This window comes from Ornithorhynchus anatinus, chromosome X2, assembly GCF_004115215.2.
Source record: "Ornithorhynchus anatinus isolate Pmale09 chromosome X2, mOrnAna1.pri.v4, whole genome shotgun sequence".
Classification (NCBI taxonomy): Eukaryota; Metazoa; Chordata; class Mammalia; order Monotremata; family Ornithorhynchidae; genus Ornithorhynchus; species Ornithorhynchus anatinus.
The window spans coordinates 22,105,177-22,249,355 of record NC_041750.1 but is presented as its reverse complement, the minus strand read 5'-3'; the positions used below and the strand labels follow the sequence as shown (position 1 = coordinate 22,249,355).

At 45.9% G+C, this 144,179-nt stretch overlaps 1 protein-coding gene and 1 long non-coding RNA gene across 5 annotated transcripts in view; one reads left to right on the top strand and one right to left on the bottom strand.

The window, feature by feature from the left end:
- Window positions 1-11,200, bottom strand: part of LOC114807328 — a 12,224-nt gene extending 1,024 nt beyond the window's left edge. Inside the window, exons 1-3 of one of the 3 annotated variants that reach the window (XR_005659590.1) lie at window positions 10,596-11,200; window positions 8,769-8,973; window positions 7,726-8,205 (exon numbers count right to left, since the gene is read on the bottom strand). This is a non-coding gene — a long non-coding RNA (uncharacterized LOC114807328). Of the gene's footprint in view, window positions 1-7,725; window positions 8,206-8,768 lie in introns of all 3 variants that reach the window. The other 2 variants (XR_005659591.1, XR_005659589.1) reach the window with 2 other exon arrangements.
- Window positions 11,201-27,143: 15,943 nt separating this feature from the next.
- NEDD9 (neural precursor cell expressed, developmentally down-regulated 9) lies at window positions 27,144-138,675 on the top strand. 2 transcript variants are annotated; one of them, XM_001514682.6, is made up of 7 exons: window positions 27,144-27,227; window positions 112,716-113,165; window positions 129,728-129,823; window positions 130,495-130,596; window positions 131,748-132,998; window positions 133,758-133,847; window positions 136,188-138,675. In XM_001514682.6, the coding sequence occupies exons 1-7, from the start codon at window positions 27,216-27,218 to the stop codon at window positions 136,695-136,697; spliced, it is 2,511 nt and encodes an 836-aa protein (XP_001514732.4). In that variant the 5' UTR covers window positions 27,144-27,215; the 3' UTR covers window positions 136,698-138,675. The 2 variants fall into 2 exon arrangements, with proteins under 2 accessions (XP_001514732.4, XP_028908367.1); XM_029052534.2 differs by lacking the exon at window positions 27,144-27,227 and adding an exon at window positions 90,226-90,339.
- The last annotated feature ends 5,504 nt before the right edge of the window (window positions 138,676-144,179 follow it).

Sequence of the window (144,179 nt, the reverse complement as noted above, 5' to 3'; positions counted from 1 at the left end):
GTTCTTGCACTGGATCAACAACCAGTTCAGCTCATCTCACTCCGCCGGTGAGCAGGCTGGCAAGTTAAACAACAGTGAATTCCATCGTAAGGACTTCTGCTTGACCTTGGGCGAGTCATCTAACCCCCCTCAGTGTCAGTTGTGAAACACAAGTGGCACTAATAGCTTCCCTCACAGAATAACTATGAGGCATAACTAATGCTCTGCTTACAGAGCAACCTACCAGCGTAAATGATTAATAACAAACGTTCTTGGGAAAATCCCCTGAATTCCTATGATAGGGCAGGAGGTTGGCCAACTAAAAACGAAATTTATGTGGATGTTTATCCCTTTTTCAGGTCCTCTGACTGCTACTGCATTTTTCAAGATAGGGTTTTTCATCCTTTCTTTAATCAATGGATAGTATGTTTTGAGCACTTATTCTGTGCAGTACACTGGGAGTGAAGGCCCTGGGTTTTAATTCCCCGTTCTGCCACTCGTCAACTGTGTCACCTTGGGCGAGTCGCTTCACTTCTCTGTCCCTCAGTTACCTCCTCTGTAAAACGGGGAGTAAGACTGTGAGCCCCATGAGGGATAAGGACTGTGTCCAACCTTTGTGCCAAGGACTGTGCTAAACGCTAGGGTAGATTCATTATGACTACACCACCTATGTACAAATCTGTAATATACATAATAAATTAATGTCGTCTCCCCCTCTAGACTGAAAGCTCATCGTGGGCGAGGAATGTGTCATATTGTTAAAGCCTACTCGCCAAGTACTTACTACAGTGCTCTGCACACAGTGAGCACTCAGTACGGTTGACTGACTGACTGAACTAAGTCCTGTGCAGTCCCCATCCCACATGGGCTCACAGTCTAAGTAGGAGGGAGAACAGGAGTGAAAAATCTCCATTTTACAGAAAAGGAAACTTCAGAGATGGAAGATTTAAATGACTTGCCCAAGGTTACACAGCGTCAAGTGGCAGAACAGTGATTAGAACACAAATAATAATGTTGGTATTTTTTAAACACTTACAATGTGTAGAGCACTGTTCCAAGTGCTGGGGTAGATACAGGGTAATCAGGTTGTCCCATGTGAGGCTGACAGTCTTCATCCCCATTTTACAGATGAGGGAACTGAGGCACAGAGAAGTGAAATGACTTGCCCACAGTCACACAGCTGACAAGTGGCAGAGCCGGAATTCGAACCCATGAGCTCTGACTCCCAAGCCCAGGCTCTTTCCACTGAGCCACGCTGCTCCTCCGACTTTGAGGTTTGGGCTCTTTCCAGTAGCTCGCACTGCTTGGGAGAGCACAACAGGGTAAGTAGTTACAATTCCTGCCCTCCGGAAGCTTACGTCACTTAACTTCTCTGGGCCTCAGTTCCCTCATCTGTAAAATGGGGATGAAGACTGTGAGCCTCGCGTGGGACAACCTGATTACCCTGTATCTACTCCAGCGCTTGGAACAGTGCTCTGCACATAGTAAGCGCTTAACAAATACCAACATTATTATTATTACTATTACGGCCTAGCAGGAGACAGACATTCCATGAAGTGCTGTTTTCGTTAGTCCCAAAGTCCTGGACCCTGAAGGGGAGGATTCCCAGGGGCAAGGAGGAGGACACCAGGACCTCTGCCATCTCCGATGCCCTGACCATACTCCACAAGGGCAGGCAGACGCCAGGCCTCGCTCTGCTTTAAAATGCAATTGCTCCTCTTTTTCTTTGCATCTCATAAAGTGTATCAACTAACACCTTATGCAGCTGCTTGTATAAATTTCATTCAGGTGGTCTAATGAAAAATAGCTCAGGCCTGGGATTCAGGAGAGATGGGATCTAATTCAGCTACACCACTTGCTCTCTGAGCAGCGTGGCTCAGTGGAAAGAGCCCGGGCTTGGGAGTCAGAGGGCAGAGTCAGAGGTCAAGGGTTCGAATCCCAGCTCTGCCACTTGTCAGCTGTGTGACTGTGGGCAGGTCACTTCACTTCTCGGTGCCTCAGTTACCTCATCTGTAAAATGGGGATGAAGACTGTGAGCCTCATGTGGGACAACCTGAATACCCTGTGTCTACCCCGGGGCTTAGAACAGTGCTCTGCACATAGTAAGCGCTTAACAAATACCAACATTATTACTATTCCTGAGTGACCCTGGATAAACCATTAAACATCTTTGTGGCATAGTGGATAGAGCATGGGCCTGGGAGTCAAAAGGTCTTGGGTTCTAATCCTAGAACTCTTACTTGTCTGCTGTGTGACCTTGGGCAAGTCACCACCCTTCTCTGCCCTTCAGTTACTTCATCTGTGAAGTAGGAATGGAGACTGTGAACCCCACATGGGACCACGACTCTGTCCAACCTGATTTGCTCATGTCCACCCCAGCGCTTAGTACAGTGCCTGGCACATAGTAAGTGCTAAAATACCACTATTATTATTTCCTCATCTGTACAATGGGAATTAAATACCTGCTCTCTCTCCCCCTTGGTCTGTGAGCCCCATGTGAGACAGGGGCTGGGTTTGACTTAATTACCACAGGGATTAGCACAGTATTGGCACTTAGCTAATGTTTAAATAAAGACCACAGTTATCATCATTATTCCAGTCATTCACTAAATGAAATTTGGTTCTCCACATTTTTTTTGTTTTAAATGAGCTTGAAAATTAAATTTAAAAAAAGTTTGAAATAGCCTTTTATCCTCATATCAGTCAAAAGTACATTTCCCTGAACATACCTTTTTGTATTTTGCACACTGAGGTAATTTACTTGGGAAAGCCACAGCAACATGAATAATCATATATATTAACCGACCCATAGTACTTCTATACATATTTACTTACCCTGCTATTTAGGTATTTACTCATGTACATATCCATTTTTCTTCTACACTAAAGATAATAATAATAATAATGATATTTGTTGAATACTTTGTGCCAAGCGCTGTAAACGCTTGGGTTTATATAAGATAATCAGGTCGGACATAGTTGCCATCACTCATTTCTATTATCTGTATCCATCTCCCCTGCCAGACTGTAAACTCCTTGAGGACTAGATTCGTATTTGCCGGTGTCCGGTTCTGTACACCACAGATGCTCAATAAAGGATATCAAATGATGAATTAGTTGGGGTGGGAATCCAAGGAGGAGACAAGATATAAGATAATCAGATTGGACATAGTTGCCATCACTCATTTCTATCTATTAATTATCTATGTCCCTCTCCCTTGCCGGACTGTAAACTCCTTGAGGGCAGGAATCATGTTTAACTGCATTGCCTGGTGCCAAGCACTTAACGCAGTGTTCTGTACTCCATAGATGCTCGTTAAAGACAATCGAATGATGAATTAGTTGGGGCTGAGAATGCAAGAAGGAACCTTGACTATTTATTTGCTCTTTTCCTATAAAGAAAAAAAAATGAATGGAATCATTTCCCCAGGCTCTCCTCTGCTTCAGCAATAGAAGTATGACTTTTCTCTGGATTCTTTTCACATAAGACAGAGCTGTGGATACGACAAAGAAGCTGTGGGGCTTAGTGGAAAGAGCACAGGACTGGAAGCCAGAAGACCCGAGTTCTAACCGTGCCTATGACACGTGCCTGCAACCTTGGGCAAATCACTTGACTTCTCTGTGCCTAGATTTCCGCACCTGAAAAATAGGGATTAAACACCTATTCTCCCTCCCCCTTAGGCTGTGAGTCCCATGTAAGACTCTGTGCTCTCCCTCCCTTTCAGACTTCTTGGAGAGGGATTGTGCCTGACCTGATTGTAATGTATCTATCCCAGCACTTAGCACAGTGCTTGGCATATAGTAAGCACTTAGATACCACAATTTATTATTATACTGATGTAGTGGAATATGGACCTAATTCCTCTCCCTTGTCAATGGTATTTATTCATTCAATCTTATTTTTTGAGTGCTTACTGTGTGCAGAGCACCGTATTAAGTGCTTGGGAAAGTACAGAACAGCAAATAGAGAAACAATCCCTGCCCTCAACGAGCTCACAGTCTAGAGAACTGTGTGCAGAGCACTGCTCTAAGCATTTGGAAGAGTACACTACAGCAGAGTTGGTAGTCATGACACACAACAATCTTACAGTCTAGAGGATGAGCTTACCGACGCTTGTCACTTAGAGACCAGGGCCTGGGAGATCCCATTCATTCATTCAACCATATTTAACACTGTACTAAGCACTTGGGAGAGTACAACAACAGACACATTCCCTGCCCACAACAAGCTTACAGTCTAGAGGGGGAGACAGACATTGATATAAATAAATCATAGATACGTACTTAAGTGCTGTGGTCTTTTCAGGCCAGATTACTGCTAGTGGGTAGAGAGGGTGGATTTGAACCAGAATCAGAGACCAACTTCAGATTTAGCCCTCGAGCCGCTAAAAGGGATGAGGAGAATGGCAAATAATGTCAACAAAGGATGTGGCAGAAGAAGCCAAACGCTCCAAAAACACAGCTGCGGGTCACCAAAATCCCCAGCCCGGCTGGATGAGAAATAATGGAGCGGCAAGCGGAGGCTCATCTTTCCAGGCCACAAGAGGAAGAGACACGCCGTCGACATGGCTCCGTGCTTCTGCACCTGTTACTCACCGGCCTGGCCCCTCACCTGATGTCTCAGCCACATCCTGGGAGGGTGTGTTTGTCTAAGCACTCCTGCGCTACCAGAATACTATGGGGAGGAACCCTGTCTCCATGCCAGGTCTTAGAGAAACAGGAGCAGCCGGGAGGTTCAGCAAAAGGCACGTCCAGGCTAAAAATAAATCATAGTTGCTTGCTTTTTAAACAATAATGACAATGGTACTTACTGAGTACTTTTACCCTAGGCTAAATCCAGGGCAAAAGGCAAGATGATCAGGTCAGACAATCCCTGTTCCACATAGTCCGAAAGGGAGGGAGAATAGGTATTTTAGCTCCCACCTTGCAGGTGAGGAAACTGAGGCTCAGATAAGTTAAATGAATTGCCCAAAGTCACCCAGCAGGCAAAACCTTGATTAAGATCTAGGTCTCCTGCCTCCAAGCCCCATGCTCCTTCCACTAAACCAAGCTACTTCCCTAACCTAATCTTTCCCCCTTTCATTCATTAATTCCTTCAGTAGCATTTATTGAGCACCTACTATATGCAAAGTACTCTACTAAATACCAGGAAAGAATACAGTTAAGGGTAATTGTAAAGCAGAAGAGAAATAGCGTTGCCTTTTGGAAAGAGCATGGACCTGGGAGTCAGAGGACCTGGGTTCTAATAATAATAATAATAATGTTGGTATTTGTTAAGCGCTTATTATGTGCAGAGCACTGTTCTAAGCACTGGGGTAGATAGAGGGGAATGAGGTTGTCCCACGAGGTTCACAGTCTTCATCTCCATTTTACAGATGAGGGAACTGAGGCACACAGCTGACAAGGGACAGAGTCGGGATACGAACCCATGACCTCTGACTCCCAAGCCCGGGCTTTTTCCACTGAGCCAGGCTGCTTCTAATACCAGTTCTGCCACATGTTTGCTGTGTGACCTTAGGCAAGTCACTTAACTGCTCTGTGCCTCAATTCCCTTATCAGTAAAACGGGAATTAACACTATGATCCCCACGTGGGACCTACACTGTGTCTAAGTTAGGGGCATCTACCCCAGTGCTTAGTATAGTGCCGGGCAAATGAGCGCTTAAAAAATACTATTAAAAAAAGATAAATGAATAAGATGTTTGCAATGGGGCATTTGAAGAAAGATTGAATGCTTAAAGGCAATAAAGCAAAACAACTCAAGGACAACACTGGACACAATAAAATCTCAAAGACAGTGTCCTTGAAGGAGCTGTGCTCCTTCCCCTATAGGCAGGGGGGTCCCGATCTCACACTTCACAACAGCCGCAGTTTGCAAGATTCTTTTATTGATTAATTGAAGGCCAGACTGCTACTGGTCAATTGACTTTTCCTCTCCTTTTCTTGTCTGTTTGTCTAATTTAAACAGTGAACCCAAGGTTGTTTGCCATGTTCCCCATGGCAGGTTGTTGAATAAGAGTGGTATTTGTTAAGCGCTTACTATGCGCCAGGCACTGTACTCAGCACTGGGGTCGATACGAGCCAATCGGGTTGGACGCAGTCCCTGTCCAGATGAAGTTCCCATTTTATAGATGAGGTAACAGGCACAGCGAAGTGAAGTGACCTGCCCAAGCACACAGCAGACAAGCGGTGGAGCCGGGATTAGAACCCATGGCCTTCTGACTTGCAGGTCGCTAATGAAGTGGTTGAGTCCCCTGCACGTGCCTTGGAGAGCTGGGACGAAGGATGACTTGGCCACCCTGAAAAATTTAAGCCCTAAGGCACTGAAGGAGAACACTGCTTCGTGGTTGTCAGAAAAGTATTTGTTGAAGCAAGCGTTCAACTCCAGTATGGGCAAGTCACTTCACTTCTATGGGCCTCAGTTACCTCATCTGGAAAATGGGGATTAAGACGATGAGCCCTATGTGGGAAAATTGACCATATCCATGTTAGCTTGTATCTACCCCAGCACTTTATACAGCACCTGGCACATAAAAAGCAAAAGGTGGCATTTTTTGGGGGGGGGGTGCTATTGGTGGCATTTGGAGATTCCTGTTCCCCTCTCAGTGTCAATAGAGACCACCGAATATTGCAGGGGAGCAGTTTTTTTTTTTTAATTGCACTTTTCAAGTCTTTCATCTCAACTGCTGATGAAAGGCATGTTGCTTCTGGTTCATACCTGGGCCAACAACAAAGCTAAATGTTTGTTGACCTAATAATCAGCCCTACACTTAAAAGACTTCCAGCGGAGGAGTGTAAAACAGCCATTAGGGTAATTGAACTGAAGCCTTCCTCAATGAGTCCGGGCTTGCTGCTGCTACAAATAAACTCCCCACTTAACCCGGGGAATTGAGGTTCTCCACCTCTTTATTTGAGCACAAAGAAGTACAGGAACGGTAAACCCACTGGGCTGGCTACACCAGGTAACCGGGCCAGAAGAGATCTTCAATTTTAGGCAACCTCACTCAGACATGCCCTATTTTTCTTTGAGCCTGCACTGAAATGAATAAGATCGGGATGGTAGGAGGCAGGCTTAAATAGATGCACATATTTGGTGTGGTGTAAACATATCAACACAGCAAGTATGGAACTTTCCCCGTGAGCAGTGCACGACAGCGTCAGCTTCAAATCTTCATTTTCTGCCATGTTCACAGATATGGTTAGGCAAGCACTTTCGGGAGTGTCATCTTTGAAAATGAAGGAAATCCCTCTCCCTCTCTTCCCCCCACCCCCCCTTCATATATGGATGTGAAATATAAAGGAGGAACCGAGCTACGTATGTGCTGGGTAAAAGGATCAAGTCCATCGTGAATATATTTTAAAAAACTCAGAACCGCAAGGAGGAGCAATTGGGAATTTATAGATGAGGATGATAATCTATCTCTGCCTTGGCACAAGAATGTCACACTTTTCAATGCCCTTAGACATCCTCAAGAGAGCTGTTAAAACAAAGCAAAGAACAGACTAGCAAGGACAAGGCAGATGCTACGGTGTACTCCTTTCCTCTGATGAAGGCAGTGGTTTTTCCTGCCACTGAGGATGTCTAGGCTGGGGTGCTAAGCTCCCCTTTCCCAGAGGGCCCTTTAACTGCTTGGGTTACATTTGCACCTCAGCAGCACATCCTAGGCTATAAAACTTTATCCTAGAACAAGGTTTAATCCCTGCCCCAGGTCTTTATCTTGCCGCGTTTGAGATTCATTGAACTCACTTCCATTTGGTAGTTATTTCCCTCCAGTGCTGGGAGTTCAGGGTTTCTTTCTGACAAAAGAAGCTGCTTTATTTGGTGAACATTCCTTTGGCAGTGTGATGTCATTCCCATCCTGGCCCATGGAATTCCACAGTGAGACGCTGGGGAATGGATCCTTCGGTACTAGAAGGCCGAGAAGGCTTAAGCAAGTGCAGCTTTTTCATTGTTTCCAAATTATTTCGAGAAACCAATAAACAAAATGTAGACAGGTCCCGCCTCCTTACGGTGATGCCAAGGGTCTGTGCCCCTTGATGGGTGTTGCTGTCAGGAAGGAGTCTCGAATGACATGGTCTTTTTCCTGTCAGGCTACATCATGTTAATTTAGAGCAGGAATCAAGGGCCGGTAAGGAAGGTTTGTTTCGGATTTGTCGAGAGCTCACGGGAATGCAACCCAAATCAAATAGAAGTCGCAGGGAAAGCCAATCCAAATTATCACGGACCCTGTAAAACAATAGCCCACTCACATCATAATAATAATAACTTTGGTATTTAGCGCTTACTATGGGTCAAGCACTGTTCTAAGCCCTGGGGTAGACACAAGCTAATAAGGTTGGACATAGTCCCTCTCCCATGTGGGGCTCACAGTCTTCATTGCCATTTTGCAGATGAGGAAGCTGATGCCCAGAAGTTAAGTGATTTGCCCAAGGTCACACAGAAGACATGTGGTGGAGCCAGGATAGAACCCATGTCCTTTTGAGTCACAGGCCCATGGTCTATCCACTAGGCCATGCTGCGTCCCCTGATTCTTCAAGCAATCAATCAGCAGTACTTATTGAATGTCTACTGTATGCCGAGAATTGTACTGAGCACTTAGAAGCATAAAATAATAATTAGGGTAATTGCTAAGCACTCACTATGTGCCAAGCACAGTACGAAGAACTGGGGTAGATACTACAAGGAAACAAACTGGGACACATTCCTGCCACAGGTAAGATCCATGGTTTAAGGGGGGGAGACAGGCATGGTAACAGATGTGGTAGCCACAGAGAAGTTAAGTGACTTACCCAAGGTCACACAGCAGGCAAGTGGTGGAACTGGGCTTAAAATCTCAGTCGCCTCACTCGCCGGTCCACGCTCATTCCTCGAGGCCAACGAGCAGGTCCAGTTTTACCTGCGCAGATCTCTAGCAGCCAAGGGGTTGGGAAGTGGTTTCAGGGGTTCAGGTCAGCAGAGAAAGGTGGGTAGTTAAAGGGGGGGGTGGGGGAAAATCTGAATAGGAGAAGTGAGAATTAGTGGAGATGGATGTACAACTCTTCTTCTAGATTTGGAAGCTCTTTGTAGGCAGGGAATGTGTCTGTTATATTGTTGTGTTGTACTCTAAGTGCTTAGTACAATGCCTTGCAAATAGTAAGCGCTCAATAAATATAACTGATGGAGATAAGACCACACAATGAAAGACAGTCAAGATTTTAGATTTCCCCTGAAATTTTTCTGATTTTCCCTGGCAAAAAAGTGACAGGAAAGAAGAGTATAACTGATTTTCCAGCCCTCCAATCCTATGGTCTTCTGAATGCTCTGGACAGGGTCCAAAAGTGACCAGGAAAGCAGGGATTCAGAGCCACTGGAGTACAGGACCTCCACTCCTTCTACAGGATATGTAGTGCCCCACAGATGGGGCTTGGGCGAGGGGCACCCGCAACTCTGGTCACACGACCACAAGGCATTGTCTCCTCCTCATGAGTGAAGTCATGGCTTTCCATCCCACACCACATGAAATCCTTACTACAATCAGAGCCAAGAAGGGCAAAGTTCCCAGATCTGAGAATTCACCAGTCGAGAACTACAAGTAGAGGAAGAAACACGCATTCGGTCCCCTTCTCCAAGGTTTCCTGACAAGATGCTAAAGGATTCCCCTCATACCACCAACTTGGAGAGGGAGAGGGGGCTAACAGACAATCAATCAATAGTATTTGCTGAGCCCTTGTTGTGTGCAGAGCACTGTACTAAGCACTTAGGAGAGTACCATACAACAGACTAGGTAGACATTTCTTGCCTAAATGAAGTGAGCAGATTGTGTAGCCCTTGTAGAGTTGGTCGTGTCTACCAACTCTATTATTGAAGGAGCTTACAGTGTAGGGGGATATTAGTATGGGATCACCTTGCCCTCTACTATTGGTGAGATTTGAGTTTGAGAGCCCTTCTGAAGCAACTACAGAAGAACACCCTAATTACGTGTCCCAAAAACCACAAAGCAGCTTCAAATCTCAGCAAGGCCCAGCTCCATGGTCTTTGATCTTTGTCAGATACACAAAAAATTGCAGACCACAACATCAAGACCTCGGTATGGTGTTCGTAGACTGTACGAAAACATTTGACATCATTATCATCATCTTGGACTTGGGCGACTCTTGATAAAAGTTTGGCTGTCTGGATCACAAGTAAAGATCTTAAGACTCCTCTATGGAAGGAGTTAGCCAGGTTAGAGTTAGCCCATGCCATCTCTTTTCTCCATCTCCAACAAAATTCTAGTTAGAGGAGATAATCACACACCAATAAAACCATTATTACTTAAAACCCCTGTTTAAGCAAATACTCATCCACCTGTCCATTTTTTTCCTTTCTCTTCATCAGTTTATAAATAATTTTGTGTCTGTCTCCTGTACTAGACCATAAGAACCATAAGATCCTGGAGGGCAAGGAGTATGCCTTCTAAATTTTATCCTCACCCCGGGACATGATAAAGTGTTTTGCATCCAGCAGGCAGTTGATAAATGCTACCAATCAACCAGCAGATGCTTGTAGGTGATGAAGAGTGACTTCTCAGAATCAGGAAAGTGCTGTGGATGGACTGTTAGTGAGAAGAAGATAATAGTTAGGGTCCCAGCCCACACCTGGCAAACAACAGCCAAAGCGCTCCATCACAGTCCCAGAAGTTGATGCAGTCACGGATTTCAATTTCTTGTCTAAAGTTTTCAAATGTTGAGGCGAGGCAAGGAGGTGAAAAACTGCATCGAGCAGGCTAGGAAATGGACAGAAAGAAGATTCTGCCAGCATTGCAATATCAAGATTCAGACCAAACTGAAGCAGCAGAGAGCCGTTGTAAGTTCCCAACCTTCTTTATGGCTTTGAAGCTACCCCAGACACCACAAACAACGTTTAAGACAATTCCACCAGTGTCACCTCTATGCAAAACTTAACACCAAGCACCGAGTCAGGATCACAGACAAGGAAATCTCAGAATAAGCCCCAGAGGGACAAGGGACCTGACTAATTCTGACCTGTGTATTCTCTCCCAGGACTTAATACAGCACTCTGCACACAGTAAGCGCTTGGTACTCTCTCATCGAGAAACTCAGTACCCTGGGTGATTGTCCCATGGGGAGGTAGATTCTGATTCTTTAGGCGCTGGCTGCGAGCCTCGAGTAAATCACTTAACTTCTCTGGGCCTCAGTTTCCTCATCTGTAATATGGTGATTCAATACCGGTTCTCTCACCTACTTGGGATGTGAGCTCTATGTAGGAAATTAACTGTATCTGACCTGATTAACTTGTTTCTACCCCAATGCTTAGTAGAGGGCTTGACACACAAGCAGCCTTTTTGAATACTCCAATTATTATTTAGTAGTATTATCTTCATTATGATCATCGTTGTTACTATTATTAAGTGAGCCTCCTCACTGGTCTCCCTTCAGAAGCTGCGTGGCTCAGTGGAACGAGCACTGGCTTGGGAGTCAGAGGTCATGGGTTCAAATCCCCATTCAGCCACTTAGCTGTGTGACTTTGGGCAAATCATTTAACTTCTCTGTGCCTCATTGATCCCATCTGTAAAATGGGGATTAAAGACTGTGAGCCCCACGTGGGACAACACGATCACCTTGAATCCTCCCCAGTGCTTAGAACAGCGCTTTGCACATAGTAAGCACTTAAATGTCATCATTATTTCCCCTCTCCAGTCAATATTCCATGTTCCTGGAAGGATCATCTTCTTGAAACATCTCCTTCCCAAACTTAATCACCCACCAGTACTTGGGTCCTGATTTCTAACCCCTCACACACACTATTTACCCAGGCTGGAACTCCCTCAAACCATATCCACCAGTCCGTAATTGTTTTCTTCAAAACCCCCCTCGAATCCCACCTCTTCCAGGAAGAGGGTGTCTTCCCCAGTGAATTCACAACTCCTCAGTTTTGTCAGTGCTTAGTATCCAGTAGGTGTCCAAAATATAATTTTTAGTGATTGATTGCATTGGCTATGGAGGAAAGCTCATGCCCCTAAGACTTCCCAAGTACTTTACAGCTATGCACCACTGAAGTAGCAAGAGACGAATATACCCATTTCCAAGATGGAAACATTGAAGGTCTGAGACACTATGTTTCTTTCCTCTTCAACTCAGCACTTAAAAGGAGGATTTGGTTTCAAAACTCCTGACCCTCTGTATTGCTCTTAGTTCTGTGTGTCAGGAGTCCTCTAGAATATCCGCAAGCTTTTTCAAGTAGGGAAGAAAAAAAAGCATTGAATGCTTATTGGATTGGAAAAACAAATCTGAAAGTAAGCTAAATGGTTCATCTTCCTCCATCCCTTGTCTGCAAATCTTGAACAGTGGAAGTCGTGCACAAGAGAAAGGCTGCTTTGCTCTTAAGAAATGAAAGCTCATCAAGGTGATGCTTGCTAGTTGGCCCAAAGACCCCAGCCATAGGACAAAAACACAATAAAGATATTTTTTTAAAAAATGCTGGTGGAACCACCAAAAATTTTCTGCATATTACGAACATACAAAACAATATTTGTAAGGTCCTCAGAAGCTGTAGTCTCTGAATACATGGCCCAAAGGAAGACCTGAATTCAGCAAGCCAGAGTTTGCTGCTTTATTGCTCTTCATTTTATGTAGAACCAAGTTCGCTCTCATTGTCAAAATCCCTTAACAATCCCAAGTACCAAGAGGAAGTTAGTTATAAGTTGGATTTTGCTCTTTCATTCTTTTGACTGTTGCTTGAGGAATCTGATGACCTTTGAAAATAAGCCAGCCAGGTTCCTTAGAGATATTTCACTGATCCCTGGATTCTTTTCCCCATTGTGTAACTGTTAGGGCAGTCCTGAAAATAGCCCATTAATGGCTTGGCAGTTCAAGGATGATGGTGGGCTTTATTCTAAAGAAAGAGGAAGTAATTGAGACTTGGTAGTTGACTATCAGTTCCTTGATTGGCCAGTTTTAGCTAATGTTTTACCTCCGCTTACTGTGCCGCAATCTCATTTTTCTCACAACGACCCCTTGTTTCTGCCCTCCTTCCTGGAACTCTCCCCCAACCCCCCATCATATTCAACAGACTACCACTTTCTCCATCTTCAAAGCCCTAGTAAAATCTTATTTCTTCCAGGAAGCCTTCCCTACCTAATGACTCATCTCCCCACCCAATTCTTCCTCCCTTCTGTGTCACCTATGCACTAAAATCCATATTTGCTAAGCACTTGGATATTTATCCCACCCCTACCCATACAGCATTTGTGTACAGACCCTTAAATTTGCTTCCCCTGCCTGTAATTTATTTTCGTGTCCTTTTCCCTTACTAGGATTGTAAACTCCAGGGATCATGCTTACTAGCACATGGGACAACCTGATAACCTCTGTATCTCCCCCAGCGCTTAAAACAGTGTTTGGCACATAGTAAGTATTTAACAAACACCATAATTATTACTGTACTCCCCCAAGATCTGAATACTCCATACACAGTAAGGGCTCGATAAATTCCACCGGTTGATTGTGGGTTCAGAATGGCCAAATATAATTAGGGTGGAGGCAAACTGACTCAAAACTCTCTCTGCCTTGCAGAAAAGAATTTTACAAGGTGAATTTCCATTTGTATGTCAAATGGATATAGGAAATTTCACACCGGTTCTCACTGACAGATGTGAAGGCATCCAATCATTCAATCGTATTTATTGAGTGCTTGCATATTATCATTTCAATCCATTAATAGCATTTATTGAGTCCCTAATGTATGCAGAATACTTTCTTCAACAGTTGGGAGAACACACAAGAAGGAGGAAAGATCCCTGTCCTCAGGAAACTTACAATCGCAAGTACCTCTTGAGTGATTACTCTGAAGAATATATTTGCAAATGAAGGGAGCAGGAGGATGAACAAAGATTTAACACCTAGAAGCCAAAGAATGTCAGGATGAGCTAGTTGAATCAATAATCAGAAGAACAATCAATATACCTAAATGTTGCACATAGGTGTAAACACTTCTGTTCTGTGGGAATTTTACATGGCGGCTGTTCTGCCTTGTAAAAGAATGGAATCGTGATGTCTTCTCCCATACTGTCTGGAACACAGTTGTGTTCTCTTCCTCACTCTTTCAAGAATATCTGCAAACTTGCCATTGGCCTCAAATCATATTTTTAAAAGAGAAAAGCAAAAATCTCCCAGATATTAAGGAGAATCTTTCTCCTTCCACCTCCCAAAACTGCAGTGTCCCTTTGCCACTGGGGAGTTCCAAGGGAATTTTTACTGCCTTCTTTATTGCCTGGAACCAAGCCAAGACCTTGCTAAATTGAGCTTATGGCCTGGAAGTGGTTGAGAAGGGTCTGTCATCTCCCAGAACACCTGGGTTTCCTGCGAGTCAGAGTAGCTGTGCCAAAATCAAGAGGCGGTAACCCCCGGCGGGGGGAGGTTATTCACCTAGAGGATGCTCTAGCCTCACCCATGACTAATTCTTCTGCTGTTCAATTAGAGCATGTGTGTTCCTGCTGACTCACCAGATTTCAGGAGGACAATCAACACATTTCCCCCTTCTGCTTATCTGACTTTTAAATTAGTCTGCATCTGCTTTGACTAAAGCCGCATCTGCCTTTTTATGGCCTCCCCCTCCTCATTTCTTATGACATTAGAGTCCTCTCTCTCTCTCTCTCCCCATGACTTCTACTTAGGATCGTGGTGGGTGGCCAGTGTGCTGCCCAGATCTTTGGGTGGGGTTAGTTGGGTACATTCCCCAACATACAACTGTCAACCCTGGATTTCATCTCCACCAAAACTGCAGGTTCACCCAAATGACAAATACAGTGAATTGTGGCCAGTCCCTCCCCCTCGCATATCGGTTTCAGGCAGGTGATGCAGCCGCCAGCTGTGAGCATGAGAAGACAGAAGAAGTTCCCCGGATCAGAGTTTAGGTCACATTTTCAGATTTCATTGCAATTATTAATGGTCCACCCTTTTGAGAAGCAGGGTGGCCTAGCGGAAGAGCTCTCAACCTTCCAAACCTCCCCCTCCCTCAGATAATATCAGAATCATATTCAGAGCCCTCAGCACAATCATCACCCCTCACACAGTTCCCACCCTCAAGTGATGTACAATATATACACACGTCATTGTCAATGTCACAACCCGTCAGTTCCCCCCAACCTCCCCTCCAGGAATGCCCAACGTACATGTACACATACATATCATCAGTGTTACAAACCCTCAATAGAAGCAGCATGGTGTAGTGACTAGTGCCCAGGCTTGGGAGTCATGGGTTATAATCCTGGCCCCACCACCTGTCTGCTGTGTGACCTTGGGAAAGTTATTTATTTTCTCTGGGCCTCAATTCCCTTATCTGTAAAATAGGGATTGAGATTGTGAGCCTCAAGTGAGTCAAGGGACCGTGTTCAACCCAATTTGCTCATACCCATCCCAGCACTTAGAACAGTGCTTAAATCCCATAACTATTACTACTATAATCAAGCACCCCTCCCTTACCGCCCACCCTTCCTTCCCCCTCCCACCCCCAATTCCACAACATATCCATCTCCATCATTTCTCCAACCCTGAAATCAACCCTTCCCTTAAATCCCCCCTCCACCAGCCCAACCCTGATTCCTCCCCTGCCGCCGCCATCATCATCATCACCACCCCACAGTAGGCATCAGCAAACCCAGACCCACCCTAAAAAAAGAAGGGAGGAATAGCTGAAGCAGCCAGAGCCCCTGCCTCACCAAAGCCCTGGGTGGGCTATGCTCTGTCTCCGTTCCAGGTACAAACTAGAGTGAATAAGGCTCAAGAGACTTATATAGGGCAGGGAACGACCCAGCAGCCTCTGGGCCCACAAAGGGACAATGCCTCCTGACCCCACTTAGAGGCACCTGGGGGAAGAGATGGGCTGAGGGTAATAATTATAATTGGATAATTGTGGCATTGGTTAAGCACTTACTATATGCCAGGCACTGTTCTAAGCTCTGGGGTTGATACAAGATAATAGGATTGGATACAGACCTTGTCATTCATTCATTCATTCATTCATTCATTCAATAGTATTTATTGAGCGCTTATTATGTGCAGAGCACTGTACTAAGCGCTTGGAATGTGCAAATCGGTAACAGATACAGTCCCTGCCGTTTGACGGGCTTACAGTCTAATCGGGGGAGACGGACAGACAAGAGCAATAGCGATAAATAGAATCAAGAATAAATAGAATCAAGAATAAATAGGACTCACACTCCTAGTCTCCATTTTACAGATGAGGGAACTGAGGCTGAGAAGTGAAGTGACTTGCCTAAGGTCACACAGCAGACAAGTGGCAGAGCTGGAACTAGAACCCGGGTCCTTCAAGACCGAGCAGAGGTAGGCAGGGTGCTTTGGTAGGGATTCTTCATTTGAAATGGGAAACCACGCATCTCCAAAGAATATAAGGAAGAAGCAGAGAGGCTGTTCCATACATTTCTATGCCCTCGAGTGCCTGGCATGGAGTCAAGCTGAGAGATATTACCTGCCTCCCACTAGTTTCAAAGGGAAGTGTTGAAAATGAATGAGCTCATGTCTGTAAAGCCAGGAACCAATCTCCTACAGGGTGGTTCCTCCGAACACTTAATCGGTGTTGGATCTGGCCAGTGACAATGTGAAAATTATTTTCTCTGGGAACCCTGACTCTAAACGAGGCTCATTTTTTTTTCCGAGTCAAGAAATGTTTCCTGCCAACTGCCCCCTTCAACTCCTCCCTTACTTTCCATGTCTACCATTATTTCAGACTCCCAAGAATTCAAGCTGGTTTGAACCGGTTCCCATAAGAAATTATATGCAAAAATCATTTGGTTCAGTTCCCAATGAAGCTCAGAAAAGACTGCAAAATAATGATTCAGATCTATATCTAGCGTGAATGAAAATGATGGTTCAGGCAGGTTTGAGTTTCAAGTTGGGGTTTCTTTCCCATTATGCAAACATCGCAGTCCTTTACAGGAAAATGTGAGGCCAACAAGTTGGAGGGGGTATTTTGTATAGTGCTTGCTTGAAAGAGCCTCAGTTGTCTGGCCTGTAATCCTCACCTCATGGTTTCAAAAATAGGGGTGTAAGGGATCAGAAGCAGGGTGGCCTAGTGGACAGAACACAGGCCTGCAAATCAGAGGCCCTGGGTTCTAATCCTACTTCTAACACTTGCTTGCTGTGTGGTCTTGGCCAAGTAACTTCTCTGTAGCTCAATTTCCTCATCTGTAAATTCGGGGTAGAATAACCATTCTTCCTCCTATTAGCTGTGAGTCCCTTGAGAAACAGGGACTGTGATCTTATCTGATGATCTTGTATCTGCCCCAGTCCTTAGTACAGAGTAAGTGCTTAACAAATACTAAAACTGTTATTATCGTTCTCTGGGCCTCAGCTTCCTCATATGTAAAATGGGAATTAAATACCCGTTCTCCTCCTCCTTTGTACCGTGAACCCTTACAAAACTTGGCACCTAGTGAGCACTTAAATACCATAATTATTTTTCTTATTATCATATCCTAATATGTAGGGCCCTTAGTCCTTTCCAATTCACTACTTCCTCGCTGTAAGCCGGCCCGTAATGGCCATGAGTTGAGGTTTTCTTTGGCAAGTTGCAGCTTCTGAAAACTTTTTTTTTCTTAAATGGTATTTGTTAAGCACGTCAGGCCCTGTAATGAGCACAAGTGTAGAAGCAAGCTAATCAGGTTGGATATACTACAAGTCCCAGAGGGGACTAAATTAATCCCCATTTTACAGATGTGATAACTGAGGCACGGAGAAGAAAAATGACTCGTCCAAATTCACAAAGCAGACATGTGATGGAGCTAGGATTAGAACACAGGTCCTCTGATTCCCAGGCCCGTGCTCTTTCCACTAGACCACACTGCTTCTCCTGGTCCTTGACTTACACTATAGCAGCCGTTAGCCTGTGCCAAGTCTCCCGTGAGCCCGCATTTTCCAGACGTTTGACTTCCGTTCCTCACCGCACGGCCCCTGGACCGTTCAGAGGTCTGGGTGCACGTCTAAAGGCCGAGAATCGCTTTCCGGCTCACAGCAGAACCTTCCATTTGTGTTGTTTACATACCTCCTCTAACTGCCACGGTGGAATATTTGCTGCAATTGTCATACTGCTGTTGTGTTGTTTGTTTTAATAATAGGGCCGTGCAGTTTAGACTCCAGTAGAATTAACCTAAGGCTCTATTTTTCCATCTTTGCGCAGGGAGAGATACATAGGCAGTTCCCTTTGACGGACTTCACATGGTCAAGTCTCCATCTTGGCACGGGCTAAATTCACTTTGCAGAATGACTCTATGGAGAAGGTCCACCCTCACCCGGCTGGAAGAGCTGCTCTCGGCCAGAAGTTGACAGGGAGAGTAGAGAGAGGGGCAGATTGGGTTGCCTGTGGGACAACCAAGTGGAGCTATCCAGGAGGCAAGAGGAGATGTAGAACTGCTAGCAGATGGCCTAATGGAAAGAACATGGGCCTGGGAGTCACAAGACCGCTCCACAACTTGCCTGCTGTGAGACCTCGGGCTACTTATTTACCTTCTCTGTGGCTCAGTCTCCTCACCTGTAAAGTGGATATTCATTGCATCTTCTTCCCACTCCTTCGACTATGAGCCCAATCTGGGACAGGCACCGTGCCCGATTTGATGATCTTCTATTTATCCTAGCTTGTCACATAGTCAGTGATTAACGAATACCACAAGTATCATTACCCACAGTAAGAGGATGAGAGGCGGAAGAGAAGCTCTTTGGAGCCCAGTGTAGGAGCCTGGGTTTTGGAGAATGGAAAACAGTTTTACAGAACTTTATTAGGAATGTCAGAGCACTTGGGAGTAAGGGAACATATAGACCATTAGGGAGGGTGGCCTAGTGGATAGAGCACGGACCTGGGTTCTGATCTCGGCTCTGCCACTTGTCTGCTGTGTGACCTTGGGCAAGTCGCTTCACTTCCCTGTGCCTCAGTTACCTCATCTGCAAAACGGGAATTAAGACTGTGAGCCCCACTTGCAAGAGGGACCACGTCCAACCTGATAAGCTTGTATCTGCCCCAGCGCTTAGAACAGTGCTTAACATAAAGTAAGCGCTTAACAAATACCATCATCATCATCATGTGACTCCCAGACAACCTGCTCAATCTCCCCTGTTCCAACCACCATCCCCTACGCTGTGCTACCACTTGTTCCCCTGCCACACGCCTTTACCCCAAGAAAGGTGGCAAACTGCCTTTCCAGGCCACCCATACACATTCTCCTGTGAGTAGGATCACCTGAACGCATCAGGCCGCCTTCCCACCTTCCCACCCCCGCAGCTGGCTCGGCCTCTTCTCCAGGTGTCTTTTGGGGAACTGACGTTAGCACCAGTAAGCTTTTGTGTGGAAAGGTCACTGACTCCATCACTCTCCCTGGGATCCAGAAAACGATCCCAAGTTCTCGCAGGCTGGCCCATGGAGATGACATTCGGGAAGGGCAGAAGAAGCAGACTAGAATGCCTAGCTCTGTCCCGAGAACTGAATAATAATAATTTTGGTATTTGTTAAGTACCAATGAACAATAATGATGGTTGTGGTCTTTGCTAAGCACCTACTATGTGCCTACTTTGTGACCTTGGGCAAGTCATTTCACCTCTCTGGGTCTCAGTTACCTCATCTGCAAAATGAGGTGGAGACTGTGAGCCCCACGTGGGACAGGGATTATGTCCATCCCTACTTGCTTGTATCCACCCAGTGCTTAGTACAGGGCCTGGCACATGGTAAGCACTTAACAAACACCATAATAATTATTATTACTATATGATAATCAGGTCAGACACAGTCCCCATCCCACACAGGGCTCATGGTCTAAGGGGCGAGGAGAATAGGAACTTTATCCCCATTTTACAGATGACGAAACACACACCGGTAAGTTAAGTGATTTGCCCGGGATCACGCAGGAGACAAGTGGCGGAGTCAGGATTAGAACCCAAGTCCCCTGACCTCCCGGCCCTGCTCTTTCCACTAGGCCACACTGTTTCTTAGTGGAAGCTGATTGAGTGCTTTAGCGCTTAGTTGAAGCCCACCCTTCCCCTGAGCTTCCGCGATGCAGGGTCCCACAACTATCCCCTTCTGTCAGGTTTGGGCAAGAGGCAAAAGTCTTGCTTTCCGGCCGACTGTACTGAAACAAAGGCTGTTTTATTACCTGTTCCAGGAAATCTAGAGACTGAACACACTTCGGTGAATCAAAGAACAGATGGCCTTTCTGTGCCTCACACTCTCTCTTTGTTCTGCCGGGCTTTTCACCCAACAGGTGAGGTGCCAGAGGGGAACAGCCCTGTGGCAGACACCTGAAGACATCCAGTTCCTTGAAGGCCAATCCCTCCCTGCTCCATTAGGAGCAATTGGGACATTTAGAAATGTCCTAATGCCTGATGCTTGTCTTTCCACCTGAGGAAACAAAATGGGCCTGCCCCACTGACGTTTGTCTCCAGCCTCGCTCACCCCTAGACCCTGAGATGGGCCACAATATTTACTCTTTTCCCTCTGGAGGAAGAGAGCAAACTAGAGCCTGTGCTTGTGGGAAAGACAGGATGGAGGAAGGATCCTGATCCTTCTCTCCTCTCAAAAAGCCAAAAGTTGCCACTCGAGATAATGTTAGAGGCTCACACCGGAGGGAGGATAAAGAGATTTCCGGGTTTCATTCTCCAAATTGCAGTTGGGGCATTATGGGTTTCATTAACTTTGACTTTCTGCCAAGGCAAACCCACACCACAAAACCTTAAAATATCCTATAGGAGGCAGCATGGGCTACTGAAAAGAACATGGACCCCGTAGTCAGGAGGCCCAAGTTCATGTCTTAGCTCTGCCACTGGTCTGCTGTGTGACCTTGGGCAAGTCACTCAACTCTCTGGACCTCAGTTTCCTCACTTGGAAAATGAGGATAGTCGAGATGATTTACCCTTGGTGGAGCAGGGACTGTGTCTGATCTCAAAGCATTATTTCTTCCCCAGTGTTGAGCACATAGCACTTCATGTATGCCCTAAGTACACTTTTATCAAATGGCAAGACAAAATCCTTGAACAATGAAGTTCTGGAACACAGTCAGGCTCCTGGCACTGAAACTATGCTCACTTTAACTATGAGCTATGCTGGGTGGGACCTGAGGAGAATGAGAGACAGTAGGATACCTGAACAGCTGCTGTATCACAGGGAAAGTCCCGGGCCGGGTCAGTGCTCTGATAGTGTCAAGAGACCACTCCATTCCCTAAAGCTCTGACTCATTCATTCACTCATTAGCAAGGATTTTTGAGTTCTTGCTCTGGCGCAGCACAGTACCAGGCGTTTGTGAGTTATAATGATTTGGGCATGTAGACCAGTGTAATGGGTAACAATTTGGAAAGAGGGCTGCTTTACATGGATCCCCTGCTAGGCTTTAAGCTTCCTGTGGGGAGAGATCAGGCCTATCAACTCCACTGTACTCTATCAAAGGCTCAATACGGTGCTCTGCGTTCCATGAATGCTAAATAAATACCATTGATTGATTCATCAAGATACCTAGAGGTGGGCTTGAAAATAGAGATAGGCTCTGTACTGAACAAACCTTTTAGTCCAGAAAAAGATCTCTCATGTAAAAGGGAAGAGTGGTTCCACATCAAGCTTTTTTAGATTCCCTCACACTTAGGGATGGTCTCCTCTCCCACCAATAGCTTCATCTTTGAAAAGAAAGTTCAGCTCTCTCCCTCTCTCTCTCTCCCTCTCTCTTTCTCTCTGTCTTTCTCTTCTTCTCCACACATACACAGTAAAAATGAAAGGCTTCATTCCTCCTCCAGAGGATGAACCTGGCTCTGACATGCATAAAGCAGAACCTCTCATGAATCCATACCAGGGAAATGATGATAGTGTCATATTTGACATTCAGGAAAAATACTAAAACACAGTAGACTATTGGATCACCTTCCACAGTAGACTTGTGGGTGGGTATTGCATCTGTCAATTCCACCGTTCTACTCTCTCAAGCACTTAGGACAGTGCTCCGCACATAGTAAGCGTTAAATAAATACAATTGATAGATTGATTGAACACAGTTACAATAATAATTATGGTATTTGTTAAGCGCTTACTACATGCCAAGCACTGTTCTAAGTGCTAGAAATATTACTGATTGATTGATAGACATCATCAAGCTTTCTTTTTCCCTGCAGGCTTTTAAGTCACTTCCTACGTTTGCCTCTTCATCTCTTCCTCAGTAAAATTTTCTTTCACTGGGCTGCAATTGAAGGAAAGAGATCACTATTAACAATTCTACCCAAGTCCCAGCCGCATTAGCAACCAACTCCAGTGCCTGCTTATGCCCAAGAACTCTTGCTAGTTACATGTCCCTGGGTAACTTCTATGTGCTTTGACTTGTAAAATCTTTCAGCAGCTTGTTGTGATGTCTTTCTCTCTGATCTAGTACCCCCAAGCGTCAGGTGAGTCGAGCCACACACCACATTACCATTATTACCATTTATTATGATTATCTGATTTTGGCAGATAGGCTGTGCTGATGAGGTACATATCTGAAAATCTGTCTCCTAGGCTTGTCTTCCTTCTCCAAAGTGCTGCTGAAAATGCCCACCTAGACGATTCGACTCTTTCCATCCTGCCTCTCGGGCGATTAAAGATTTTAGAGCGCGTGCTGGGGCTTATACAGTGGCCGACTGGAATCTACTGCCTATTCTGCATTTTTTCCTTGTCTAATGATCTTGTAGCCTAGTCGACCTGACTGGTCATTATCACAGAGTACTCTTTTAGGCGTTCATTGATCTGCTCTGTAGCTTTTCTGGTGAGTGCAACAGTCTCCCAGCTCTCCATGTCAAGTTGGGTTCTCAGAGAGACCGTATTATTCAGAGCGGTCACCTTGGCTGCCATCTTGGAATCTCAGGCTTGAAGCCCTGAGTTGCCCTTAACTGGATTGCCAGCAACCTCCGGACTGTAAGCTTATTGTGGGCAGGGAATGTGTCTGTTTATTATTGTATTGTGGTCTCCCAAGCATTTAGTACAATGCTCTGCACCCAGTGAGCACCCAATAAATACGATCGACTGACTGACCGACTGACTGATGGAGTTTGGAACATGGGAAATCTGTATCGGTCCCTGAGGCCATGAGCTTTTTAGAATTAGTTGAGGTGGGAGAGGCTGGGGGAGGGAGCGGAGGGAGGGAGTGGAGGCTCTGACCTTTAATCATCGAGGTACATTAAATGATTCACCAGGTGAATGACTCTGCAGTAGCTCTGCAGTTTTTCCCCCGTACCCACCTCTCCACGGAAAGGCAGGGGAATGTTTTGCTAAAGCCCCTTCCAGCCCCAGCGCTCTATGACACTGTTCTGCCGGGGGTGAACAGGGCTGCAAAACAATAAGCTGAGGGATTTTCGGAAAGAATATATCCTCGTGCATCCTCCCTCCTCCTGCAGACTGTAAGCTTCTTACGGGCAGGGATTGTGCCTACCCCCCAAGCGCTTAGTATAGTGCCTGGCACATAGTAAACGCTTAACAACAAATACCATAATTATGATTGCTACTATTAACTCTACTATATTGCACCCAGTGAGTTCTCAGTAAATGCCACCGACTGATTGACTCAGTTTTGGAGTCATCTAAATTGACACCTATTCCCCCTGGGGGAGTTTGTCCTTCCTATCGACTCCTCTAATCTCACCCCTGATTTCCGGGAACTCTGGTACCACTGGGGTGGGGAGGGACCAGCCCTGAAATGTGGTTGGCATTTCTTTTTTCCTTCCGAGGTGGAACCGGCAGGCGGGGCCCCAGACACATCCGCAGCGTCTGTCTGGTGCTGTCTCCGCCAGTGTTAACCTGGATTTCAGATTAGGGAATTTTTCCATTGAAAAATTCATTTCGAGAGATCCTCCTGCCCTTGAGCGGATACGGACAGTGAGTCACAGGGACAACGTCGGCTTAGGCTCAGCAAATATCACAGAGGCGGATTCCTTATGATCCCTGCAGAGAAATGAAACACTGTGCTCAACAGACCCTAATTATAGGGCTCGCCCAAGGCGTCGAACCATGCCAGGACATCCTGCCTAGCTGCCAGGGGCATTTCCAAGATTTCTCAATAGTCCAGAATATCAATTCAGTGGTTTATTTTCCACGGAAGGGCCGAACAACTCCATCCTGCTATTACTACTACTCTCACGACTGCGAGAATTCCCTCTTCTAACTACCACCCTCCTACTCCTGCCTCCCGTCGTTACCCCTACAAACGGCGGAGAGGGGCCGGAGTGGCCCACCGGAATTTGCGTCAAGCACTGTGCTAAGCGCTGGGGGCAGATACAAGCTAATCAGGTTGGACACAGTCCGGGTCCCAGGTGGGGCTCACAGCGTTAATCCCCGTTTTACAGATGAGGCTCAGAGAATCATTGTTATTATTATTATTATGGTATTTGTTAAGCGCTTACTGTGCACCAGGGACTGTTCTAAGCCCTGAGGTAGATATAAGATAATTGGGCTGGACACAGTCGCTATGCCACACACGGTCTTAATCCCCATTTTACACATAGCAAGCGCTTAAGAAATGCCATAATTATTATTACAGATGAGGGAAGCGAGGCACAGAGAAGTGAAGTGACTTGTCCGAGGTCACTCGGCCGACGCGTGGCGGAGCCGGAATTAGAACCCAGGTCTTTCTGCCGCCCAGGCCTCAGCTCTGTCCTCTAGGCCGCTAAGCTTCTATCTGGAGTATCTGGGGTATCCCGGTGGGCTGCTGATCACGTGGGTAGTCAAGGACCACGTCTCTGAACAGCTCACAGGAGCTCTTTTACTGCCATCTACCATGCTCCTCTCCTAACTAGCTCCTCCAAACACCTCTTCTCCAACTGCTCTTGCTTCTCTCCCCACCCCTCCCCCCTCTTCACTTCCCTTGCTCTCCTCAACTTCTGGTCCTTCCCAGCTCTTACTGGGACTTTCAGACTAGAGATCTGACAATCCCACCCTCATCTTCCCATTAAAGATGCTTAAGCCCCAACCAGTGCCTTCTCTCTGCCTCGGTTTCCTTATCTGTAAAATGGACATTCAGTTCCTGTTCTTCCTCGCCCTGAAACTGTAAAAGCTCTGTAGACCGGGAATGTGTTCGACCTGATTGCACTGTATCAACTCCAGGCTTAGTCCGGCGCTGGGCACATGGTGTTAACAAATGCCACAGTTATTATTAGGGGTGAAACCCTCAATTCCACCAGTAGTGCCGCTCTAATCCTTGAGGCAGAAAAGACCCGATCACCAAATTCACCCAAAGGGGGATCCTTCTGTTCTCCTTCAATCGCACTTAGCTCACTCCCAGGTGGTCCAATATTTCCTGAATGAATAAAAAGGGGATGAATTTGACCCATCCATTAACCTGAGTCATAAATCTCATTATCCTTTATGTCTTCTGTAGGCAGAAAGATTTCTTTTAGCATTTGTCAAAACTCCTGGGTCTCAGAATGTTTGCTAGTTGTCCCACCTGGTTTTAATAATAGAACTCTCTGTCTGTGTTAATTTGTTGACTTTCGCTAAAGGACTGAGCTTCGTTGGTGGGGAGTGACTGGAAAGTGAAAAATTGGCTAGCACCCATGAAGAGCCCCGCTGATTTTTCTTTCTTCCCCGGGATGAGTGAATTCTGTGCTTTGCATCTAAGCAGGATGAGGGAACTCTCGCCAATCCACCAGGTTTCCTCCTTTGCGGGAAGCAAGAAAAGTAAACAGTGATTGCACGCTTTACTGGCGGCTGTGAGTGAGGCACAGACAATCTTGCTTTTGGTGGCTTCAAGGTAATGGCGTGAAGGAGAAGGCAGAATATCTGGGGAACGTAAACAACAAAAGTATTACCGGATTCTGGAAAATTGAATCTCTTGTGTTTTTCATGGGTTCTATTCTGCCCAGGGCAGGGGCAGGTAAGCAGTTTGGGGATAATGATAATAATAATAATAATAATGCTGGTATTTGTTAAGCGCTTACTATGTGCAGAGCACTGTTCTAAGCGCTGGGGTAGATACAGGGTAATCAGGTTGTCCCACGTGAGGCTCCCAGTTAATCCCCATTTTACAGATGAGGGAACTGAGGCACAGAGATGTTAAGTGACTTGCCCACAGTCACACAGCTGACAAGTGGCAGAGCTGGGATTCGAACCCATGAACTCTGACTCCCAAGCCCAGCCTCTTTCCACTGAGCCATGCTTCTTTTCCCTGGATTCTTAGTGCCCCTGAATTTCACAAACCGTGGAAGTCACAGTCACTAAAGCAGGGCCAGTTTAAAAAATTATAGTAATAATTCTGGTCTTGGTTAAGCACCTTTTCTAGGCCAAATGCCATGCTAAACGCTGGAAATAATCGGTTCAGAGGCAGGTCATTGTTGCATACTAGGCTCACAATCTAAAGGAGAGAGAGAATAGGCATTTAACCTCCACTTTAGAGATAAGGAAACTAGCACAGTGGAGTAAAGTGATTTGCCCAAGGTCGCACAACAGACAAGTGGCGGAACTAGGCCAGGTCTCCTGACACCCAGGCCCATGTCATTTCCACTAGAGAACATGAGGCAGGGAAAGATTTGCCACTCCCTCCCGATTCATATGATTTTATCATGTCACACAGGTGCTGTTCCCAATCCAAGCAGAGGAAGGCTGGATCCTTTTGAATTTTCATTCACGGCCATCGCTTCTAACAATGCACCCCAAAGAAGCTGCCAGTATAAGATCATCATGGACAGAGAATGTGTCAACTGTTTATACTTCTTAAATTCTTAGTACAATGAATGGCACCCAGTGGGCACTCAAAAAAAATATTACTACTTCACCTATTACTACTACTAATGATAATAATAATAATGATGGCATTTGTTAAGCGCTTACTAATGTGTCAAACATTGTTCTAATCACTGGGGTGGATGCAATTTAATCAGGTCAGACACAGTCCCTGTCCTGCATGGGGTTCACAGTCTAAGAGAATTACTACAACTACTCCTACTACTCACTTTCTGAAAGTAGCCAGCCCTGGATTTCAAGGAATTTCATACTCGAGGCACTTAGTAAGGAAAAATGTCATTTCTCTTTCCCTGGTTATCGATCTCAGTATTTCTGCTTTTCATTTTCAGGGGCAGGAAATACATGCCTCCAAGAAACAGCACTGGTACAAGAGCATCTTGAAAACTTAGAGAAGAGTAATGAAAAGGAGGAAAATCTGCCAGCCTGCTGAAAACCTGGAGTTCTCACTGAGGTGACCCTCTTCACGAGACGATGTTCCCGCATTCCTTGGCCTGCTGAGAGAGGAACGGGAGAAAATGTGGACAACGGTGAGTTGTGACCGAGCGAAAACACACTTCACAGGAGACCTGTTTGTCTAATGTAATTCAGCCAGGACACACGAGTAATTTCAAGGAAAATAAATCAAACGCAATTGTCTTCCTATCCATGCATGCAGCTGAAGGGCAAAGGCACTGACAGTTTTGCTTTGGTATGACAACTTCTCACTGTTCAGGGCGGAATCCTGACATATTTGTCTAGAATGACTAATGCCGGGAAAAATTTCTCTCCTGGGCAGAATATTGCTCGGAGCTCATCGTACCGGGCACAACTCGACGTCTGTTTCACTCAGCCAACTCTCAATTATCCAGTTTGTGATCTCCTTTCTCCTGGCTCATGGCAGACAGTGTCACTGCTTGCTGGAAGTGGGTGGGGAGAGGAAGCCAAGGACTATTTTGGTCTTTGTCAACAACTCTAGTAAAATCATATGAAGCTATAGGCTGAAAGGAGGTTTGGGGATTACCTGTGGATTTTCAACGATGAGGGCTGTCTCGGTTCCCCATTTTGCCGCAGCTCATCGTGAGTTGGCTACACCAGGTCAATGAGGGAATCTCCTTTCAGGGTCAATGGATGAGCCTCATCCGGAGACTTCAGGACTGAGACCCTGTGAAAAGGAATCGATGATAGAGCTGACGGTTTGTGTGGTGCCATTTACACTCTTTCATGTCACTCATGTCCCGCTGGGGCACAGAGTGCAATGAGCCAGAAGGTGGGCAGGGGTGGCCCTTGATTTGCATTACATGCATTGCAAATTCCATGTGCGGTCTTCACCCATTTTAAGGCAGCAGCATGGCACAGTGAATAGAGCACAGACCTGGGAGTCAGAAGGTCGTGGGTTCTAATCCAGACTCCGCCTCTTGACTGCCGTGTGATCTTCGGCGAGTCGCTTCACTTCTCTGTGCTTCAGAAAGCTCTATGGAATCACATCTTGATTCCAGCCTCGGAAATGTGATGTGGTTCTCCTCGAGAAATTTTTGGAAGGTTTTAATCTTCCTACCTGATTCTTCTCCCATCCGCATGGATTTCCAGGTTCAAATTCAGCACAGTGGAATACTAAAATAGAATGAAAACAATGGCACTTTGTGTTGTTGAAAACAGATCATTTGGTTTCTTTTTAATGCTCTTGTTACTCATCTCGTGTAGAATGTGGTGATTTCATCCAGTTCATGATTGGCTAAGTCTTTGCAGAGGGCTGGCTCAAAAGGAATGCATCATTTAATCAATCAATCAGTAGAATTTATTGGGTGCCTTCAGAGTGCAGAATCCATCAGTCATCGTTATGGGCAGGGAATGAATCTGTTTATTATTTTGTACTCTCCTAAATAGTTAGTACAGTGCTCTGCACACAGTAAGCATTCAATAAATACAATTAACTGAATCATGGAATGAATTAAAGGAATTTATTGAGCACTTACTGTGAACAAAGCACAGCACTTAACTTTGGGAGAGTACGATGTATCAGAGTTGGTAGATGTGATTCCCTTCCCACTAGGAATTTACAGACTATAGGGGGAAACAGGTGTGGACGTAGAAGATAAGATGCCTGCCCACAAGGAGCTTACAATTTAACGTGTGGGTGCATGAGGAGTTTTTTTTGTTTTTAATTGGTATGTGTTAAGCACTTTCTATTTGCCAGGCATTGTTCTAAGGGCTGGGGTAGATAGAAGGTAATCAGGTTAGACACATGGGGCTATACAGTTGCCTGCTGTGTGACCTTGGGCAAGTCACTGCACTTCTCAGTGCCTCAGTTCCCTCATCCGCAAAATGCGGATTGAGACTGAGAGCCCCAAGGGAGACAGGGACTGTGTCCAACTAGATTTGCTTGTATCCACCCCAGGGCTTAGTAAAGTGACTGGCACATAACAAGCACCTAACAAATACCAACATTATCATCATCATCATCAGAATCATTATTATTAATCCCCATTTTATAGGTGAGTTTCTGAGGCCCAGAGAAGTAAAGTAACTTGCCCAAGGTAACCCAGAAGACAACTGGTGGAGCCGGGATTAGAACCCAGGTCCTTGTAACTCCCAGGCCTGGGTTCCATTCATTAGACGATGCTGCTCCTCCAGTTAGTGAGCATAATGGCCCACATGAAATGGGGTAGAGCTTGAGTTTGCTACCTTCTCTGGTATGGTATGTGTCAACCAGAAGTAATAGTAATAATGATGGTATTTATTAAGCGCTTACTATGTGCCAGCCACTGTACTAAGCCCTGGGGTGGATCCAAGCAAATTAGGTTGGACACGGTCCCTGTCCCAAGTGGGGCTGACAATCTCAATCCCCATTTTACAGACAAGGTAACTGAGGTCCAGAGAAGTGAAGTGACTTGCCCAAGATCACGCAGCCGACAAGTGACGTAGCGGCGTTCTAACCCAGGACCTTCTGACTCCCAGGCCCGTGCTCTATCCGCTAAACCTCGCCGCTTCGGTAGAAGCTGACTCTCCTGCTGACATCAGGGGTGAGATAGAATCGCGCCCATTTTACCCACGGAGAAAGTGAGGCGCATAGACGTAGAAGCTATCGACTCCAAATCGCTCAGAGGCAAAAGCTAGAACAGAAACTCTATCTCCTGACAGCAGGCTGTAATACTACCCCAAAGACCCCACGGACTGTCATCTGTAGCACACCCTGAGGTAGATTACATGCCGGTATCGTGTTTAATGGAGGGGTTCTCAGGCACCCCCATTCTTCTCTTTCTTACTGGCTCCCTCATAAAGACACATGACTTCACAAAGCCTTATCCCTCTTGCATACGTAAGCTCGATAACTCGTCCACGCGTAACTCCTGTCGGTTTAACAATTAAACATCTTCTCCTTCTCGTGATGTTAGTTTTATTGGGGAATAAATCACCACTAAAAGGCAATTTAGTGCAGACGGAAATTTTACTGGGGGATGCAGATCCCCTGGGTTTGTCTGGAAAATGAGAAACATATTCAAAGGCGAAGTGTCCTGCAGGGTGTAAGATTCGTGGGGGCTATACAGAGGCAAGTCTAGACTGAGATTTAACTTTCTCATTTCAATCCAGCAAACTAGAATTCCCTGAGATGTGATTCCATAAAGCTTTCTGTGTTTGATTAAGGAGGGTTACAGGATCCAGTTCGGCTACAGAAATTAGACTGTCGAAAAAGAACATCGTCCACTGCCTGGAAAGTAAACAGGAGCTGGAGTGAACGCAGCAAACCTGAGCTTAGCGGGCTTCTCCCAGCCCTGAGTTTCTTTCTTTCCACAAACTAGGCACTTTCCCTCACTGGAGGAGAGGGAAAGTGTGGCTTTTCTACGTCTTCTGTGGCTTTCTTTTCCCTCAGCAGGGGAATGTAAAATACGAAGCCTCAGACATTTCTCTTTAATGGCACTTGTTATCTCACTCCAAGAAAATAAGTCAAAATGAGACGGTCGCTTAGGGGAATTACTTTTGAAGGAAAGAATCTGAGGTCTGTGAAGGCATGGGTAATTTTTCACCCAATTTCCTCAGTTTCCTTCATCTGTAAAATGGAGATTCAAACCCTCCACAGTCCTACTAAGATTGCGAGCCCCAAATGGGACGGGGACTGTGTCCGATCCGATTAACTTATAGCTACCCCAGCGCTTACTACAGTGCTTGGCACACAGTAAGGGCTTAACAAATACCACTCTACTCTCATTCCTGGGAAGCAGCAAGTTGTTCCAGTGTCTTCCTCACAGAGCGAGCTCCTCTTTCAATGCCCTGGGGCCAGGATCCATGAGAAGCAGCATAGCCTAGGGGATAAAGCACAGGTCTGAGAGTCAGAAGGACCTGGTTTCTAATTCTGACTCTGCCACTTGTCTGCTGTGTCACCTTGGGTGAGTTATTTCACTTCTCTGTGCCTCAATTGCCTCAACTGTAAAATGGGGATTAAGACTATGAACCCCACGTGGAACAGGGACTATGTTCAATCCGATTTGCTTGTATCCATCCCAGAGCTTAGTACAGAGCCTGGTACATAGTAAGTGCCTAATAAATGCCACAGTTATAATTATTATCATTATTATTGGACTCGACTCTGAGCCAGGACTGACAAAGAAGATGGAGTCTACTGGGTTATTCAACCAAGCTGTCAGGGCAGGGTTGGGGTAGGGGAAGCATTACCTCTTCTCTGAGGTGCAGGTGACTCGACTCCTCTTACACATGATGTCATTCTCATTGTTCAGATCTCCTGATTCGCCTTTATTCTCTATTTCTTTGTTATTTCCCAGGCGTGCTTTAACTACATTTTCCCCTCTGGGATGTGTGCAGTTATGGCAATGCCGAAAAACATATAGCACATAATACTCAGCCCATATTAAGAGAATATAATTCAAGACCAATTAATTCCCTACTTGTCTAAGTCTGGCAGAAACCAGGTCGTTGATGCTAATGTCGTTCATTCGTCCAACCTCGTTTACTGAGTGTCTTTGGGGGCAAAATTCTGTCTTGGGTGGTAGGGGAATATAAAAGGAGAAGACGGACCCGATCCCCAGCCTCAAGGAGTATAGATATGATGAGAGAATACAGGATTAACACAAATCCGCAAACAGCAAATAGGCAGAAATCACAAGGCAGAGAGGTAAAGAGCAAAAGAAATGGAGTTGCATGCACAGGTAGAACAGCGAATTTACATATGTCAACAAAGCAATCTGGAAAGTTGAGGATCTGAAGCTTCAGAGATCGATCGTGCCGGTCCCGAAAGGCCTCGTGGAGAAGATGAGTAAAGTTTTGAAGGAGGGATGGGCTCGGTTGGAGGAAGAAGAGGTGGTAGAAGAGTCCAGACTGGAGGACAAGAGCGACCTCTGACTTGACAGTCGGAAAGGTGAGTTCTTGTGACGTTAGCAGGTTGACAAGCAGATGTGTAAAGAGATGAGCGTGGATTGGTTTAAACAAGCTGTGTAATAATAATAATGTTGGTATTTGTTAAGCGCTTACTATGTGCAGAGCACTGTTCTAAGCGCTGGGGTAGATACAGGGTGATCGGGTTGTCCCACGTGAGGCTCACCGTTAATCCCCATTTTACAGATGAGGGAACTGAGGTATAGAGGAGTTAAGTGACTTGCCCACAGTCACACAGCTGACAAGTGGCAGAGCTGGGATTCGAACTCATGACCTCTGAGTCCCAAGCCCAGGCTCTTTCCACTAAGCCACGCTGCTTCTCAACTCGATTTGCTTGTATCTACCCCAGCGCTTAGTACAGTGCCTGGCCCATAGTAAGTGCTTATTATTATATTATTTATATTTATTATATTACTAATAAAAACAGTTGGGATCCTCTGCTCTGTCCTCCCATTATATAGAGAGGTCATTACTCTAGGAGTCTAGCCCCTAAAGTCTGGTTGTCCTCAGCTAACATTTTGCTTCCAAGTAATGTTAAAAATGACTCACAAACAGCGGACCCAGTCAAGACTTCAGCCGTCTAGGTCTCTGGCAGGGGAGATGGGAGGACCCAGACACTTGGACCCGCAGCCTCTAGTGACGCTGAATCGGTTAAGTACTTTATGGTCTGAGATCTGGACGGACGGAGTCCAAGGGGCAGCTGCCAGCAGCAGGCCTAATTCGGAGAAATGGCATTTGTAAACTCCCAGCTGCTATAGAGTTACCGTGGAAAAAGTCACGCAAAGTGAGAGAAAGAAAGTACTTTGTAATGATTTTGCCCAAGGCACAGTGCCACCTGTTCAGAGGTTGTTTTTGCTATGCTGGGGACAAGGCGCGAAAGAAGCTGCCTGCTTTTCTGAGGGGAGAAGAATCCTGTTGTGGTCCATAAGCTTCTTAGGTTATGGAAACAGACCGGCTGGGGATCGTTCTATCGGATTTGCTCCCGAGGAAATAAGTGGCAGACGGGTTTTGAGAAAAGAGAAGCGGTGAGGCCTAGGGGAAAGAGCACAGGCCTGGGAGTCAGAGGACCCGGTTCTAATCCCAGGTCTGCCACTTGCCTGCTGTGTGACCTTGGGAAAATCGCTTAACTTCCCCGTGCCTCAGTTTCCTCACCTGTAAAATGGGGAGTAAATGTCTCTTCCCTCTCCCCTTTATGACCGTGAGCTCCATATGGAACAAGGACTGTGTCTGACCTGATTATCTTATATCTACCACAGTGCTGCTCTCTTTCCATTAGGCCATGCTGTTTTTCATTACAAAGTAGCTCAGAGCCAGATGCCTTTTTAAAATAATATTTTTAGAGTACTTGTTAAGCACTCACTCTATGCAAGGCACTGTATGAAGACGAGATCGTCAGAGTGGACACAGTCCATGTCCCATATGGGGCTCACAGATTTAATCCCCATTTTACAGATAAGGCAACCGAGACACAGAGAAGTGAAGTGACTTGGCCACGGTCACACAGCAGACATGTGGCAGAGCCGGGATTAGAACCCAGGCCCTCTGACTGAGTCTGGGGCTCTTACCTCGAGGCCATGCTGCTTCTCCAGAGCCCCTGAGAGCAGCACTCATCAGCCGTGAACCACAAGGGTTTTGGCACCTTCAAGTTTTGCATCACCCAGTTAGATGCCGGGGTCGCCTGTGGAATTAACCTGCTGGGGAAAGCGGCTCTTCCAAAATATTGACCGGGACCACAGAATAAGAGACAGCAGTATTCACTGCCATAGGATCACCGGGTTCAAATAAAACCTCTTTGGTCTTGATGTAGACGGGTGGCAGGAGGTTTATTTGCAGCCATACATTTGGGCAGGCAGCATTTTGTTCTAGCTGCAAAAGTTGGCATACTTTGTGAGGAGAGGTGATCTGAGCTAAGTGGATTGGTTTGGTAGCGGTCTTGTTCAATTCAGGCACTGTGTTGTAATAGTAGTAGTTAGTAAAAGTTAGCAGTAGTAATAATGATATTTATTGAGCACCCGCTCAGAGCCGTACATTAATCTAAGCGCTTGGGAAAGCACAAGCGAACCACAAAACAGTTCGTTGCCCCCAAGGAGCTTATACTCTAAGGTAGGGGAGCCAGTCACAACAATATTTGACCCTCACGTGGGACAAGGACTGTGTCTGATCTGATGATCCTGATTCTACCCCAGGGTTTGACACATGATAGATGCTTACTAAATACACCGATATTAATACAACAATCTTACAAACAACTGAGAACAGGAATCAACCCATCAAAAATGATCTACTTTCCAGTTAAATAAATAATACCAGTAAACCACTTGTGACTTGCTGCTCTAATCCAAGTGGCCCCGGGGGCGAGCCAAGCTAAAGTAGACTTTATTCTTTGCTGAGAAGTCCAGGGAGGACCTCAGAGTTTTGCCAACCAGGCCAAACCAGGCTAAACCAAGCTTTATCCCAGAACCCCCCTGCAGCTGCACAGACCTGAATGGGACCCCTCTGCCCCGAGCAGAGCCGAATTTGTGTCCCTGCTAGTTAAGTGCCTGCTCTCAGCCATTGTTTTCAGGGTGAGTTAATCGAGGCCTTCCAGGGACATTTGGGGAGAGAGGGAGGAGGTCACCAGCCATGTGTTGAATAGAAAGCTGATTGCCGATTGACAATAGCTATTGTTCGTTACCTATTGGTCCATTTCCTAGCATTTAAGCTAAGTGGTCAAAAGAAGAGAGGCCAGCGGGAGAACTGAATCGGTCCATTTTGCTAGTGTTTCCTCTGGTCTGAGAGCCCTGCTTTGTGTTTACAAGCCCTTATGGCATCACCCCATCGGCTTTGTCCAGTCAGGTGGATAAACAAAAGGGCCAAAGCCAGGAAGTAACCCGAGAAGGAAAAATGTGCTTGGCCTGCTGTCAGTAACAGCATGCTGGCATATTAGAACCATAATCCAATAAGAACGACAACAACAACATCAAAATTGACTCGGCTCAGCAACTTATATATTAGTTGTTTTTTCCCTGACACAGATAATTCTCAAAAGAATAGGACTTTGGCCTATTTATTTGCTTTCACCAGAAGGGAATGCTGATTGCTCTAGCCTTTCTTCCAGTCTGTAGTAAAGATAAACATGCAAACTCTTGTCTTGTCTTATGCCGAGTGGTCTCCCACCCATAGCGATGCCGTGGACACATCTCTCCCAGAACGCCCCACTTCCACCTGCAATCATTCTGGGAGTGGATCCACAGAGTTTTCAAGGTAAAAATATGAAAGTGGTTTACAACTGCCTCCTTCCACGCAGTAAACTTGAGTCTTCACCCTGGATTCTCTCCCATGCGAACTCTAGCTGGGGACTAAAAGTAGGTTTGCTATTAGAAGGCTGGTCTACTGAGGCTGGTATTTCAACCCATGGTGACCGGGTGTCAGAGTATTCTTATGATGAGGATTTTTTTTTTGGTGTATTAGACTGTGAGTCCCACATGGGAGAGGGACTATATCCACTCTATCTTGTATCTAATCCCAGGGTTTAGCGCAGTGCCTGGCACATAGTAAGCGCTTAACAAATACCACCATTTATTATTATTATTAGTTATGTTTTCCATATTGGAGCTGTTGTCAGTTAAAAAATCAATGCACTTTTTAAGAACCTCATGAGTGCAAAGGAGTTCGTTGTGGGCAGGGAATGAGTCTGTGATACTGTTCTCTCCCAGGCACTTAGCACAGTGCTCTGCACACAGTAATTGCTCAATAAATACGATTAAGGAGGGGTTATTACTACTACCTAATACTACTGTTATTTTATCCTTACTACTAATTTCTACTACTATAAGCGTGGCTTAGTGGAAAGAGCCCAGGCTTGGGAGTCAGAGATCCTGGGTTCGAACCCCTACTCTGCCAGTTATCAGCTGTGCGACTTTGGGCCAATCACTTAACTTCTCTGTGCCTCAGTTACTTCATCTGTAAAATGGGGACTAAGACTGTGAGCCTCACGTGGGACAACCTGATAACCTTGTATCGATCCCAGCGCTTAAAACAGTGCTTGGCACTTAGTAAGCGCTTAATAAATGTAAGCGCTTAATAAATACCATCACTATTATTATTATTGACTGAGTTGTGAGACCACAGCAGAAAGAAGACACTCATTGTCTGCCCTGGGGGAGTTTAAGGTCTAATAGGGAAAACACTTAGTGGTGACCTCTAGCAGGGCAGGTGGTCAATCCTACAGAGGCAGAGACAAGAAAATGGGGACACAGTCCCTATTCCAATATGTGACCCCAAGTCTAACCGGTGAAACCTCTTCACATGTCCCGCAAAGTGAAACTGGGCTGTGATTTGCATTGACTCAATGGTGGTGAACTGACCCAATCAACCAATCCATCGATTAACCAGTGAGCACTTACTGTGTGCAGAGCACTGTACTAAGCGCTTAGGAGAGTCCAATACAACAGAGTTGGTAGACATGTTCCCTGCCCACTAATACCTCAGTGATAGTAATCGAGCAATCAATTGTGATTACTGTCTGCAAAACACTGTACTAAGCTCTTGGGAAACCGTAATAGAATTGTGGATATCATTCCTGTCCTCAAGGATCTTAAAACTCCCTGGGGAGAAGGACATTATCATCAATGAATAAGTAAGTTATAATATATACAAATACCACAGGCATGATAATGGAAATGCACAGGAGGTCAAACAATTCACCGCCAACTCAAAATGGATTGATTCATACCATCTAGGGGTATGTGGAGAACTTCTCTGAGCAGCCAGTTTTCTCTAACGGTTCATTAATCTCAGATCTCCAAACTGGTTGCTTACTTCCAAAACTACTTCAGAATCTGCCATGTTGCAAAGACAGATGTATTCAAAACGTCAGGGCTAGTTTGCATCCGTTGTATTCTTAGCAACCAACGGAGCTAATTAAGCAGAACAACGAGCACTCTTCTTCAAAAGTCTTCACAGGCTCCTTGGGTATTTCAGAACTTGGTGCAAAATCTGAACCTTCTGTGCTTTCAGACCTCCAATACATCACTTCCACCTGATATCCCCTTTTCTGAATCTTTCATCCTGTCTAAATTTCTCAACCTTCTCTAGAACCTTTCTCCGGGCATCTAACAACCAATTATTCTGCCTTTACTACCTGGAGAGAATTATGGGCCCAACTCCCAGGACTCTTTGGGAAGCAGCGTGGACTAGCGGGAAAAGTGCAGGATTGGAGTCAAGAGACCAGGTTTCTAATTCTGACACTGCCACTTATCTCGGGTTGACTTCGGACAAGTCACTTAACTTCTTTGCCCTCAATTTCCTCATGTGTAAAATGGGAATTAAATTCCTGTTCTCCTTCCCCTTTTGAATAACATGTGGGACAGGAACTATATCTGATATAGGCATCTAATATATATCTGATATATATGCATTATAGGCATGGAATGTGTCTACCAACTCTGTTTTATTGTGCTCTCCCAAACATGTACTATAATGCTCTGCACAGAGTAAGTGCTCAATAAATACAACTGATTGATGTGATTAGATTGTTTCTACCCCAACACTCAGCACATTGTAAACCCTTAACAAGTACCATCATTATTAGTCTCTATTTTAACTCTTTTCTTTTTCTCATTCATGATTTATGAATGCATCTTCCACCACCAAAGGCTCCCGACTTGCTTTCTACTTGTGCAGCTGTCCGCTTCCATTTACGTCTTGAGGATCCAAATTCCCCAGAAGCATCCTCTTCTCGGGATCATCATCAATTTTGAGGGCCCTCCATGTGCTGAAAACCATTCAGAAAATTCAGAAGTGGCCCCTGCCCCAAGAGGATTATGTTGTCTAGAGGATGAAGAGGCTGCATCAAGCTCTTCAGTGCCTTTCCCGAGAGACACTGTTCCCAACCTTCCTCTCAGGTTTCATCACGGAGCAGCAGTGGGACTAGAAATTACTTACTCGGAGAAACTTGACTATGTTGCTGTTAGATCATTTTCATGCCACCGAATGATTTACACTCTGATGAGGCTACGGTATCCCAGAAAGGCATTAATTCACCCCCTCATATTTCCATCCTCGCCATCGGGATGAGAAGTAGCGAAGCCCAGTGGAAGGCATAAGGGACTGGAAATCGAGACGTCTGCGTTTAACCCGGCTCCACAACTTGCCTTCTGAGTGACTTTGGGCAAATCACTTCTTTATGCCTCAATTCCTTCATCTGTAAACTAGGGATTATTATTAGTAATAGTTGTAGTAGTAATAATAACTGTGGTATTTATTCATTCAATTGTATTTATTGAGCACTTACTATGTGCAGAGCACTGTACTAAGCCCTTGGGAGAATACAATACAAAAATAGACACATACCCTGCCCACAACGAGCTTACGGTCATGTGGAGGGCAGTATTTGTTAAGTGTTTACTATATGCCATGTAATGTACTAAGAATTGGGGTAGATACAAGATAATCAGGTTCCACAAGGGGCTCACAGTATAAGTAGGAGGAAAAGCAGGTATTGAATCTTCATTTTGCAAATAAGGGAACTGAAGCCCAGAGAAGTTAAGTGACTTGCCCAAGGTTACATATTAGATAGGATTAGAACCCAGATCCTCTGATTGCCAGGCCCATGCTCTTTCCACTAGGCAAACGCAGCTTTCCATTAAATACCTCATCTCACTCCCTCATAGACAAAGAGAACTATATCTGATTGTACTCAGCACAGAACAAAATTAAATATATTTAAACACGTAATTACCACCGCTATGATTAGGAAGCCTGAATTTCCCTCTCAGTCCATAATTCTTCATTATCGTTCCCTTGGTCTACAGTCCTAATCATACTCTCTACCACAGTTACTGTGCTATATTTGTGGTCATCATTATACTCAGCCACTGAAGAAGGTTCTCCCCAAGTCAGAATCTATCATATTTATCGAGTGCTTATATTGTGTGCAGAACACTATACTAGGTGCTTGGGAAGGTACAGTATAATAGAATGGGTAGACTCATTCCCTGCCCACAACAAGCTTCCAAAGAACTCCTAACTCCTCTCCAGGGAAGTTTTCTGTCACTTGCCTAAGCTGTATCTTCCTCGATTTTTAAGTTCTTTTGCAAAAGTAAGTGGCTGCAAGCTATTTTCCTGGTTTGATATGAAGATATTTGGATCATGTCTACTAACTCTATTATACTCTCCCAAATGCGCAGAATACGTTGCACATGGTAAGCACTCCTTAAATATTAATGACTTTTTTTTAACCACACCACCAAAGTTGAAAATTTAGCTTGCCCAGAGATAAAAAGAAAATACTCTGAACAATTTTCCTGGAATGCAAAATATTTATTGATTTCAGAAAATTATGAGAAAGGAACATAAAAGAAACTTCAGTTCCATAAGTTTTCCCTTAAGTATATCTGATACTTCTGGGATTCTTTTCAGGCTCAGTAGCAGAACCATTCACATGCAAAATTAGAAACAAGAAACAGCAGTGGACTTTTCCCTGGAAAAACGGGCAAGAAGGATGACCAAGTGCCGTTTCCTCCACTTCTTTACCTCGTTTCATTTAATTGGAGCCTGTGGCTGAATTCCATCATTAGACGATGAGGAAATACACATTTGGAGATAAAGCGCAATTAATGTTTTAATCACCTCAGTGCGTAAAAGGGAAAAAGCTAATTAAGAGGGAATTTAACAGAATCAGAGAGGTCACGGGTGTTCCACGCATTCAGAGAACAGTAGCAAAATCATATTGAATCGTATTATTGGTTGACAGTGTCTCAGTCTGGAAAAGACATTAGAAGCAATGTTTTCTTGATTGACAACCACTATATTTTCCAGGAGTAAAGCTATGTTATTACCCTCAGGTGTATTACACATTAATTTCGGCCTTCAGTTAAAGGAGAATAAATCTAGGGCAAATTTTTCCACCTCTCATAACAATAATAATAATAATGATAATTGTGGTGTTTGTTAAGCCCTTACTATGTTCCCCGCATTGTACGAACAGCTGGGTTGTTACAAGGTAATTGGGTTGGAAACAGTCCCTGGCCCACACAAAGCTGACAGTCTTAATCCCCATTTTACAGATGAGGTAACTGAGGCATAGAGAAGTGAAGTGATTTGTCTATGGTCAGGCAGAAGACAAGTGGTGGAGCCAGGATTAGAACCCAGATCCTTCTGACTCCCAGGCCCATGTTCTATCCACGAGGCCATACTGCTTCTCATTCGTCTACAACCTCAAAGGTGATCATACCTCCGACACTGACCCGATGGAATGGCAGAACATGGGGTGTGATGTGAGGCAGAGTTGGATCCAAGGCTGCACATCCACCCACAAAACAGAAATACAAGGAGATAAGCACGACCACGCCCTCTCCCAAGCACTTAGTACAGTGCTCTGCACACAGTAAGCACTCCATAAATACGATTGAATGAATGAATGAATGAATGATCACACAGGCACGTCTTTTCATAGCTCTGGCTGTACATTTGAGAAGAGGAGAGTTAAAAGGAAATTTAGATCATGGGGCTATTGTTGTTCCTTGAGACATTCCTTACGCGAAATCTCATTTCTTTCCTGTTACCCAACTCTTCCTTCAATTGCAAAAGAGACAGGGACAAGGGAGAAAACTTAGAACAAAAATGAACAGCACAAATCCGGGATGGGGGTAGTCTAGATAGGAACAGGTAGGAAGACCTGCACCTTCACAACTGCTTTACTGAAGTCAGTCAGTCGATCGTTCCTATTAATAATAATAATTATGATATTTGTTAAGCGCTTACTGTGTGCCAGACACTGTACTAAGTCCTGAGTCCTTACTGTGTGCTTACTAAGCACTCGGGAGAATACAGCACAACAATAAACAGACACATTCCTTGCCCACAACAAGCTTACAGTCTAGAGGAGGAGACAGACAATAATATAAATAAATAAATTACAGACATATACTTAAGTGCTGTGGGACTGGGAAGGGGGATGAGTTAAGAGGGCAAGTCAAGGCGACACAGAAAGGAGTTGAAGAAAAGGAAAAGGCGGCTTAGTCAGGGAAGGCCTCTTGAGGCCTTGCCTTCAATAAGGCCTTGAAAGGCGGGAGAGTAATTGTCTGTCGGATATGAGGAGGGAGGGCGTCCCGGGCCAGAGGCAGCATGTGGGCGAGAGGTTTGGCGGTGAGACTTGGTGCTGGGTTTTGCCAACTGAAGTATTAGGTATGTTGTAAAATAGGGATAAGGATAATAATACTGATGGTATTTGTTAAGAACTTACTATTTGCCAAACACTGTACTAAGCACTGGGGTAGGTACAAGGTAATCAGATTGTCCCATGTGGCGCTCACAGTTCTTAATCCTCATTTTACAGATGAAGTAACTGAGGCACCGAGAAGTTAAGTGACTTGCCCAAGGTCACACAGCAGACAGGAGTCAGAGCCGGGATTAGAACCCATGCCCTCTGACTCCCCAGCCCATGCTCTTGCCACTAGGCCATGCCCCTTCTCCAAGAATGCGAGCCCCAAGTGGGGCAGGGACTGTGTCCAACCTGATTAACTTGTACCTAGAACAGTGCTTGGCACATAGTAGGCGCTTCACAAGTACCATAATTATTATTAATTATTAAACAACCATAGAAGAGAACAATTGAAGAGAGATGGTTCGGGCATCAGAGGAGTCCCCAGAGGAGCAGATAAGCCCCCAACCCCACCCAACCCAGTACAACAGAGGTTTAGTTCTTGCTCTCCCCACTACATCACACTGGTCCTTGGGCCTCATGGAGGCTCCATCCCGGGACACGAAGAGCCATTCCTTGAGGTGGACTGGAGTCAAGCCCGGAACCTCCGACCATGGGGAGTTCGAACCCTATCCCTCTCTTAATGAAGTTTCATTCATCAAGCTTAGTACTCGGTGTGGTCAGGCCACAGTTACTCATCCACATTGCTCTGTTAAAACATCTATTTCAGGCTCCCCTACTCACAAACAACTCTTTGGGGTTTTTTTTTAACGTGGATCTGGTCCCTGTGGGAAGCAATCTCACCCGCTGTAGAAAGCAGATGGCGTTTTCTCTTCAGCCCCTATGGGATTTCAATTAAGATGTTGTTTTCTGAGCATAACGCGTGTCCTCGCCGTCATCCGCACGCCCACAACTCTCTTTGATATTGGGCAGAAATAACAGACCAAGGCTCCCAAATCAGGCACTGGGTCTGACAGAAAGTCAAATGGAAACATCTTCCCCGTGGGTGGGTCGCTGTTGGATTTTCCTGGGCGCTCAATAGTCTGATATCTGTGTTCTGTGGTATGGCCACCTAAGAAGCTGTTGGAAGGAATAACCAGGCTCTACGAGTACCAGACGGAAATACGCCTTAAGGGATGGGATACGTTCTTGTTGTTCATTATGGCCTTTTATTACGCGAAGCCTGGTTTACATAGCAGCCACACAAATACAGTTCTGTATAATAATGTAATGTGTACGCTATGTGCGTGTTTATTATTTCCTCATAAACAACATCTGGGGGAAAGAGTTGGGAGGAAAGAAGGAGAAACATCATCGTGGTCACAGCAAACCTATTACTTCCCCGCTGGATGAAGCTCCAGATTTAGTCAACCGTTATTTGTGTCAGAGTATCATGATTCTGGATCGTTATTTCCCATGGCATAAGAGGTGGTGAGAGATATAAAGCAGCTACAATTCTAGCAGCCTTTCCAAGAGACACCAAACCCAAATCTGGACCCTTTCGTGTTACTAGGGGCTAGATTTTCAACTTTCGCTGAACCTGGGCCTTACTTGGGAGGTTGCCAGTGATAAGTAAATAAATGTTGTCAAGTTGTCCTACCTGGGGAGAGGAGAAAGCCAGAGCCATGTGGGGTTTAACTTAATAACGATAGTATTTGTTAAGCACTTACTATGTGCCAAGTACTATTCTAAGCACTGGGGTAGATACAAGGCTATCAGGTTGTCCCACGTGAGGTTCACTGTCTTAGTCCCCATTTTACAGATGAAGCGACTGAGGCACAGAGAAGTTAAGTGACTTGCCCAAAGTCAAACAGCTGACAAGTGGCTCAGTGAGAACTCGAACCCACGACCTCTGACTCCCAAGCCCGTGCTCTTTCCCCTAAGCCACGCTGCAACTTGACAGTTACAGCATTGTTAGGCTAAGAGAGGAAAAAGGGAGAGGGAGAGAGAGAGAGAAAGAAAGAGAATGAAAGAGAGCAAAAGGGAGAGAGAGAGAGAGAGAGGGTGAAAGAGAGAGAGAAAGAGCAATAATCCATTCAAGATTTAGTTGGTTCTGGACATACTGTTGAGAACGATGATGCACAAACCACGAGAGCCCCAGCCGTGTCTGCCGGAGCAGCGATGTCATCGATTGCCTAAGCCAATGTTATGCCATCCTGCACTTTAAACTGAGACTACCATGATATGCCTCTGACACAAGGCACAAACGTCTTTGGATGACCAGTGGAGGATTTCAAAACTACATACCATAGGCATTAAAGGATCCTGGGATAGGAGAAGGATAAACGATTGCAGAACCAAGATCAATGATAACGAAGTAAGAAAGGTAATTCAGGTGCCTACAACTAGAAAGGAGCCCAAGTGAGGCTTTGGGTCTTGGGAAAATCAGGCAGCTATTTTCTTTATTTTTCAAAGGAAACGGAAAATTGAATGAAGAGAATGTGGAGGGAAAGTTTGAATTTATCCGTAAAGATGCAAATGGGTGGGTGTTCCTCTTTAAACAAAAAAGTCATGTTATACCCACCGGGCATGTGGTTTTTATGTAAAACCTGTAAAAAATAGTTGCTTAGTATAGGGCCTTCAACTTATTGTAGGAGGAAAGGCATCAGCAATCTTTTTCAGTTTCAGAGTGGGACCAAGAAAAGGTATGCACGTCACAGATAAATGTCATTTCCTACCGATGTTGTGCACGGGTATATATTTTTACGCACACGCACGTCGTCCTTCATACGCAAAGACGCTCACGATGATAAGTTCACCTCTGAAAGTGTGTGACTGAGAAGGCCGATGCTTTTGCACCGTTCTGACAACACTTTGCACACATAAAGACCACCCTTGCTGGGCTTTCATGTTGGTCTCTTGCGGCTCCTGGTGCTGCTCGGCTCGCGCCTCCCGGTCTCATGACCCTTACGAAACTTCCGCTCGAAAATAGCTGCTCCTTTCTCGATAGCAGCGTGTCATGCCGGTCTATCTGTGGCAACTGACTCCCAGTTTTCTGTGGGGATGCAACATCGACTGAGACTTTGCTTTACGGTGGCTTTAAAATGCTTCCTCTTTCTTCCCTACTTTCGGTTTCCTAATTTCAGCGCACGGGACTACTTGGGTGCCCTTCTGTCCCCCGTAATTTCCTCACGGCTCTCGCCCAGCGCAGCTGTGCTGAGATGAGATGCCAGGAGTCTAAGGCCACCTCCTAAATAATGTTCCCATTTCGCTCGAGCAAGTTTACCCCTGAGAAGTGAGAAATGGCATCCCTGGGAGACGGGCTCGATGCCTACTTAGAGGGTCCCCCAGCTGAGGATGAGTCAGTTCTGGACGGAGTCAATTCAGGAAATAGGAAAGCAGAGGAGATACCAAGGGGAAAGGCAGTGGCGCCTGATTAGCAGACCAGAAGCCCATGTGCCAGGCAGGATGACCTAGAACGCCCACCCCGGAATGAATGCCAAGTTGTCATTCTTAAGCTAGATCAGAATCGTGGACTGTTACACCACTAGAGAAGCAGTGTGGCCTCGTGGAAAGAGCACAGAACTGAGAGAGGAGAAGCAGCTTGGCGGAGGGGATAGAGCACAGGCCTGGGAGTCAGAAGGTCACGAGTCCTAATCCTGGCTCCGCCACTTGTCCATTGGGTGACCTTCACTTCTCTGGGCCTCAGTTACCTCATCTGTGAGCCCCATGAGGGACTGGGATTGGGTCCAACCTGATTTGCTTGTATCCATCCCAGCATTTAGTAAGCCCTTAACAAATACCATAAGCATTATCATCTGGGTTTTAATCCTAGCTTTTCCACTGCCAGCTGTGTGACCTTAGGCAAGTCACTTAACTGCTCAGTGCCTCAGTTTCCTCATCTGTAAAATGGGCATCGAATACTTGTTTCTCCCTACTAACTTAAACCGTGAGCCCCAAGAGGGGCAGGGACTGTGTCTAGTCTGATGATCTTATATCTATGTCAGTGCTTAGTAGAGGCTTAGTACATAGTAAGCACCTAACAAATACCACAATTCTTATAGCTTTTTTTTTTTTACAACTTCATTTGCTCTCAAACGCTCTTCTTTGCTTGCAAGACAGTGGTGCTTGGCTAATTAGAGAAGTAGCGTGGCTCAGTGGAAAGAGGCCGGGCTTGGGAGTCAGAGGTCATGGGTTCGAATTCTGGCTCTGCCACTTGTCAGCTGTGTGACTGTGGGCAAGTCACTTCACTTCTCTGTGCCTCAGTTCCCTCATCTGTAAAATGGGGATTAACTGGGAGCCTCACGTGGGACAACCTGATTACCCTGTATCTACCCCAGCGCTTAGAACAGTGCTCTGCACGTAATAAGCGCTTCACAAATGCCAACATTATTATTATTAATTTTCCTAGTGAGTTACTGACAGGCTTCTAAGATGATATTTCTATATTTTTCAGCTGCTCTTGTTTCTTCCCCCCTTTAAGTCACTCCTGAGGTCAATCACAAGAATATACCAGAAGAGATATTCCGGTTTATAAAGTAGCACTTCTTTTTTAATGCTATCTGTTGGGACAGATACAAGATCATCAGATTGCACACAGTCCCTGTCCCACATGGGGCTCAGGGCTTTAATCCCCATTTTACAGATGAGGAAACCGAGGCACAGAGAAGTGAAGTGATCACCCTGAGGTCCCACAGCAGACAAGTGGAGAAGCCGGGATTAGAACCCAGGACCTCCGACCCCCCGAGGCCTGTACTCTTTCTACTGGGCCATGCTGCTTCTCGATAAATGCTTACTATGTGCCAGGCATTGGACTAAGCACTGGGGTAGCCACAAGGTAAGGCTGCTTCCCCGCCTAGCCTCCCCATGCATCAGACTGGTCACCCCAAGCTGTATGGGTCAGCAGGCTTTCCTTTTCCCACTGGTAGTTCTTCCAGGCTAATGCCAGACAGGGTCCACCAGGCCTGGTAACCACTTCCATCTTCTAGATGTGGGTTCAGGGGCACATTTTCATACATGAACCTACATTCGCAAATGCAGATGCATCTCTCTCCTCTGATACGTTAGAAATTAAATTGGCCCGTGTCACGGTATTTGTTTCTGAAGATGACGCTCTCGTCGATGCTGCTATCATTAACGAAGATATTTTCCACTGCTCCGAAGGTACGTTTCCAGAAGCTTCCTGAGCCTCCATAAGGATGAGTCCAAGCTCTTGGTGAAGGACATCATTGTGCTCTATCTGAGTTTTTTTAAGGAAAGTCTTGGGCTCATCTTCTCCTGATAGCACCTCCTTGTTTATTTTGGGTAGATAAACCCAGCCATTACTTCTGGGTGGGTAGGAAAGCCTGGGGCTATAGATTACTGTCCTTTTCTAATTAGAACATTGAGCAGATAGTTGGAATCTCTCGCACATAACAAATGGGACTACAGACTCTGTGTTTGATTACACTGTAATTATAGCTCCCCTTAATATCAGTTAATGACTACTTGTGGGTTTTGTAACCTAAGGGCAAAGAAGGCGGTATAACTGGGCTTGTTTTTATTTCAACTGAAGACATCTATAGCAACACCCTTATGTTAGAGGAGGTTGTTTTCCTTGCATGCCAATAAGCACGTTTACTTATTTTAATATCGTCTGCTAACCTCAGAAGAGGCAGTGTTCATTTTCAGAGAATCCTTGGAAGAACGGCATAGACACATGGCATAGTGCTTCAAACCTATCGAGGAAAGGGAACAAATCTACAGTCAGTGACAGCTCTTAGGTTAGAGTTTCCAGATGTCCCCACATGTAGCCCTGACTCTGACCGTCTGTCTCGGCATTCGGGTTGATCTGTCTGGTTTCCTGACTGTGACAGGGCCTGAGGGAAATGTCCCACGCCGGTAGATTCCAGATCCTCCAGCTTCAGGGAGAAGCAGCCATTGTGTATTAGAGCGAGGTCTTGTTAGACAAGTGTCATTCCAGTGGGCCCAGAAAGACACAGGCCCGTAAAACAAAGTTTCAGACAGTGCTACATCCCAGTGGAAAAAAAACGGTGAGTCAATTGCTGAGCACGGTTTAGCATGGCTTACTGCCATCGAGAAGGGAGCAGCTTTCTTCGAGCAAAAGATTCCCGGGGAAAGAGAAACAAAGAGGCAAAAGACAAGGACAAGGACTGTGGGACAAGGACTGTGTCCAACACGATTTCCTTGTATCTACTCCAGCACTTTGAACAGTGCCTGGCACATAGTGAGTGCGTAAGAAATACCATAAAAAAGAGAATCAGAGAATGATTTCTTCCTGACCCGCTGGATAGAAAAAATCCTACACTGTCCTGGTCCTGGCCATAATTTTAGAACTATCTCGAAGACATCAATATGCATTCATTTTGTTCATTTCGTCAGTACAGTCATTCAGGGATTCAGATACCAGATCTCTAGGCACAGAATTTGAATGACTGTGAGTTCAGGGGATTTTTCAGCCGGTCTCTGACCTTTGTAGGACTGGGGTTACAATTTTAATCTGCCCTGCAATTCTTTGAAAAACAACAGAAGCTTCTTGATAAGCACTGTGTTTTGGAGTACCTTAAAGTGACTGGATTCTTTCTCTTTTTGCTTCCCTAGGAGATTTAAATTTCCCACTAATTAGCTTAAGCACAAGGTGACAAGATGTCTGTGCACCCATGATAGGCTGGGGCAGGGCCAAAAATGGGTGGGGTGGATGGGTGGGGAGAAAGAAAGGAAAGAGAGGGGAGGGAAAGGTAGTGCAGGGGGCGGGGGAGAGGAGAAAGACAAGATGAGGAAGACTCATTATTGTTGTCGCTGAAGTGGCAGTTAGTTTTGCAATCATTATTCTCCACAGCCAAGCTTGCCACAACTATTAGGCTGGTTGTCACCAGCATTCGTTTATTTATTCAGTAGTATTTCTTAAGCGCCTACTGTGTGCAGAGCACTGTACTAAGCACTTGGGAAAGAACAATACAATAATGAACAGTGACAATGCAGTGTTCTGAAGTGCTTAGGACTTGTATTTATTGAAGAAGCACTCAAATACAATTGATTATTCATCTAAAACATAAGAGTTCCTATCTAATAAAAATAATGATAGTGATTTTTAAGAGCTTACTATGTGTCAAGCACTGCTGTAAACAGTTGGGTACATACAAGATAGATCAGATCCAATCCCTGTTCCTCATAGAGCTTGCCATCTAAGTAGGAGGGTGACAGTGAATCTCCATTTCACAGACGAGTTAAGGGACAGCCAGAGAAGTTAAATGATTTGCCCAGGATCACAGAGCAGGCATATGACACAGTCAATATTAGAACCTAAATCCTCAGACTTCCCAATCCATGCAGGTTCCTTTAGGTCATGCTGCTGCTCTTTTTGCCACTCTCTCCTCTCTCTCTCTCTTGTGTTCTTTCATTCCCTCTCTTCAATAATAATATAACAATTGCAGGATTTTAGCACTGTTCTAAGCACTAGGCACTGTTTGAAACATCGTTCTCCTTTTCCCTCACCTCTCTCCTTCTTTTTCTTCTCCCTGCAACATAAATCAATTCACCTAGCCAACTGAACAGAAATCTGGAATATTTCTATCAGTCTCCCCAAAACAAATAGTTTTATTCATAAGTAGAGCTCATGCCTACAAAAGAAATGTTATGCCCGCGCAAGAAAGGAGGTTATTAATAATGTCCACTATACTTTTTGTTCAAAGAAAAGTTTTTTTAAAAAAATTTAAGTCACACAATTGGAAGCTGCAGCCCTGGGACCAAGGTTGTGATGACATTTTGGCCCAGAGAATTCTGACATCATTAAGGCTTTGGATCGAGAAGTCATTTCACCTGGATACTAGCATGGGGTAAAAAGCGGCTTGCCCTTCTCAGGAGAAGGTCATTTTAGGATTCTGCTTTTGGCTAAAGTGGTGGGCAGGTAACTTGCTGGTGAGCGGTGACAGTGAAAGGTCCACAACAGCAAGGAGGAGGGGGGATGGTTGTAAAGTTGCTAGCTTTCTCCTTCTCCTCTTCCCCCCTTTGTCCTCCTTTCACTTCTTATCCTCCTTTGATCAGATTGAGGCTGCAAAGATTGCAAGGAGTCCCGTTGAAAAACAGCAGCAAGGGGTACAGATATTATTCATGAGAATGCTTTGGCAACACAAGGCAGAGGGTAATTATGGCTTACTCAGGTTTGCTTTGGCAGAGAGGCTGCCAACACTCTTGGACTCAGTCTCCTGGGAACAAACTCAGGAGCCAAGCCAGTGTCTTGGTATTAATAATGTTGGTATTTGTTAAGCGCTTACTATGTGCTGAGCACTGTTCTAAGCGCTGGGGTAGACACAGGGGAAGCAGGTTGTCCCACGTGGGGCTCACAGTCTTAATCCCCATTTTACAGATGAGGGAACTGAGGCACAGAGAAGTTAAGTGACTTGCCCACAGTCACACAGCTGACAGGTGGCAGAGCTGGGATTCGAACTCATGAGCCCTGACTCCAAAGCCCGTGTTCTTTCCACTGCGCCACGCTGGTATTGGCTCTCAAGCAAAAGGGCTGAGAGATAGTCCCAGAGGTTCTACCCTTCTCACATTGAAATCGAAAATTCCAATGGACACAGCAAAACCTAGCAGGTAGAAGTTACAACTAGAGCATCGATTCCTTTTAACATAAGCTCCTGAATAGCTGAATTGGAATTAGTGGCTCACCGTTGATATCATTTAAAGAGCGGTCACTGGTAACTGTCTGACCTGGATTACGTTTGAACAAGTGACTATCTTTACAAAGATACCGTTCTTAGTGACAAATGAAAGTTGCTTGTTGGATACCTTGAGACCAGTCTACACAAGCAGAGCCGTTCATAATCAATACACCGGATTGTTAGTCACTGACCAGATATGTTTATCTACTCTTTACGAATCACAAATGTCTTTGGTCACAAACATCTTAGTGCACAATTTATCATCGGAGCCCTGTCTACTTAAAGAACTATTCTTCTGGGGTATGGTTGATACTCAGGGTTGAAAATCCCTCCTTACATTTGGTTATAGCCATTGGTTGCTTTCAGCTCTCTTTTGCATATAAACTCAGAATCCATAGGCCGGTACTGCTCTTATTCAAGGCACAGTCTCATTTCAGAATGGCTGCCAGAAAACTCAACCTCTGTGAACTAGAGAAGATTATCAGCTGAAACCTAAAATCGTTTATTCTTCTTTAAACGGAGGTGTCGATTCTGTCTTCACAACATGGCTAAAATCTGCCCTCCCCTTTCCAACCACACTGCTATCATGCTGATCCAAACTCTTAAATTCCACTCTGACAACTGTTTCAGCCTCCTCACTGACTTCCCTGTGTCCTGCCTCTCCCTTCGCCAGTCCTTTTTTCAATCGGCTGCCTGGAACATTTTTCTCAGAAGAAAAACCACTCAATCCTCTTCTCCCCATTCCTAGAAAACAGTGCCCATCCATCTCCACATCAAACAGAAACTTCTTACCATTGGTTTTTAAGGCACTTAATCAGCTCTCCCCACCATACCTTACCTCAGTCATCACCTACTACAACACAACCTTCACACTTCACTCCTTTAGTACCAACTTATTCACTGTACCTCAGTCTCATCTTTCTAGCCACTGAGCCCTTGCCCACAGCCTCCCTCTGGCCTGGAATTCCCTCCTCTTTCATATAATGATTATGGCATTTGTTAAGTGCTTACTATGTTCCAGGCACTGTAATAAGCACCCCACTCTCATCACCTCCCATAAACCATCCTTCTCTAAGCCCTCACTTGCCCTATTCTTCCTACTTTCTGTGTCATCTGTTCACCTGGGTTTGTACATTTTAAGCCCTTTGATTTTTCACCTCAGCCCCAGAGCACTTATGTACACATCCAACTCTAATTTATGTAATATCCCTCTCCCCACCTAATCTGTAAAGCTCTGGGGGCAGCGATCATTTATACCTGTTATTTTGTGTAGTGTTCTCCCAAGCACTTAATATATACATGGTGAGTACTACTGTTTGATTAATTAACTGGGAGGGAGGTTTTGGGGGATGTGATAGGTGGAAATACCCAAGTGGTACAGAGATATTCTCTCTATATATTCAATTGCATATTTCATCTTTCATCTCTTACTTTATGAGGGAGAAATTTTCTCAGCTATAGCCTATCACATAATAGTAGTAGTTACTGAGTGCAATGATCAACACTAAGTACTTTAGAAATACAAAATATAGAAGTGACACATTCCCTACCCATTAGGAGAGACAGAAAACCACTTACCAACAGATAAGTTATAGTCTATAATTGAAGGAACAATTGAATAAATACACAACAGTGCTGAAGATGAGTGTAAATAAATTCAGTAGTGATAGAGATGGCAGGTGGGTTTCTATGACTTTGGGCACTGGGAATTAATCACTTGAAAAATGAAATGAAATCAAGTCCCTAAGCTTTTCTTTAGAATGAAAAGATCCTGTTCTGTTCCTCTAAGTTCTCCTTATTGAGATAGGTTATGTTTGCCTCATTTACTGTTTTAAGAATGACCTAATAATGATGTTTGAGTCAGTGAAGTTATTAGAAAATACTCAGAAAATAATGGCTCCACTCTCACTGAGGATGGAGAAAGAAATAGGCCACAAGAATGTTTTAAGGTAGATTGAAGGAACAATTTTAAGATAAAGAGGATTGTTGAGCCTAAGACTGACTGCTGAGGAAGTCTGTGGAGATTTCTCCTTTATCCTTTGAAAGGCTTTAGAAGAGGAAGTGATAGCGGGAGCCAGGGCAGCTCCTAAATTCCCCAACTCCACTTCCCATAGTGTTTCACCTCCATGTCCCCCTATCTGATGAGCAGATGGCTACTATCCCAGCGGGAAGTTCTCTGACCTATTGACTCGGAGTAGACTGAAGCCTGAAATCTGATGGGTAAAAATGAGCTCATCAGATCTTCAACTATGGAGCTAGGAGAAGTGGAGTGTTCATGAGGGAGGAGTGCAGAGAACTGAGAGTACCCATATCATCATGGCCTCAGCACTAATTCATTCATTCATTCATTCAATAGTATTTACTGAGCGCTTACTATGTGCAGAGCACTGTACTAAGCGCTTGGAATGGACAAATCGGTAACAGATACAGTCCTTGCCCTTTGACGGGCTTACAGTCTAATCGGGGGAGACGGACAGACAAGAACAATGGCAATAAATAGAATCGAGCGGAAGAACATCTCATTAAAAGAATAGCAAATACATAGAATCAAGGTGTTGTACATCTTATTAACAAAATAAATAGGGTAATGAAAATATATACAGTTGAGCGGTCGAGTACAGTGCTGAGGGGATGGGAAGGGAGAGAGGGAGGAGCAGAGGGAAAGGGAGGGAGAAGAGGGACAAACAAATTGGATTTGAATTAAAATTAAAATTAAAGTTAAAATTTGGAACAAAGGTAAGAGAATATGTTTTGGCCTCTCAATCCTCTTAGGTCTTTTGGACATCCAGTCCCCGTTACATTTGATTCCCCTCTCTATTTTGGTATATACTTCCTGGCAGCTGGAGATGAATTTTTTAAAGTGCAGATAGGTGACTGTATCTTGATTTGTGAAAGGCTGAGGAGAGGTGAAGAGGTGGGGGGGGGATAGGGGGAGCAGAGATTGGGAATCCTCTTTATGCAGACTTTGGAAGGCTGCTAGTCCATCTGCACTGCAATTACACACTATTATCCTCCTCTCTTTGATGCTTCATAGAGTACTACCCACTGAGGCTTTCTCTCCCTACAGCTAGTCTCTTTGAAACCTAAGTGCCCAGCTAACTGGGCACTGATTTATTGGCTACTTTTTTCAAGGAACTCTTAAAGGTATCAGGGCTCCACCAAGTCACAATGTACGGAATTTATTGGATGTATATATGTATATACACACACATACACACATACATACTGGTGTTTTTCTTGTAAAAAGTGTTCTGGCAGTCAAGTCCATACCAGAGCCACAATTTCAGTCCACGTGTGGGGCTTGGGAAGATAAAGATGGAACTGCTCCCAGACTGGATGCCCGTACTTAGTATGCTTGGAAAGATTAATGGGAATTCCAGACCTGCATACAAGAAAGAATGGAGTTCCAATGAAATACTGGATCCTGGAATGCCATTCTGGTGCATTCCAATAGATAAAAAGCCCCGGAAACACATAAACGCATACACATGAATAGAGCCACAACAGACACAGAGAAGACAGCAAAGAATATGATTCGACTTTCTTTGGCATCCTAACAGTTGTATTTTGGGAAATAAACAATAAATGTTAAAATTTGGAACAAAGGTAAGAAAATATGTTTGGCCTCTCAATCCTCTTAGGTCTTTTGGACATCCAGTCCCCGTTACATTTGATTCCCCTCTCTATTTTGGTATATACTTCCTGGCAGCTGGAGATGAATTTTTTAAAGTGCAGATAGGTCTGCATCTTGATTTGCGAAAGGCTTGAATTCTATCATGCCTTCCACATTTCAAAAGTTTGGAACGAAGCTGGCGCTAGGCTGACGTTCAGGGGCAGAAGGGATCAGTGGGCTGAGAAATCATTCCAAAAGGATTTCATTTGTCCGGGGATTTGTCCTTCAGTTGCTCTAGCCAGGGGCTGATCATGGACCCAGCATTACTGAATGTTTTGCTCAGCGACTGGGTGATAGAATTGACAGCAAACTCACTGAAGCTTGTGGATGGCAACAAATTGGAAGGGATGGACCAGCACTGAAGAGGAGAGAATTGAAGTCTAAACAACCGTACCAAATTGATAAGGCGGCCAGAAGAGAACAGAATGAAATTCAATAGGAACAAGCACAGGATTGTCCGTTAAGGGAAGAAGACCAGGACTGTGCAGATACTCATCCAGAAATGATTGGCTGAACAAATGTTTGGCAGAAAAAGAGCTTGGGGTTAATGTAGATCATCAGATGATGAGCAGCAGAGAGCAAGGCCAGTCTGAGGTCCTGGAGATGTGGTGCAAATGGCTATAATATCTGTTCCCTCTGGCCTCTTAATAATAATAATAATAATAATAATGGTGGTATTCTTAAATACTCACTCTATATCAAGCATTGAACTAAGTACTGGGGTAGATACAAGATAATCGGGCCCGGTACAGTCAGTTCCCGTGTCACCTGAGGCTCATGGACTGAGTAGGAGGAAGAACAGGCACTTACTTCCCATTTTACAGATGAGGAAACCTGAAGTAGAGATTAAGCGACTGGCCCAAGATCACACTATAGGCAAGTGGCAGATTCAGGATTAGAACTAGGGTCCTCTGACCTCCAGGCCCATGCTCTTTCCACTAGACCACACTGTCCCAGGTTCTCTAGCCAGTTGTGTACACATCTTCCAGTCCTGAGCCCGGATGAGAGATGCATTGATTCTTCCCCAGTTTGATTAATCAATCAGTGGTACTTATGGAGCACTTACTGCGTGCCGCATACTCTACTGAGTGCTTGGCAGTTTCTCCAGCATTTCCATCGGCATCACTTGCAAGTGATAAGACCGAATCACCAACAGTGTTTGTCAACCAACAGGGAATTAGTACTTACCACCCAACAGTAGAGCTGGTGCAAAGGTGGGGTACTTGAGCAAGGATTTTGAAAAGCGCTGAGAGAAAGAATAAAAAATGACAAGGTTCAAATAGCAATCTGGACCTGTGTCCAAATTGAATGAGACTGTAATTCACATGACAGCCTTTCAGGCACATGTTTTGGGGTGTTTTTTTTGCAGGTGGGGGGTGGGAGTGGCGGTTCATGGTATTTGTTTAGTGATTTCTATGTGCCAGGCCCTGTATTCAACACTGGGGCAGATACAAGTCAATCAGGCTGGACACAGTCCATGTCCCACATGGGGCTCACAGTTTTCATCCCCATTGAACAGATGAGGACCTGAGGCACAGAGAAATTAAATGACCTGCCCATGGTCACAGAAGAAAAGTGGCTTTAGAATCTCGATCCTTCTGACTCCCTGGCCCAGGCTCTATCCACTAGGCCATGCTGCTTCTCTCATTTACACACTTGAATAATAACTCTGGCATTTGTTAAGGGACTAGAAGCAGCATGGCCCAGTGGAAAGAACCCGAGCTTGGGAGTCAGAGGTCATGGGTTCGAATCCCAGCTCTGCCACTTGTCAGCTGTGTGACTGTGGGCAAGTCACTTCACTTTCCTGTGCCTCACTTCCCTCATCTGTAAAATGGGGATTAACTGTAAGCCTCACGTGGGACAACCTGATTACCCTGTATCTACCCCAGCGCTTAGAACAGTGCTCTGCACATAGTAAGCGCTTAACACCAACATTATTATTACTATGCTTTAAGTATTTTGCTACGGGCTGAGGAAGATGCAGGATAATCAGGTCAGACACAGCCTCTGCTCCACCCGGGGCTCACAGTCTTAGAGGGAGAAAGAACGGATAAGGAAACAAAGTGGCCTAACGGAAAGACCACGAGTCTGAGCATTAGAAGATATTGGTTTATAATTCCGACTCTGCTACTTATATGCCTGTTAAATGACCTTGGACAAGTCACTTAACTTATCCGTGCCTCATTTCCTCAAATTTACAAGACAAGGATTACTAGAAGATCAATAGGGTATTGTGACTGGAGGAACAGACTCCTGAGCTCATTGTGGCTCAAAGTCCAATAACCACAGCGACTGCCACAGTCAATCGCATTTATTGAGCCCTTACTGGGCAGAGCACTGAACTAAGCACTTGGGAGAGTACAAAATAGCAGAGTTGATAGGCATTTTCCTTGCCCACGGTGAACTTACAGTCTAGAGGGGGAGACAGATATTAAAATAAATAAATTACAGATACGTATATAAGTGCTGTGGGGTTGAGGGAGGGGCGAATAAAGGGTGCAAATTCAAGTGTAAGGGAGTGGGAGAAGAGGAAATGAGGGAACGAGCTGGGGATGTGTTTTTAATAAGGCTTTGAAGATGGAGAGAGTGGGCATCCGTCAGATATGAAGAAGGAGGGCATTCCAGGCTAGAGGCAGGACCTGGATGAGAGGTTGGCGGTGAAATAGATGAGGGTGAAGTACAATGAGTACGTTGGAGTTAGAGGAGAGAAGTGCATGGGCTGGGTTGTAGTAGGAAATCAGGGAGTTAAGGTAGAAGGGGCAAGGTGATTGAGTGTGTTAAAGCCTCTGGAAGAAGTTTCTGCATGATGAAGAGGTGGATGGGCAACCACTTTCCAAGCGCTTAGTACAGTGCTCTGCACACAGTAAGCACTCAATAAATACGATTGAATGAATGAACTGGAGGTTATTGAGGAGTGGGGAAACAGACTGAATGGTTTTGTTCAAAAAAATGATCCAAGCATCAGCATGAAGTATGAACTGGAGTGGGGAGAGGCAGCACAGCTTCTCAATACTCTGAATTTTGTGGTGTCTTGGGGCAACAATACTCTTTAGGCCTTTCATGAAGGTTAAGGCAAAAAAAAAAAAGAACTACCACCTACTCTGTCTCTCAGTCACTTCTTGGATTTTCAGACAAAGTACAGCTGAATCCAGCAATGCTTTCTGCAGATCGGAAGGCTATAAATGTCCCAGACAGATTAAACACACGGAGAATTTGATACTATCAATCCGGTGAAGGTTTTGTTTTTTTCCACTATTCCCTGACCTAATGAAGCACTGGTTGGCAAAGTAGCTTAAAGAGAATGAGTGACTAAACAAGCAAAGTATCAGTCCTGGGAGGATAAGACATGATGTATCTCAAAGTTAAAGCCATTTTGCCTTTTGCTTTTCTGGTTTTCTAATACCTCCTGCAAACTATTAATCATACAGCCCAGACTGCTGAAGTGCTTTGTTTTTTTTTTTAATTTATCAGCAAAAACGGCTCTGGATATTAATCAAATTTACAAGGACACAGTGTCAGACATTTAACTTGCTCATCGGAATCATGAATTTACCCACTCTATAATCATTAGGACAATTTAACACAACTGAGGACTTGTAATACACAAGTCCACCCTAAACGGGCCCCTTCGGTGACTCCGTATAACATCCCGAATATTTGTGAAAAACAAAAGAGCAATAACTATGTAGACCTCGGAGCACGGGTGAATAGTTTTGTTCGATTCTCAAAGGTCATTCTTTTTCTTAAGCTCATTACTCTACCGTGCATGCCCCTGATAATGGCTTAAACCAGATGTTGGCCATGTCTTCATGGGTCAAGGTAATTTTTTGATAGAAAAGTCCATTTGGGGCCCGAATTGCACGTGAAAATCCGATGCTAGCCACCAACCGAATGTTAGCGGGGATGGCACCAAGCCGGCAAGGTTAACGTTTTTGAAGTCACATGGGTATCAGTGATACTTTTGGAACAGGTATTGTGTGCAGAACACTGTTCTAAACACTAGTCTGCCCAGTGAAGCAGGATCAGCTATCCTGTCTCCATAGAATTGCAGTTGCCTAGGGTTTTAATCAGCTAGGGACACTTATTTTCACTTTCTGTCATGTACCTCTCACTTTGAGGTTCAACTCCATTCCAGTCCAATCTTTGTGCTCAGGGTGTCCCATGCTGCCATCGCTATTTCTGCTCTGCCCCTGCCGGTACTACTGAGGCTGAAAGTGCCCCCAGAGTAATAGAAAGTTGGATTGGAACTGAGTGAGGAATCATGGGATCCAGGATCTGCAGTCATTGGGCTGTAAATCACGTGGACTCAGACCCATTCAGAATATACATAGGCACACAATTCATACTGTGTTCCCTGAATTCACTTATTCAATCATATTTACTGAGTGCTTACCGTATGCAAAACACTAAGCACTTGGAAGAGTACAATATAGCAAACTTGACCTTTTTCAGTGACGAAAGCTACTAGCAATAAATCTCCCTAAGCACAGTACACACAGTACAGTGTTCTGTACAGAGTACATGCTCAATACTATTGATTAATCATACAGATGAGGAAACAGAGGCACAGAGAAGTTCATGTGACTTCCCCAGAAGACACGAAGTAGAGTGTGCTTCTCCGGATGGACCCCTGACCTCTTCCCTTCTTCTACATCGACTGCATTCTCCTCCCAGGGCCCTATTCATTCAGGTGCCACTTCTAATATCTGTGGCAATTCTTAAGCACTTACTATGTGTCAAGCACTGTTCTAAGTGCTGGGAAAGGTGCAAGTTAATCAGGCCAGACACGATCCCTGTCCCACATTGGGCTCGCAATCTAAATAGGCAGGAGAACAGGTATTGAATCTTCATTGTAAAATGGAGGAACTGAGCACAGAGAAGCTAAGTGACTTGCCCGAGGTCACACAGAAGGCAAGTGGCAGATCCGGGATTAGAATCCAAGTTCTCTGACTCCCTGGCTCGTGCTTTTTTCGATTAGGTCACACTGCTGACAGGTGGAGTGAGTCTGGACCATTTCTAATTTTCAACCACCAGGGTCCGGGCACCCCTCCTTCCGTTAGCATGCCCTGAAAGGGCTGTCTATAGTTTATTGCCTGAAGCCCACCCTTTTAATCAGGTTTTCATCAATAATCCACTGGAATCCCTCTTTCATAGTATTTCCATGGTATTTTCCATGGTATTTGTTGGAGTTGTCCTGTGAATTGCCTGCTGAGCTTCCTTGGTACGTCATCCGACAGGGATTAAGTTGACACGTCTCTGTCAACTCCCACAAGAAAAGCCCTGCAGCTGTTCTGGGGCAAAAGGTCTACTCTGTTCAAACTTTGGCAGGAACTTCCAAAGCAAATGAAATCTGAAAACACATAAGACTTCTGGTGTGTCAGGAAAAAAGTTTTCAGGAGCAGAGGGAATTTGGGTTTTAGCATTTGGAGGTCATACTGATGGACCAGTTTTGCAATACGCTTAGCATAATGAGTTCTGAAGATTTCTTTTACAGCACCTAAATTCACTGGATTAACTAATTTACTTGGTGGGGTTAACAATACATTCAGTAAATCAATTATATTTATCAAGTGCTTTATGTGTCTCGAGCACTGTACTAAGCACTTGGGCGAATACAGTATAACAGAGTTGGTAGATACATTACAAGGCCACACCAAGTTCACAGTCTAGCGGGGGAGACAGACATTATATTCATATGTAAAAAACTCTCCCTGAAAAGAGAAGCATTCGATCGTACTTATTGAGCCCATACTGTGTACAAAGCACTGTACTAAACACTTGGCAGAGTACAATAAAATAAACCAAGCTTAATGTTTTAGGTCATTAAGTACAAGAGGCCAGAATCCTCTATGAATTAATCAATCTATTGGGTTCCTACTGTGTGCAGAACACTGAATTAAACATGAGGAAATTTGACCAGTTTGGAGCTTCCTCCCTCCCACATCAGACCAAGCACAGCTCTCCCCACATTCAAAGCCCTCCTAAAATCCCACCTCCTCCAACATGCCTTCCCTGATTATTTTCCGGCACCCTGAACCATATCAATCTTTCTTCTAACTCTTAGCACTGGGGGAGTTTTCTATAACCACCTCAGCACTCAATGGATATGTGCACCCAATTCTTTTTTTTGGTCAGGCCAGTCACAGAACCTGGGTTCAAATCCCGACTCTACCGCTTGCCTGTTGTATGACCTTGGGTAAGTCAAACCACTTCTCAATGCCTGGGTTTCCTCATCTGTATTATTACCTTCTCTTCCTCCCTCTTAGATTGTGAGCCCCAAGCTGAAAAGGGGCTGTGTCCAACATGATTATCTTGTATCTACTTCAGTATTTAGTACACTGCTTGGCACATAATAAACACTTAAGTACCACATTTTAAAAATTACTATTATTATTAGTTGTTTATGTTTCTCTTCCCCATTAGAGTGTAAGCTCCTGCGAGCAGTGACCGTGTCCTTTCTTTATTCTCTACTTTCCAAGCATCTAGTACAGTACACCACACTAATGGGCATTCAGCAAATGCGGCTGCTGCTAATACGATACTATAATAAACTTAGTAGACAGGTTCCTGCCCTCAAGAAGCTTATACCTTAGTAGGGAAGAGAAACAGCACAATAATGTTCAGCTAGGAGGAAGAGGAAAAGTTGACACATTATCCCCCAGTGGGCTGGATGAACATCGCTTGATGGTGAAAACATATAACATCAGATTGGAAGCTAAATAGGAACTGTTCCTTTCCTGACATTATATTCCAGCTTATAACAAGTTTCTTAGCCTTCCTGACCTTCCGTTTCCTCTTCTGCTTCATAGATAGATGAAAAATATTACCTTTCTCTAAAGACCAATAAGGAAACATCTGTCAAGTCCTTTAGAAACATCCAGGCAATGGAAGTACGTTAATACACCTGCCTTGGTTCCCTGGGTGGCTGTGGAGGAACATCAAAATAAAGAAAATAATGTAATGCACCTTGCAAATACGAGTCAGAATATTACCAGTCCCGGAGGTGAGCAACATGGTAAGGACCTTAAGTGAATGGGCATGAGGCTAATTGTAAAACTGGCTTAAGGGGCTATGTAATTACCGAAGAGACGGTATCATTCATTCATTCAGGTTTATTAAGTGCTTACTGTGTGGAGAACACTGTACTGAGCATTTGGGAAAACACAATACTACAATAAGCAGTGACATCCCATGCCCACAATACTCTCAGAGTCTTCGGGGGGAAGACCCCAGCGTCTCCTCTGAGACTCCTGGAGTATTACTGTTTTGGCCCCAGTCACTGCCTGTCAACATATCTACTTCCTGCCTGTTTGGCACTGATGAAAGGGTGTCATTGCCAAGAGGTCTTGTTTTGTAAGACTATTTGACCTTACTCTAGGTCACGGGGCAAGAGCTGGGTGTGGACGCCTTGTGTACCAGAGCTCAGAAGGACACAGTCTCTTACATTCTCCAAGTGCTGTAAGACGTGGCTGTCCCTTCTCTGCAAACAACTTCTCAATCTCTTATCCTCTTTCTCACATCACCCTCCATCAGCGACAAAATCCTCTTCTGCAAAACAATTTCTCTGGGCCACAGGGCTGGAAAGAGAGAAACAGGTGCGGATGGAAGTGTTTTTCTGTCGTTGTTGTTTTCCTGGTTTCATATTGCAGACCTTATAATCTAGGAAAGCCTTCACGATTTGGAGAATTCCCCTCCAAACCCCAACCTGCACTGTACATCCTTTTTTTTTCTTTTTGCAGCCATTAAAGGGCTGTGCTTTATTTTGAGACTTAACCACCTGCAAAAGCTATTAATGACCCCACATGCTGCATCACACCCACTCTCTCCTAGGCTATCTTCATTATCTTGATTTCCAATAGCACACTCGCACGCAGGACTCTACGAGGAATAAGTCACCGACTGGAGTCGGGACCAAAATGTTCCCAACATCTCAGAGGCTGACAACCCCTGGGAGTTTCAAATAGTCCTACAGACTGCTAAAGCATCTACTCAGACCAGGTAAAATAATAACCCTGTCCAAGTCAATTACCAAATTATCCTTCAAATGAAATTTGAAAAAAATGTAAAAACCAACAAAGCCACTTCCCCTGACATTCGTGAAATTCAAAGAAACGAGACCGCGTTCCGATAGCCGAGTGAGGGTTGATAAGTACGTAGCTAGCGGGTGAAAAAAAGATCACACATTCTCAGCCCCCTCGGTTTTCTGGCGTCTGCTGGAACAGAGTTCATTTTTTTTCCTGCAGCTGAGGATGGACATTCTTCAGCAGAGCCCAGCTTAGCAATATTTTTCAGGGATGAGGGGAAAGGAGCAATGAGAGGGCAGAGAGGAGACAGAGCGAGATGGGGGGAGAAGCTAAGTTTGGATCATTGCTGGGACATTAGATTGATAATAATAATACTATTTGTTAAGTGTTTACTATGTGTCAAGCACCGTTCTAAGCACTGGTGGAGATACAAGCTAATCAGGTTGGACACATGGGACATAGTCTTAATCCCCATTTTACAGCTGAGGTAACTGAGGCACAGAGAAGTGAAGAGACTTGCCCAAGGTCACACAGCAGACAAGTGGCAGAGCCAGAATTAGAATCTAGGTCCTTCTGACTCCCAGGTCTGTGCTCTATCCACTAGGCCATGCTGCTTCCCATGATGATATGCAATAATTCTGCTGGTGCAATTTATCCTTTGTGGAACCCAAGAGGGGTGACGGAGGAGAGAAAGTGAAGGTAGCTGATCTCTACCCCCAGTGATCTCCTTGCCAAATCTAATGGGCTCCATTTAAACCTCCTTGATCCCTCTGATGCCTTCCACTCTGTTGAATACACCTTTCTTCTACACACACCATCCAACCTTGGTTTTATCAATGTATTTCTCTGCTGTTTTGTTTTTTGTTGTTTTGGGGTGCTTTTTAGGGGGGGAGGGTGTTTAATGGTATTTGTTAATTACTTACTATGTTCCGGGTACTATACTAAATGTTGGGGTAGATACTAGGTAATCAGATTAGACATAGTCCATGTCCCACTGGGGCTCACAGTCTTGATCCCCATTTTATAGATGAGTTAACTGAGGCACAGAGAAGTTAAAGGTCACACAGCAGATAAGTGACAGAGCTGGGTTTAGATTCCAGGTCCTTCTGACTCCCTGGCCCGTGTTCTATTCACCAGACCACACTGCTTCTCCTGGCTCTCTGGCTGCCCTTTCTCATTCTTTTTTGCTGGCTCTCTCCCCACTGCTGCGTGTCTCCTTGTCTCCGATCTCTCCCCTTTCCAATTTGTATTTTACTTTTCTGTCCAGTTTCCTGAAATGGTATTCTGCACTCATCTCTCCAATCCTCAAACACCGCCAATGGTTACCCACTCCTCTCCACCTCAAGCAAAAACTCCTGACCATTAGTTTTGACATATCAACAGCTCTCTCCCATCAGCTACCCTGAACACGTACGCTTATTCACTCGAGCATTTCTGCATCTTCTCCACTTAAATCTGTCAATCAATCAATGGTATTTATTGAACATTTAATTTGCGCAGAGCACTGCCCTAGCCACTTAGGAGAGTACAGTTCCACACAGAGTTAAAAGACACATTCCCTGCCCACAGTGAGCTTACAGTCTAGAGGGGGAGACAGATGTTAAATAGAAATAAATTAATTACAGATATGTACATTAGTGCTGTGAGGCTGAGGGTGGGGTGAAAGTGTCCAAAGGGATAGACCCAAGCGCATAGACGATGCAGAAGGGAGAGAGAGTTGGGGAGAGAGGACTTGACTGGGGAAGTCTCTTGGAGGAATCGTGACCTTAATAAGTCTTTGAAGATGGGGAGAGTGGTGATCTGGTGCAAATGGAGGGGGAGGGCGTTTCAGGTCAGACACAGGATGTGGGCAAAACATTGATGGCGAGATAGATAAGAACGGGGCACAGCGAGCAAGTTGGCTCTCTCCGAGCTAAGTGTGCAGACTGGGCTGTAATAGAGGATCGGTGAAGTAAAGGAAAAGTAGGAGGGGGCAAGCTGATCGAGTTCTTTAAAGCTGAAGGTAAGGAGCTTCTCTTTGCCATGGAAGGAGATGGGTAACCACTGGAGGTTCTTGAGGAGCGGGGAGACCTAACAAAGTAACTTACACTTTATTCGTCTATTCATTCTTCAATGCTTCTGCTATAAGTGTAGCATTTCGCAGCTCTCTTTTAACTGTCGATCTCTCCCATTAGACTATAAATTCCTGAAGGGACTCTTACTCAGCTGTACTCTCCCAGAGAGTTAGCACAGTGCTCTACAGAAAAGTAATTGATAGTGTTTTACTCAAAATTTCAAGACGTAAACATCCAACTCCAAACATTTCCATGATTCACTCCTTCCTCTCCAAACATACGACCACTAGGCTAGTCTGGACACTTGTCATATTCTGATTTGTCTACTGAATCTGCCTCTTCACTAGTCTCCTTTCTAGTCTTCACTCTGCTGCCTAGATATATTTTTAAAAAAACAATGTACTAAATCATCTCCCCTTTTCTCAAAAACCTCTGGTGCTTATCCATTCTTCTCAACATCAAGCAGAAATTCCTGTCCATTGACTTGAAGGCATTCAAGAGCTCTCTCTTTCTCTCTCCTACTTATCCACTCTCTTCTCTCACTAAAACCCAGCTCACCCTCATTGTTCATCTCAACGTTCATCTCATGCCAACTAGCTCACTGTGCTTTGTTTTCATTTCTCCCCAGCAGCATCTCGCTTTATACATCTCCCCACTTCTCAAGAACCTCCCAGCAACCTGGAGCTACCTCCCTTTTCAGATTTAACAGACCACTGCTCTCCCCATTCTCAAAGATCTTCTGAAATCACATCTCCTCTAGGAGGCCTTCCCTGATTATAGTTCATATCTCCTGCCTATAACTCCCTTATTTCCTATTCAGCACTTTAAAGTCCACGAAGTTCTTAAACACTCATATAGCATTTTACATGTTTCTCATTCATTATTAAGTACTCATTCACCCACACATCTCCTTTTCTTTCTTCCTCCTCTCTGTAACATAATGCTGTCTGAATCCCCATTTAAGTTGTAAATTACTTGAGGACAGGACTCATTTCTGCTAATTCTATTCTCTCCCAGGCTCTTAGCACCCTGCCCTGCCCACAGTAGATGCTCAATAAAATGACTGACAGATTGATTGATAGTGTAAAGCAGAGTTCCTCCAATATAGGAACAAGTAATTTTTCATTACATTTTGCTAGGGTGAAGGACTCTGCTTCCTGAATTGAGGGAACTGGAAGGGACACAGTTAAGAAGTTCATTTGTCTGCACTTTTACTCTTATCTTTCTCCTCTTTCTCCACCTCCAAGCAAAAGCACATTTTCAGAAGGCCTGGGAAAAGGTCAGCAACGACTTCCAGGGTCTTCCACGCCAATTTGCAGTGAATCATGCTCTGTTTTGTGTGTGTGTGTGTGTGTGTGTGTGTGTGTGTGTGTGTGTTTGCATGGGCACAAATGTGGGGTGGAGCAGGGCCAGGGGGGCAGGGGTGTTCTAGAGAAAGGGAAGAGCCCATTCAAACTCTGAAGATAAAAGGCACAAAGGTAGGGCTGATCTGTAGAAACAGGCGGAGATAATTTTATATGAATGAGCTATTTGACTAAATATTAGGGATGGGTGAGCCAGGTCAGATACAAGAATAAAGGCCTCTCCAATCTGTCAGCTAAAGCTTGAACTAAAGAAGCCTTGGGTCCTTTCATGGTTTAAAGTTGTTTACATCCCTCTGGACTCCTGATAGAAAGTGAGAATCCCAACAATTTCAAAAGAGTGCTCTAGCCTGCCTTGCAAAGATAGCTACGAGTGTCTTAATCCCATTTCAGAAATATTAGGTAGCTACTAGCCCTCTCAAACAATAGTACTTAGTGCATATTCTGGTGCAGAGAACTTTCTAAGCACCTGGGAAAGCAGTAGCAGACATACTCGTTACCCTCAAGGAGTTTACAATCTAGTCAGGACAAGAGATATTAAAATAAATCACAGGTAGGGGGATGTGGCAGTGTTCAAAAGCTGTGGGGTTTTGTGGGGCCGGGGGGGAATACTCAAGCACGCAAGGGTGAGGACTAAAAACGCAGAGGTGACACAGTAAGGGGAAAGAGGAGAGATAAGTCAGGGAAGGCTTCCTAGAGGACAAGTGATTTCACATACCTCACTGGAATCACCAGCATTAGTGCAAGTTACAAATGAGCTCCAGTCTCTCCTCTTCTTTCCCTTTTCTCTCAGAGGTCGAAGTGGACCAAGATGCACTGTATATGGAGGGGAGAATGAGAACAGGAGAAATCACTTCCCTCTCACTGTTGGTGTTACCTGTGTGTTACAGAGAGGATTGTGAGAGAGCCAGCCTGTGACTATGCCCAGCAATCCCTCATTTCCCCCTAAGAGGCCCTCATCACTACCCTCCCCAACAAGTGGGCATAATTAAGCCCCTGCCAGCTATGAACTGACGATTATCTACACTAACCAGGCATATGGGTTAACGCAGGAGAGGCAGAGTTCAAAGCTGATGTGGCCTGGGTCAAAAATCCCTGTGACTGAATTTCCCCATGTCTAAAATAGTGATAACAAATTCCTGCCACTGCCCACAAGAGCCTTTTGAGCTCTTCAAAGGTCAATTTTGGATGAAAACAAGAACTGATGCTCTTATAACTGTTACTGAGTTCAAGTAGGTGGGAAGGTATTAAGCAGTCGCAAGTCTGCCCGCCCTAGGCTTCCTTGGTCCTGGACCCCACCAGAGTCCACCCCAAGTCCATTACATGATGTTTGTTCACCGGAGACAGGGGATCGGGAGGTTTATACCCAAGCATGAAATGCCTAGAAGGCCCAGGTGGAGAGCCAATTCTCAGCCCCGCTCCCTATGACTTCTCCCTTCCTACACCTTCTTGACTTGACTGCAAGAGCAACACTGGGAGGAACAATAATAGTAATAATAATAGTATTTTGTTAAGCACTTAGTATGTGCCAGCCACTGTTCTCAGATCTGGGGTAGATACAAGATAATCACGTTGGACACAGTCCCCGCTCCACACACGGCTCACAGTCTTAATCCCCATTTTGCAGAAGAGGAAACTGAGAAACAGAGAAGTCAAGTGACTTGCCAAGGTCACACAGCAGGCAAATGGCAGAGCCCGGATTAGAACCCAGTTCCTTCTGACTCCAAGGCCCGTGCTCTATCCACTAGGCCACGTTGCTTAGAAGGGTACTGCAGAGATTGGCTGCTGAGGTAGCAGGTCTTTGTTTGGAGCCTGCTTCCACTGGGGAGCGAGAGAGAAAATTCTTCCTCCTCATCCTAAGGTTGTGTTGCTGCATCCTCAGGAGTCCCTGGAGGAAGAGTTGGGCTCATATTGTTACCTGAAATTGTTGGAAAAGTCCCCACTCTTCTTAAGGTGTTGTTGGACTGCACATAATCCCTCCTCTCTCCAAAGGTTGGGCAGGATTTCCTCCTTTGCTAAAATGGAGGTTCTCGTCTCCCAAAGGTTAACCGTGCAAGTCGAGAAGACCTGGGATTAATGATCTGGAGTAATTGTAGATTTACTACAGTGCATCCCCGACATAAATTGCCTCTGGATACTGCCTGGGCTCATTATATATACCACTAAAACGATATATCTTTATATTTAACCACGCTTCATGCTTGAAAGCAGACAGCACTGCTGGTGTATGCAGCTGAAATAGTCAATGAGGACCCATATTGCTGACTGCACTTTGCAAATCTAAAATTAGCAGAGCATAATATTTCATATCATTGCAACATTCAACTGATGCAATACATGGCCGGTCATGGCCGGAGAAGCAGCGTGGCTCAGTGGAAAGAGCACGGGCTTTGGAGTCAGGGCTCATGAGTTCGAATCCCAGCTCTGCCACTTGTCGGCTGTGTGACTGTGGGCAAGTCACTTAACTTCTCCATGCCTCAGTTCCCTCATCTGTAAAATGGGGATTAAGACTGTGAGCCCCACGTGGGACAACCTGATTCCCCTATGTCTACCCCAGCGCTTAGAACAGTGCTCGGCACATAGTAAGCGCTTAACAAATACCAACATTATTAACAAATACCAACATTATTATTCTCGGTCTCCTTCGCAGGCGCCTCCTCCCCCTCCCATCCTTTAACTGTTGGAGTTCCTCAAGGGTCAGTTCTCGGCCCTCTTCTGTTCTCTACTGACACTCACTCCCTCGGTGAACTCATTCGCTCTCACGGCTTTGACTACCATCTCTACGCAGATGACACGCAGATCTACATCTCCGCCCCGTCCTCTCCCCCTCCCTTCGGGCTCGCATCTCCTCCCGCCTCCGGGAGGTCTCCACCTGGATGTCGGCCCGCCACCTAAAAGTCAACATGAGCGAGACTGAGCTCCTCATCTTCCCTCCCAAACCCGGTCCTCTCCCAGACTTCCCTATCACCGTGGATGGCACGACCATCCTTCCCGTCTCTCGGGCCCGCGATCTCGGTGTCATCTTTGACTCGGCTCTCTCGTTCACCCCACGCATCCTATCCGTTACCGAGACCTGCCGGTCTCACCTTTACAATATCGCCAAGATCTGCCCGTTCCTCTCCACCCAAACGGCTACCTTACTGCTACGGGCTCTCGTTATATCCCGGCTAGACTACTGTGTCAGCCTTCTCTCTGACCTCCCTTCCTCCTCTCTCGCCCAGCTCCGGTCTATCCTTCACTCTGCTGCCCGGCTCATCTTCCTGCAGAAACGATCTGGGCGTGTCACTCCCCTTCTTAAACACCTCCAGTGGTTGCCTATCAACCTCCACTCCAAACAAAAACTCCTCACTCTAGGCTTCGAGGCTCTACATCACCTCGCCCCTTCCTACCTCTCCTCCCTTCTCTCTTTCTACCGCCCAGCCCGCACGCTCCGCTCCTCTGCCGCCCACCTCCTCACCGTCCCTCGGTCTCGCCTATCCCGCTGTCGACCCCCGGGCCACGTCCTCCCGCGGTCCCGGAACGCCCTCCCTTCTCACCTCCGCCAAACTAATTCTCTTCCCCTCTTCAAATCCCTACTTAAAACACCTCCTCCAAGAGGCCTTCCCAGACTGAGCTCCCCACTTTTTTCCCTCTGCTCCCTCTACACCCCCTTCGCCTCTCCGCAGCTAAACCCTCTTCTCCCCCCCTTTCCCTCTCTTCCTCCCCCTCTCCCGTCCCACCCCCTCAGCACTGTACTCGTCCTCTTGACTGTATTTATCTTTATCACCCTATTTATTTTGTTTATTTTGTTTAATGAGACGTACATCGCCCTGATTCTATTTAATTGCCACTGTTTTTGATGAGATGTTCTTCCCCTTGACTCTATTTATTGCCATTGTTCTTGTCTGCCTATCTCCCCCGATTAGACTGTAAGCCCGTCAAACGGCAGGGACTGTCTCTGTTGCCGACTTGTACATTCCAAGCGCTTAGTACAGTGCTCTGCACATAGTAAGCGCTCAATAAATACTATTGAATGAATGAATGGCTATTCTCTGTTGTCAGTGGCACTTCTCCACCCTGGCCCTGCTTCAATCAGGACTAGATCCTGCTGATTCTCCTTCAACCCCAGTGATATTTATTGAGTCCTTACTGTGGGCAGAGCACTGTACTAACTGCTTGGGAGAGTACAATACAACAGAGTTGGTAGACACGTTCCCTGTCCACAAGGACTTTATGGACTCTGATTTCACCTTCCACACTGCTAGACCACCGATTGATTGACTGACTGACTGACAGGCCCTTTTTTTTGATGATTGGGCAATGTATCGACAGAAGAGTTTCATGATACAGTTCAGCCTCTGGATGACTCTCCATATTCTCGAATTACTGGCCCTTACTTGATGCTTCCGGTCACCCATTTTTCAGTAGACCCAACTGCCGTCCTGATACATTTATCCACATCCTTAATCCACTTGCTTCTTGACCCCTCCCTCCTAGCAACACATATTTTGCTACCTGAATGCACCATTTCTCTGGTATTTGCAGACTTTGATAGTAAAAACAAATCTATATTTATACAAACACCACATTTCTTAACTTCTCTATTTTACTAGGTTCTGCTGATATACAATTCTTGCATGGGCATGTGAAGAGGGAAAGATGTTATGGGTTTGAGAATGATTTGCAATCCACTAGTTCCCTTTTTACCCTCCATTTCAAGAGATATGCTATATTCCCAGTTCAAATTCTTGGGGCCAGAAATATCAGTGGTATTTATTGAGCCTTTACTTTAAGTGGAACACTATACTTTGGAGATGACAATAGAATAAACAGGCATGATCCCTGCCCTCAAGGAACTTACAGCCTCGCGGAGTGGCTTACATGATCTGAATATGACATGATGGAGGAATTGCAGAATATTCTTCCCACAAAATGACTCTGTTCTGGATAGCAGAAAGAGCACAGACCCACAAGCTCTGGGTTCGAATCCCAGCTCTGGCAATTGTTTGCTGCGTGGCCCTGGGCAAATCAGTTCACTTCTCTCTACCTCGGTTTTCTCAACTGTAAAATGAGGATTAAGTCCTACTACCTCCTATTTAGACTGTGAGTCCCATGTGGCACAGGGATGGTGTCCAAATTGATTTACTTGTATCTAACCTAGCACTTAGAACAGTATTTGCCACCTAATAAACACTTAACCATGCACTGAGGAGAAGCAGTAGTGGAAAGAGCAAGGGCCTGGGAGTCAAATGATCTGGGTTCTAATTCCAGGTCCACCACTTGTCTGCTGTGTGACCTTGGGCAAGTCATTTAACTTCTCTGTGTCACAATTTTCTAACCTGTAAAATGAGGATTCTGGTTCTCCCTCTCACTTAGACTGTGAGCCCCGTGTGGAACAGGGACTGTATCCAATCTGAGTGACTTGTGTCTCTCTATCCCATTGCTTAGAACAGCGCTTGACACACAGTAAGTGCTTAACAAAAATAAAAATAATAATAACAATAATAAGATGATGATAATAATAGCACAATCCATAACCTGGGCCAAGCAGATTTGATGTAGGAAGGAATGGTTGTATGTCTGCATGTTATTCAGGATGGGGTGCTACTATGTTCCCCGGTCTCTGCTTCAGCTTTACTTTTAGTGTATCACACTGCGCTTTGTGTTTCTTTGCTCCTTGTGGGCAGGGAACTTGTCTACCAACAAGCCCTTGGTAGAGTGCTCTGCACACAACCAGCGCTCAATAAATATGATTGATTGATTGATTTGGGTTTGTCCAACTTCACAATATTTAGCACAATGCATTAAGAATGAGTGGCTGCTAAGGTGCATTCTGCTAGTGGTAGATATAATAATTTAGGAATTCTGTCAGTCTAACCATATCTTCAAACCATCTACCCTTAGTCCATTAATTTCCACAGAATTAGTGATAGTCTAATGTGATTTTTCCATAACCCGAGGTTCTTGGAGAACGCGACTTCCTCATTATGGCAGAAATGCCTGCTTCTGAATTGGTGATGACAAAAAACAGTAACTTTGAGTCAGAGTGTCTCTGTTCAAATGGTGTTGCAGGAAATGTGGTCGACTTCTCCAACTTGGGCTTACTAGGGAAGCTGGGTGATAGAGAGACGACTGTAAAAAAGAGGAAATGATCATCCAAAGCTTTGTGGTCTGGATTTGTTTTGTTAAAACTCTCAGTGGTCTTTGAATCCCTTTTAAATAAAAGTCCAGAATGATATTTTATCACAACTCACACATTCTTCCCAACAGCAAAGTTCCAACTAATTTCAGGAAGACCACCGCGATATAGGGTAGCTGAGTGCAGGGTGTAGAGGGAAATAAAGATCCGGTTCCCTGTTTTACAACATTAGTAGCGGAGAAGGACACAAACCACACTTTTTTCTACCCCTTGGGATTGATCAGTATTAATGATTTTTGATGGGTGACCTGCAATTGGAAACTTCCTTTGAGTGAGCTTTTCTTCGAGTACCCCAATTCCCAGAAAGACACGAGTGCATCTGTGGTTCTGAGAAATGTTCCTTAGCTCAGGCTGAGACTGAAAGAGAGGTTTTTGTTATAAATTGCAAAGTCTGATTCGCAGGTTAGGAGGATCAGATTTTCTATCTGTGACAAGGGGGGAGGCAGTGTGGGTTAGTGGGCAGGGTATGGGAGCCAGGAAACCCATTTTTTACTACCAGCTCTGCCACTGACTTGCTGTGTGACTTCGCCCATCGCTTAAACCTCTCTGGGCCTCAGTTTCTTCATCTGCTCAAATAGATGTGTGATACTCGCTCTCTCCACCCCTTAGATTGTGGGCCTCAAGTAGGATAGGAAGCAGTGTGGCCTAGTGGAAAGAGCACAAGCTTGGGAGTCAGAGGATCTGGGTTCTAATCTCCGCTGTCACTCTTCTACTGTGCGACCTTAGCCAAGTCACTTTACTTCTCTGTGCCTCAGTTACCTCATCTGCAAAGTGGAGATGAAGAGTGTGAGCCCTGTGGAGGACATGGACTGTGTCCAATCTGATTCACTTGCATCTACCCCAGCACTTCTTCTCAGGATCGCAGCTGGAGAGCTCTCCAGCACTCTGCAGTCTCGGCTATGGGAGGGAGTTGAGCAGAGGCCTACCCATTCCATTCCTAGCTTGAGCAGTGGCGAGAGAGTGGAAAGCAAATGGCTATAAGTCAAAACTCACCCATGTTGGGCAGCAGTGGCATGGGAGAGAGGCCAGGGTGGACACGCGAGTTTAATCGCATAAATCATTTCCGTATGTGTACAAGAAGACTCTATGGATACACTACCAGAATGATGGCAGATGGAAAGCGGGGCGTTCTGGGAGAGATGTGTCCGTGGTGTCGCTATGAGTCAGAAACGAGTCGACGGCATAAGACAAGACCCCAGCACTTAGAACAGTGCCTGGCACATAGTAAGCACTTACCAAACACGGTTATTTTTTTTTTTAAAGATAGGGACCCTGTGGTGCTTGGCACATCTATGTGCTTAATAAATGACAGGATTATCAAGGCTCAGGGGACCAAGGAAGCATTTTGGTTGCTCCCATTCTAGAGTGACTTCTATAAGGCTTCAGGGACAGGAGCTCATGTCTGATGATCAAAGAATTCAATTCGCTGGGCTCCCGGGGGGTTCTTTTCCTCAAAGAGCAAACTAATGGAATGACCAGAATCAAGGATCATGGCTGAGGTCAACCCAGAGACCCCTCTCGCCTATGGCAGCGGTGAATGCAACTAACCAGAAGAATGGCAAGCAGAGCTGACCTTTCAGAGAGACTCTGTGAAACAGCCGTAAAGGCTCTGGCCAATGAGCGACAACAAAAACCCATTCAGTGAAAGCGGGAAGAGATTCTAGGAGATTGGAAGCACTGCCCTCTCCCTGCAGAATGCAGTGGGCTGTCAGTGATGCCTCCCCAGCATTCAAGCAGAGGGCAGCGAAGGGGCGGGTGGGAGGAGGGCAGACTGGAACCTTCTTGATGAATGAAAGAAATGGGAGGTGGCATTTTAGACTCCAGTGGGATAGCATACAAATATCTCATTTGCACAGGGCATCAAATTAAATTTCAACTTTAGCGCTGTGCTTGTCTTGGAGATTTATCTCCTACCCCGGGGCACGGACTTACAACTTTTCAATGACTTTGACCTCCGGCCCTGAGAAAGAACAGCATCGTATCATTTCTTTGGCTATACCATGACCTTTCCCTTCCACTTCTCCCCCTCCTCCTTTCTGAAGAATTGACTCATTTCTTCCTTCGGTAAACTGGGAAACCATTTCTGCCCACCTTCCCACCAGTCCTGGCCCCTCTTTGTTCTGCTCCTCTCCGCATCCCTTTAGCACCTCGTCATGGCCCCGTGTTCACCCGAGCACGTATTGTGCTGTCTAAATCACCCTTACCAATATGTACAATAGAGAAACAGCGTGGCTCGGTGTAAAGAGCACGGGACTGGAAGTCAGGAGGACCTGACTTCCATTACTGGTTCTGCCACTTGTCTGCCTTGTGACCTCAGCAGTTCACTTCACTTTCTGTGCCTCAGTTCGTTCATCTGTCAAAAGGGATTAATACTGTGAGCCCCATGTGGGGCATGGACTATGTCCAACGTGATTATCTTGTATCTACCCCGGCGCTTAATACAGTGTCTGGCACATAGTACAGTGTCTGGAACATAAGTGTTTAACAAATACCATCAACAACAACAGCAGCAATACGGAAGATAATTAATCAAACAGCACACCTATTAGGATATCCCACCTTTCCCTTTGGAAGTAAAACTGATCAAATCAACTCTTTTCTTCCTTTCATCAGAAAGTCCCAATCTAGACGAGGGAATGGGTGACTCTTGGAGCTGTTCTAAACCAAGTTTTGAGCTAATCACTTCATTGTGTGCTCAGGGCCAATTGTGACTTCCTAAAGTGAAGAATGAGTATGTTTTGGCTCTTGGCGATCCATAGAGTGCTCCTGTTCACTTCCATCAACCCATCCGCCACTAGCAGTGTCTATGAAGCAGCATGGAGTAGTGGATAGAGCACGGGCCTGGGAATCAGAAGGACCTGGGATCTAATTCCAGCTCCACCACTGTGACCTTGGGCAAATCAACTCACTTCTCTGGACCTCAGTTTCCTCATCCGTAAAATGGAGATTGAAACTGTGAGCCCTATGTGGGACAGGGACTGTGTCCAACCTGATTTGCTTGTATCCACCCAGTGTTTAATACAGCACCTGGCACATAGTAAGCGCTTTCAAATACCACAGTTGTTATTATGAGCAGTCTCTGGGGGCACGGCGACAGAGTAGGAATCAGGAAATGCTGGTTCTAGTCTCATGCTTGCCCGGCCGGAAGTCTGATCCTGGACAAGTCCCTTAACATCTCTGAACCTCTCCATTTCCTCATCTGTAAAATGGGGATAAGATGCCTGTTCTCACTACCACTTGGATTGTGAGTTGATGATGATGATGATGTTGGTATTTGTTAAGCGCTTACTATGTGCCGAGCACTGTTCTAAGCGCTGGGGTAGACACAGGGGAATCAGGTTGTCCCACGTGGGGTTCACAGTCTTAATCCCCATTTTACAGATGAGGTAACTGAGTTGCTTGTAAGACTCGGATTTTGTTATCTTACACCTATCCCAGGGTTTAGTCCAATACTTGAACAAATACCCTTATTTAGTTTGTGGAAAAGGCAGCTACACTTTTTTTTCTTTTATAAAGTGATGGCTGGAAAAATCTTTTGCATTTATTCGCATGGATGAACCGTGACTGGAGAATGTAAGGAGTTTCCCTGTTGAGTGGGTAGCGGAGGGTCTGTGGGAGTGGGAGAAGAATTTTCTCACCTACCACCTGATTTGGGGTGGGTGGGGAAAAAAAGCCGTCATTTTTTCTAATCATAGAAAACCCAGTGGGGAAAATGAACAAAATGCACATACATATACTGGCTCTCATGCGACTCTGAAAAGTCAAGATGAACCTAATGGCTTGGCCTCAGACTGGCAGAGCTTTTGTGTGGCTACGGATTCTGGGGCATCGTGTGTGGGTGTTGCAGGGGAAGGGAGCAGAGCTGCGGAACTCACTCATTGCCAATTCCTGGAAATCTCATTCAGAGCCCGGAAGTGCAATTAAAGTTGCCCGAACGCCCTGAACCAACCTGACAGTTTTCTTTTTTTTTAATTCGCACAAATGGAGACAGGAATTTCTGTGGGGCATAGCTGCCCAAACTCTCCAAGCTAATGTGTTCCTGGCGATCTATCCTCTTATCCCCTCTTCTGCCATGTCTCAAACCCAATCTTGAAATCTGTATGCAGAGAAACGTGTGATATTTTTAGACACAGTTTTACTGGAATATTTTGAAAACTTCCTCTCCCGGGGAATGTCTGGGTTTAGGGTGTTCTCGTGTACGTGTGAATGTGTGTGTCTGTGTGTGTATGTGGTGTGGGGGGGGGGGGTGTTTGTGTGTGTGTGTGTGTGTTAGCTATGCATTGCAGTGTGGCTGCTGTTTAAATATTTCCCCAAAAACTGCAGTTGAAGAGAAGTGGTTTGGCACAGAGTGGAAGTTTTTCAAACATCCATTTTCCAGATGGATCATTTTGTTCAATAAAAAATAAAATAAGTTGGTAAACCAAGTGGAATGCCTCTAAATGAATAACACTGTTTACTAGAATTCTTATTGCATCGTATGGTATCTTATAATAAAATAGCACTGAGCTCCTAAAGTGGTTTTTTTGAAGGTTCGTAATCTTTCTAACAATAACAAAAGAGCGGCAAATATATTGTACAATAGCACGATGGAAAAATGTGCTAAAGTATTTCCATAAATCAAATAGAGCACTTTGGCATTCACTCTAAAGCAGTAAATTTAGAAAATTAGAACCAGATGATTTTAAAATAGAAACTTACATAACTTTATGGTGTGGGGTTTTTTTTATTATTTAGCACAAGTTTATCTTGGTGAGGCTGGTTTGGCTGCTACCGTAATATGATGAGGTATTTTAAAAGTGTGTTAAAGTGATTTATCATGTCCACGTTAATTGTCAGGAGAATTTAAATCAACATAAATATATACGCCCATATACACATCCACAGATTCCTTTAATTTTCTGCAGGAATGCTAAATCCCCTCTCTTCTTTCCCCTTTTCATTAATACTTAATAGCTCTATTTTTCCCCCCTTTGCGCACAGGAGGGGGCCAGCTATGTGCCCAAGTCAAACTCATAAACCACTCCCAGTTCCAAGCCCCCCACATACATTTTCAAACTCACACACATGCACACACACAAACACCCACACACACTCTCACACACACTCACACATTCAAACACATCTACACTCACACACACACACTCACACATGCTCACACATTTAAACTCCTCTTCACACACACACACACCCACACCCAGATATATTCACACTTCTTCACATAACCACTCACACTCTTGCCGAACACACCCGCTCATACACACATAGTAACACACATACTCACACTCGTGGCTCGGTGGAAAGAGCACGGGCTGGGGAGTCAGAGGTCATGGGTTCAAATTCCAGCTCCACCGCCTGTCGGCTGTGTGACTTGGGGCAAGTCACTTAACTTCTCGGGGCCTCAGTCTCTTATGTGTAAAATGGGCATTAAGACTGTGAGTCCCACCTGGGACGACCTGATCACCTTGTATCCTTCCCAGTGCTTAGAACAGTGCTTTGCACATAGTAAGCACTCAACAAATGCCATCATTATGATTACTCTCTACCATAACTGTCTCTCTCTGTCATCCACACCCAGTCACACCACAAACTCTTACATAATCACACTCTTTCACATATATACAACCCCTTTCACAATTATGTATTCACACTCCCCCTCATACATAATCACATACATGTTCCCCCAATCATCCACAAACACACCCACTGTCTCTCATACACACATCCACCCTCTCTGTAATACACACACATACACAGACACGCATGCACACATATAATTATAATTATGGTATTTATTAAATACTTACTCTGTGCCAGACACTGTTCTAAGAGTTGGGGAAGATACAAGGCAATCAGGTTGTCCCACGTGGGGCTCACCGTCTCAATTCCCATTTTACAGATGAGGTCACTGTGTCCCAGAGAAGTCAAGTGACTTGCCTAAGGTCACACAGCAGACACAACAGACAGCAGAGCAGGATTAGAGCCCATGTCCTCTGACTCCCAAGCCCGTGCTCTTGCCAGAAGGTCACGCTGCTTCAGAGCAGATACACACACAGATATACACACAGATACACGCCCCCCTGGAATTCTATCCATCTATCCCACCTTGTTGCTGGGCACTGAGAACAGGCTTTGCCCTGAATGGATAGAATTCCAAGGGGGTGTGTATCTGTGTGTATATCTGTATGTGAATCCGCTCTGAAGGAGCATGGCCTACTGGCAAGAGCACGGGCTTGGGAGACAGAGGTCATGGGTTTTAATCCCGATCCTCCCCTCGTCTGCTGTGTGACCTTAGGCAAATCACTGAACTTCTCTGAACTTCAGTTACCTCATATGCAAAATGGGAATCAGATGCCTGTTCTCCCTCCTACTTAATGTGGGTATTTGTTAAGCGCTTACTAGGTGCAGAGCACTGTTCTAAGCGCTGGGGTACATACAGGGTAATCAGGTTGTCCCACTTGGGGCTCACAGTCTTCATCCCCATTTACAGATGAGGTAACTGAGGCACAGAGAAGTTAAGTGACTTGCCCACAGTCTCACAGCTGACAAGTGGCAGAGCCGGGATTCAAACCCATGACCCCAAGCCCGGGCTCTTTCCACTGAGCCACACTGCTTCGTTAGCCTCTTGGGGGACTTGATTAACTCGTATCTACGACTTTATACGGTGCCTGGCTCATAGTATAAGCCCTTCACAAATTCCACTATTATAATAACAGATACAATAACAACAACAACAAAAACATTAAAGCAGCCTAAATCAGGGAACCTACTTCGACATTGCTTCACTAACCGTTAAACTCTCCAAGGTTGTAGGGGTGCTAGGATCCGCCCCTCCTCTTCCCCCCACCATCTCCTCAACCTTCAGGCCCTGGGATTTCCAAACCAGTTTTGGGGGAGTGAGTCAAGGAAAACCACAGACAATAAAGTTAAATAAATCACCGGTGACCACTATCCCCGCCTTCTCTTCCCGCTTCCCTCTTCCACCTTCAGGTTAATAATGATAATTAATTGTGGCATTTGTTAACTGCTTACTGTGTGCCAAGCCCCGTCCTAAATGCTGGGGTAGATGTAAAATAATCAGAACGGACCCAGCCTGTGTCCCATGTGGGGCTCACAGTCTCGGGGAACTAAGAGGAGAGTCTCGTGGTCTATTTCTGTACCACCCTGTTCTTGCTCTTAAGCAACCTGACTGAGCTCCCATTTAACAACTTCAAACTCCAAAGGCATGAATCAGTAGGATGGTAAGAATTCTCTGCACGCTCATTAGCTGGGCCTTCCGTCCGTTTGCCTTATAAAGAAGAGAGTGGCCCTTTATTTCTCACTACCAGACGACCGGACGGTATGTGCCGTCCACACTTCTGCAGACGAGTTGGTGTTGGATGTTGGTCTCCACCCTGTGTTACAGGCATTCCTGACGGGGACGGGATAAAAGATTACAGATCGCCACCGGGGTTTGTTTGCTTTCTAAAATGAAAGAATCCCTTCAAAATCTTGGAAGCGACTGGCTGGGACGTGACGTGTCCCCGTGTTGCTTATTCCTCTGCCGTCCGCTCTTCCGCCGGCTCCGACGGCCCCCGCAAATGTGGGATTTTTGCCGCTCCCTTACCAGAGCCAGCTCTGGGGGTGGTCGAGAGGACAGGGAAGCTGAGGTCGGGGCACCTCGGGGTGGCACATACATCATACGTACACCTCACTGGGTCAGTACGAAGGCAACCGACATTCCTTCAGCTGGGACTGTGTCGAAGGGCTTTGTGAGAGTCTTGGCAGGGAGGGGGTGTCAGGGCAGTTGGGCAGGGGGCAACAGGAGAAGAGGAAATACTTTTCCTGGATCCGTTCCCCGCATTTCTGGTGATTTTTTGACAACTGAAATGCCTTCCTCTAGGCTGACCTGCATCGCAGAACCGGAGGGAGTTGAATTTTACCAACAAGTTGAATGAGGCCACGATTAAGAGAGAAACCGGCCCTTTCACTTGATCCCTAGTTGGGTTGGGGAAAGTGTGGATTGAGCCAATACCAGCATAGTCCAGCTTGGGCCCATCCAGGCTTTGGCAGTTCAAGAAGCAGTAGGAAGGGAGCTCGAAGAAGGCATGTGATGAGGCTTAAATGCCATATTGGCGGGGCAGAAATCAGCTCGGCAGGAAATGGGTTTCCACATTCACAGATCTGGCAGATAAATAACTCCACCCCACTTCCCTGACTCTGTCCCGCTTGTGCTCCTCTCTCCAGATCCTGGCCTCTGGCTTCCTCGCCACCACACTCCAAATTCGCCCAGCCCCCACCTTCTTGCTCCTAATGATGGTTATAATAATTATGGTATCTGTCAGGTGCTCACTATGTGCCACGCAGCATACTAAGTGCTAGGTTAGAGACAAGATAATCGGGTCAGGCACAGTCCCTGTCCCACTTAGGGCTCACAGTCTTTGTTCCCATTTTACCGAGGAGGTAACTGAGGCACAGAAAAGTTAAGAGACTTGCTCAAGGTCACCCAGAAGACAAGTGGTGGAGTTGGGATTAGAAGCAAGGACCTCTGACTCCCAGGCCCGTGATCTCTCCACCAGACCAAACAGCTCCTCCAACACCTTGCTCCTCCACATACTTTCTCCATTCTTTGAACTTTTACAGGGTTTTTAACATTTGCTGCTACAGCTGCTGCAGCAGCCTTGCGTAGCTTGCAGTTCCCGCCGCCCAGTCAGCGGTGACCTGGGTAATAGGAGTCTGTGACAGAGTTCGGCTCTCTGTTGCCAATACGGATTTTTGTTATACGACGCCCCCCGCCAAGCCCTCCTGGCCACTGACTTCAAGACACTCAGGCAGCTTCCTCTCCGTTACCCATCTTTGCTCTTTTCCCACAGCAACTCAGCTCGCAGGCTTGGTTTCTCTCAAGCCAACCTATTCACTTTGCTTCACTCTCCTCTGTCTCCCTCAGCCCCTTACTCACACCCTTCCTCCTGCCTAAAACTCCCTCTTCTCAGCCAGCAGACTACTCCTCTCCCCGTCTTCTAAGTCCACTTGAAATCACATCTGCTCCAGGAGGCTTTCTTTGATCAAGCTCTCGTCTCCCCTCGCTAGTCGCCCCCCACCTTCAGCGCTTCTGGGTCATTTTAGAGAAGCAGTATGGTCTAGTGGATAGAGCACAGGCCTGGAAGTCAGAAGGACCTGGGTTCTAATCCCGGCTCGGCCACTAGTCTGCTGTGTGACCTTGGGCGAATCACTTAACTGCTATTATTGTATTTGTTGAGCGCTTACTATGTGACGAGCACTGTTCTAAGCGCCGGAGGAGATACGAGATTATCCATTCGGATGTGGTCCTTATCCTGAATGGGGCTCCCAATCTAAGTAGGAGGGAGTAGGATTGAATCCCCATTTTACAGATGGAGAAACTGAGTCACAGAGTGAAGTAACCTGTCCAAGGTCACACAGCAGGTATGTGGCAGAGCCGGGATTGGAACTCAGGGCCTCTGACTCCCAGGGCCATGTTCTTTCCACTAGGCCATGCTGTTTCTCTGTGCCTCAGTTACCTCATCTGTAAAATGATGACTTAAGACGGTAAACTCCACGTGGGACAGGGACTGTGTCCCACCCGATTTGCTTGTATCCATCCCAGGGCTTAGTACAGTGCCTGGAACTTAGTAAGCGCTTAACAAATACCGCAATTAGCATTATTACCTTAATCCTTGGACACTCCCTCCTCCAGCCCCCATCCCACCCTTCAGCATTTATGCATCTATCTTTAAACTCTTCTGTTTCCCCCTACTTGTGATTTAATTTAATATGTCATCCCCACTAGATTGTAAACTCCTTGAAGGTAAGGGCTGAATCCAACAACTCTATTTTACCCTTCAACATGCTTAGTACAGTACTTGGTACAAATTGAGCGCTCAATAAATACTAGCGATTGACATTGATTAGTTGGTCGTATGTAAAATATCCAAGATGCAGCCTGAAACATTCCCTTGGTTTCAATTCAGGACTCTCACCTGCCTTCCTGATTTGGCAAAAAAAGATTTTACAAACATCTGCCTATCTTCTGGAGGATGTGCTGATAGAGCTTAGTCATCTGCACCTAGTAGTTCTTGAAGGACTCTCTTCCAGAAGACGCTCAAAGCCTGGTGAGGTGTTTCCCGGAAAAGTGAAAGCGTACTCTATCACCTGCATCCTGGTTTCTTTTTGCCTCATCCTCCGACACATCTGGGAGCATTCAATTGAATGGGACCGGGCCCACTTCACATCCTTGCTTTACCCAACTCACAATAGGGAACGGATCAGACGGAGAGATTCCCCCTCTCTGACCCAGCCAGCCACGTGGTCAGGAAACTGTCTCAGAATCTTAATGGATTTTTCAGAGAAGACAAATTGACTAAGCAATTTCCTGAGTCGACATCTACTGATGATGTCAAGTGCTTTCTTAAGGTCTACGAAAACTGTATAGAGGCCTTTGTGCCGGTCCTGACTTCATCTGACACGCCGCCAAAGCCGTGTTCTCTGTGTCACATTCTGATCTGAAGTCACGCTGTGATTTCAGAAGCGTTCCGTCGACGATAGTCTTCGAAAGGCAATCCGGGAGTTCTCTGGCTGGCATCTTACTGGCGCTGGAGAGTAATGAAATGCCTCGCTAATTACCATAATCTGATCCTTCACCTTTCTTGAGGAAAATGGCGATGATTTCTTCACCTTACTGAGGAAGAACTTGTGTCCCCTTCCGTGCTTGAAGGTCTCAATCGTTCAATCGATCGATGGTATTTATTGAGCACTTACTGAGTCCTTACAGAGCGCTTTACTAATCACCCAGGAGAGTTAAATACATCTGGTAGACGAGGTCCCTGTCCTCAAGGGGCTTCCAGCCTAGTTGGAGAGGCAGATGATTGATTTTACGATTACAGGTAGAGGAAATAATTTTGGTTAGGGGGAATCTCAGCGAGTATTGCCATCATGGCTCTGACTTGCTTGATTCCTTCAGTAGTTGGGACAAGAATAATTCCTTTGCCTGTTTGCCGCTCCCCCTATCCCTTTCAAAGCCTAAATGAAAGTACGTCTCTTCCAAGAGGTTCTGACTAAGCCCTCTTTTCCTTTCAACTCCCTTCTGCATCACCCTGAATTGCTCCTTTGATTCATCCTCCCCACCCAGTCCGACAGCACTTATGTCCATATCTGTAATTTATTTATTTATTTTAATGTCTGTGTCTGTTTTATTGTTATATTGTATTCTTCCAAATGCTTAATACAGTGCTCTGCACACAGTAAGTGCTCAATAAATACAACTGACTAGCTGTTGGAAGGTTTTCTATGCTTTCAAAGTTCTGTTCTTCAATAGTAGACGGCATGTTGGGAAAACTATTGAACTCTTCAGGATCTCTTCCTTCTTTGTAAGGAGACTGGAGACAATTTTCATTCCTTAAAGGTGCTGTGATGGCGTGTATAAGGGCCATATAATGTCTTTAATACTAATTCAATGCTCAAGTTATTTTTTGTGAAACCAAAAAAAATCAAGGGGTCACCAAGAACCAGAAAAAATGTTTGGCATACAACTTCTTCTTCTTCTTCAATAGTATTTATTGAGCGCTTACTATGTGCAGAGCACTGTACTAAGCGCTTGGGATGAACAAGTCGGCAACAGATAGAGACGGTCCCTGCCGTTTGACGGGCTTACAGTCTAATCGGGGGAGACGGACAGACGAGAACAATGGCACTAAACAGCGTCAAGGGGAAGAACATCTCGTAAAAACAATGGCAACTAAATAGAATCGAGGCGATGTACAATTCATTAACAAAATAAATAGGGTAACGAAAATATATACAGTCGAGCGGACGAGTACAGTGCTGTGGGGATGGGAAGGGAGAGGTGGAGGAGCAGAGGGAAAAGGGGAAAATGAGGCTTTAGCTGCGGAGACGTAAAGGGGGGATGGCAGAGGGAGTAGAGGGGGAAGAGGAGCTCAGTCTGGGAACGCCTCTTGGAGGAGGTGATTTTTAAGTAAGGTTTTGAAGAGGGAAAGAGAATCAGTTTGGCGGAGGTGAGGAGGGAGGGCGTTCCAGGACTGCGGGAGGACGTGACCCAGGGGTCGACGGCAGGATAGGTGAGACCGAGGGACGGCGAGGAGGTGGGCGGCGGAGGAGCGGAGCGTGCAGGGTGGGTGTAGAGAGAAGGGAGGAGAGGTAGGAAGGGGCAAGGTGATGGAGAGCCTTAAAGCCTAGAGTGAGGAGTTTTTGTTTGGAGCGGAGGTCGATAGGCAACCACTGGAGTTGTTTAAGAAGGGGAGTGACATGCCCAGATCGTTTCTGCAGGAAGATGAGCCGGGCAGCGGAGTGAAGAATAGACCGGAGCGGGGCGAGAGAGGAGGAAGGGAGGTCAGAGAGAAGGCTGACACAGTACTTTAAATTTTTCAGATAAATCTCTTTTTGATTAGCCTGAAATGGCCTTTTTTCCCTGCAGGACACCTTAAAATGTTAAAATTTGTCTGAATGTAAAATTATCTAGGTAGCAAAATCCTTTTCTGCTTCCAAGATTTGAGGAAAACAGTTGCTGAGAGGCTACTTCTTGCCCCACGTTATTCTTTCCAAACCTCCCCATTTTAAAACGAGAGCAACTCGAGAAGTGAAACGGAGGCTTCTCTCCAATCCGCCCCGCCGTGTTTCACCTCATCTGAGGGAGCTCAGTTTACAGGTTATTTTAAATTGAGTTTTAACTTTAGGGTTGTCAGCAGAGACCAAACTTTCCAAAGTTATGACTGCAATAGACCATTAAATAGCAAATATATCACAAATGATATGGTCATTTAAAAGTCAAGTTGATATATTTACCTCAAATAAATCCTTTAGAGCATTATACCTAATTTTTCGGTAATATATCATGATTACAATATCACATAGACACACATGCCCCTTTCAAGGTGGATCTCATTTCTGACCGTCATGGTGTGTCCAGGAAATTCAGGACTACGTTGAAAGTACTGTACTAAGTCAGAGTCCTTCTCCCTTCTCCCTTAAAGCCCCCTCGAAGGACAAAAGTCTCCAGCAGACTTGGGATGGAAAATGAAGTAGACGGAAGAAGTAGGGAAATCTTCGAGAATATTACTGTAATACATGATTTAAGCTAGACTTAGTTTCATAAGGGGCAGTTCAAGGGTTTAGATCACTTGGACTCTTTATCACAATAGCATTTATTGTGAATTGCATGTTTCATGTATGTTTGTTTATAAATAAATGTACAAATATACACGTTTATATTTAAATTGCATGAAGATCCAACCTTGCATGACATTCTCCATACAAATTCCTAGACCATCATTATGCCCACCACTGTATTAAATACTGAAAAGTTACAGAAACACAAAATACTCTAGAGCATCACTCCAAGACTCTCACCTCACGCACACAAACACTACCACTTCTTCCAACATTAAATCCCCTTGTGCCGACTTACGAATCATCCAGAATAGCCTCAACTAGTGAGATGAGCATTCCCTAATTCTCTCATCGTGTTATATCCAAACCGTGTAGTTGAAAGGTAGATTATAGTTTGAGCGCCCCACCAGAGGAGGGTTGGTTTAGAATCTTTCTCTCTGATAAAATGGTTCTCCTCCAGTACAGAGGTCGTGACGATAGTAAAACATTAAACAGTAGAAAAAAGAGAAGCGGGTACCTGAAGCTAGGGGTTTTGAATTGTCCTATATTTCTGTCCCCGCTGGAAAGCAGAATGTCTCCTTTTTCTGACTCCAACGAGAGGCCCGTGCATGAAAGAGACAAGACAATCAGACGCATAAACAATTAAATTTGGTCATCCAAAAAGAAACTGCCAACTTCTCGCTTGTAACTTATTTAGAGTAGTGGAGAAACTCTTGATTGGTCTTTCAGTTGAGAGATTTTAAGAGACCCAAGTGAAGATGGAAAGGAACGAGACCAAGTTAATGGGACAGAAAAGGACAGGATAGGAGGGATCTTTACAATCCCTACTTTGATCCCAGCCAGGGTGCCAACTTTACATTTGGAACGGAGGGGCAATTCTGGGGTGGCTCACTGAGGTGAGAGGGTTGGCATTGAGGGGGCAGGACATTCAAGGGGTGGAGCATTCAGAGGTTGGGCCGTCGAGGGAAGGCCCTTTGAGGTGGTGAGGGAGAAAAAGAAGGGGAGGGAGAAAGAGGGGAAAATAAAAGAAAGAAAAGAATGGAGAGATAAAGTCTCAGTCAGCGCTGACAGTCCCGGGAGCAGAAGCGGAAGCAGAGTGACTTAGTGGAAAGAGCACGGGCTTGGGAGTCGGAGGACGTGGGTCCTAATCCCGACTCCTCCACCTGTCTGCTGTGGGACCTCGGGCAAGCCGCTGAACTTCTCTGTGCCTCAGTTACCTCATCTATAAAATGGGGATTAAAACTGTGAGCCCCAAGTGGACAACCTGATGACCGTGTATCTGTCCCAGCGATTAGAACAGTGCTTGGCACATAATAAGCGCTTAACAAACACCGTAATTATTATGATTATTATTATTATAAGTGCCTTATTATTAGAAGGGCCCGCTGCAGACAGCAAGAGAGTGAGACAGCAAGCACCTCAGGGCACAACGTAGAAGGAAGGAGCCACAAAGCAGCTGCAGTGGAGCAGCTGAAAAAGCCAGCTCTTCCTTCGCCTAAGTCAGGAGTGGGGTCTGGCAGGGGAAGAAAAGGACCATGGGGTAGAAGTCAGGGGTAATCCCTGAGAAATGTCCTGGGCAGACTTCCGTAAACAGCATGGCCTAGTGGATAGAGCACAGGCCTGGAAATCAGAAGGTCGTGGGTTCTAATCCTGGCTCCGCCACTTGTCCGCTTGGGCAAGTCACTTGGCTCTCGGTTCCCTCATCTGTAGAATGGGGATTAAGACTGTGAGCCCGATGTGGGACAGGAACTGAGTCCAACCTGATCTGCTCGTATTCCACCCCAGCGCTTAGTACGGCACATAGTAAGCACTTAAAAAATGCCACAATTATTTATATAATGACATTTACTGTGTGCCCGCCAAAAGGCATCACACGGGTCAGGACAACCACCCTAAGAAGAGGATGGCATTTTTTCCCTTTGCCGCAGAACGGCCACATGTCTGAAGCCGGCAGTAGCCACCTCCTCCCACTTTCGATACCTCCGGGATACGTGCGCTGCAATCCCAATGCCACCCAGTAAACTGCACGACTACATGTACATAGGGACATCAGGTAGATAGCGCAGACTAATTAACAAGGTTAATTTACCGGCCCTGACATGATGCTGAGGACGATAACGACGATGATGGTGGCGGTGTTGTTGATCGAGATGATGATGATGACTAAAGTCAAATGAGAACTGCAAATTGTCTTGTGACCCTATTTACATTTGAGGCCCCAAGTTAAGAAGACCAGGCTACCATCTGCCAGCAAACTAGGACTTGGTCTGGGTTTATCTGAAATCCTTTCGACTTTTTACCTGGAGATTCGGATCGTATAGGTCTACTTGAGCCTGGGTTGAGAAGTAACAGAATAAAGCCACTTTCCCGTTGGGTGACCTTGGGCAGTTCACTTCTCTGTGCCTCTGTTTCCCTGTCTATAAAATGGGGATGAAAAACCTGCCCCTTATACTACGAGCCCAAGGAACTGAGACAGAGACGGTGTCTGACCTGATTAGCTTCTATCTATCCTAGTGCTGGATACAGCGCTTGCCACTTAGTAAGTGCTTAACTAATACCACGATTATTAATATTTCCAGTTCTGAAGCCCAGACCGGAGGACTCTATATGTCGACAGTCATCCTCCCTGCACCTATTCAGCCCTTAGCTTCGCATCAAACTATTTAGAAAATCAGATTCGGCTTTCCTACTCGAGAAGCCAGAGGAACACTGGGTAAACCTCCTCTATGCCTACCAGACTCTTTCTGAACCCAAAAAATGCCTTTAATCACTTTTTCTGATCCAGACAGACCTCATCCTAGTGGATGTCCCCCAAGTCGGCTTTACTATTAGAAGGGCAGGCCTATCTGGTGGCCCCGCTGCAATATAATATGCTCCGTCTTTAATTTCTTGCACAGAAAGACCTTGTAAAATCATCTCAGTCCATTTTCACCGTGATCCCAGATGGAAAAATGCAGATCTCACAGCTGATTCGAACCATCGCACGTCGGTGGGCGTCAGAACCCGAGGTGTGAAGAGGGAATCTAATTATGACCGACTCTGGTCCATAATCGGGGAATTGGGGTCTCCTGCCCTTCTCTTTTAGAACATGAAAAGCGGAGTTCTAATCCATCTGGGACTTGGAAATACCGACTCAGCTCCAACTCGGTCAGGAAAAAAATAAAGCCGGATTTTCCATCCAAGTCATGTAGTCTGCTTGGAGTCCATCCCACTCGGGGATGACTATTGTCTGGATTCACCAAATCCTGATTCTGAGGCTCAGGGAAAAGGAATGAAGAGGAGACAGAAATGTCATTTCACCATTCCTTTCTTCTTTACCTCCCTGCCCTTTAGATTGAGGCCAAAGATGGCTATTCCCAAGTACTGCTTGCAAATCTCTATTACTGTAGTCACAGGACAATTAAAACTCACTTTCTAAACTTGGTAGCATACAAATGACTGGTCTTTTCCAGGCATGGCCAGGAGTTGGTATTTCTGTCGCACGGCCGAAGGGTCATGACGCCCAAGCCGGAAAGACCAATTTAAGAGGCCACGGGGTTCGAAGCCGAAGGGACAATACATTCCTCAGAGGGACCTATACGGTGAAAGAGAGACAGGGCCAGCAGGGACCAGGTCTGGTGGAATGGTCCCAATCTACGAAGGACCTTCAAATGAGGCGATGCCAGCGGTGGCTTCGGCACACGAGAGATGTGGAGGAAACTTCTGGGCCCTATGCAGGGGTGTCCTCTTGCACCTAAGACATCTGCAAACTTTCTGCCGGAGAATTCCTTAGATGCAAGAGGACACCTAGGTTTGCAGGTATATTTGCCTCAAATATACCGGACTGCCCCTTGTTTCGTTCCCTACTAACCCGTTCGATTCCGAGACGAAATCCTTGGGGTGAATCGAGGGTACCGCTTGTATCTCTTATCGTCACTTCTTCCGGTTTCGTGGACTAAATCGATCGAACTTCCAAAATTTTAACAGTGGCGTTCGTTAAGCACTTCATTACGTGCCGAGCGCCGTGCTAGGCACTGAGATAGCTACAGTCAGATGGGACCAAATCTCCGTCCCATACGGGGCTCGCGGTTTAAGGAGGAGGAGGAGGAGGAGGAGGAGGAGGAGGAGGAGAAGTACGTAGCGAATCCCCCATTTTATGGATGCAGAACTCGAGGCACAGAGTGGTCAGGTGACTTGCCCAGGGCCTCGCAACAGACAGGCGGCAGATTAGAGTCGGCATTAGAACCCAGGACTCCCGACTCCTAGTCTTCATCCCACGCCCCCTGGATCGCAGGGCGGGAGCGGGGGTGAGGAGGTAGGGGTCAGTGGGAAGAGCACGGACCTGGGAGTCGGAGGACGGGGGCTCTAATCCCGGCTCCGCCTTCTGTCTGCTGCGTGACCGTGGGCAAGTCACTTCACTTCTCTGGGCCTCGGTGACCTCATCTGTAGAATGGGGATGAAGGCCGTGAGCCTCACGTGGGACAACCTGATGACCCTGCATCTCCTTCAGTGCTTAGAACAGCGCCCTGCACAGAGTAAGCGCTTAACAAATACAGTGCAAGGGGAGACCTTGGGTAAGCCACTTCACTTGTCTGGGCCTCAGTGACCTCATCTGCAGAATGGGGATGGAGACGGGGAGCCCTCCGCGGGACAACCTCATCACCTCGCATCTCCCCAGCGCTCAGAACGGTGCCGGGCACATAGTAAGCGCTTGACCGTTACCCTCATCGTTAGGGGAAGCAGCGCGGCTCAGTGGAAAGAGCCTGGGCTTCGGAGTCAGAGGTCACGGGCTCGACTCCCGGCTCTGCCACTTGTCAGCTGGGTGACTGCGGGCCAGTCGCTTCACTTCTCTGGGCCTCGGTTCCCTCATCTGGAAAATGGGGATGAAGACCGTGAGCCTCACGTGGGCCCACCCGATGACCCTGTATCTCCCCCAGCGCTTAGAACGGTGCTCGGCACATCATACTAAGCGCTTAACGGATACCAACATTATTATTATGTGGGCAAGTCACTTAACTTCTCTGTGCCTCAGTTCCCTCATCTGTAAAATGGGGATTAAGACTGTGAGCCCCACGTGGGACAACCTGCTTCCCCTATGTCTACCCAGCGCTTAGAACAGTGCTCGGCACATAGTAAGCGCTTAACAAATACCAACGTTATTATTATTATTATTACTATCGCTATTACTCTCTTCCACTCAACGAGCCGGTTGACCCGAAAATGAAATCTCGATATTGAAATCGGGCAACTGGGGGACCGTCGGCTTTCGGAGGGGCCGGCGGGAGCCTCTGAGCGTGGAAAAGAACAAAAAACTCAAGCAGCCGTCGGAGAGGCGGCAGCAGGGAGCGGGGGAGGCTTCGTCAAAAAAGGGCACCGCGGACAGAAAGGCCTTTGTTCCCCGGGTTCATTGCACGCGGCGATGGCGAGGAGCCGAATGGCTCCGAAAGGAAGGGGGGCTGCCGAAGGAGTTGCCGGGGCCCGGGCCGCCGCAAAAAGGACGAGCTAATCTCCAATGGAATTGACCCTTTTTGAGTCTTTTCGCCCCCTCCCCTTGCCATTGGCCCACCCTCCCTTTTTTTTTCCCCTTCCCGGGGTGGAGGCAAAACCGTCGCCTAACGCGGATGATAAGGATCAAGAGATACCATGACGATGCCGCTGCTCATTCATTCGATCGTCTCTACCGAGCGCTCGCTCCGCGCGGAACCCTGCGCCCAGCGCTTGGAATGTCCAACGCGGCCAGCGACGGAGACCATCCCGGACCGGTCGGGGGGGGGGGGGGGGGGCGCGGGGCCGGCGGCGGGACCCCCCGCGAGCTGGCGGAGCCCGCGTCGCCGCCAATGGGGGACGGGGGATGCAGATGAGGCTTGGTCCTGCCCAATGGGGGCGGGGGATGCGGATGAGCCCCCCCGTCTCAGCCAATGGGGGCGGGGATGCAAATGAGGTCGGCGCCCTGCTCCTCCCTCCCTGAAAAGCAGGGAGCGGAGCCGGGGCGGGCGGCCCTTTCTGCTCCTCGCTCCTTCGAGGCCGCTTTCGATGGGGGCGCGACCGCTGGGCTCCCGCTGATCCTCCCCCCGATCCTCCCCCCGCAGAAATGAAGTACAAGGTAAGGGAAGCTCCAATCGGGACGGTGGCCTCTTTTCAGCGCTCCCTCTGCGCGGAGCGCTCCTCGAAGCGCCGGGGGAGATGCAGGGGCCTCAGGTGGCCCCCCGGGAGGCTCACAGTCTTAATCCCCATTTTCCAGAGGGGGGAACCGAGGCCCAGAGAAGCGACTTGCCCCAAGTCCCGCAGCTGACAAGTGGCAGAGGCGGGATTAGAACCCACAACCTCTGACTCCCCAACCCCCACGCCGCTTCTCAAACTCCCAGGGAGACGCGCACCCCTTTTGGGGGGGGGGGGGGGTTGGGGGTTTTTTTTAGGATCCCTGGGAACGCAACCGTTTTCTTGGGGATTTTTTCCCCCTTTTTTAGGATCCCCTTCTCCCTCGGTGGGAGGGCCGCTGCCCAGTAACTTCTTTATGGCTGCAGGGTATTCAATCGTATTTATCTCTTCATTCTTCATTCTACGTGCGGAGCACTGGACCAAGCGCTCGGAATGGACAGATCGGCAACAGATACGGTCCCTTTCATTCATTCAATAGTATTTATTGAGCGCTTACTATGTGCAGAGCACTGGACTGAGCGCTTGGAATGAACAAGTCGGTAACAGATAGAGACGGTCCCTGCCGGTTGACGGGCTCTGACACAGTGTAATCCCCCAAGCGTTTAGTCCAGTGCTGTGCACCCGGTAAATACAACTGAATAAATAATAATAATGATGGCATCTGTTCGTTCATTCAGGAGTATTTATTGAGCGCTCACTATGGGCGGAGCACTGGACTAAGCGCTTGGAATGGACAATTCGGCCACAGATAGAGACCATCCCTGCCCATCGACGGGCTTCCTATGTGCCAGGCACTGTTTTAAGCGCCGGGGAGGATACAAGATGATCAGGTTGTCCCACGTGAGGCTCACAGTCGTAATGCCCATTTTACAGTTGTGGTCGCCGAGGCCCAGAGAAGTGAAGCGAGTTGCCCAGAGTCACCCAGCCGGCAAGCGGCGGAGCCGGGCTTTGAACCCGTGACCTCTGCCTTAATGAATGACAGACGGATGGACTTCACTTGGAGCTGGTTGTGGGCAGGGAAGGTGTCTGTCTCTTGTTGCATTGTACTCTCCCAAGCGCTTAGTACAGTGCTCTGCACGCAGCAAGCGCTCAATAAATACAACGGAATGAATGACAGACGAATGGACTTCACTTGGAGCTCGTTGTGGGCAGGGAAGGTGTCTGTCTCTTGTTGCATTGTACTCCCCCAAGCGCTTAGTACAGTGCTCTGCACACGGTAAGCGCTTAGTAAGTACGATGGAATGAATGGACGGGTATGGAAAGCTCCATTTGGCATCCAGAGATTTGACCTACTCGTGTAATGACAGTTTCTCGAGACTGTAGACTATCATCTCTAGTACAGCGTACTCTCCTAAGCGCTTAGTGCAGTGCCCTGCACACAGTAAGCGGTCGATAAGTACGATGGAATGAATGGATGGATACGGAAGGCTCCATTTGGCATCAAGAGATTTGACGTATTCGTGTAATGACAGTTCTCGAGACTTTCGGCTGTCTACCGATTCTGTTATAGGGTACCCTCCTAAGCGCTTAGTACAGTGCTCTGCACACAGTAAGTGCGCAATAAATGCGATCGATTGATCGATGAACCCGAGAAGCGCTTCAAGAACCACCAAGGCGGAGTTTGTCACCTTCAAAAGTTCTGGAAGAGATGCAGAAAAGACCTCTTCGGAGCTAAATTGCAACAGTAGGGAGAGGTCACGATAGGATCGTATCCACTTCAGCGTTTAGCGCAGTGCTTGGTACATAGTATGCACTAAGTAAATCCTACCAGTATTACCTGTCTGAAAGTTTAGCCTGTTACCCTGGAGAACGGTGCTCAAGAAATAAGGGAGAAGGGGTAAGATCAGAGTGACGGACTTTTAAACTTGTCCTTCTTTACTTGATGAAGCATTTGGAGACCCTCTGGCGGAGGGAATAATAATAATGTGGGTATTTAAGCGCTTACTATGTGCCAAGCGCTGTTCTAAGCGCTGGGGTAGATACAAGGTGATCAGGTTGTCCCACGTAGGGCTCACAGTCCTCATCCCCATTTTACAGATGTGGTCACTGAGGCACAGAGAAGTGACTTGCCCAAGGTCACACAGCTGACAAGCAGAGGAGCTGGGATTAGGGCCCATGACCTCTGACTCCCAAGCCCGGGCTCTTTCCACTGAGCCACACTGCTTCTCAGGTAGAGGTCAGGGGCTCTGAAACCATTTTAATCAAGGTTGATCTCCCCCCCCCCCCCCCCAACGCTCTAAGGCTCTGATTGTGCAAAATTGTTTATTTTGGATGCCTGCAACTAGTTGCCCTTTTGACTACACTTATAAAACCTTCTTTGCATTTACCCCAGGCAAAGAACTCAGCGTGCTGGTTTAGCCTGTCCCTTTTCGTTGCAAGCAATTTGGGGTATGGAATTGACGTGTCACTTTTGCCTAATGTAGAACGCAGCAAGCCTGGAAAGAAACACCTTTTCGTGTCCAGTTCTGGGAGGGTTTCATAAGTGCTCAGAGAAGTTTACACAAGACCTGGAAAATTTTAAACTTGACTGGGCCTCAAGATGAGATGGGAGGGAGACAGAGTTGGTACTTTTTGAAGACTTTACATTTCCGGATTGACACTCAGGGTTGTGTGTGTGTTCCTAGAAATCTTGGGGTTTTTTCCTCTGAAGTTAATCTTGGCTGGCTTTTGTCCAGCATCTAAATATGCAGTTCTTTTTTTCCCCTGTTGCTTTTTTTTTCAAAATTAATTTTAACGCTGATCATTTTGGAAAGCAGGAGAGGTCAATTTTCCCTCATTTGTAAATGAATTTTTCCAATGCATCACCACATGGCTTTAATGAAGAGGTAAACTCAGATGTCTAAATGTCCCTCCCTCATTGCATTATTAAAACCCTCCTTGAAGGCAACACAATACCCAGTTATGGATGAAATCCAGTGTTCCAGGGAAGAAAAAAAAACATAGAACGTACTCTTCTCCTCGCCCTATCCTGACATTTTAAAATTTGGCTCAATATATAATCTTCTTTGATATTTATCTCTTCTTTGTTTCTGGTTGTGAATGGCATGGGTATGGAGCATATCTTTTTCCTCAGTTGTTTCTGTCTCCCCCACTAGTTTGTAAACTGGATAGAGATGGTGTCAACCAAATCTGTTGTACTCTCCCGAGTGCTTAGTACATTACTCTGCACCCAGTAAGCACTCAAGAAAAACCCTGATTGATTGGTTTCACCCAGGTTGGAGACAGATTCCCCCAGGTCATGGGATTGTGAAGAGCCCAGGCCACAGTCAAGTTCAGGGCCTCAGTTTCGCAATCTGTAAACTGCGTGGGTTCATATTCCCAGCTCCTTGGTGAGAGTTAAATGGCTTACAGTCCTTCAGAATATCTGGAATAAAGGCTTTTAGAAATTACTCTTCCAAGAAACGTTATCGTGGCAGAAGGTGATGGAATTACTTAGTTCTCATGGATACTTTGCCCACAATTTATTATCCTGTCCTTCTCCCTGGACATCAGTGTGGAACATCCTGGCAGGCAAACAGCGCACCTGAATGACTGGTAAAACTCTCTATAATCCTTGCTGTCTTTTTCCCAATTTCTGCCCTACAAGAATGGAGCCTTGAGGGTGAGAGTTAATCCTGGGTCCAATTCCTACAGAAAGCCACAAAGCCCAGGGGGAATTGGAAATGAAAAAATAATTCAGCTGCTGATGCCCTTTCCTCTTTCTAGTGTTTCTTTTTTCTCTCTAATTAGAAGCAAAGAGCTTTAGTTCAGGAGAAGATTACGTAAAATGGTTACGTAACATGATTATGTAACTCAAAAATAGACAAGGCTAGACAAAGAGAAAGAGAGAGGGGGAGAAAAGGGTGGGGGGAGAGAGAGAGAGAGGGATTTTAGGCTTTTAAAACCTTTCCTCTTGTCTGACATGTTTACTTTTCCTATCAAGTTTGAGGTACTCTATTTATTTAATGCCCTAAAACTTCTCTCAGAGTTTTAGCATCCTGAGGCCAGAAGGTGGAGCGAATATGTGCTCGGGTAAATTGCTTTATATCCAGGGCCTGTTTTTGTAAATCTACAGATAGGCAGTAGGTGTTATTCTAATCTGGTTCTAGTGTCTGAGCTGTCTTTGAAGTACAGTAGCTCATTTCATGGCCTATTGGATCATTTCATGGTTTTCTGGGTAGCAGCAAATATGGGATTTTGATTCATCAATAATAGTTCCTGGCAATTTCCCAGGCTGTGAAACAAATGTGATCATAATTTAGAGTCTAGACTGCCTTGACTTGTTTCCCGCCCACCTGCTCCACAGAAGAATCTCTTTATAAATTGGGATAGCTGAAATATTAGGCCTGGAAGGGGTTTTTATTTTCCAGGATGATGACTGTGTGGTCAGAAGAAGAGTTTTGTTTTGTTTTTCCAGCTGGGAAGCAGAGTGGACTGGTGGAAAGAGTCCTGGCTTGGGAGTCAGAGGACCTGGGTTCTAATCTGCCATTTATCTGCTGGGTGATGTTGGACAAATCACTCGACTGCTATGTACTTTAGTTTTCTCATCTGTAAAATGGGGATTAAATGCCTCTTCTCCCTCCTACTTAAACTCTGTCTCCTCTTTGTCTGACCTGATTATCCTGTAAGGGTTCCAGGATTCAACACATATAAAGTGCTTAACAGATAGCAACTGTACGATTATTAGCTGGGCATCGTTTGGTTCTCCTGCTTAGTGCTAAGCCGTGAGTTTTCGGGGAGCTCAATAAATGCTGATTGGCTGCATCTTAATACTCGATCAGTGCTTTTCTTGCTTTGCGTCCTGGCCGAGTTCTCACGCTACTCTGTGCTTCCATTCCACGTGAATATTATTCTTACCCTTTGGATTGTACAGGCATCTTATTATACCTACAGCAACTTTATAAAATGCCCATAAGAAACCACGGATGAGGTGCAAAGTGCTACTGAATTAAGAACCGTTAAACCCTAAAGTTTTTATACCTGGGGGACTGGCACTTAAAAAAAGGAATAGTTTGAAGTAGAACTTGGCACCGTAAAAACGGTCTGAGGGCACTTTGAAAAACTCCCACTCTATGTGGTATTTGACTTTAGGGTGGAATTACCCTAGGAGGGCTTTACTTTAGAAAGGATGTCTCTCAACACTTCTATTAATAATAATAACAACAAATGTGATATTTGTTAAGTGCTTAGTATGTTCCAAGCACTGAAATAAGCACTGAGGTGCTTACATGATAATCAAGTCCAAAATAGTCCCTGTCCCACAAGGGGCTCCCAGACAGGACTCACAGGGGGAGAGAGAACAGGTATTTAATTGTTATTTTCCAAATGAAGAAACTGAGACAAAGAGATGTTAAGTAACCTGCCTAAGGTCTCCCAGCAGGTAAATGGCAGAAAAGGGATTAGATCCCAAATCCAGTGACTCTCAGGGCACACTTTGTCTCTATTAATATTTCTACTATATGACATTTTCGTTTTTGACACTTCCTTTGCTTTTATCTTCACAATGTCATTCTGCTTCTAATCTGAAATATCCACGGAGGATTCTACACGTAGCCTCAAGGTATCAAGTTAAATATTCACTTTGAAACCCATCAGCTATTTCTGTAGTATCTTTACAGCAAATCATTAACAGTTCTGGAGCTAGGAAAGGTTTTCTCCTGGGGCCTAAAGCATTTGTAGATCCCCAAGGTGATGCTCTAATAATACCAAATTTAGCAAGCCACACAGTGTGTAACATACCAAGAATTCCTTTCACATCCTTTCATGGCTGGAATAAACCCGAGTCCTGTTCTGAGAATTCACCAGTGACTTCCTGTCTGCATCATGGGGTCCTCTATTAAAAACCTCTCTTTTATTCTCTAGTTCCTTTATAAACTCACTGTAGATCTCTGCCCTTCTGACCTCTTTCAGTTCTCTATGCCCCTTCAATACTAGTTTGCTCTGGGTTTTCCCCTACCCGCTTCTCCCCAGGCCCTTGCAATATACGTTCTGATAATCTCCACTCCAGTTTTGCCTCTCCTTTTGCCTCTGCGGCAGGACCGTATCGCTCCGAAGATGCTGAGTTCAGCACGGGTCACACCTTGCCCACAATCTGTGTCCACTGGGCCCTCCAGAAGTCAGCCAGGCTGGTGCCCCGGCCCCTCGTTCCCCACCCCCGCCATTTGAAGCCAGGCTCAGGTTGAAATTAATTCGTATGCTTATTTTGAGGGTAGGAGAGGATGGGGGTGTGCGGGAGTGGCTTTGCTGCTATCAGAAGCAGCACGGTCTAGTGGATAGACCACAGGCCTGGGAGTCAGAAGCTCATGGGTTCTAATCCCGCCTCCACCAATCGTCTGCTGTGTGACCTTGGGTGAGTCACCTCGCTTCTCTGGGCCTCGGTTACCACACCTGTAAAATGGGGATTGAGACTGTTAGCCCCGCATGGGACAGGGACTGGGTCCAACTCGATTTGTTTGTATCCACTCCAGTGCTTAGTACAGCGCCTGGCACAGTGTAAGAATTTAACAAATACTATCATGATTACATATGTGTCCTTGCACCTGAGAAGAGAAACCTACAGGCTCCTGAGTGAGTGGCCTGCTTTCCCCAGACAAGGGTAGGTGCCAAGGTCTTAGCTGGAATCAGTTCTAGAACGAGGATCGGGTAGGGGTCTGTCTTGGATAATCCCCCATGGGCAGGTCATTGCCCCACTGTCTCCATCATGTGATCTCTTCTCTCTGAGTCTGTGCTTCCCTCCGAGGAGTCCTCCCTATCCATTAAAACTTCCTCCCTGTCCTCTCCAGTTTGCCTGAAACCCCCAAAGCGGCTCCTTCTCCTCATCACCTCTGCCCTCCCAAATGACCACTGTTTTTCTCCACTCCCTACCCAACTCAATCACCCCTAAATGATATTCTCTAACCTGCATAGATTACTTGTCTGAACTGGCCTGCTGTAGTCAAGTCTCACTGAATGCGAGGTAGGACACCCAGTATTTTAGCAAGTACAAACTAATTTGTATCCTGTGATAGTCTTAAACGGAGGATACGGTACAAAGTGCCAGTATACGGTATAATGGTGTGCTTTTCTAAAGTGATGCTCGAGTATCACCAAATTTTCAGTTTCCTGAAATGAAGATCAGGTGGTGGCCTGTTTGCCAGAAGGCTAGGTTTGCACCTTTGGAATTCACCGCTCTCACTCCCCCGCTCCACACACACAAACACACACACACACCACACCAAACACTGCTCGGGACGAAGGTGTCTAGCCCCAAATAGTCAGGAGACCTAGGTTCTAATCCCACCTATACTATTTGCCGTGTGACCTTGGCCATGTCACTTAACTTCCCTGTGCCCCACTTTCTCCATCTGTAAAATGGGGATTCAGTTCCCATTCTCCCTCCCTAGTAGACTGGGAGTCCAATGAGGGGTAGGGGCCGAGTCCAACCCAAGGGTTAGCACGGTATTTGGCACATATTAAGTGTTTGTCAAAAAACACAGGTATCATTATTATTACCTACTCCTAGGAAATCCAGATCATTGAGCATACAGAGCAGATAAAAAGGAGGAGAAAGGACCACAAAGGTGGAATGCCCATCCCCTCACTTCATTTCAGCCAAATAGAGTGACGCAAATGTTAAGTATGAAGTCTTGGTGATCTATTTTAAAGTGATGTGTGGGGCTTAAAAAACCCTAAACAAATTGGTTTGCGATGCTTGCCACCAGGACTGTGGCACTGCTGTGCAGTAACATATAGGCTTAATTGCGGGGCCTGTTGGCCAAGTCAAACAAAATACTGTTACTGGGAAGAAATACTATATTTCCAATTCCAAATACTTGAGAAAAGCTGCGTGTATCCTAGACGACGAATGACTGCAAATGGCTCTGCCACAGAATGGGTAAAAGGACTGTTTGTTCTGTGCCAACCCAAATCCCGGCCATTTTGTTTACTCCAAGCATTCCAGAGTTCTCCCTGTGGTTGTTAAGGTATAGACACGGAGTAAATAAGAACTATGAGCTTCAGCCAAGCAACCATCGCTACTGACAAGACCGGAGAAACCCTTGCCCCTGATCAGGATGTGACATTTTTACTGGCCACCTTACAAACAGGTGGGTGTTGGGCCTTTTCCTGCTTTCTTTAGGAAGATCATCTTCTACAGAAAACACCATTAATGGTAACGGCAAAGTCTATCTTAACGAGATTAGCCAAACAGCATTCAGTCTAGACATAAAAGATGGACCAATTTGGACATTTCCCGGGCAAAACATGCCTGGTATAAATCCAGGTGAACATTTGCTAAATTAGACTCATGGGATTTCTTGGACTTCCGGCTTCCGGTCAAGAAACTTTGTGGCTTCTGCTTCCCATCGAAACCAGAAAGACCAGTTCACAACTCTAAAAAAAACCTGATCAATAAATGCACACATAGAATTCAGTCAGATACTTCTCAATCACCAGAGGAATTTGGGGACTGACCTTTTTTTTTCCTTTGAAAAAGACCTTTGGGTTCTCTTCTCTCCTCTCTTTCCAGATTCTCAGTAGGGATTTCATCCAGTTATGCAAACCATTGAGGTCGGGAATTTAGTCGGTTGTCCCACTTCTATTATTAGCGACCTAGGTGAGAAGGAAATAGCCATGTTACTACCATTTTTTCCACTGATTTTCTGGATGAAAAAATTTTCTGGATGAAACCTCCATATTAACGAAAGCAGATACCAAACGCATAACCCACTAAAGAGCAGTAAGCAGAAAACATGCCGCGCATTTAAAACTCTCATCATAAATAAAGGTTCTTTCGTGATTTTAAACTGTTCAGCCTACCCATTGTCTTCCAATCTTACAGAGCAATTCTATTGTGCAGCAGGGAAATGACCTTAATTTCTTAAGGAGTTTCTATTTTCTTAATACATCTGGGTGTGACCTGAAATTTACCAGGCAATGAGTGGGAAGAGCAGCTAACACGGCAGTGCAGTTCGCCAAACAGCCGTTCCATGGTTTTTGAAAGTTTCATTCTTCCCTTGTATCCTGTAATAAAACAGAGATCCTTATTTATTGATTTTCTTCCCCGGCTCATTCATAGAGCTAAATTGGATCAGCACGCCTTGAAAAAGGAAGGCGAGGTAAGAATTTAATCAACCCATCAGGGACCTTTCCCTAAACGCCTCCATTCACTATGAAGTTGGAATTTCAGTGGGAACAGCCCTTGTGAATCATCCCTAAACAATGACTTGGTCAAATGCCACAGTGTCCTGGGAATAAATATTCCCTCTCAGTGAATGTCATCCCTTCAATCTGGGTTCGTAGGCTGTGACTATCCAGAGGACTTAATCAACCTGTTTCTTTTTCTTCCAAAGCTCAAGTCCCATAAAATGCTCCAGTTTGGGCAGGAGGTCCTGCAGTATGAGCTCTTTCTTGGGTGGCTGTTAGGATTGTTTCATTTAACTGCAAATTTTTAAGCTTAAAATGCCTAAAATAACTCAACTGGGATTTTCCTACATGCCCTTGACATGAAGTTATCTAACACATTTGTTCTTGAATGGTTTGGGATCTCTGCTTTATGTTGCAAGTATCCCTCTCATGTGCACTTCACTTTGTTAGTGACTCAGACAGTAAGTCAATCCATGGTATTTTTTGACTTTGCTTTAGATCAATAATAATGGTAAGTTTAGCACTTTCTAGGTGCTAAGCGATGAACCAAGCAGTGGGATCGATACAAGATTATCGGGTCAGATACAGTCTCTATCCCTCACCGGGCTCCCAGACTAAGAGGGAGGGAGAACAGGCACTACATCCCCGTCTTACGGATGAGGAGACCGAAGCCCGGAAAAGTAAAATGACATAACCAAGGTCCCTCAGCAGGCAGTGTGTGTGAATCCAGGTCCTTTGACTCCCAGGCCCATGCTCTTTCCACTAAGCCGTGCAGCTTAGGATTTTCCAAGAATGGCGGGAATGGACTTTAAGTAGCCCTCGTAGGTACTAGATGTGCAGACACGTATGACGTCGCATGCGTTACACCGAACCAGCAGCACAACGCAGTGTTCATACACTGCGCATACATCAGGACACACTTTCTCCAAGAGGCCTTCTCCGATTAAGCCCCCATTTTCCCGGCTCGCTTTCCCTTCTGCATCGTCTAAGCACTTGGATCTGTGACCTTGGGACATTTGATATCTGCCCCGCCCCCAACCCCTCAGCACTTATGTACGTATCTTAAAAATCATATATTCTAAATTACTTATTCCTATTGTCTGTCTTCCCCTCTAGACTGTAAGCTTGTTATGGGCAGGGAGCATGTCTGCTAATTCTGTTGTATTGCGCTCTCCCAAGCGCTTAGCACAGTGCTCTGCACATAGTAAATGCTCAATAAGTATGATTGATCGACTGATCACGCACCCCATTTTGCAGAAGTAGATCCAAGGATTCGTGAACTTAGTGTTTCTCCGGAAGGACACCAGACTGACCAGTACCTCCAGAGTCTTTGCATTCTCTGTCCAGATCCCTCTGAACATGGGCTCCGCTCCCAAGCCGTAGAACTGGGCGGCCAGAGTTGAGCTGCAGGGAGGCTTGGGCACTGAAAATAAAAAACATACTGGACAAAAAGCACTCCAGTGTTGTATCCACAGTGATGGGAAACAGGCCAGCTGAAAAACAACCACATCAGTGGTTCAGAACTGGACCACTGGCCACCTGACCTTTAAAGTGGGCCTCTAGTACTTAGAACAGACTGTGGATGCTGTAAGCGTTCAGCAACTGCTTGTTGATCACGATGATGATCAGACAGGCTGTAACATTTAAAATTGCTAAATACACCCCATTCCGGTAGAGTAATTTAGTTCTTCGTAGCCTTCAGCGCTAGCTTTGAATCTCCTTTCATTAAGATCTTAATTACAGGCGCAACTTACTGTATTTGTTGCTTGAGGGGAAGAAGTTAGGTTCTCAGAGCGGCCTGTTTTTTTGGTGTGGCAGGTGGAAACCTGATGAGATCATTTCGCTCCAAGGATTTTGGTTGCTTGCTTTCCTCTGGAGATTTTTGTTTTAGTTGGAGGAGGAGTTCAGTTCGTGATCTAGGGCTCCATGAGCTCGTAATAGTAATGACTAATCACAAGGCCTTTTTCTAGTGTGGCTTTCTTCTGCTTCACGTGGTAATCTGTCCTCTCCACAATGACCCCGAAACAGGCATTACTATGTCCATTTTACTGATGCTTAGATAGGGGTTTCGGAGGGGTGGTGACACGCCCATGGCCCCTATTGCTAATCATTGGTGGAGCCGGACAAGAACCTCAGTGCAAGTTTTCAGGGTCCTGTTCTTTCCCACCGTACGCCGTTGTCTCTCTCTGATTCAGAATGAATCTTTTGGTGGTTTTAATGGTTCTCTCTACTATGACTCAAAGATCACAGAGACCCCACAGAACAGCTTGATTTGAGTTTTTCATGTGCCGGGCCCTGATCTCCAATTCAAATTATTTAATTGTGATATTTGTTGAATGCTGTTTATGTGTGAAGCACTGTACTAAGTGCTGGGTGCATACAAGATAACAGACACAGTCCCTGTCCCACTTGGGGATCACAGTTTAAAAGGGAAAGAGAACAGGCACTGAATCCCCATTTCACAGATGAGAAGATTGAGGCCCAGAGATCTTAAGTGACTTGCCCAAGGTCACACAGCTAGCAGGTGATAGAGCTGGGATTCAAGCCCAGATCATCTGACTCTCAGTGGCTCCTTCCACTCGACCATGCTGCTTCTACCAGAGAAAAGCACTTTCTTATTCAACGACATGCCACAGAGGGGTCTGTGTGGGGTCTCTCAGCTGGGTTATGATCTTAGAGCTCGCTGTAAGGCAGCAGATCTCAGAATTATACAAATTGCAAAGGAATTTGAGATTTAAGTTTGGTCCCTAAGGGAATTGATGACCCCTTTTAAGGTCAGATATGGTGGCATTGGCTGGAAGTCAAATGGTTGCTTTATTGGCCGTCAAGCAAGGTTAGGTAGCAGATTCTCAAGGAGAAAGAGCAAACGACCATCACCATTACCTGGGGGTTTCGGATTTCTCGGACAGTTTGCTGTTTATTTCTCAGGACTCCTCTTCCTCAGCTTCTGCTTCGTTCCCTTCTCCGAGGAAGGTCCATTCTCCTAGAACGAGTACTTTCCCCGTGGATAGATGGGAGAATTAGGGGACGTTTCTCTGACCACACACACCAGTCGGGGTAGAAGGTGACGAGAGTTCAAAAGAACCGGCTGTCCGTGTGCGCATGGCATTTGTCTGCTGTGTGACCTTGGGCAAGTCACTTCATTTCTCTGGGCTTCAGTTACCTCATCCGTAAAATAGGGATTGAGACTGTGGGTCCCACGTGTGTCCAACCCGATTTGCTTCTATCTACCCCAGTGCTTAGTTTAGGGTCGTGCACAAACTAAGCACTTAAAAAATACCGTAATTATTATTATTATTGTCATCTGTCAGAGCATCAATGCTACCGTCTGAGTTTTCCTTAACAAGGGGTTCTTTTGGAAGGCAACTCCTGAGTTCTAGGAAAACTGATTCTACACCTTACATCTCGCAAATCAGGGACCAAATGCATCCAATTCCTGGCGACCTTGCTCTGAAAATGAAACTGTTCAATCAATCAATCAAGACTATTTATCGACAGCTTGTAATGGGCACTGTCCTAGCATTTGGGAGAGTACAGTAGATTTAGTAGACATAATCTTTGCCCCTAAGGAGCTGATAATCTATAGGGGAACTCAGACTATGAAATGAATTACAGGTAGGAGGATGTAAAGACATGTAATAATAATAATACTTATGGTATTTGTTAAGCGCTTACTATGTGCCCAGCACTGTTCTAAATCCTGGGGTAGATAGAAGGTAATCAGATTGTCCCACATGGGGCTCACAGTCTTAATCCCCATTTTACAGATGAGGTAACTGAGGCCCAGAGAGTGAAGTGACTTGCCCAAGGTCACACAGCAGGCAAGTGGTGGAGCCAGGATTAGAACTCAGGTCCGTCTGACTCCCAGGCCCATGCTTTATCCACTAGGTCTTGCTGCTTGATAACTCCTCTCAGATCTCACTATAAGGCCTCAGATCTCCCTCAGAATTATACAGAATTACCAAGGAATTTGATATTTAAGCTTGAACCCTCAGGGCCCTAACTGGGGAAAGGGGCTTGGGGTGGAGCACTTGAGGAGGGGAATCAGCAGGGATGGAGATGGGACAGTTTGGGAAGAGTGAAATACATCAGCTGGGATGTAGTGAGAGAAGCAAGCGCGTAGTTCAAAGGGAGGCAGCTGATTGAGAGCCTTGAAGCCAGTGGCTAGGAGCTGGAGACTGACTGACCCGAAAGGAAAGGATGTTTAACTCAGGGCAATGCTACCTCTTTATTTCCCCGTAGTATTAAAGTTAATCTTCCAGCATGGGTTTTGGTAATAATAATCATCACTGGTAATTATTTCCATTGATGATTGATATAAAACAAAATTAGTTTTGAAAATGACTCTCATGCAGCATAGCCTAGGAGAAAGGCCTGAGACCGGAGCCAGGGGACCCTGACTCTGCCACTGACCTGCTGTGTGACCTTGGGCAAGTCACTGAACTTCTCCGTGCCTCAGTTGCCTCAACTGCAGAATGAGGATTCAATACCTGTTCTCCCTCCTTCTTAGACTGGGAGCCCCATGTGGGACAGGGACCGTCTCCGACCTAACTTGTATCTACCCCAGCACTTAGACCAGCATAGTAAGCACTAAACAAATACCAAGAGATAAATGAACTCATAGTCTAGAGGGGGAGACAGACAGTAATATGAAAATAAATCATTTATGTGATATATATACATAAAGGCTGTAGGGTGAATATCAAATGCCCATAGATCACAGATCCAAGTACTGAACCCTTGAAACTCAGCCAAATTCATGATTTCTCTGGCAAATATACCTTCCTCCTTGAGTGTCTCTCAGGGTTATGTACATGTGTACTGTGAGTGAGTAGCCTGATCAAAGTGGGGTGTCACCCAGACTAGGCCCGCATTGAAGTTAGCATTAGACGACTGGACACGTTCACTGGCTGAATTGTTGCCTAAGTGTGGGCTCTAGGAAGGTAAAACTAGAAAGATAAAAATAGCAATAGGAATAGACAAGTCATCACAACCTTCCACGATTGATGACAAAAGCAAATCCAGAAGAATTAGCGTCACTTGATGGGGCAAGAGGCCAAATATACTTTCTTGATTCGATTTCTATGTCGAGGAGCACGTACGGTCATGGAAATTTGTCATACCTCTCTTTAGTTGAAAAAACAGAGATCGTTTCCTTGGCAGTTGCGGTTATTCTGTGAATGCTGATAGCAAAAAAAAAAAAAAATAGTGAGTCACATGTCCTACACAACGTACACTGATTCTACTTGCTGTATTGTATTTTCTCCTGAATCCAAAGTGGTAACTTGGACACCAAGCAAACAGCAGAAACCAAACACTTTTTTTTTCCCCCTCTGAAGTGGGATTTGAATGTTGGCTTGTCATCCAACACTCCAATATAGCTGGCTACATTTAATTTAAAAATGTCAAGCCTCTTTAAATAGGCTATTATATTTAATCTTTCTCAGTTGGTCAGTTGCTATTTCCCTCTTGGCTTTCCTGTTTGCTTCATGGTTATGTACACTCGGTACAACCATATTCCCACCCACGTCATTCCCAGAGTTTGTTGATCAGAAGAGATAGGCACCGATGGCCATTACCTCTCCTGCTGCTTGCCAACCGCCTCCCTCAGCTTTTAAAGCTTTGGGGATGGAAGGGAGCATCGTGTCATGTGGTTCGGTCTGCTCGTACTGTCCCCATCCGGGACAACAGCCGAAGAGCAGCATGGCCTAATGGATAAAGCACGGCCCCGGGATCGGAGCACCTGGATTCTAATCCCGGTTCCTCCACTCTCCTGCTGGGTGACCTTGGGAAGTTGCTTAACTTTTCTGTGCCTCAGTTTCCTAAACTGTAAAATAGGGATTCGATACCTGTTCTCCCTCCTGCAAACTCATTATGGGGCTGGGAACAGGACTGCTAATTCTACTGTATTGTACTCTCCCAAGGACTTAGTATGGTGCTCTTCACATAGTAACTGCTCAATAAATAGCATCGATTGATTGATGATTACTTGACTTAAAGCCCCCATGGGGAACAGGTCTGTTTCTGGCCTGATTAACTTGCATTTACCCCAGTACTTGACACATGGTAAAGTAAGTGTTTAACAAATATCATTAAAAAAACCAACTAGACCAGACTGTAAGCTCCTTGTGGGCAGGGAACTGTGGTATTGTACTGTTCCAAATGCTTAGTACAGTGCTCTGCACACAGTAAACACTCAATACCACTGATGACTGACTGATCAAACAACTCGGGCTAACAGTTAACCAAGTTATCCACCACATATATAGTGCAAGTTATGCATTAAATCCTAGTTGTTCAAGGGTCTTTGAATAAAATGTTTTAACTGCCTCCCCTTCACAGTGTCTTTTCCTTTCATTCTGTGCCAGGAAAATGGCCTTAAGGATATTCCTGTTAACCAGGATTCTAAGACCCACCCCCTTGCCCTGTCGCCTCCAAAGTTTGCTGGGTCAACCCCAGCTTTTCCTCGATAAAGCTCTTTGAACTGAAACATTCTTAATTCTGGCTTCTCGAGGCATTCGTCTAAGTAATGTTGCCCCGCGGGTAAAATGTTTTGGCATTGTTAGTGATGGGGTATGGCTAGATTAATTCATTTGAAAAGGAGACTTTATAATCCCCGTGTTTTATTGCTCTAGCTGGGCACTCCAAAAAGCATCTCTAAGCCTTTGTCCTTTCACTGGTAAACCTCTCTAGACAAATCATTTAACTGGGTATAGACTTACCATTGTTACCTTATCCCATGTTTGTTTGCTTGTTTGTTGACCTGCTTATCATCTAGATAAGGGAATGCTAGAGAACTGCCAATTCCAAACTGCTGAGCTCTCTGTCAGATTCCCTGGATGACTCTTTCTAGACAGCATTTATGGACCGCGAGGGGAGTTGTACCCTTCTCCGTATAGGAATTCCCTGTGTTCTAGGGTTCTTAGGTAAATGGGTCTTGTTGCCCTAACCTAGCGGTGACAAAGTTGAGTTGGTGTTGCATTCACTTTAGCCCTTCTCCCGACCCTTTGACAAAGGCTCTGTATAAAAATTCTCCATGCTTGAGGCTCAGTGGAAAGAACTGATTTTTAATCCCAGTTTTGCCATTGGTCTGAAGTGTGACCTTTGGCAAGTCACTTAACTTTTCTGTTCCCTCAGTTATAAAATGGAAATGAGATATCCACTCTCTCTTCCACCTAGATTGTGAGCCCTGTGTGTTTTAGCACAGTATTTGGCACCTAGAAAGTGCTTTAATGCTTTAGTGCTTTTTTATGGTATTTACTGACACACTACCTGTGTGTCAAACACTGTTCTAAGTGCTGGGGTAGGTGCAAGTTAAGTAGTTGGACACAGTCCCTGTCCTAAATGGGACTCACAGTTTAAGTAAGAGGGAGAACAGGTGCTTAATCCCCAGTTCACAGTTGAGGAAACTGAGGCACATATAAAGTTGTGCTATATTTTGTCCCCCTCTTTAATAGATCATTGCAGATCGTTGAGCAAGCTTCAGTTCCCTTCATGCCAGTCTACCTACCTGAAGTTGAAGCCCCGGTCGACGGTTCTCCGGGGCCGTGTGTGGGTGGGGTTTTCAGTGTAAAATCTTAGACAAAGCAAACTGAGCAGCCCTCTGGTACAAACTGTCAAAAATCACAAAAATAAACATAGGAAGCCTTTTCAAAGAGGATTTGAAGTGGGTTTTTTTGTTTGTTTGGTTGGCTGGTGATTCCTGCCCTTCCTGGTCTCCCGCCTTGTTTACCTCTCTGGTCTCCCAAAGGCTTCCAGGGATGTAGTGCCTGGAAGAAAGCAGGAAACAAACACATTTCCTGCGGGCTGGAGCACTTTCAAAGCCAACAGGATCGAGCCTTTTTGGCTTGGTGCAGGAGAGATGGAATCTCCATCGAGCCAGAACGGTTGGTTATTCAACCAAATAACCTGGAGCTCCAGAAGACTCCAGACTTTGACTTTTAGTGTGAGCTTTATTTGTTGTTACTCTGTTTTTCTCTGGGTTAGAGGACTGGAAACCTTGGCAGAAACTGCCTCCCATTTGACCTTGGATAATTGCTTTTTGTGGTGCTTTCTCAATGTCCTCATTTATCAGTTGACCCCGTTTCCTAACAGCGGAAAGCTTAACTCATGCGCATTGGTAAATGTTTTGAGAAGTTAGAGGGAAATCCCAGCTCTTCAGGAGGTAGTCATAAATACCAATATGGTGAGTGTTAGTAAAAGTTGTAATAGTAATGGTGTTTAGTGAACACCTACTGACTGCAGTGCACTGTACTGAGCAGTTGGGAAAGTACACCAAAAAACACAAGATATGTTATTGCTCACAAGGAACTTACTTTAGATCCTAAGCTCCTTGAGGGCAGGGATCATGCCTACCAAACTCCAGGCTTCACAAGTGTTTAGTTCAGTGCTCAGCAGTGCTCAGTAAATACCACTGACTGATTGACTGAGACTTGACTGGATTGAGACTAGACAAGACTGTAAGCCCCCTCTGTGGGCAGGGAACATGCCTACCAATTTTGTTGGACTGTAGTCTCCCAGATGCTTGATACAATGTTCTGAATGCAGTAAATACTAAATACTATTTACTAAATGACAGATTGATTAACAGACATGGAAGACAGATATAAACATATTTACAAGCAGTGGAATCTGAATAAATCAATTGAATATTTAATTGAATATGCAGCATGGCCTAGTGAAGAGAGCATGGGCCTGGGAGTCAGAGGACCCGGCTCGGCCACTTATCTACTGTGTGACCTTGGGCGAGACGCTTAACCGCTCAGTGCCCCGGTTACCTCATCTGTAAAATGGGGATTAAGATTGTGAGCCCTATGTGGGACAGGGACTGTGTCTCACCTGATTATCTCATGTGCATCCCAGTGCTTAGTATGGTGCCTGACATAGTGAGCACTTAAATATCATAAAAACGATACACAAGGGCTGATGATGGATAGAAATGAATACATTTTTAGAAGCAGTTGTTGGGTTGATACAACTTGGGGTGTTGGTTAATTAGTCAGGGAAGGCTTGTTGGAGGAGGCAGAATTCAGGGAAAGCTTTTGAAATTGGGAAGGACTGCGATCTGGTGGATTTCAGGGGGGAAGGTAGTTCTAGGTCAGGGAGGACTGTGTGAGTAAATTGCTTGCTGGGTGTTTGAAAATGGGTACTCTGGCACATTATCTGTAGTGAATTTGCTGTTTGTCAATCCTTTCACTTATTCTGGCCAGTAAACCCTTGACACTGCTCAACTTTAGCTGAGAATATTCATCTTGTGTGAATAGGTATCCTGCTGGCCTAGAGACTCCTGAATCTGACAGCCACTCTCCAATTGCTAATCTCCAAAAGCCGTCTGGGAAGACTACTGGGAAATAATGGCCAACCAATTAGGATAACTCACCCGCTGGTGCCTCAGTTAACACTGACAATGGAGGTCTGAAAGTATTTGCAGTGAAGTACTTGTGGCGGGCCCAAGAACCATTAGCAGTCCCTCTACCAGGTGGTGAGAAGGTTACTAGGACGGAGACAATAAACCACCAGAGAAACTTTCACATGGGAATTTCTATCAGTAATAATCAGAGCATGGTTCACCGCTTTGGTTCAGTGTAGGGCATTTCAAATGCATTTCCTTAATTTATTCTGATTTTTCTCTGTAGTCAGCAGCCCTCTACTGTCTTCCATTCCTCTTTTTGCTTCTTTTAGCCCATTTAATTACCCAGCTCTCAACTCTGTGCCCTAGAAGGCTGTGCGGGATCCCTGGCCTTCTCATTCTAAACTGCTTTCCTACTTGACCATTCACAACAGGAGAACAATCCAACTTTTGGAGAGATGAAGGGATATTCAGGGTGCCTCCCCACCCCGCCATGTAAATATGGAACACCAGCAAATCCACTCCCTACAAACATTGTCAACACTGAGCCAGGGTCCTGCCTTGAACAGCTCTGTGGAATTTCTCTTTCCATTCCACTTGATAAGAATGGGAGTGTTTTTTAAGGTGCTCTAAGCAGAAGGGAAATGTAACTGCTGTAGGCTGACGTAAACTCCTCCCCAGTACTGTAGGCTCCTTCACTCGACTCTGTACTCCTTGCAGGAAGGGATCGTGTCTATCGGCTCTTTTGTACTCTCCTAAGAGCTCGGTACAGCGTTTTGCCCACAGTAGGTGCTCAATAAATACCACTGATTCAGGAGAAGCAGCATGGCCTCGTGGAAGGGGCAGGGGAGTCAGGGGCCCTGGGTTGCAATCCTGGCTCCACCACTTGACTATTGTGAGACCATAGGCAAGTCACCCAACTTCTGTGTGCCTTAGTTTCCTCATCTGTAAAATGGGGGTACAATGCTTCTTCTCCTTCTTAGACTGTGAGCCCCATGGGGAACAGGGACTGGGTCTGACCTGATTATTTTGTATCTACCTTAGCACATAGTACAGTGATTGGCACGTAGGAAGCACTTAACAGATACCACATTTATTACTATTATTATTCAAAGTTGCTGAGTAAAATGAGGTTTAACTGAGTTCTCAGAAAATTTGCCCACAGAGTGAAATCCAAATTTTAAATAGGTGGTTGTCCTTTCCCTCCAACGGCAGTGCTGTGTCAGCACAAGCTCTCTCTTGCTGATGTTTTATATACACTGATGGATACATTTTATTTTTAATCGGTCCCCCGTTGTTGTTACCAAGAAGTTGTCCCCCAAAGTCTCTAGAATGCTGCTGACCAGACTTTGAACACTGAACCAATATGTACTAAATAGCATCCTAAAAGAGTTCATTCAGCATCCCAAGTGTGGATGGAGCTTTACTGAATTTCTTAACACTTAAGCCAGCTTGATTCAGCTGTAGGCTAGAGGGCATCGGCAATCAATGACATGTATTGAGTGTTTCCCGTGTGCAGGGCGCCGTACTAAGCACTTGGGCAAGGGCAGTACAGTAGAATGGGGGTAGACACCACAGTAGAATGTGGGAAGCAGCGTGGCTCAGTGGAAAAGAGCCTGGGCTTCGGAGTCAGAGGTCATGAGTTCGACTCCCGGCTCTGCTACTTGTCAGCTGTGTGACTGTGGGCAAGTCACTTAACTTCTCTGTGCCTCAGTTACCTCATCTGTAAAATGGGGATTAAATGGGGACAACCTGATTACCCTTTATCTACCCCAACGCTTAGAACAGTGCTCTGCACATAGTAAGCACTTAACAGATACCAACATTCTTATTATTCCCTGCCCACAAGGAGCTCTGAGTCTAGAGGGAGTTCGTGTGACCAGTCAAGTCACACGTGATGGTGGTGACGTGGCCTAGTGGATAGAGCACGGCCCTGGGACTGTGAAGGACCTGAGCTCTAATCCTCGCTCTGTCACTTGTGTGCTGTGGGACCTTGGGCAAGTCACTTCACTTCTCTGGGCCTCAGTTACCTCATCTGTAGAGTGGGGATGAAGACTGTGAGCCCCACATGGGACAGGGACTGTGTCCAATCCAATTCGCTTGTATCCACCCTAGCACTTAGAACGGTGCCTGGCACATAGTAAGCATGTAACAAATGCCATTAACAACAACACAAAAACAACAAGGAAGGAACTAGGCGCCGGTGGAGCGCTGAACACGGGGGAGGGCAGCTGCATTTGTCCTATAAGCTCCAGGCCTGGGGTTCTCGAGCTCCGAGGATGAACAGTCTGTCCCAGTTCAAGCACTACAACCATCCACCAAGCCCCACACCTAGTGGATCGCCCTCCCGACACTCCTGCTCCCATTGGCTCAGCTGCATTAAAGTGAGCCTGTGCCGTCGGGAAGATAAAAATGCTAGAACTGAGAGTGAAAGGCATGTGAAGCTCAGGCAGCCCTTTTTTTGTGGACCAGAATACCCAGATGGGTCAGGAGAGCAGAGCTTCCAGTTTGGGGACTGCTCCTCTGAAACTGCAGCATCAGATCACCTCAGCTTTTTGCCCTACTAACACAACCCGACGGACTTCAGCCCTGTGGAACTGAATTGTAGCAGAGCACCGTCGTTGCCCCAGACCATTACTTCTGAGCACTCTAGCACCATTAGAAAACAGGCAGAATATGTATGCAGTGTTTTCCCTGCTACCAGATTAGCTCAGGGCAGACACAGTGCCTCTCTAAGTGAGGTAAGGTAAGCCAGTTACCTCCCTTCGTTCAATAAATGACCAACCCTGCAGTTATATTAATGTATCCAGATATTTTAGAAGAACAACTTACGAGGCCACCTTTGGTTTTTCAAGAGTTAGAAATGCACCGATAAGTGTATCTGCCGGCTACGTGTCCTGGGAAGGGGGCGGGCGTGTGATAATGGCTGCCAATGTGCTTAGAAAGCTCACCGGAGCCAAGAAATTAAATACTCTGAACCTTTGAAAAGGTTCCAAGAATGTGAGCCCATACTGCCTACTTTCCACTGAATGCCTGCCTTGGCCTCCTGCTCAGAACTGAATGTGCCAGACAAAGAGGGAAAGTGTATTCGGTCTCTGCAAGGAGCCGGGCACAGATTTCTCAAATGTGTATGGAGAGAGTCAAGTCAGAAGTGGCACAATGGACCTGCTTTCTATGAGGAGAGATGTGAGTAGGAGACTGAAAGAGCGTAGAAAGGTCCTATCTGCCCACAGAGTGAGGATTGTTGCTGGCTCCCCTGAATGGAGGGTGGTTAAGTGGAGCCGTAGATAACCACGCTAATTCTGAAGAACTAATAGTAATCACTCTGGCATTCGTAAGTGCTTCGTTCGTGCCGAGCACTGTGCTGAACCTTGGGGTAGTTAACCATACAATCAGATCAGACACGGTCCCGGCCGCCCGTAGGGTTCAGAGTCTAATGGGAAGGGACGGAGAGTATTGAATCCCCATTTTACAGATGAGGAAATTGAGGCCCAGAGAAGTGAAGCGACTTACACAAGGTCACGCAGGAAGCAAGAGGTGAAAACGGGATTAGAACGCAAGACCCCGAAGCACTTTTAGCTTTGTTTTCTAGGCTATTTTGAAGGAAAGACGAAATCTTGATTTAGAATAATAGAATCGAAGAACTTAGTGGTAATTGAAATTTTCATAATGCCTCAGTCCCAAGAAAGAAACCTTAAGGTTTTTCGAGCTATCCCAAGGGGATACCGACATCAGCTGGGTTTGGTTTTTGATCGTTTGTTTACAGGCTGTTGTTCAAACTTTTGATTTCTTCCAAGGAAGCCAGCACTTCCACCTGTGAAAGGGCCGTACGTGCCGAGTATTGATATTGTTTCCCTCATTCCTCCTAGAATCTTATGGCCAGAGCCTTGTACGACAACGTCCCAGAATGTGCCGAGGAGCTGGCCTTCCGCAAGGGAGACATCTTGACTGTGATCGAGCAAAACACTGGAGGCCTGGAGGGATGGTGGCTCTGCTCCTTACACGGTCGGCAAGGCATCGTTCCCGGCAACCGAGTCAAGCTTCTGATCGGTCCAGTGCCGGAGAACCCTCCGAATCACGACCAGCCCTCCTCCAGATTGGTGCATCCCGCCTTTGGCCAGCAGAAACTCTACCAAGGGCCAAACTCACAGACAAACCTCCAGGATGCAGTCTACCAAGTGCCGCCTTCCTCCTATCAGACTCAGGGAATTTATCAGGTGCCCACGGGTCACGGAGTCCAGGAGCAAGACGTGTACCAGGTGCCGCCTTCGGCTCAGAGATCCGTGGGGGCCCTGAACGGTTCCAGTTTAAGTAAAAAGGTGAGTCACCTTGACTTTCTTTGCAACCTTCCCCCTTCTTGTGATAGGTGGAGCTGGGGAAGTCTCCAACCTGGGAATCAGAGACTTAGGAAGCAGGGCTGCGCCCCATGCTCACCCCATCACTGCTGATACATCTCCCTCCTCCTCGTTTCTGATCCGAGAGGGACCCAGAACCCAACTTGGGCAGGTATCTGGGGCTCGGTCTTGGGGCGAACCTGACTTTGCACCTCGTGCCTCTGCAAATGCAGAAATGCACCTTTCCTGCTCCGCTGCCATTTGAGTGAGCCTTGCTCAGACACCAGTGGTTAAGAGGGACCACTAAGAAGGACACAGGCTAGAGCTTTTTTGAGCGTTAATGGCAGTGGTTTGCATGAAGATAGCCACACTCTCTCCCTCCGTTCCCCTAAGCCCGGGGTGGGGGGCGGTGGGGGGGTCACGTGTTGCAGGATGGCTGGATGTTGAGGAGAATAAGTGCAATCTGTGGTGCTTGAACCAACCAACTTTGAGACCTTGTAGATTGGGAGCCCCTTGAGGTACGGGGTCTGTGCACTCTTCCCCAGTGCTTAGTGCAATGTTCTGCACACTGTAAGTGCTGAATAAATGAATACTCCTGCCATTACTACCTCAACACTACTATTAATGCATCCATTCTCCATATCCAATAGTCACTCATTCAGTCATATTTAGTGAGCGCTTGCGGGACGCAAAGCACTGCACTAAGCGCTCGGGAGAGTATAATAGAGAGGGGTCGATCAGAGTAGTGTCTACCGCTTTCTCACAAAAACCAGGGGTAAGACAAAAGCACTGCATTGTTCCGGGCAGTTAGGGAATATAAAGAAGCGAAAGACGCACAGTTTGCCTTTGAGGAGTTTGTAATTCAATGGGAAAGATGAACATGCTTAGAATGACTAGCATGCAAGAGTTAAGAGTTGGTGAACATCGATAAAAATGACAAGCGCAAATTGAAAAATAAATGACATGTAAATGCCGAGGCTGAGTGGTGAGATGGATGAAGGGGTGGTAAAACTGGAGTTAGAGGAGGGGGTTAATCAGACGAGGGGCAGGATAGATTTGTGGAGCCCCTAAAGCCCTATAAGACTCCCACAGACATCGATCTGGTTATTTTCTATTTGGTGGCAGAGGGCCACACTAATTGACTTTTCAAGCCCCTTCCCATCCCTGGGAATCCATACTTTGAAAAGAAAAGGGGTTTTTTATTAGACTAACTAAAGTCACAGCTGGCTTGTGTTCCCAATGAGGAATGGAAAGTTGAACGCTGTGCTGAAAAATAAATAAATCCTCTCCCTCTTTAGCGGTGGTTGTCTGCTCTTTAAAATCAATTTCAAAAATGCGAGCGAGTCTGGAGCAGACAGGGTGAGAGAACAGGAAATGCTTGGCTGCAAGGTGCTAGGATCTAAATTTTCATCGTCGTTTGGTTTGGCAGGAAGGTCAGATGTTTCCTTTTTAGATTTCAACCTTTTCCGTCACCAGTCTTTAGAAAGCTTTGAAAAACTCTGAACCGCTTCATGCCCTTCCATTTACTTTCACGAGGAGTAGAGTTCCCGCCCGTCTTAAGGTGATATTCCATCCTTCAGTTTCATTCTCTGGAGACATGGATTCATTTTGTAGCACCAATCCCATTCTTCTTCTTCAAGGCGAAGAAGAAGGCAGATGGAATTACCAGCAGGAAAACGAGATGCATCATTGATTTGGCCCGCCAAAAGGAGAAACCACCTCCTTTTTTTGGAGCTCGTTAGACTGCGTTGGCTGCTGGGAGTCCGTTAGAAATTTCTGCAGAACTGCAGCTGCTGTGAAACCTCTGTCAGCCTTTTCCCCGAGGACGGGGAAAAGGCTCAGACGTTCTCCAGTGGGTGGGAAGCCTCGTGCCGAGCTTGAGCAGAGGCGCCCGGGGTGGGTGACAGGGTCAAAGAGTGGTCGCATTGCTTTGGGAAGCAAAAATCCTATCCTGCCTGGCTGGAAGGTCAGAGGTCTTCTTCTATCCCTGCTTCAGTTTCCTCAGTCAGACTCTAATAGTGGGGACTTCCTCACCACCCCCCTGGAAATGGAAGGCGGCGGTGATGGTAGTCCAATGAGGAATTCACCAAGGTGAAAGGTCAGTGAGGTAGGTGTACGTCTGCCTTTCCCTTTCTTTCCGACTTCACGAGGTTAAATATTCCCATTACTGTACGTTCCGGCAGGAATCTGGGCTTCCCAGAGCCAGGCCAGCAGGCCTCTACCGATGAGTCAGGGCTGGCAAGGAAGTCTGCCTGCTATCTGGGCTTTCAGTTAGGTTTTGTCACTAGGGGATCTCCAGTCCCTCCCACTCCACCCTCGTGCACCCACACGGACTCTCGCTCACCATTTATTAAATCAGCACTTAATAGAAACAATCAACAATCATCCACCCCACCCTAAAATGAATGAGTTACTTCACAACCCCTCCTACTTCTGTGTCTACTTTAGCTTCAATTCTCCTAAAGTCTAAGGTTGAAATATATAGGAGCTAATCACCCTTTCAGAGCGCGTATACACACACAGGCACATATGCGCGCACAAACACACCCTCTGAGCACACATACAGACACCTGTATAAACACACGCTTACACTCCTACCCGCTCGGCTTTCCCCGGTCCTTCTTATTCTGGATGCTTTCTGACCCCCGGATGAGGCCGTAAAACGAAAGTCTAACCTAACCCCGGCGCACACTGGATCCCAGGGAGCTGTCCGAAATGATTCCATCTTTGTTTCCGAAGTACCCAGTCCTTCCTTTTGCCCCTGGTGGAATCTCTCTCCCCTAGGGGATCAGTTCCACTCTCTGAGTCAAGGACTGTAATGCCTGGAGCTGAGTTTTTAATTAGGGGTGACCTTTGATAAAATCATAAACTGGAGAGAGGGAAATCATTTCCCTTAACTCACGGTCCAACAGAGCCAATCCCGCTCCTATCCCGCAGCCGCCATCTTCAACCCCCAGCCCTCACCTCACCATCCACTGCAGCCTCATTTAGTAGGTGTGTGGTAATGACAACAGCTCTGTGAATGCCCAAGGCGCTTGCCCGTTGTGATGACTGCACTTTATGGCCCACTCTGGCAGTGCCTGGCAAGTGAGTATCACTGTCCTTCTAGAAGGGATGGGAGGCTGCTCAGAAGTGAGCTCAATTCAAGGCGAGCTCAATTCATCCAGGAAGATTTGGAAACTCTTTGTATATAGACATAGGTATATCAAATGGTTTCAGCCAGGCACTGTGCTAACTGCTGGGGTAGATCCAAGCTGATAAGGTTGGACACAGTCCATGTCCCACCTGGGGCTCACAGTCTTAATCCCACATTTTACGGATGAGGTAACCGAGGCCCAGAAAAGTTAAGTGACTTGCCCAAGGTCAGACAAGTGGCGGAGCCAGGATTAGAACTCAGGTCCTTCTGACTCCCAGGCCCATTCTCTTTCCACTAGGCCACACTGCTTCTCTCAGCTGAGCAACATATGAGGAAGGAAGCAGGTGCGTGGGCAGCAGACATGGCTACGAACCCTGTTGGATTGTACTCTGCCAAGTACTTAGTACAGTCCCCGCCCCCTCGACCCCACAACAACACAGTAAGAGATCGATAAATACAATTGACCGATTGGGTGGCATCTCTGAAGAAAAGTCTTTCAACTCTCATTTCTAGCCTGGAGATTTGATGGGAAGAGAAGAGGGCAGGAGGTCAAAATTCTAGAAGCTGTTGAGATCTTTTCAGATATAATGACAGTATATCCCGATGATACCAAATTGTAGCAACCAGAGGTGGCATTGGCCATTTCCGTCCGGGGAGACTGATTGCTAGAATGTATCAGCAGCAGAGTCATCATCGTTGTGGTATTGGTTAAGCACTCACTATGAGGCAGGGACTGCATGGCAGAGTGGATAGAGCACGGGCCTGGGAGTCAGTAAGGGATGGCTTTTAATCTCGGCTGTGCCACTTGTCTGCTCTCTTGACCTTGGCCAAGTCACTTCACTCCTCTGGGCCTCAGTTACCTCATCTTTAAAATAGGGATTGAGGCTTTGAGTTCCACAAGGGACCGGGACTGTGCCCAACCCGATTTTCTTGTATCCACCCTAGCGCTTAGTACAGTGTCTGGCACAGAATAAACACTTAAAAAATATCATTTTTTATTTTTACTGAACGCTGGGGTGGATCCATTGTAAGCAGATCAGACACATTCGTCGTCCCACATGGGACTCACAGTCTCAGGGAGAGAACAGATATTTTATCCCCATGTTACAGATGAGGCCACTGAGGCTCAGAGAAGTTCAGTGACTTGCCCAAGTTTCCACAGCAGACAAATCACGGAGCTGAGATTAGAACCCAGGCCCTCTGACTCCCACGGCCAAGCTATTTCCACTAGACCACTCAGCAATAGCCTCATTGGCCGGGGCCACCGCAGCAGCGTGTTGGGCCAGGAACTGTTCTACAAGCCCCCAGACAAGGGCATGATTGTAGTAAGATACATTCTCATCACTATGCATCATCTTTTGGGCACCTTCTTGCCCAAGTGATATCCTGCAGGATGGTGGAGGAAATGATTCACACAAGTAGGCTTGCTCTCCCCCTGATCCCCACCACTTAAGAGAAACAAAAATAAATTACCTGGACACATTCTTGCCTTCTTGGGAGCTTAGTCATCGTGCATAGCTACCCACAACTGAATGAAGCTCTGAAAAACACAGCCGCCTTTGCCAGTTTCATTGGTCTGGGTCATGGGTTGGGAGTTTACCCGACTGGATGCCGGGGGCATGGCAAATTCCTCTCATTATCATCGTCCACAACAGGGGCGTTGAATGAGAGCCTACTCTGTGAAGAGCACTCTCCTAATCCCTGGAGTTTCCGTAGGCTGTTGTCCAATGAATGTTCCATAGGCAGAATGAAGGAGCATAGCTCAGTGGCAGAAGAGCCACATCGAGCAGCGTGGACTAGTGGCAAGAACACAGGCCCGAGAGTCAGAAGACCTGGGTTCTAATCCCGGTTCCACCACTTGTGTCCTGTGTGACCTGGGGCAAGTCACTTCACTATGCCTCATTCACCTCGTCTTTAAAATGGGAACTCAATCCTGCTCCCTCCTACTTAGACTGTGAGCCTCATGTGGAACAGGGACTGTCGCGATTAACTTATCCCAGCACTTAGAACAGTGCGTGGCACGTAGTAAGTGCTTAACAAGTACCACAATTTATCATTATTATTATTGTTATTATCACTCTATACGTAAGATAGCCTGAGAAGCCACGTGGCCTGGTGGAAAGAGCACAGGTCTGAGTGTCTTGGGTTCTAATCCCGACTCCGCCGCTATCCTGTACTGCAATCTTGAGCAAGTCACTCAACTTCTCTGAACCTCAGTTTCCTCATCTGTAAAATGGGGATTCAATATCCGTTCTCCCTCCCTCACAGACTGTGAGGTGTCCGACCTGATTATCTTGTGCCTACCCCAGAGCACAGTCAACACTTAACAAATGCCAAAAGTCATATCATTGGCTACCCACAGTTGAGATGAAAGCCAAGGAAAGAGAAAGATCATCAAAGAAATAAGGAAGCTATCTTCATCATCCACAAATCGTTCCCAAAACATCCCCCCGTCTCTGGGCAGAAAGAACCCAACGGGTACCAAGGCACCTTAGTAAAAAGATAATACCAATTAAACAAATAGCTAGAGAAGCAGCGTGACCTAAGGGGTAGAACATGGGACTGGGAGCTAGAAGGACCTGAGTTCTAATCCTGGCTCCGTCACTTATCTGCCGTCTAACCTTGGGCTAGTCACTTAGCCTCTCTGGGCCTCAGTTACCTCATCTGTAAAATGGAGATTAATTCTGTGAGCCCCAGGTGGGACATGGGCTGTGTCCAACCTGATTAGCTTGTATCTACCCCAGTACTTTGTAAAGTGCCTGGCACACAGTAAACACTTAACAAATGCCATAGGGAAAAACAAAACAGCTTTTCTATTCTTGGACTGGATGGGGAAGCAGTCTCTCTTCCAAAAGATCTGCCCTTAGGAGCAGAGAAACACAGACTGGAAATACTGCACATAGCTGGAGGACCCAAACGCTTGATTTCCAGCCACCAGTCCTTGAAAATGAGATGGGTCCCTTCCCAGACTTGAGTCATCTGGTCCAGCAGAGAAAGCAAGCTGCGTCCTTTCTTGTAATGGACAAAGACAGAGCCTCTTGATTTTCGGCCAGCGCTAAGGATCGCAGACTCAGTTTGCAGTTTGTAACAAATCCCCCAGGCTACCGAGGTAATGCATTTTTCAACGGTTACATCATGATCAGACTTCTCAAGAACCAACAAAATGGTGAAGAGATGTCTTCCTCTTCCATTCGCAACTAAGTGATCTTTTGCTTATCAGAGCATCTAGGTATGCCAATATGGGTAGAGCTAGATGTACACATTCCAACAAGAGAAGAATCATAAAAGTTAGTGGTGCAGCACCTTTAGGTGTTTCCCAGAATGCAGAGTGACATTTGGTCCGATCGAGACAGGTGTTCTACCACATTGAAAGCCTTTGAAGAGCTGATTTAAACCCTTCCAGGGCCTGAAAACGTTTCTGCTTAGAAAGTTGCTGTTTTTATGTATTAACCAGAACTTGAAGCAGTCACGTGTACAACCCATAAAGTGCTTAGATGCTGGGAGAATCTGGCTCATTGAAGGCAACCAGGTCCCAAATGACAATTACTTGTTCCTTTTGGTAGCACTTTTATTTTTCCAAAGCACTATCGCATCACTTATCCTCACCAAATCCCTCTGAGGTAGGGAAAGACATTATATAGGCGAGGAAATGGAGGCCCAGAGAGGTTAAGTGACTTACCCGAGGTTACCCGGCAGGACAGCGGCAGAACCGGGAGCTAGAACCCTGGGCTTCTGGCTTCCAACCCTAGGTTCCTGGCTTCCAACCTTGGGCTCCTGGCCTCCAACTCCAAGCTCCTGACTTCCAACCCCATGCTGTTTGCCCTAGACCCTCTACCTCCCAAGAGGTTGAAGAAAGCCCCGCTGGGCCAGCTTACATCACTCCCCACAGCGACAGCGTTTTGAATCACCGCAGAAATCTCCGTCGTTCAGAACATTGCTGCATCGGCTTTTTCCGTCATATGAAGATCTGTCTTTTTCAAATGACTTTAAATTGCCCCAAATCATGATGGAAGCCTTTAAAACTATTCCGGAGAGGCTGAGTGCTGTGGTTTTCCTGACAAAGCCATCTTGCCAGTGAGCAGGAGGGCTCGAGAAATTATCGGGCCTAAGGCATTCCAGACTCTCCTACCTCCCGTGATGTTTCCACGTTATGTGCATGGAGCTCCTTCTTTGTGGGTTCGCAGTGAAGCGAGGAAATGAGAGATGGAAAAGATGGAAAAATCATAGTCCCCTTCCCCTCCCAGTCTCCTCGAAATAGTTTTAGGTCGCAGGCTTTCTAGTTCGGCCTAACTTGAACAGTGCATTAGGTGATTCACATAGAGGCTCAGGGCTGTGGCTGCCCTAAAGGAACTCCTCAATACTCTCTTCAAAGAGAGACCCTGAATCAACCTCTAACGCCCTCCTGAGCTTTCCGCAGCCCCAGCTCTTCCGCTCCCCGCCCTTCTGCCGGCCGAAAGGGAGGGGGGCCCACAGGGGGATTGGATTGGCTGACCCCTTCCTGGTGACTTAAGCTCAGGAAGCCTTCAAGGACTAGAAACCTCATCTCCAATTTGTCATGGAGCTGAGAAGGAATCAGCTGTCAGTGGGATTTTTATCATAGTAAGTGCCTATTGTGTGCCAAACGCTGTACGGAGCGCTGGGCAGACACAAGTTAATCAGGTTAGACATAGTCACTGTCCCGCTTGAGGCTCGATCTAAGTAAAGGGGAGAAAAGGTTCCATGTAGGGGGAGGAAAGGTATCGAATCCTCATTTTACAGATGAGAAAATTGAGGCACAGAAAAGGTGAGTGGCTTGCCCAAAGTCACACAACAGACAAGTGGCAGAGCCAGGATTGGGAAGCAGCGTGGCTCAGTGGAAAGAGCACGGGCTTGGGAGTCAGAGGTCATAGGTTCGAATCCCAGCTCTGCCACTTGTCAGCTGTGTGACTGTGGGCAAGTCACTTCACTTCTCTGAGCCTCAGTTACCTCATCTGTAAAATGAGGATTAAGACTGTGAGCCTCACGAGGGACACCCTAATTACTTTGTATCTACCCCAGTGCTTAGAACAGTGCTTTGCACATAGTAAGCGCTTAACAAATACCAACATTATTATTATTATTAGAGGTCTGGTCCTCTGACTCCTAGGTGCCCACTCTAGCCACTAGACCACACTGCTTCTGTGCCTTGCAAGCACTGTACTGAGCACTGGGGTAGATGCAAGATGAACAGATTGGACACAATCCCTGCCACACCCAGGGCTCGCAGTCTAAGTGGTACAGGAGACCAGGTATCTTAACTCCATTTTACAGGTGAGAAAACCGAGACTAGAGAGGTGACCTGCCCAAGGTCACACAGCAAGCCAGTGGCAAATCTCGATTCCCAGACCTCTGCTCTTTCCATTAGGCCACTCTGCCTCAAGACTTCTCTACTAGATTGTAAGCTTCTTAAGGACAGGGGATGGTGTCAGCAACTCTATTAAGTAGTTGGTACAGAGCTCTGCATACACTTATCAACCAATTAATCACTGTACAGCACACTGCACTAAGCACTTGGGAAAGTACAGTACTAAAGAGTAGATAGCGATGATCACTGCCTACAAGGAGCTTACGGACTAGTTTTTGTTTTTTTATGGTATTTATTAAATTCTTCCTATGTGCCAGGCACTGGAGCAAACGCTGGGTAGAAACAAGCTAATCAGGTTGGACACGGTGCTCAGTAATTGCGCTTGGGTGGAACATTTTGCTCTCCTCTTTCTCCCCATTATGATTTTCCTTTAGGTTACTGCTAAAAAGCTTGGTTACCTTCCCATCCCAGCAAACCACCCAAGGCGAGGCATGGAAAACCTGCTCAGACGGACCTCTCGATACGTCAAACATATTTTGACACCAGAACGAGCCAAAATTCTGGTGCCTGTTCTAGTCTCCTAGCAGATTGCATTTCAGCTCACAGGTCCTAAAAATGCCCTCCGCTATTCCTCAGTCATGAAGACCACAGATTCCCAGCTCTCTGCTGCGGCTCCGTAAAAGGCCTCGGTCCGTTGAGTGAAAAGAACCAGGCCCGAACCCATCATTCACCATCTTTTTCTCTCCCTTTAATGTTTCAAAGAGACTCTTTGGAGTGTGGTCACCCCAGAATTCACTAATGCCTTACCTCCGGCCGCACAAAGGGCTTGCTTAGAGCGCGGAGAAAGCCCGCTGGAAGATCCACAATCGGGGCCCTGTTCTCCCATGACAGACACCCCCCTCTCCCCCACCCCGGTTCGACAGCCTCCTCGGAGTCTCAAAGGAGGGGCTAACCCACTTCCAAGATCCCACTCCCCTTTTAACAGAAGGCAACGGCAGGAATTTAAACAAGGTCGGTGTACGTCCGAGTTCTGTCCTTAATCCCATCTTTAACGTGTCCGAAAAAATAACCCCAAGCAGGAACGAAACAGTTGTGGGGAATAGCCACAGGAATGATTGATGTGGCCACGTTTTAACGCCAGGTTCTCGTCATTATATTGTTGCTATGTGAGTAAATAAATGAGCTCACCACTCAAGCCTGCCAGGGCAGAACCTTCTTTATAAAAAATTAATAAGTTCAACAGACACAGCATGTGGCTTTTCTTTCTGCTTGCTGAACAGCTAATAATCTTTGCCTTGAACACGAAAACCTCTGTAATGCCACAGTTTCAGAAGACTGGATCCAAGCTCTAATGGGCAGTGATATTTCTTTTCATAACTTTTTATTTAAAGGGACAGGGTCAAGTCGGTCACAAGTGTAATTTTGTCTGGAATAAGGACATTTTAAAATGATAAAAACACAAAACACACTGTGTTTTGGGTTGGGTTTTTTTTTCAGTATGGGTTTTAGAGGACCTTAAAGTGAAATAGGCTTTTTACATTTAGGATGAAAACCCAGAACAGCTGAAGACATTCAGAAAAGGTATTACAGATGGATTTAGAAATGCTAACTGAATTTTTACTTCCATACTTGCTGAGCGAAATGCAAGTAAATCAGCAGTAATTTGGGGGAAAATAACAACTTATTTTGGACTCTCATGAGCCTTTCCTGCTACATTCACAGCCCTGGGTCTACTTCGCAGACATAGGTGCCGTACTTGAAGTATACATATATAGTGTTTAAAGTCCATTGTTTAAGGTTAGTTTTCACCAGTTCTTTAAATGCAGGATAGATAATCCTTTTATATAGCACTAGGGTAAGACGGGGTCCAGAGAAAACCCAATCCTGCTGTTTTCTTTCAAGGCCAAAATCTTTTTTCAGTCAGTACCCTTGCAAGTACCACTGCTTGCCTTCCCAAAGACTTTGGTAAGATCTCTTTCTGCTTGGTTGGAAGGAGGGTTAGAAGTAGGCTTGAATCTGAGAAGGCCCAAGTTTCAGTTTTGGCAGCTGTAAGGATAGAAAATTTAGTCCAACCTTCCATGTGAGTATTTTTTTATGGTATCTGTTAAGTGCTTGCTGTGTGCCAGGCACTGTTCTAAGCACTAGGGGAGATCCAAGGTAATCAGATTGGATTCAGTCCCTGTCCCACGTGGGGCTCACAGTCTTAATCCCCATTTTACTGATGAGGTAACTGAGGCTCAGAGAAGTTAAGTAACTTGACCAAGGTCACACAGCAGACAAGTGGCAGAGCCGGGACTAGAAGGCAGGTCCTTCTGACTCCCAGGTCCGTGCTCTATCCACTAGGCCACGCTGCTTCTCAAGGGATTATTCCCTCTCAGGGTTTAGCACAATGCTCTCCACACAGTAAGCACTTAATAAAGCCTCTGAGTACTTATTGGTAGTGATCTAGAGTCAGTGACAAACTTCAACGGTGATGACAAAATTTGAGATGTAAAAGTAGTCGTCGAAGTAGCAGCAGCATTTATTGAGCACCCTCTTGGTGATGTGCACTTTATTAGAGAGTTGGGAAGTAGAGAATAAAAAGTGACACAGTCCAGAAGCTAGGTCTCCTGACTCTCAGTCTCGTGCTCATTCCAATATGCTCCACCGCCTCCCTACCTGCACAACACCCAGTCCCAGCTCCGCTCCCTCTTTATCCCTCCTGCACAGAAACAAATCCAGTTCAGAAGTCTGGGTCTCTCAGCCTCAGACCTCTAGAAGTCGACTAAGTATGGTTCCACCCAAACACCTATGCCTAGCGGAAAGAATGTGGGCCTATAAATCAGAGAACCTGGGTTCTAAGCCTGACGCTGCTTCTAACTTGTTGGGTGACCTTGGGCCGGTCACTTAAATTTTCTGTGCCTCAGTTTCCTCATCTGTAAAAAGGGGATACAATACCTTGCCCTTCCCCTTTAGACAAGCACTGTGTCTGACTTGTTTATCTTACCCCAGCAGTTAGTATGGTGCTTGCCGCGTAATACGTGCTTAAAAATACCATCATCTTCATCACTTGACAAATACTATCATCATCATTTGTTCTACCTTTTTTTAATAGTACTTTAGTGAGAAGCAGCATGGCTCAGTGGAAAGAGCCCGGGCTTGGGAGTCTGGGGTCGTGGGTTTGAATTCCGACTCTGCCACTTGTCAGCTGTGTGACTGTGGGCAAGTCACTTAACTTCTCTGTGCCTCAGTGACCTCATCTGCAAAATGGGGATGAAGACTGCGAGCCTCACGTGGGACAACCTGATTATCCTGTACCTACCCCAGCGCTTAGAACAGTGCTCTGCACATAGTAAGCGCTTAACAAATACCAACATTATTATTATACTAGTCGTACAGTCGTAGTCCCCATCTTACAGATGAGGTAACTGAGGCACAAACGGACCTGTATCTGACAGCAACCCGATGGGCACTCTCTGTGGGCCTCTCCCCGCTGAAACAGCAGCCTCAGGACACTCCATGCTGCCAAAGAACACGCCTCGTGATACCACCCAGAAGCAGAGTGCAGTGCTCTAACAATATTTCCCCAAAGTCCCTTGAGTTTCTAGTGGCAACACTGACCCTGAGGCAATTTTACTGCAAGCTCTAACAAGCTCTGCTTCATTTGTCAAATATGTTCTTCTGAACTGACATTTTCTTGGTCATGTTGACTGGGGGACAGTGAGCTGGGGAAAATCATTTTACCTTTTAAAATGATTTTTTGGGGAAAAATATCTGGGTTCCACAATAAGAATGGTGTTTGTATGTGCCAGGAAGTGTGTTAAGCACTGGGTAGATACAGGGTGATCAGATCAGAAATAATCCGGTCCCACATGGGTATTTAATCACCGTTTTACAGATGGGCAAACTGAGGCACAGAGAAGTTAAGTGACCTGTTTGTGGTCACTCAGCAGGCAAGTGGCAGAGCTGGGATTAGAACCAGAGTCTCCTGATTCCCAGTCCTGTGCTCCAATCCACTGAACCTCTCTGCTGCCATCTGCACCATCATTTATTTTTAACTAGAAAAATAATTCATTGACCATCTAACCCTCATCTTTGCACTATCGGGATACCAGCCTCGCTAATGGACAACTTCAGAGGGCTAACAGGCTGTTCCTAATATGAAGAAGACAAAAGATCACATCGTTCTGAAACTCTGAAACCAAAACATCAGTCTCTGACCCAGGAGTCAGTTGCCATGGAAGAGTCTGCAGGTACCGAAAGAGAAGATGGACTTGCCAGGTAGAGGCAGAAGCAGCAGGAGCAAGTGGAAAATGAAAAACTATTCAGTTTCTCCTCTGACAGAAAAAGCAGAACCCATTGGGTTAACACTAGTAAAGTCAGTGGAGAAGATTTTAACATCTTGTGTAGAATTTGGATGAAATACGAGGTCGTTGTGGAGTTGTCCAGCCCCCTGAAATGTAAGAGAAAAGAAAACCAAATAACTCAGAAATTCATGATCGTCAGTGGTTCCAAGCAATTGCCCTCCTTCACAAATCAAGCTCCTTTTCAAAATGCAGCTTCCGTGCAACAGTTAGAGTGCTCAACGTAGCTTCATGAGGATTATTCTACTAAGGTACAGAAAAACCCTTCCTTTTCAGATGCCGATGGTTCCTTGACCAAAAAATTTGCAGAAAAGTTTTTTTCTGTTTTGTGAAGCCAGAGAGAAGAGATTAATGGACCACAGAACTGGATACTGTGCAATCAGAGCTTTTTTTTTTTTTCTGGGTAAAGGAAACACCCATATGACATGGAAATGACCCAAGCAATGAGTCTGGGAGAAGAGCATCCTGAAGAACAGAAAAAACAAAACCAAATAAAACAAACAAAAAAATCCCTTTCAGCTTAAATTCCCTCTACTGGATTGAGTTTAATATATGCCCTCAATGGGCCTGGTCAGTTGCAAATCGCTGGTTCCTGCTAAAACTTGCCATTTAGGGACCAGGCAGAACAGAATGGTCACAACACTTGGGAATGCTGGAGCAAGGTTTTCCTGGGAGTTTTTTTTTTTGTTTTGTTTTTTGGGGTATTTTTTTTTTCATGTGTGGGTTTTACCATCTGTTTCTTTTAATGCATAAACAAGGAAAATGACCAGTTTGGAATGCAGGGTTTTTCAAAACCAGATGACCACAGCATTCTTTCAGGGGAAAAAAGAGGGACTGGAATTCAGGGACATTGACCAGGAAGCAAATTCTTAAACACCGGGAAGAGCTGCTGCCCTGCCACGAATGGCCAAGAAAGGGTCAAAATACTCTGTACTTCCCTGAGTTTCCTCAGCAGCGACATGACTTAATAGAAGGAGCATGGGCTTGCGAGTAAGAGGACCTGAATTCTAATCCCAGCTCTACCGTGTACCTCCTGTGTGACTTTGGGCAAGTTGCTTAACTTCTTTGTGCCCCAGTTATCTCATCTATAAAATGGGGATTCAACCCCTGTTCTCCCTCTTAGATGGTGAGCCCTATTTGGAACAGGGTTGTGTCTGACCTGATTATCTTGTGTCTTCCCCAGTGCTTAGAATAGTGCTTGACATATAGTAAGCATTTAGCAAGTACCACAATTATTATTATTCTTCTTCCCCTCAAAAGTTGCTTCTCGGCCTCCAGCGTTTCCCCATTATCATCTCAGGTCTGGTCTAGGGGAAAGAGCGCAGGCCTGGCAGACAGAGGACCTTAGGAAAATCATAAAACTCCTCTGTGCCTCAGTTGCCTCATCTCTAAAATGGGAATTCAATGCCTGTTGTCCCCACTATGAGCCCCATGGGACCGTGTCTGACCAATTAACTTGTATCTACCACAGTGCTTGGGACATAATAGATAAGCTCTTGACAAACACCACAACTATTATGTACTTTTGTTTTTTTATCAAAGATAAAATTGTCAAACGCAATTTTGGAGGCACAAGTCTGGGTTACAGCGCTCGGGGGGGTTGGTTACTTTTAGAGTCTGAACACAAGTCACACTGGGAGAAGATCCTACTGGGAAGCCAGTCAGAAAGCGATGAAGAGTAGCACGACAAACACACCTTCTAGCTCCTCTGTCCTGCAGTGGGTGAGCTGGCAGAGAAGTGGGTTCCTGCTTTATCTTTGCTAAGAGAACTTGCCCAAATACCCACTTTGATCAGTGCCCTAAAATGACTCCTCTATGAAGTGTTCCCTTGCCATGCTTACCCGTAAAACTAAAGAATAGGATCAGGAGCGTGGCCGAGTGGAAAGAGTCTGGGCCTGGGAGTCAGAGGATCTGGGTTCTAATCCCAGCTCCGCCATCTGCCTGCTGTGTGAACTTGGGTGAGTTGCTTAACTTATCTGTGCCTCAGTTACCTCATCTGTAAAATGGGGGTTCAATACCTGTTCTCCTTCCTACTTGGATTGTGAGCCCTGTGTGGGAAAAGGACTGTGTCTAACCTGATTAAGCTGTATCCTCCCCAGCGCTTAGAACAGCACTTGACAAATGATAAATGCTTAACAAATACCACACTCACTATTATAATTATTACGATTATGACCAAAGGGTCACTTAGGATAGACTCTTTTTTTCGGAAAGAGGGACATTTCCTCCAAATGTGGCTTGCAAACTAATCCTTTGGATCCCAGCACTGCCTCGCTACAATAAGGGCTAGGCTGTTAAGCGCTCAGGGCTTCAAGCCAATCCAGACCCGGAGGTCTTCGCAGACAGTAGCCTTGGTGCTCTTGTCTGAGGGCCACTCTCTTAAGCAATACCTCATTGAGATATTTTCCCAGTCATCTTGGAAACCGCCTGAAACCAGAGTCTTCACATGCTGCAGTATGGCGTAGCGGATAGAGCATGGGCCTGGGAATCAGAAGGTCACGGGTTCTAATTCCCGCTCCGCCACTTGACTGCTGTGCGACTCTGGCCAAGTCATTTGACTTCTCCATGCCTCAGTTACCTCATCTGACAAATGGGGATTGAGACTGTGAGCCCCACATGGGACAGGGATTGTGTCCAACTCGATTTGCGTGGATCTACCCCAGCACTTAGTATAGCGCTCTGCACCCAGAAAGTGCTCAATAAATGCAATTGAATGAACGAGAGAAAAGATTTAAGAAGACGGTTGCTTGGGGAACAACACTGTGCTTCTAATTTGTTAGTTCTGCTCTCCTTAAATATGGTTTGCTGTTCCTCAGGGTACCCCATTATTGGTTAAGAAAAAAAACAACTCAGTAATTTAGATGCCCCTGGAGGGGCACTAGGCGACTTTCTTTCTTTTCTCTATTTTATTTCTCCTTTCTTTTCTTTTTATTTTCCCCAAGGTCTTTCTCAGCCCAACCTGGGGCTCAGCGTTATGATATATAGGAATTAGAGCCAGCCAGCTGAGATTCATTTTATTTGCATTAACTCCAGATGCCAAGAAGTCCCAGTGGGGGTATCTGACCTTTGACATACTTAAGTGCACAAGCCTCAGCCGCCGCGGCTCTGACATAGGAAAGGGCTTCGCTTCGGGGACGGGGCGGTGGAATACAGCCACAGGGGCGTGATTAGACGGTTGAGTTGGGACGTGGACGGGCCTCGTTTTTCTTTGGGGTCATGTGACGTGCGGTGGAAGCTCTGCAAAGTGCTGTGGTCACTAAGGCATTCTAGCAACAATTGCAATAATAAGGATTAGGAGAGAAGGTTAAGACAAATACGGCAGTCAAAGCTACAGAGAAGATCCTATGCGGTGGGCTGCATGGTTATTATTCAGTTTGCATATACTTTCAGAACCACTGAGACTAATTCTGGACCATTTAGATTCAAGGAGAAAATATACTTTTTAACGCAGGGGTATAATCTAGGACTTTAATGCTTCAAACTGTCAGATAAAGTGCCAAAATGAAGTCTCTCAAGAGAGAAGAATAAATACTCCCTTGGGGCTGATCCTTGTCCCTGACTTGTTCCCAGGATTCAAATCAGAACGGATCTCCCACAATCCCTAATCCCTCCTTTGTCGGGGGGAAAAAGAGACTGGGAAGTGTGCCCCGAGATGGCAGGCGGGGAGGACGAACTGGTTGCTTTTTGATTTGCAATGAGTCTCGAAGGCTGAGAACTTGAAACTTCTGTCTCTTTTCACCTACAGGTGATAACGCCAGTCAGAACGGGTTACGGGTATGAATTCCCTTCCAAATACCAGACAGACACCTATGACATCCCACCGTCCCATCCTCACCAGGGGGTAAGTCCTAACACTCCTCTCCCCAACCCAATCGCAAATCGTTAATCCTGCAGCTGAACCACTAGACAGCTTTTCCACTACAAAGTAGAAATTACATTCCACCTAGCCTTCACTGCTCTGCAGATTTATTTTTATATCTAGAAAGCTAAGCATACATTTAAAGAGGAGTTTAATCCAAGCAATCACCAACAGTAACTCTACATCTGTTACCTAGTTTACATACTTCGGATTCTTTTCCTCTGAAAAACTCAGCTTCTTTTCTCAAAGAACCGCCCTTCATTATTTCACAAATCAGTATTTTGGTCAGGAAGTGAGGATTTTCTTCTAACTATATGCTTCAAGTTCAGAGTCAAGGTTTCAATTAAGCTTCCCCGTAAATCTAGCCTAGAGTTTATACGATCCCTCAAAGGGAAGCAAAACGGGGTTTGTTTTTTTTGGGCGGGGGAGGAGGGTTGGGGGGAGGGCCGTGGGGGGAAGGGAGGAGAGCTGAGCGCTTAGGGAAGGAGTACATTTACTCATTATTATGTGATGCCCAAACAAAAAAAAAAACCAAATCTGCAAATAACTTCACAAACACCAAGAGGTTTCCAACAGTTACCTGGTGGCTAGTCTCAGAGCACAACGGTCACGGAAGGCTTGCATTTTGTCTGATCGATATATTTCTCTGGCAGGTATACGATATCCCTCCTACAGCCCTGAAAAGTCTCGGGTTTTCCGTTTCGGTGGAAGAAGCGAAACCCCACGGGGTATATGATATTCCTCCGGCCAAAGGGGTGAGTGAAATACCTCTGGGGTGTATCGCTTCTGTGTTTTCAGTTGTGAGGCTGAGAAGTCTGTGATTTAAGGAAAGGAAAATGGTTTTGGACTCACATCCAGTGCTTAGAACAGTGCTTGGCACATAGTAAGCGCTTAACAAATACCATAATTATTATTATCGTTATTTGTATTGCTATCCTGTAAATGCAGTTAGTATAAACTGACAGTGTGAAGAGCAGGGATCTCCTGCTCTAATGTTCTTTTTTTAGCAGTCATTCAAGATAGCGCTCCAATTTTACTGCTGATATTTCTTCCAGCTCTCTTTGACTTTGCAGTTCTGCTATGCATACCCTCTGAGCAACGTACTTGCATACTCTATGTTGGGCATTCACAGCCCGATCAATCAGTCAGTGGTATTTACTAAGCATGTGCTATGTGCAGAGCACTGAACTAAGCGCTTGGGAGAGTACCATACGATAGAATCGGTCCCTGCCGTCCAGGACCTTACAGTCTAGCGGAGGAGCGGACAGTCCACTGGCCTAGTGGAAAGAGGACGGGTCTGGGCGTCAGAAATACCTGCCTTCTGGTCCCGGCTCCGCCACTTGTCTGCTGTGTGACCGTGGGCAAGTCACTTCACTTCTCTGTGCCTCAGTTACCTCATCTGGAAAATGGGGATTAAGCCTGTGAGCCCCATGTGAGAAAGGGGCTGTGTCCGACCTGATTATCTTGTAGCTACACCAGTACTTAGTACAGTTTCTGGCACATAGTAAGTGCTTAACAAATACCACTGAGTCTCAACATGCTCAGTTGCTTTTTTCAGCACTCAGGTGATCCCGTAAACAAACAGTCTTCATTAAGCACTTTTTCATTGACCCCTCTATTTCCATCAAACCAATTAAGAGCGCCAACTGGGGAACCCCTGTAATATCATTACTCTTGTCTCGTGTGACTGTCATTAGAGTTAATTGGGCATTTTGCTCATCGTCATCTAGCTGTCCCTACGGGGAATTTGCTTGCATCAAAATCAATGTCAGTAAAAAATAAATTATATCGTGTAGCAAAGAGTGACTTCATTTAGTCAGGTTTTTTGTTTTTGTTTTTTTACCCCCACTTATATTTAAAAAGACTTGCCGAATAGCAGTTCAGCGTATCTCCATTTGTGTTTCAGATCTACGCAATTCCACCGTCCGCGTTCAGAGATGACACGGGGTTACAGGAAAAGGAATATGATTTCCCGCCTCCGACGAGACACCACCTCAGGCCAGAAGCCAGGCCAGAGGGAGTTTATGATATCCCTCCGCCGAGCACCAAGGCGGCGGGAAAGGATCCCCCCACCAAATACTCCTGTGACGTGGTCGGGCCGGGGGATTTAACCCCCAGGAGAACCCAGGGTCTCTATGACATTCCCCCGAGCCACCAGAGTCCCCAGGCTGGGCAGCCCGTGGTCCCTCAGAATGACGCGTATGACATCCCCCGCGGGGCTCAGTTCCTCGAGCCCCAGAAAGGGACCCACAATAGGGCAGCTCCCGAAGAAAGAAACGGGGTGTATGACGTCCCGCCCCAGGCCCCACAGGACACTAAAGGGTCCCAGGACGTGACCGACGGAATCAACCGGCTGTCCTTCTCCAGCACGGGCAGCACCAGGAGTAACATGTCTACTTCTTCCACTACGTCTAAGGAGTCCCTGGTCTCGGCCTCCCCCTCTCAGGACAAAAAGCTGTTGCTGCTGGACCCGGACACGGCCATCGAGAGGCTGTATCGGCTCCAGCAGGTGTCGGAGACCGTCGTTTCCAACCTAATGGCCCTGGTGACCGCCGACTGGCGCTCTTATGGGTACATGGAGAGGCACATCAACGAAATCCGCTCGGCAGTGGAGAAGGTGGAACGGTCCCTGAAGGACTACCTCTGTTTCGCCAAGGGCGCCGTGATGAATGCGTCCTGCCTCTCAGAACTCACCCTCCACCAGAGGATGAAGCGGGAGCTGCAGAGGCTGGAAGACTCGCACCAGATTCTGGCCCATACCAGCCAGGAGCTCAACGGGTGCAGCTGGTCCCTGAACGTCCTGGCTGTCAACAAGGCCCAAGGCAAGTGCGACAACCTGGACCGGTTCGTCATGGTGGCCAGGACGGTGCCCGACGATGCCAAGCAGCTCACGGCCAGCATCAGCGCCAACGCGGAGGTGCTCTTCAGGCCAGGGTCGGGCCTGCGTCTGAAGAACGGGACCGAGAGCATCATGAGCGCGGCAGACTACCCCCACAACGGCCCCCAGACCCAGACGCCGCACCCTGGAGAAGGCAAGGGACCTACATCCTTCAGGCCGTTGCCTCCCGGCCTGGGCAGAGACCACCGCCCTGACTGTAACGGCAGCGACTGCTCCGAGCGCAGCTGGATGGATGACTATGATTACGTCCATCTACAGGTGAGGAAACCAAAGCAATTAAGCAGCAGGACGTCCTCTGGCTGATCCGGCTGGCCTGCAGAGTGGATTGGTAAACTGGGGGAAGTAGCCTCTTTGGCCCCTGGAGACTCCCCCAACAGACACGCACACACACATACACATATCCCTCCTACTTCCCGCTCTTCACTGGGATAACAAATACCATCAGCAGCCCTCAGCAGCCTCGCCACATTGGTTCGTGATCCTTGGAACAGAATGATTGCCCACCCATGGTTTTCTGCGGGAGTTGGACGTCTTTCACCCTAACTGGTGGAAATCTCACTTTGCATGTCCAGAAAAGGGCGACCCCCTTAGGGGCTCAAAACAGACTGAGTCAGCCAATTGAGCAATAGTACTTTGGGGCACCTCCTGGGTGGTGAGCACTGGGTACTGGGTGAGTGAGTGAAACAGAGGCAGAAGGTATGATCCTTGCCCTGAATGGGGCAGCAACCATTAGGAAAGAACTGTAAAAGTTGTCAAAATAGCCAGTCAATATTTATTCCCAGGGTCTGGGCAACTAGTTTGGCTGCTTAGCAGTAAGAAGGTTTGTGAATAGGTCAGTTGGAGGTATAAAGCCAGATCAACATCACCTGCTTACCTGTCTAACTTGGCAGGTGTGTGGCCAACAGGCAAGGAAATAGAAAACCAGGCACTATCTCTCCAGTTGTCCACTGCGTTGTTTCCACAAGTGAATGATGGATGACAGTGATTTAATGCCTCCTTTCTGTTGTAAAATCCTAGGGAAAGGAGGAGTTTGAAAGGCAACAGAGAGAGCTCTTGGAAAAAGAAAACATCGTCAAACAGAACAAAATGCAGCTGGAACATCATCAGGTAAGCTCTTCAGAAAGAAAGGCCTTTTCTTTTGCCTCGACAATTTTCCGTTCGGTCTTTCAGATCAGGGAGAATGAAACATCAGAATCTGGCCCTTTAGGTCCGACCAGTCAGTCAAGCAATCATTCATATTCACTGAGCACTTACTGTGTGCAGAGCACTGTACTAAGAGCTTTGAACCACAAAAGCGTTTTGAATCACACAAGAAGCTTTTGAATCAGAAACATGGAGGTCGTTTCATCCAAGCCCTCATTCGTCATCATCGTCATCATTATCCGCATCATCAATAGCGTTTCTCGAGTACCTACTGTGTACAGAGCACTGTACTATACACATCGGAAGCAGCGTAACCTCCGGGAAAGAGCAAGGGCCTAGGAGTCAGAGGTCCTGGGATCTAATCCCAGCTTTGCCACTTGTCCTCTCTATGACCTTGGGCAAGTCACTTAACTTCTTTGTGCCTCAGTTACCTCCTCTGTAAAATTGGATGAAATTCCTTATCTCCCTCCAGACTATGAGCCCCTTATGGGGTAAGGGACTTTGTCTAACCCAATTACCTTAGATCTACCCCAGTGCTGAGAACAGTGCTTGACGTATAGTAAGTGCTTAACAAATACCATTTGTATTTGTAACAGATACAAATAATGGCAGTATTATTATTATTATCATTCTGGGGGAGTACAAAAGAATTAGAAGGCACAATCCCTGCTTTCAGCGAGCTTGCAGCCTAGTCCTCATTACGAAGCCGAGGAAAGGACACTAGGAAGAAACAGAAGTTTGAAACCTTGCCGATCAGTCGTGAGTTTGGCTGCATCTCTGGGTGGTGTTCAACCAGTAGTTTTTCAAGGCTGACTTGGCCCAATCCAGCCTGGCGAGCTTGAGAAAGAAAGAAGTTGCACAGAGGATTTTATGCTTCCAAAATCAAATGAACACCACCAATGTAATAGGCAAATCATCCATGCTCACATCCTGAAGAAAGGCAGCAGAATCTCAAGTCGGGTAAATGTAGCCATATATTCCCTGAGTAAAGAGAGAGAGGCCATGCAATCTCAGGTTTGCCCTTCCACTGCCTCACTGTGGAGCCTGTGCTTTGCCTCAAGTAATGACCTTGTGTCCCTAGCTTGTAAAAGGGAGGTGGGGTGAATTTAATTGTCTCTAAGGGTTCTTAGTTGGAGAGCATTACTGTAGGAAATTGAAAATGATTCAATTTCAGCAGTAAATGATACCCTGGGGGTATTCTACTTTTTATGAGTTTCTATATGTGTCTATAATCCTAATAGCAGTCTGCTGGTTGGATCGCCTGCTCCTCCTCCGCCCCGCATGCCCCAAATCGGGGGCACCCACTAGAAACGGATCAGGCCTGGGGTGGAGCAAGCCACCTGACCCCCCGCGAATATGACTCCTCCCCCATCCAGGAGCTTGATTTTCTGCCCCCAGCTTGAATCTCGTAGGGCTGCATTTCCTGGATGAGCCAAAGGGAGCTGGATCCTGGACAGTGAGCCCAGCCCTCTCAGGCTGGTGGGGCTGGGCCGGGCAAGACCTGGTGGTCCTGGAGGGGCTGCCGATGCTGGCAAGAAAGTGGGCTGGAAGACACAGGCAGGGTGTCGGGGCAAAGGTCATGGACAGCCCAAGATGGTGGTAGTCTGGACCAATGGGGAATTCTCGGGGGAGGTCTGTGTGGGTCAGGGGGCATCAGGAAAGGCCCTGACCAGGAAATTCAATTTTTTGCTCTTACACCCTTCCCTTCCCCGTCCTCCAAGCCCTTGTCCCACCTGGTCTTGGATAGGAGGACAACACACCTAGTGCTCGATGTGCATCGACACCCTCCCCGAGCAAACAGAACCCCTTTTGCAATCTCTTAACCTGTAGCCCTCTAGACCGTAAGCTCACTGTGGACAAGGAGCATGTCTGTCGACTCTATTACAGTGCACTCTCCCAAACGCTTAGTACAGTGCTCTTCACACAGTAAGAGCTCAATAAATACGATCGAGTGATAGACCCATGTGAGATGGGGACTGTATCTTGACCTGATAATCTTCTATCTACCTCAGTGCGTAGAACAGTGCTTTGGCACGTAGTAAGCACTGAAGAAATACCATCATTATTATTATTATTCTCATTCGTCGTCTTATAAGTAGCATCTTTAAGAACCGAGTCAAGGCACTTATCCAGGGCAAAGAAAGCCCTGAGTCAGATGTACTCCCTGATGCTTTCCTCGGTAAACACTGCAGGTTCTCCTTGGGTCTCACAAGCAGCCCGGCCATCCCGAGAAGGAATCAGAGCAGAGCCACTCTGGCCTGAGAATAAGACAATCTGAATCAAGTTCTATTTTCTGCCTTTCAGCTCAATCAGTTCCAGCTACTGGAACAGGAAATTACCAAGCCAGTAGAGAACGACATCTCAAAGTGGAAACCCTCGCAGAACCTCCCGGCCACCAACAGTATCGTCAGTTCTCAGGACAGGCAGCTGCTCTATTTCTACTTCGATCAGTGCGAGACCCATTACATTTCCCTTCTCAACGCCATCGATGCTTTGTTCAACTGCGTCAGCACCGCCCAGCCCCCACGGATCTTCGTGACCCACAGCAAGTTCGTCATCCTAAGCGCGCACAAACTGGTGTTCATCGGCGATACCCTGACGAGGCAGGTGGCCGCGCAGGAGATCCGCAACAAAGTGATGAACTCCAGCAACCAGCTGTGCGACCAGCTGAAGAACATCGTTCGGGCCACCAAGATGGCCGCCCTCCATTACCCTAACACGGGAGCGCTCCAGGAAATGGTTCACCGAGTGACGGACCTTTCTAGAAATGCCCGACTCTTCAAGCAGTCTTTGATAGAATTGGCCACTCTCTGAGGGGATGTGGGAAAATGGACCCGGGGACTCGAGTGTAAAACTGGAAATACTGTCTAAGCAATGTAAAGGTTTCATATATTTTTCTGTAGATACTGTATTTTATATGAAATATTTTAAAGGTCTTTAAGGAGTACAGACACAATGAGAAATTCAGGGAGCTGGCAGGGGGAAATCTTTTTCACTGTTATATTCTTATATATTCGTATGCATATCTAAGATATATACCATCTGTACATAAATATAACGGTGTGTCTTTGTATGTATATGTGTATGTCGATACATTCCATGAAAAAAAAAATCCATGAATTAAGAAGCACCTTAGTTTGCACCCAGATATGGGGCATCGTTGTAAATAGCCCTTTTCTCATAACAGTGTCCTTACTGCCCAATCTGGAGGGTTGGATTATCCACTTAACTCTACTGCCTAATTATTACTGTAGATAGGTAAGTCTACAGGCAGTTAACACAGCTAAGCTAACTTGTTCTTTGTCTTTTAATAAAACTCTTTCCAGAACTTCTTCGAATCCTCTTTCAGCAATGAACTAACCCCTTGACATAGTCTCTTCCATTCAGAGAAAGGCATGCTGAGCTTTTAAATAGAATTTTAACAGAAAAGTATTACGGCATTGGGGAGGTGGTAACTGTGTAAGGAAGACAGTGACTTGCTCGGTGGAGGAAGAGGGAAAGAGCATTGTCTACGAATTAGGAGGAGAGCCTTTTGATTGGGAAGATATCTCAACGAAGTTAATCCCGTATTCCTCCGGCTGCTTGGTCTTTTGTTTTTCTAAGTAATGTGGCTTGAGGATTTCCAGAGGACAATTTTAGGTGGCGTAAATATTATTCTTGGTAGCAAGAAATGTTTAAAGACACGTCCCCCAGTAAATTGCCTGTAGAGAAGGCAATCCTCCATCTGCCACATGGCATCAGGAAACATCCGACTAGCACATTTGCTTCCATCGGCCAAGAGCCGGGTGCTACTACTGACAGAAAAAAAAGTCTTCAGGGGGTTCTGCTAGAGTTTAGGATGCTGACCCTAAAAGAGGAGCCCTTGCCCCCTCCCCAAACAAGCACATCATCACCACCCACCGCTATTCGAATTTGTTGCCTAGAGCAAGTATCAGATTTTCACCTCCAAGCCCCCGCTTCTCAGACGCCCCTCAGTCGACGACTGTTCACTGTAGCAGCTGACACTCACTGGTGACAGTTCATACAATTTCAGAATACGTCAACGTGCCTGTAGGTGACTTTACAGCCCAGGTCTCCTGCCACGAGTTTTGGCAGATTTCCAATGGGGATTGTAATGCTTTCTTAACCGATTACCAGTATATATATTCTACTATATTACCGGAAATATATTCTACTCTATACCGAGTCAGGAAGTATTTCAATCAGAGCCTCATTTCAAGCATATTTATTGAGCGCTTACAGTGTGCTGAACACTGTACAAAGCGCTTGGAAGAGTACAATGCAACCGAGTTGATTTGATACCCTGATTCTATTCTATGTCAAATCATGTCTCGCTGCCTTTCTGCGGCAAACTTATTTATCTTTGATATTCAAAATGTTTGAAGAGCAAATAGTGCTAAGAAAGCATTCTGGAGTCTCAAAGTGATGACTTATTATTGAAATTTCTCATAAAGGTGCCACCAAAAGGTACATCTGTGACCATTTATAAGGTTGTTTGGCCAGAAGGAAAGAGACAGAAAATGAAGGTTCTCCAAAGAAAATAAAATAGAATGGCCCAAATCAACAATAAACTTGATCTGAACTTGGATACAGATGCATTTTTTGGGATTGTGTTCTTATGGTTTATAGTTGGTGTATTTCTTAGGCAATGACAGAGTTGTTCTAAAATTATGTGGGGACATTTCAAAACCAAAACTGGGATGTTAGATGCATATTATTGTTTTTGTTGTATTCTTTGTAAAGAATATTTTTCAATCATTAAATTTTGCAGCTTTTTAAAATAGCAACTGAATTTTCCTTTGTATGTTTCCACTTCCTTTTTGGAGGCCAGTGTTCAACTGGCTCACAGGAGAAGTTAATCTAAATTACTCATATTGCTGTCTGAATATTTTAGGTAGATTTAATTTTTTCATTCATTCAATCGTATTTACTGAGCACTTACTGTGTGCAAAACACTGTACTAAGCAGTTGGGAGAGAACAATATGACAGACACATTCCTCCCCATCATGAGATCACAGTCTATAGGGGGAGAAAGGCATTAATATAAATAAATGAATAGATAAATTACAGATATATACATATGTGCTGTGGGGATGGGAGGGAGGGTGAATGAAGGAGCAACTAAGAGCGGGCAAGTGGCAGAGTAGAAATGAGGATTCAGGTCTTCTTAATCCCAGTCCTGTGCTCCTTCAACTAGGCCACACTGCCTTTTCCACTTCCCTTGCTAAGTTATCCCACTAGCCACCCTTAAGATTCACAGCTATATCTGTTTATTTCATTTATTTTCCTACTTCTGTTTTATTTCTACCAATGTTGTTATTTTTGGTCCTATTGTATGTTGGCAATTTCTGTCATCCTGTCTCTCCCATTAGATTGCAAACTCCTCAGTGGCTGGGAGGGTATCTTTAACTTCTATTTTACATTCCCAAGAACTCAGTACAGTTCTCTGTACACCTTAGGTGCTCAGAAAATGCAATTATTGATGATTATGAAGAGGAGGCGGAGGAAGAGAAGGAGGTAAAGGAAAAGGAGAAGAGGAGGAGGAGGAGAAGGGAGAGAATGAGGTGAAGGAAGGAGGGGAGGAGCAAAGGAGGAGAAGGAGGAAAAGGAGATGTAGAAGGGAGGGGAGGAAAAACAGAGGAAGATGAAGAAAAGGATGGTGATGACGATTAAGAGCAGGTGGGAATTTAGAAAGTCAGGCAACTTTGCCTTTGAAAGAAAGCACTTAGAGAAAGAAATGCCCACATTTTTTAATTTGGCTTGGCAACCAACTCAGAAGAAATGGGTATTTGTCACAACCCTTTCATTAAGTTTCCTTTGGGAAAAAAATCATTAAATATGATGATGATAATACCCTCTAGAGCAAAGTCTTGGTTATCTGGAGGAAGAGGAGTCAAGGGAAGTTGGGATAATTAAGAACACTCTTGTTCCCGAGATCTCCCACCCTGGGTCTGGGAGAGGAAGCCATGGTCAGGGCTTTGGTATTAGCAGAATGGTCAGAATTCTCCATGTCTAGATCAGTACATGTCTCCCAAGGACTCAGTGACTCAGGAACATTCCTCTTCCAAGAATTTGTGCAAACCCTGCCCTTGGTAACAATTTCCAAATGCTTACCTCCCAAGGGGTGAAAACCCTCATCTCCTGTTTGTTTTTTGAACCTACTTTCCTTCACCTTCGATGGGTGTTCCCTCGTGCCGATGTCTGGGGATTTGACGGCCAGCACTTAGAAATTTTCCCTGCCACAATCTTCATGTCATTTGTAAATGGCCAAATCGTGTCACTTTTCAGACAGACTTTCCCGAATGGGTCCTAACTAACTCTTTCAGTCTCTCCTCATAAGGCTTCTCCATCCCACTGATCACCTTTGGTTGGCTCTCTCTGAACCCCCTCCATCTTAAGACATCCCCCCCCCTTCTCGGGGCCTCGATCCTGGCCAACCTTGCTCTACCATGGCAGGAAGGATAGAAGGAGTGGAGGCCCGCTGCAAGCACTTAGTACAGTGCTCTGCACATAGGAAGCACTCAATAAATACTATTGAATGAATGAATGAAATGCTGTGAAAGTTCAGCTGTGAAGGTCACTGTGGCTCTGTTGGATTCCACGCTTCAAGAAGCCTGAGATCTATCCTAGGCCAGGACCCTAAAGCCTTTTCTTTTATTTTTCTACCTATCCTCATCCTCCGTCAAACACTGATTGTGCGTTTTTATTGTTTCCTTTTTCTTTTTGTGTCCGATACCAGTCCCTCTCTCCCTTTATTCTTAGATTGAGTCCTTTGAGGGTCAAGGACCCTAATTCTCCCTTATGTATTCTTTCCCAGAGCTTACTACAATGCTCTGCAGACAGTAGGCACTTTATAAATACTATTACTACTATGTGGCAACCGGATCTTAGCACAATTCCTACCCTCTAGAGTTTTCTTCATGGATAGCTATGCTAGTAGCGACCCCAGCTAATAGGAATGTACTCTGAAGAGCCAAAGGGCTAGAAGGGACCCTAGAAAGACACTCCTAAAACAACCCAGCCATATGAAAAGGAGGAGCAGCATGGCTCAGTGGAAAGAGCACACGATTGGGAGTCAGAGGTCATGGGTTCGAATTCCAGCTCTGCCACTTGTCAGCTGTGTGACTGTGGGCAAGTCACTAAACTTCTCTCTGCCTCAGTTCCCGCATCTGTAAAATGGGGATGAAGTCTGTGAGCCTCATGTGGGACAACCTAATTACCCTGTATACCCCAGAGCTTTGCACAGTGCTCTGCACATAGTAAGCGCTTAATAAATACCAATAATAAATAAATAATAATTAAAAAAACTATCCATTAGACTCACCAGCCACATGGGCACAATAGACTCTGTAGAAGTTTTTCTCCTAAGGAAGCCAAAATGAATTCCATGTAGTCAATCAATCAATCAGTCGTATTTATTGAGCACTTACCTTGTGCCGAGCACTGTACTAAGAGCGCGGGAGAATACAACATAGCAATATAACAGAGTTGGTAGACACGTTCCCTCATTTCATCGCTGTGAGGTTGATGTCAGGCACTAGTCTCTCAATCTATAGATAAGAAAGAGCCATCAATAGCGGCAGAGGTGGAATACGGTAGAGGGTCCTTCATAGCCTGAAATCCTGGGTCCCCTCGCCCTGCCCGAAACGGCCCCTGGGGCAGGGGAATCCCGGGAAAGATAACCTAACCTCAGCTTGAGGTGCTAGGAATCCAGCTCTTCAACAGTGGTATTTGTTAAGTGCTTACTCTGTGCCAAGCGCTGTACTGAGCCCTGGAGTAGATGCCAGATAATCAGATCAGGCACAGTTCTCACCCCCACATAGTCTAAGGGGGGTGGGGGGAGAACAGATGTTGAATCCCCATTTTACAGGTGAGGAAACTGAGGCACCGAGAAGCTGTGACTTCCCCAATATCACCCAGCAGGCAAGTGAGGTAGCCGGGATTAGAATCCAGGTTCTCGGGCTTCCAGGCTTGAACTCTTTCCACTAAGCCACGGTCCTCACTCCTGAGTGGAGGAAGAGCCATTCACTCACCTGTGACATGCGGCAGTCGTTAATCCTGTGTGCTCCTAGGACGAAGATGCCCACAGGAAGCACCCAGGGACTGAGTGAACGTGTGATCTTTTTTCAAGTTGTGAAAGGGAAGAACAGCAGCAGAGCCACAGTGTCTACCAGGAGCCTTGGCTAGCGGGAGCCACCATGTCTACCAGGAAGCCCAAACCTGAGATCTCCCACTCTGTGCCCCAGTCTAACACAGTCCACGCAGATCCCTAAATCCAGTGTCTCAGACCTCCCGCTCCCCGGCGGTTGTCACGCTCTGTGGTCCCGTCTTTAACGTCCAGATAAATAGACAGAGGAATTTAAAACATGTAAATGATATTGAAAAATGTAAACAATTTAAACTGAACAAAGTATCACGCTTCTCTCCGCCTCTCTTCCGAACAAGCTTCCTTTCATAATGGATAAACACAGAGAAGCACCGAAAAAGGCCTATTGCGTTTGTGGTAACAATCACTTATGTTAAGGCCCTAGACAGACTTCCATTCTAAATCTCCCGTTAATTTGTGAAACATTAACTTCACTGTCTGAGACTTCCATGGTTTTGGCTTTTTGAAGTTTGAACCAGACCTGATCAACCACTTAAGCATGAACATAGGACTAAAAATTGGACTTCTTCCACTTTAAGAGCCATTCAAAGTATTTAGAGCAAAGATAACTCTAAAATTGGCTGTACATAAAACACTTGACTCTCCAAATGGAATGAGACATGTCAAATTAATTTGAATGATAACAGTTTGGCCCAAGGGGGAGGTTTTAACAAAAAGATATTCAACGGGAACATTTCCATTTTGAGTGAGCAAACTTTCAGAAGAGAGAAACTTTGGATAATCAAGGCCAGAAGATTTGCCACACTGTGACAATGTTATTCTGAGAAACATCATTTTGATTTCCACATGTTTTATATTTAAGTTTATACCATACAGATATCTTTTGGTTTATGTGAAACTTAATTTTATTACTATTACTAATGATAACAGTGGCATTTGTTAAGCATTTACTATGTGCCAGGCACTACTAAGAGCTGAGGTAAATACAACAGAAGCATTCATTCATTCATTCAATAGCACTTACTGAGCGCTTACTATGTGCAGAGCACTGTACTAAGCGCTTGGAATGTACAAGTCGGCAACAGATAGAGACGGTCCCTGCCCTTTGACGGGCTTACGGTCTAATCGGGGGAGACGGACAGACGAGAACGATGGCGATAAATAGAGTCAGGGGGAAGAACATCTAGTAAAAACAATGGCAACTAAATAGAATCAAGGCGATGTACATTTCATTAACAAAATAAATAGGGTGATGAAAATATATACAGTTGAGCAGACGAGTACGGTCTTGAGGGGATGGGAAGGGAGAGGGGGAGGAGCAGAGGGAGATGAGGGGAAAAGAGGGTTAAGCTGCGGAGAGGTGAAGGGGCGGTGGTAGAGGGAGTAGAGGGAGAAGAGGAGCTCAGTCTGGGAAGGCCTCTTGGAGCAGGTGAGTTTTAAGTAGGGTTTTGAAGAGGGGAAGAGAATTAGCCCGGCGGAGGTGAGGAGGGAGGGCATTCCGGGACCGCGGGAGGACGTGGCCCGGGGGTCGACGGCGGGATGGGCGAGACCGAGGGACGGTGAGGAGGTGGGCGGCGGAGGAGCGGAGCGTGCGGGGTGGGCGGTAGAAAGAGAGAAGGGAGGAGAGGTAGGAAGGGGCAAGGTAACGTAGATCCTCGAAGCCTAGAGTGAGGAGTTTTTGTTTGGAGCGGAGGTTGATAGGTAGGAAACCACTGGAGGTGTTTAAGAAGGGGAGTGACATGCCCAGGGCGTTTCTGCAGGAAGATGAGCCGGGCAGCGGAGTGAAGAATAGACTGACACAAGTGATACAGGTGCTCGCATCTTCTCTTCTAAAACCTCATGTTCTCAAAATGAATATTAAAAATAATCACTAGGAATTCTGGCTCCCCTTATTCTCTTCATTAAAGGTGCTTAGTACAGAGCTCTGTACACATTAAGTGCTCAATAAATACCAGTGATTAATTGAAAAGGAAAACACCCTTTATAAAGCCTGTGTCTCTCTAAGGCTTTGGAGGAATCATTACAGGGAAACAAGATCTTGGCTGGATTTTTTTTTAATCAACTGCCTCCTAATACCCGTACTAAATCAATCAATCAACCAAACACCTTGACTGTTTACTCTTCATCCAACCTTCTCCCCTCTTCACCTCCACCTCTCCATGCCTTCTCCCCCTTCTTGAAGATGCTC

What these genes read in the sequence shown, in the direction of transcription:
- NEDD9 (XM_001514682.6), top strand. An exon ending in ATGATTACGTCCATCTACAG is followed by an intron (nt 132,999 to 133,757) that starts GTGAGGAAACCA and finishes GTAAAATCCTAG; the next exon opens with GGAAAGGAGGAGTTTGAAAG. An exon ending in TGCAGCTGGAACATCATCAG is followed by an intron (nt 133,848 to 136,187) that starts GTAAGCTCTTCA and finishes TCTGCCTTTCAG; the next exon opens with CTCAATCAGTTCCAGCTACT.